General features: G+C 35.9%; 1 protein-coding gene across 5 annotated transcripts; it reads right to left on the bottom strand.

Annotated features, from left to right (window-relative positions):
- Nucleotides 1-44,835: 44,835 nt before the first annotated feature.
- TANK (TRAF family member associated NFKB activator) lies at nt 44,836-119,148 on the bottom strand. Of its 5 annotated transcripts, none has more exons than XM_059927975.1 (8): nt 119,043-119,148; nt 98,923-99,070; nt 79,066-79,177; nt 77,821-77,939; nt 56,068-56,144; nt 55,307-55,422; nt 49,165-49,745; nt 44,836-45,705 (listed from the first exon to the last, which is right to left on the bottom strand). In XM_059927975.1, the coding sequence occupies exons 2-8, from the start codon at nt 99,019-99,021 to the stop codon at nt 45,529-45,531; spliced, it is 1,281 nt and encodes a 426-aa protein (XP_059783958.1). In that variant the 5' UTR covers nt 99,022-99,070; nt 119,043-119,148; the 3' UTR covers nt 44,836-45,528. The 5 variants fall into 5 exon arrangements, with proteins under 5 accessions (XP_059783958.1, XP_059783959.1, XP_059783960.1 ...); XM_059927976.1 differs by having other exon boundaries at nt 79,066-79,174; nt 119,043-119,147; XM_059927977.1 differs by lacking the exon at nt 119,043-119,148 and adding an exon at nt 82,295-82,399 and having other exon boundaries at nt 98,923-99,010.
- Nucleotides 119,149-125,151: the final 6,003 nt, after the last annotated feature.

The following is a 125,151-nucleotide window of genomic DNA, read 5'->3' as shown; positions in this document are numbered from 1 at the left end:
TGAAAAGTCATAGGTCTGTTCATTATAATTGCAAGTAGCAGAGGAAATTGGTTAACAACTATCCTGGAAACTCAAATTTGGGGGATAGAGTGAGGGAAGTGTGTAGTGTAATAAAGACCCCCAGATGAGGCTGATCTTTCTACTCACTGTGATCTATCTACTCATTGTTTAAAGTGATTGAGTGGTAAAATCAAAATACAGTGTATTTCTCATTGTTTATCATGAATACCACAGGTGGTACCCAAGATGATTTTGGACAGTCTGTGGACATTTTTTACATTAATAGGTATGTATTTATTTTAATGTATACTAGAAAAATATATAAAGAGCATATCAGACCTTTAATTTAATGGCTATTATTGCTTAAGATAGCACTCAGTTTCTTTTAAAAGCATCTCTTTAAGGAAAATATTAAGTAAACAATAATGCAAATAGTAAGTGGATGGGAAAAATTGTGAAAAAGGCACGTAAATGACCAAAATTTGGGAAACACTGGACAATGATTATGGTCATAGACAAATTTGGGTTTATAAATTGACTCCATGACTTCCTATGTGTATGAACGTGGGAAGTTATTTACTTTCCTTGGCTGTATTGGTTAGTATATTAGTTGCTTTAGCAAAGACCAAAATAGTAATGGCTTAAACAGGTTATAACATTTCTTTCTATCTCACATGAAGATCAAGGTGGTGAGGGGGTCAGAGTGGCACTGATCCATGAGATTCTGAGAAGCCTGGGGTCCTTCTACCCAGCTGTGCCACCGTCCTCTCATATTACAGCATGTGGGAAGGGGAAAGAGGAATTAGGGGACAAGCAACGTTTGGTTAAGAGCATGAACGAGAACTTACACATATCACTTTTGTTTACACTTGGCTAAAGAGACTATCATCTCTAGTGGGAAGGAAGGAAACAATGGAACTTAAGACAATGGACATCAAGCAACAAAAGACAATGAACCCTGAGAGATGGAAAACAAGTGAAGGGAGCCCTCTAGTTCTCCCAGTTGTCCCAGCTTACTGTCTGGAGAAAATTTCCAAGCCTCAGCACAGGAAGGGAGAACGTAGGCAGAACCCAGAGGCCTACCTGAGTTGAAGAGACAGACGTGGGAGTCTGGAGAAACCAGGCTGTTAGAGTTCATAGGGCAGAGAACCAGAAAGGAGAGGGATGCACAGGGAGAACGCCAGGGATCTACAGAGAGACTGTCTTGAATATTCAGTTGATTGGTGATCAGTGCATGCGTGTGGCTGGGGAAAGAACCATGTGAAAGAATTAGAAGGAAGGGTGACCAGTTCGTAAGGGCCAATAAAAATGCCTGTTCCCAAGAGCTGGCCTTGGAAAAAAACCTCATAATTAAAACAGCATCAGTAAGAGCACCAAGAATGGTATGCTTCAGTAATGGGGAATAATTAACCATACACTAAAAGTAGGTCCAAAGGATCAAAGTACTTCTAAGTAACTGACCAAATTTAATGCTGGGATATCAATTCTCCCCAAGCTGATTCTAAAATTCATATGGAGGTGCTTCCCTGGTGGCGCAGTGGTTGAGAATCTGCCTGCCAATGCAGGGGACACGGGTTCGAGCCCTGGTCTGGGAAGATCCCACATGCGGCAGAGCAACTAAGCCCGTGCGCCACAACTACTGAGCCTGCGCTCTAGAGCTCGTGAGCCACAACTACTGAGCCCGCGTGCTGCAACTGCTGAAGCCCATGCGCCTAGAGCCCGTGCTCCGCAGCAAGACAAGCCACCACAATGAGAAGCCCGCGCACAGCAATGAAGAGTAGCCCCCGCTCGCTGCAACTAGAGAAAGCCCACGCACAGCGACGAAGACCCAACGCAGCCAAAAATAAATAAATAAAATAAATAAATTTATTAAAAAATAAAAATAAAAAAATAAAATTCATATGGAAATGCAAAGGACTTAAAATAACCAGAACAACTTTGGAAAAAAAAAAGGTAAAGGACTTACACTACCTGACTCTAAGACTTAATACACAACTCCAATAATCCAGCCTGTGGTATTCGACAGTTCTAGAATCAAATCCTGATTCCACCTCTTAAGTACCTTGGGCAAGTCACCTAATCTCTGTAAGCTTCAGATCTCCTATCTGTAAAATCAAAATAGTAACAATCTGGTAGGATTATGTGACTAAATGAAATAGTGTATATGATGCACTTAGCACAGTACTGGGCCTGTATAAAGAATGTCAGCTTTTATTATCCACTCAGTCCCAGGCTCTATAAGACAGGGACTGTATCCGTTTTGATTATCACTGTACACTTAGGGCCTTAGAAGGAAATTGAGGTTCAACTATCTCAAGCAAAGAGTTAACAAGAAAATAGTTAACCATATAATTAAAAGAACTTTGACTTTAGGATACCTTAACATTGGGACTTCCCTGGTGGTCCAGGGGTTAAGACTCCACGCTCCCAATGCAGGGGGCCCGAGTTCGATCCCTGATCAGGGAACTAGATCCTGCATGCCGCAACTAAAAGGTCCCGCGTGCCGCAACTAAGACCCAGCACAGCCAAATAAATAAATAAATAGTTTTTAAAAATACTTTACTTCTAATAATCCCAAATTCAAGGAATAGATAGTATTAATTTTAAGAAAAAGCTCCAATTTCAGAATAGTATATTTAGAATAGCCATGGTGGCCTATAAGCTGAATACACAAGTGTAAGCAAATAATATATTTTAAAATTTAGCATGATATTGAGTTATTTTGCATAGAATTTAGTCTATAAGAATTTCAAATTTAAATATCTAGTGACCACTATTTCACAATATCTCCAGAGTCTACACCTTTCACTTTGTAGCAAGAAAAAAATAATAAATAAATAAATAAATAAATAAATAAATTGAATCCTGCTTATCATACTTCAAATGCCCAACACAAATGCCCCCAAGAAAATCCTTAAAACCACTACCCAAACCATCTGACCCCCTTTTAATGGTTTTACATAGTCCTGGGTCAATTTTTAAAATCTCTTCATTGTTTTTTACTTCAAAGTATTCATGTCCTATCTTGTTTTGTGTTATTAACTTTATATAAATATTCCCAAGTTTTGACTTTTTTCAGTGATGTTGAAACTGGCATGTAATGTAATTCTGCCAGTATACTCAGGAAAAATGACTATGGTAATCCACAGTTAAAAGCTGATTCATCATGCATAATGGCTGATAAATAATAAATTTAATTTTAATCTTAAAAAAATTTAATTTCCATTTTGGTGGATTAATCTCTGTCATGTTTTCTCTCAGCCGCCCCTTTCCACACAATATTCTACTTCTGGCCGTTTTCATGGGCACATTCAGTGCTTAGGATATATTTCTCTCTCCTTACATCTACCTACAGTTATGAAGCTCACCAAAATCTCCATCTTCTTCATTTACATACTTCTTAACCTCCCCTCCCCATTCTTGTTCAAATAAGCACGTGCACAGAAGTAATTTCTTCCTATTTTTGGCATTGACTAGGCCCCTTTTAGAATCCTATATCTAGCTTTTATCACATTTTAAGAAAAAGAACAAACAACAATAATAATTGTTTTAATAATAGAAAAATGAGTGAATAAAGATGAGAGTAATTTGGGGTTTTTAACCTAGAAAATAAAACTAATGGATGAATTCAATTGAATGTTACTTTGAGAAAAATACTGAATGTTCTCTATTCCATATGAGACATAGAATGACAATTTTGAACAGCTTTATTAGCTATAATCAAAGAAGGCTTTATCATCTGTAAGGATAGTATCAAATATTTCAAGTTCTTGAGAGCTTTAAAATAAGATGCACAGGGAGGTACCCAATTTTTTGATTGATAATGTCCTATCTTCCATTTACCACTTGGGGAGCTTGTAAATGAAAGAAACTAAAGTTCCTCTCCTAAAATTGTTAGGGTACAGATTACCCAAAATAAAGTAGAAGAGTGAAGACCTTAATGGCTCAGTATCTCTAGATTATGACCTTTTTTTGACACTATATATGTGTATTCTCACTTAAGGCAATTGGCTATATCAGATCACTACTAAAGACTCAACCGCTTTTCTATCCCAGGATTCAAGAAGCATAGTATTGTCATTTGTTATTTGTTTCGATGTGCAGAATATTGTTTGCATAAAATTCATTCTCTTCTTAAGAATTAGAAAAAAATTTTTTCTTAATTTTATAAAATCCCAAAACTGACACTTAGCTCCTATTTTAAGAGTAAAAATATTAGTGAATTGTTGGTTAGGACTTACATAAAGCTCTGAACTTTTTATAAAATAAACTTGATCCACTTATAAATAGGAGAATTAAATTAAAAATGTGTTAAATATCAGAAAATATTGCTCCATTTACACTTCAAAAGCTTTCTTAGCCTCTAATGAGGTAGCTTATACGAGATAATCTTTGTTGGATGATATTAATTGGGTCTATAAAGAGCCCTTTTATTAGAGTATAACTATTTTCATAATGAACTTATTTGATTTGCAGATTAGTTCACTATAAATCCTATTAATCTTTATGTTAGTTTTCTTAGCATTTTGTGATAGCTTTCTATAATCATTGTGTATTTAATAAATTAAGCAATAACCTTAATGCTTTAAAATGTTAGTGTAATAGATGAATTTCAAACAATTCGGGTGAAAATGAGCTCATTCATGAAGAGGATGTAATATTCATTCACAAATGACAAGAATTCTCTATAGGCAGATGGTAACATTCTAAATAAACCTCAACCATTGAGTGCAAGTTTCAAAAGTGGTAATTTTGAGAGTGCAAATAATTTGATTAAGAATTAAATAAAGGCAGATTATTTTTCCTTAATGAGAGATAATTTTTAATTTTATGTTTCAAAACATGATTGGACTATCAATACTTACAAGTGCAAGTGAACTATTAATCATTCTGACCAAAAAAAAAAATTGAAAATAATATTCACATGCAACACAACATCAAATCATATACATATACACATATATCAATATAAATTCTATTTTATATGTATTTATATGAAGTAACTTTATGAGACTAGCATGTAAAAAAAGCTTGCTGGAGTTGTAATACTAACCATGGTATCTGTGCTGTGGAATTGCCTTGAAGGTGACACCTCTTTATAATAAGATACTTCGGACATTTGGCATTACGTCAATTTCATTAGGCTGTAAGTGTTTCTAATGATTTTTTTTGTAATGAAGTGCATTTGTTAGGAAGATAAGCTCCAAATAATCACAGGTAGTTCTCTCGCGCACTTGACAACTGCACAGGAAAAAGATACCTTAACAGAGTCCACAGGATTTTGCTTACACCATAAAAGGGGTTTTAAGGCAGTTCTAATGAATTTTTCATTGTTTGGAACAAGCACTTTATATATTTCTTTGAAAAGTCTATTCAATTTTTTCTAATCTGCATAATTTTTAGATTATTTAATTACTTATTAGACATTGCTAATAAGTAATTAAATAATCAATAATGGGACACATACAAAAGATTCAAAACCAGTCAAAACTACTACGAACTAAACAAACTGAAAAAGTCAATAGGGGCTTCCCTGGTGGCACAGTGGTTAAGAATCCTCCTGTCAATGCAGGGGATACGGGTTCGAGCCCTGGTCCAGGAAGATCCCACATGCTGTGGAGCAACTAAGCCCATGAGCCACAACTACTGAAGCCTGCGCACCTAGAGTCCGTGCTCCGCAACAAGAGAAGCCACCGCAATGAGAAGCTGGCACCGCAACAAAAAGTAGCCCCTGCTCTCCGCAACTAGAGAAAGCCCGCGCGCAGCAATGAAGACCCAACACAGCCAAAAATAAATAAATAAATAAATGTATTTCTTAAAAAAGGAAAAAGTCAATAGGCTATTTAATTACTGCAAAAGAGAATTATTTTCATGGCTATATAGTATTTCTTTAATCTTAACAAAAGGATAGCAAAAAGAAAAAAACAAAACAAACAACAAAACAGCCCAAGTCTAGACCAGATTATGCTGCTAACTTTGTGCCTTTAACTGCTCTGGGCCTCAGTGTGCACAACTAGAGAATGGTTTTCAACTTCTTCCTCTTCCTCTTCTTTTTCTTATTCTAGCACTAGAACATTTTGTCAGATGGAACCTTACATGGAGCACCAATATATAAAACAGATAAATGCAGAACTGCTCTGTTGAGGTGGTGGGTGGGAAAACCTGGAGCCCTCTGCAGATTTATATTTTTCGCTGTATAAAACTTTCAAGAAAAGTTTGCTGACTTTGCTTTTGCTTCTGGGTTGCATATACTCAGAAAAGGATTTAACAGCATAAAAAATTTTAAACAATCATATCTTCCTTCTTCAGAGACTTTTACATTTAAATTGTTGATCTATCTGGATTTCATTTTTGTGTATGGAGTAAAGTAGGTCTCTAAATTCTCATTTCTCAGGATTACTACCTAATTGTTCCTCTGTTTATTAAGGAATTTGTCTTTATCCTACTGATTTGAAGTGCTACCCTTCTCCTGTAATAAGTTCTCACATATCATCAAATCTATTTCTATTGCCCAGTACTTTAGTTTTAGGGATGCTTCTAGCTCTCTCCATCCTCCACCGATTGCCAAGAACAAATGCTTTTTTTGTTTTTTTAAACTAGGAAGACTTACAGCTTCATATACCAATTGTTAGCATTTTGTATATCTTTTCATGCCACATTTACTATTCTTTATTGTCACCTGTGTAAAATATGTTGACATCTATTGCAATTGTAATCAAATAAAGACATATATAAAACATTAGCATTAGTGGTTGAGAGCATGAATTCTAGAGCCAGAATGGGGACAATTATGCTACTTGTTAAATAGGCTTGTTGTGAGGATTAAATGACTTAATATTTGTAAAGCACTTAGTAAACGTTATGTGTTTGCTAGTTATTATTATTATAGTTATTGCATATGACCTATAGTTATTGCATATGACCTATAAATCATGTTTGTACATGATATTTTATCTTTTTTTAGTTGCTACTCTTAAATTTTAACATGACTATTTAACTTAATGTCTACATTTAGTCTTTTCCAACACTACTTCTCCAATTCTCTGATTCTCTGACACCATCTGGGTGTCCTGTAATTCAATCCTATTCTGATACTAACTGGCCAGAGCTAGTGTCAGACTTCGCAGGTTTAAGGGCTCAGTCTCATAAGACTGCCCTCACTCAAACATCAGGCCCAATACCAGGTTCTCAGGTTACCTATATTTCTGTCTAACTTGGCTACAAATTCCAGGGTTCCTATAACCTCTTCTTCCTCCAAGCTTTGATAATTTGCTAGAATGACTCACAGAACTCAAGAAAATGATATGCTTATTATTCCAGTTTATTATGAAGGATACAAAAGAACAGGCAGATGAAGAAGTACATAGGGTAGGGAGGGCACAGAGCTTCCATACCCTCTCCAGGTATGCCACCCTCCCGGCACCTTAATCTGTTCATCAATCTGGAAGCTCCCTGAACCTCATTGTTCAGGAGTTTTAAAGAGCTCAATATCCAGCCCCTCTCCCCTCCCTGGGCGTCAGTGCCTGGGGGTGAAAGTTCCTACCCTCTAATCACTTGGCCTTTCTGGTGACCAATCCCGTCCTGAGGCTATCTAGGGACCTACTCTAAGTTATCTCATTGGCATAAACTCAAGTGTGATCAAAAGGCGCTTATGACGAATGACAAAGATCACTCCTAGCACTCAGAAATTACATGGGTTTTAGGAACCTTGTGCCAGGAACCATGGACAAAGGCCAAATATATTGCTTATTATACCACAGTGGCAGGTATTCTATGTCCTTTTTCCTTCCTGAGCTCGCAGAAGACCATAGTTCCCAGCCCTGTAGGAGTTGGCCAGGGCAATCCGGTCAGTAGACTAAGAGAAGAAGTGATGTGTTTTGCTTCTCGGCTGAGGCAGTAAAAAGCCACCATGCAATTTTCCAGTTCCCTTTTCCCCTGCAGAGGCAAATGTGGATGTCTTGTGGTAAGAAGTTGGAGCCAGAAAATCAAAGAAGATGAGATTTCTACATGACACATGAAAGACAGCTGCCCTGAAGAACTGAGTCAATGAGAGTGATCTCTGAGTGACAGAGAAATAATATTTCATGTGTGAAACCACTATTTTAGTTCTTGTTCATTACCACAACATAAACCTAGCCTCTTCTGCCTAGTCTCTCCTGCTTAGTGTATATTCCTTTTTTATAATCTTCTTGCTGGGACTCTGGCTAGAAGCCTTATACCAGTCAGAATTCCAGCAGGAAACAGAGACACAGTCAAAAGATATCATTAAACGACAGTTTAATTAGAGACGTGGGCCAGTTTAAAGGGACTCGATTGAAGAACCTGCCAACATGAAGCCATTACTCTCCCTAAACCTGAGGGGAAGGGAGGGAGGTGGTAGTAACCAGAGCTGAGATGAGAGCTTTAGCTGTGGGGAGGAGCCACTGGACAGGAGCTATGGCCTTAGGGGAATCCAGGCATTCTCAGACTAAGACCGGCTTCCAGATGTTTCAGTCCTCAGGAGCCAGTCTCCCAGGGCAGAGAGCAGGGTGAAGATGATGAAGAGCATAAAGTATCCAGCACAAGCCTCATCAAGTCATTGCATATCTTGCTGTAGGATACTGAATTAACAGTTACATCTAAGGAGGACTTTCATGGCCAAACTGCATCTTGACAACCACCTTGAAAATTATAAGGGTCAGGAAAAATGCGCTGACATTAGGGACCACCCTGGGATAGTCAACCGAAAGAACTACACACACTTTCCCTGTGATTAGTGCATGAGAATCTGAAAATTAACACGAGAAATAAAACATCAAACGGATATGTTGATGAATAAACTGAATAAAATTCAAAATAATTTTGGATACCCAGCAAACGTTTAGTTTATTATGTGCTCTTTCAGTACAGGGACCTAATCTTATCAGTCTTTATAACCCTAATATCCAGCACAGTTTCCCCTACTGCCTATCATATAAAGTAAGTCTTTAAGACAGAATTCCTTACATGACCCTAATGACATTCTTGTTTTATTTCTTTTTACTTTCCACATTGACCTCTACATCTACATGCACCTCTACATCAATACATCATATTAACTTTCAATTTTATGCTCCTAGTTTATATGCCTTTTTGCTCCCTCTTTGTCATTTTTTACCTATCACTCTGTTCTAGATCTTACTCAAAACATCTTAAATCTTTCCTTGTCTAAGCATACCTCATCTAAAACATTTCCTTTCAGTACTTGTTCAGTTTTTACTATCAACTAACCTTGCCTATCTGTATTAAAGTGTCAAAGAATTAAAGGAACTGTATATCTACCATAGCCAGGAAATATTACATATGGTTTCACATAATTGACATTATTAATTCTTTTTAGAACAGAATATAGTATTTATGGTTGAACATACCTGTAGAAGAAATTATAGAAATATATGTCAGACCAAGTAATGAACACACACAATAAACTTTTAATAGAGATGTTCTCTCTTGGGCTGGCACAAAGCACCAGAATAAGCAGGTATGCCCTTTCTTGAACTTTGATTGTACAGTGGTTATAGGTTTTGAATGCCTTTTAAATTAATTTCCCTACTAAATATTTGCTGTTGTAATTAATCTCTTGTCATTTCAGCTGTATTTTGTTAGATTATAAACAGAGACTATATATTTTTTCAATCTCATTCATTCCCCAGAACGTGTTTAGTTATATAGAATACCTATTTAATAAATATTTGTTGGTTAATTATAATTAATCAGAAAATCCAGTTTTCCTCACAATGGGCTAATTTTGGAATGTATAATGATGCTGCTTGTAACCACTTTCATCAGAGAAAAGAGAATTCCACTCCATATTAATAATTTTTAAAAAGAGCTCGGAATGTAAGAAGACCATTCTTCATAAAATGTATGTATATAATAAATAATATATCTATAATCAATATTCAATAAAATTTTTTCTTAAACTCTATTTGTATTGATTTTCCATTTTATATTCCTATATCTTTACTATTTATGTTGACACGACTTTCATCATCTTCAACCTCTTCCTGACTCTGTGATTTCATTAGTCTGAATTCTTTTGAAATTAAATAAATAATTTTCAGTTTAATCTCCACAATTTAAGACATTTTTTAAGCCTTTAACAAAATCTCTATATGTAGCCAGTTCCATATTGTCCTAATCCAATGACAAAACAATTACCCTGAAACTACCGTCTTTTGCCACTAGATGGCGCCTATGTCTAAGTAACACTCTCTATTCTTTAAGTTTAACTATTTGGAAAAAACCTTGTCTTCCTTTGAGGTAAATCCCACTAGTGAACTTTCATGTTAGGTGAAATTTATCTCTTTAAGATTTAAAGAATTGTTTATTTTAAACAACCCAGATTAAAATCTTTCTAAAATGGGCTATACATTTCTCTCCTTTCTTAAGCTAGAACATATAAACCTGTTTCCTGATGATTGACAGTGATCATCATAAACATCAGTTACAGTACTACACAAGCATATACAGATTATTCTAGTTCTAACCCTACATTAAATGGTCCCAGATAACTATACTTTTTGAGATCATTTTTCACAGTATTTTTGTATAGTCTGATATTTGGGGGGCTTATTTTTTAATAAGCCTTTTAATCTTCTTTATTCCAGATACTACTTCATAAAAGTAATTGCTAGCAGCAAATGTCTCCTTTCCTCAAACTTTGTTTTGAAATATAGCTAATGTTTTATGATCAAATAAACCAGATAGATAAAATTATTAGAATTGGGTCAAATATAAATGCTATTGATGAATTACATAGACATTAGTATGTTTTACGGCATCTATTTTGAATAGTCTATGACATCTGTTTTGAGTACTAAGATGTTTTGATAGTTGAAGCAGCTTAATAAGTGATATATTTTAATATATTGATTATATTTATAATTAATAGTTGAGTTCTAGAGCATTCAAAAATTTGAATGCTATTTACTATATTAACACTTCCCTTGGCTTCTTTCTCCTTTTAATCTTAGCACTAATAATATTATTGATCCCATTAAGGTGACTCCAGGTCTGAGAACTTATTTCATAAAAGTAATTTCAGGTCTATTTTTTACTATTTGGAAAAGTATTTTCTTATGCCTATTGAAAAAATAATCTCGTTTATGAAAAGGAAATATTTGATGATAATATTTACTAACAATAAAGTCATTCTTAAACTTTAGTATGCATCAGAATCAACTAGAGATTTTGCTATGATTGTATACAGATTCCAAGTCCCCACTTCCAGAGACTGTATTTCAGTTGGTATGAGGTGGAGACCAGGACTCTGTATTTTAAATAAACATCCCAACTGATTCTTTTACCGCTCTGTGTTTCAGAGTTCTCAGTTGGCACTAAAGAAGAAATTCTCATTTGAATGGATGTAACCTCGAGTGTTTTATTTTGGGTTCAAAATTAAGGTGTGTTATACAATTGTAACTTACAGGAAGGAAATTAGTTTTCACATCAAAGCCTCTTCCAAAGTAGGGCAATACTGGAAATGTCATTTAATACTTATTTTCTCAATAAATAGTGTTTGAAGACATCTTTTCATAGTCCAAGTCACATTTGAAGATCTAAACGAAATCTAAGCTAAAATCTAAACTAAGATCTAAACTAAAATCACTTCAGATTATTATTTACTAGTAAGACTTTCTAATATGCAGTTATGAAAAATTAATTAATATTAACATAATGATCTCAGGGTATTTTAAACATTGATCTTTACTTTTTTAAAAAATGCTCTTTCTAAAAATCAACTTTTTCCCTTCTTACCTTGTAGTAACACTTTTCCATGTCTCTTAAGTGACCCTGTTTTGAGCAGTGTTAACACTTCAGAAAAATCTCCAGATATGTGTCATGTATCTTTTGGTCTACGTTAATAACAAAACGGAGTGTCCTTGTTATCCTCACTTGCTCAACCAATGCACATTCTTGCCCCTGTGTTTATATAGTACATTCATTAGTGGTTTTTACTTGTCTAGTCTTTTGGGCCATAAAACTAGAGTTTATTATCCTCCAGGTGATGAATCTTCTTATTTACAAATTAATTGCAGATCATGTGTGGGCAGCGTGATTGCTGATCCTGCCTAACGAATACATTTAGTGTTTAATTTTTTTTTCTGTTGCTATTTTCTAATTTGAAGTGGGTAGACCAAAACCAATTAATTCTATTCCAGTTTTTCAGTACTTTGTTGCATGCTTCTTCTGTCACTACAGATGCTTATGACTCTTAATGTATGGCTTTAAATAACATCGATATTAGAGATGTGCTGATATTAAACTACATGCTCCTGATAACTGCATCTTTCAGGTAAACCAGAGCTGCTAATTACTTAAGAAATTTTAGGTTACATATTCATAATTTGAATTAATTTATCTTCAACAAACTGCTTATATTTAGATTGCTTTAATAATAATCATAATCATAGAACTAGAAATTTTTAGGAACATTTAAAAACATAGCAGGGCTTCCCTGGTGCCGCAGTGGTTAAGAATCCACCTGCCAATGCAGGGGACACCGGTTCGAGCCCTGGTCCGGGAAGATCCCACATGCCGCGGAGCAACTAAGCCCGTGCGCCACAACTACTGAGCCTGCGCTCTAGAGCCTGCGAGCCATAACTACTGAGGCCCGCACGCCTGGAGCCTGTGCTCGGCAACAAGAGAAGCCACCGCAATGAGAAGCCCGCGCACTGCAACGAAGAGTAGCCCCCGCTCACCGCAACTAGAGAAAGCCCGTGGGCAGCAATGAAAACCCAACACAGCCAAAAAATAAATAAATAAAATAAATAAATTTTTAAAAAAATAATAAAAACATAGCTCAAAGACGATAATAGGTAGATGAATGCAATTTTACCAGAGGGTAGTTTTGTGGGTTTTTAAAATATCTGAATATAAAATTAAGAAACAGACATGTGAGATATTTTAGATGTAGAAGTTAGTAGGTTTTTGTACTCCTCAATATCTAGTCAATCAAGACATGTGAATGAAGCAAAAAAAGCAACCTTGTATTTGTGAAGACAAGCATTATTGAGGCTATTATAAAATTTCTGGTGAACTTTAAATCTCGTGATGAAATTTTAGCATTAGTGAGTGAGTGGTAAGGTAAATTAAGTGAACAGGTAAATATTTATGTAAATATAACATGACATAGCCATTACCCTAACACAACAAGAATCTAGTGTATAGTAGAAGTATCTTTATTTTTTTCATGTTAAAAAAATTGTGACCTGGTTCTATATCATAATATTAGTCTAATGACACTTCAGTGACCCTAACCTTAACATAATAACAGACCACCAGGTACCACAACCCCCCCCCCTCAAATTACGTGACATTACCAAGCACTAGACACTTGAAACATAAAGAGTAGTGAGTGTGATATAAATAAATTTAAATATAACTATTTTTTAGTATGTATTATATTTCTAGCACTGTGCTAGGCCTGATCATATAGGTTATTTCATTTAATCCTCAATTGTATATATCTTCTACAGATGAAGAAATTGTAATTTATTCCTGACTTCTTAGTTTTCCTGTTCTCAATTATATATGCTCCAGCGGAAGTAAGCATTACTATCACTAGAATTATTAATGCTAAGGCTGTGTAAGTACTTGAAGAGATTAAGGCATCAAATGGGTGCTTGAACTGGATGAATTTAAAATTCATCCAACCCTAAGATTCTATAAATTTATGTAATACTGCTCTGTTTTAGCCTTAAAAACCATACAGCAGGGTTAAAAAACAGCAGGATAGTACAAATACGAGGAATCAGCCATGTTCTGATGTTCATAGATAGGCCATATTCATGGCAATCTGTCCAGGAGAGTTTGGAGCTGATTATGCATACAAAATTAATCGTTTGTCCTTAATCGTCCACATCATAGTAAAACAATCACGTAATACATAAAACATGAGAAAGAATTGGTTAGAAAGGACTCCCCCACCCCAATGTTTTAAGCAGTCAGCTTTATACTCTCACCTACAGAATGAGCAGAGGTTAGAACATTCTAATTCTATTTCTCTGTAGGACACCAAAAATAGAAGCAGTTTGCATTGAAATAGTACTGTGACTAAGCCTAGCCTCACTGTTGCATGTTTCTAATTGCATGCACTTCAAGGTTTGAATTTTTTTAGAAATCTATTAAAAGTTAGGAAAGTAGGCCCTACAGTATGACTTATAGTTTACTTTTAAATATTTCAACTACTTAAAATTCATTAGTATTTAAGGCAGTGTTATTTTTTCACTTCTTTTAACTTCATTCCTTTTCATTTTTATAAATAGTCATACAGATAAGTTATATGCTTATGTGCATGGGCTTTAAAAAAATAACCTGGAAAAAAAAGATGCCCAGTTGTAAAAAATATAGAATAGGGACTAAAGAATATTTGATAAACTTTGTCTTACTTTAATATTATCTTTTGGCTATTTTACATGATAATTTGTGTTTGAATAAACTCCAATGGCAAAGAATTCTTAAGTGTTTGCTACAATGAATGGGGACGAAAAGTCTGGTTTTCCTGCTTTCATATATGTTTATATATTTTCTGCAGTAAAATTGCTTTTTTGTTGGGCAAGTAGATTCTTAAGAGTCAGTCCCTAATTTCTAATTAGAGTCAATTTTAACCTCTACTTTTTTATTGTGGTAAAATACACATAACATAAAATTCACCATTTTAGCCATTTTTAAGTGTACAGTTCATTAGCATTAAGTACATTCACGTTGTTGAACAGTCATCACCACCATTCATCTTCATCCGCCCATCCTGTTTTTTTTTTTAACCCTTATTGCTACAGATGCAGAATTGGACCATTGCTGCAGTTTTTCTGACCCCCATTTTCCCTTCCTTAGCTGGCTTCCACAAGATAAATTTGCCAAAGGCCTTCTAACCTAAAGGCTGCGTTTGTTTGTATTTACTATCAACAGATACTAGTAGCATGAGGTAGCTAAGGAAAGTGATCGCATTAGCAAGTAGATGGGCCAACACAAATTATGAGGAGTAATAAGAATGTTTACAGGCTCCAAGATGTTTTGAACTTTCTGTAAAATTACAATCGTATATTTGAAATAAAGGATTTTTTAAAAAACTATAAAACTAAAAGCTCAAGTTTAAAGCTATGAAATCCTGTAGCACAGACTTTTCCCTCCAGAATATGAAATACAGCTCACAAGATATGAAATTATATGATATTGGGGATAAAATCTGTGAAAATGTCAATGCTTTGTACATTAATTATTTGTATATCTGAACATATTACCATAGATATTGAACCTCCAAAATAGCTTCATACAGCTGTTCTCAAAGCATATGTGTAAGATAAGGCCAAACTCACTCTTCCAGTATATCTATTCATTCTATAATTTAGTTTTCAATTGAGCCTGAACATATATCAGGTGAAAATAAGATTATCCAGATCTGTCAGTATTGGTGTATATGTAGATGGTTCCTCTATTATAATTTGTGGAATACTTGCAAGTGCTCTTGGTGAGCATTCTCACATGGAGAGAGATAAGAAAGATACACGATGGCAAAGGTCAGTCAAGTTGTGCAGTTTCGTGAAGTGATCAAGTACAATAAGTTTTAAACAAACAAGGCAAATTGTTGGCTTATTCAAAGGTGAGGTGCTATAGTACAGTATTTGAGTGCAAATTATTTGATATCTTAAAAGCTATTTCTTGTTATTTCTTTTCAGTCTAAAGTGACTGACAACACTTCTGAAATCACTTGCTTCCATTTGAGTGGCATTTCATTAAAAATCCCAAGCTAGGATCCCTCTTATTCCTTTATTAAGTACTGCAGTCTACAACAAAACTGTCTACAACCATGAGTTGCTTGTGTTTATGTCTTTGCATTAACTGCCTTTCGAATATATTGAGAAAATCACTTTTGTTTTTCAATTACTTATTAGATTCCAAAAGAAACAGTTGTCAGAAATAAGTTTACAGTGGCGGATGGCTGCCTCAATAGGTGTAAAATCAGATTTTGTAATTTTTATTTAAGAAAAGGGACCTGCCATACTATCCACTGTTCCTTTGCTTACCGATTTTTGGTAGTGATGGTATACCTAATACCAAAGAGAAAATTTTGCTTTTTAAAAAACAAGATAGTGTACTTTACCAAGCATATCATGAGCTACCTTGACATTTTTCAGGAAATGAGTTTTTTTAAGCCTTCCTTCTTTATATGTCTTAATTTTCTCCCTGAAAGGATACGATCATCTCTTCATCCCACAAGTAAATCTATTTCGGAATCAAAGTGCACAGCAGAGAGCCAATGATTGAACATATTTAGTGTAAAAATGGAGACATGACAAAGACTGCAGAGAAAACTAAAGGTCCACCAATGCAAGTAGATGTTATGCTAAAATAAAGTTTATAATTTTGGGTTTTTTTACCCTTTACATTTCTCTTAAGGTCAACTTCTGCGCTTCAAAATCAATGACTAAAGTAGCATAAGCAAGAACAGTAGGTAGATATGTTGTCTGATAGGGTTATGTTGCTGCCAATACTCATTTGAGGTAAAAGAACCACTGCTGATTTGCAAGTATGAAAACGAGGCCACAGAAGGCATTTAGGTTCTTGCTTAAACCCATCAAACCTTGCAATGAAATTGCCACGTGGAAGATTTTGATGCAAATAATGACTACAGAAGTATAGTGCTTGCAAATACTCAGCGAATTTAAAATTACGAAAGGCAAAGAATGGACGGCCTGGCTTTGAAAACAAAACTGTTGCGTTGAAGTGTAGCCAACTAGGCAAAAACAAATGGTTGCTGGAGACCCCGTCAAGTGGATAAGTTATTTTGGGTGTACCTGCGGAGGGACAAAGATGAGAGAAGCCATTTCAGAGCAGTTCTGCTTTCTGCCTCTTTTGTTCTTGCCAGGGTGCCCATTTTTAAAGTGTTCAAACAAAGAACCACAAACCGCCAGTCACACCATAATACCAGCTTGTGTTTACATTTTCAGCTCTCCGGATCGTGATCCTATTCAGTGCACACAGAGCGAGTGCTCGTGTACACGCGCCCGTCCGCCATCAGGAGGACTGAAAATGTAAACACAAGCTGGTATTTTGGTGTGATCACGCTAATATGGCGGCTTGCGAGGTCAAGGGGTGGAAGGTGAATTATGGATCCAGAATTTCCTTGCTTTTGTCAGTTTAAGTCAGGCTGCTTACGTAGTAGCTGCTTTTCCAACTTGAATAACTCGGCTCCTTTAAAGAAATGAAGACCTACCTTAAATAATTAGAGGGACTGCACTGGAGAACTGTCTTCCCAGGAAAGTAGTGGAAGTGCCATTCCTCAGAACCTATAAAATTAGACCATGAAAGGCGTGTAACAGTCTAGTTCAGAACGTAACCGTGTGTTGGTCACGGCAAAAAGTGTTGGGTAAAATAATCCAATGTCTCCTAGAGAACGGCCTTGAGGACACAGGGAGGGGGAAGGGTAAGCTGGGACGAAGTGAGAGAGTGGCATGGACATATACACACTACCAAATGTGAAATAGGTAGCTAGTGGGAAGCAGCCGCATAGCACAGGGAGATCAGCTCGGTGCTTTGCGACCACCTAGAGGGGTGGGAAAAGGAGGGTGGGAGGGAGATGCAAGAGGGAGGGGATATGGGGCTATAAGTATGCATATAGCTGATTCACTTTGTTATACAGCAGAAACTAACACAACATTGTGAAGCTATTATACTCCAATAAAGATGTTAAAAAAAAAATAATCCAATACCTCAATAGGACTTCATATCTCAAAAGAAAACCATTTAGGTGGCTTGTTTTACTGTGAGAAGTTCACTTAACCAAGAAAATTGGGGGGGAAAAGTTGTTTAATTGTTCAGTGTACCCTATAGAGAAATGGACCAAGTTTGAGATGTAACTCAGCATACTTTTCCCACCTTATTCTTGAACAAAAATTTATTTTTGCCATTCAGTTACAGGTAGATAATATATCCTTAACCAAAATTATGCTAGATGGGATCTTCAAGATTATTTGGATTTTGAAGTACTACAGAAGTATCATCAGTACAAAAAATATCAGAAGGGTATCCCAACTCACCCCAACAAGGACAAGAAGAAAGATCATTAAGAGCAGATTTGTTGGAGCTCAATTCCTATAGAAACATATGCTAGCTAATAAATAGATAAAATTATTTTTATAGTCTCATTAATTTCTTCATGTAGGTACAGGGAAATATAATCCTTTCAGTCTGTTATGTTTTTTTAAAGTATAAAATTACTAAAATCATCAATGTTAGAAAGATGAATGGTGGTTTCAATACATGGGATGCATTTATCTTGCTCTTGGCTCTTTTGAGTGAAGGTTACATGAGGACTGGTTATATTTTTAGTAAAACAATTTAAAATTTCCATTCCAGCTGACAACAGACATTTCTTTCAATGTGTATTATTTAGATTTGTGTGAAAAATAGTCCTAAAGTAGAATTCAGTTATCAAACTGTGTTTGTTTGTTGTCTATGTCTGTTGTGCATGTTTGTTGTTCTGTGTACAGAAATGGAAAACAGAAAATTTTCTTCTTTATATGTGAAGTTATTTCCAGTTTATTAGAAACAAAATTTTGAAAAAGAGCTCAAAGAAGGGAAATTTTTCATCTTAAGGTGAACAGGCCAATAATAATAATTGTATATAATAATTTTCTATATATTCAATATATATTTTTTAGTTGTTCCATAAGGAACAATCATTCCTGTGACAACACTGCAATTTCTAGAAGTAAAAAGTTCAGGTAGTCCTTTGGTCCATTATAATCTTAAAGCTTTCCATAAGCATGAAATTATCAGCCAACCGTATGTTGAGATATGTGGAGCTCCCTTCTCTTAAAACCCATTTCTGATTAATGCATAACAATTGACCACTTCCTCCTTTCGTGTGCATGTGTTCATATGTAGTAATATATGTAATGGATGTATATAAATAGCTATATAAAAAGCAAACCTATAAAAATAACTAGAATAACTAAATAATCCATACTAGCTTATTTTAAGTAAATTCATCTTGGGCTTATCTTGTCTATCCTGTTACACCATCAACTGTTTCAAAATCTGAACTACATTTAAATGAAGGTTGTAGTTCCCACAGTATCATTTATTCTGCTGGCCTCAGTCAGTAATGATTAAAAATGGAGGTGGAAGGAGGTAAGAAAATAGGATGTAAGGAGAGGCCAACGTCCTGAAGGACTGTAAAGACCTCAGTAGGATTTTCCATATTTTTAGAAGTCATTAACATATCTCTTATTACTTGGTCTACAACAACATCTTCAGTTTTCCATTGATTGTAGACAACTGTTTTTTTTTTTTTGGCCGTGCCTCACGGCAAGTGGGAGCACCAGACAGAGAAGTCCCGACATACAACTCTTTTAGGAGGAGAGGAGAGAGAATTAGATTTAAAGAATAAAGAAAATAATATGAATGATGAAAAACAAACAAAAAGCCACACTATTTCTTGCTGTATTTTCCTGCTTTAAGGGTTTTACCTGCCTCTTTCTTCCTTGGAATATTTTAATAGAAAAATGTATGAAAGTAGCTTATTTTCTACTTATTTAGTTAAAATTCTTCTCTTCTTGATAAAATGGGTGGCTACTTCTTAATTTGAATAGTTAGAGCAGAAGAGGGTAGCCATCATTAGATTTTGTATCATTTTACTACCTTAATGCCTTTTAATTTGAAAAACAGTGATAAGTTTTATGAAATGATTATTTGGCTAGTGGTTCTTCTACTGACTAGATCAGATTCTGTAGAGGCTAAGGGGACATGTGATGCCTAAATTTGCTTCTTAATAATCTTATGTTAGAAGTCAGCTCAAAAGATCATTGAATGAGACAATCTCAGGCCTCAATCATGAAAAAATTTTCATCTTTTCAAGAAAGAAATCTGTTCAGATTAAGTTAGGCTTCAGAGAAAATAATGAGAGACTTGGTTTAGATATTAGAAGTTTTAAAAAGTGGAGATCAAAACCTGTAGCTGAAATCTAAGTGAGAGTTTACATAGAGCAAGCATAAGTTTAAGCATTTATAACGTTTAAAAAGTTTACCTTCTTTCAAAGGCAATTTCTCATTATATGTGAGAATTTCTCTTCCTTTTCATTATTTAAAATACTTCTCATATGATAATACAGAAATAGGAAAATAATTTTATAACAAAACATTAGATTGTATACAAGTATATGTAAAAGTAGAGAATAAGAAATGACAAGCGATAAGTAATGCTTTTGTATTTGAATTACAAAGGCATGGACAAGACTTAGTCTCAGCAATAAATACCATGTGTGAGGCAAATAAATAGGAAATAATATATCACAACGGAACATACATTAATAAATACTAATACCTAGTGGGATTAAAGCAATGTAAGATAGACTTAAAGAAAAATATTAACTAGTCAGATATTAATCAATATAAGACAATCAGATAAAATCCTATCATGGGATGTATCTACTCGTTCAAAGAACTATTTAAGAACTATTCTATCTTTAAGTCTTGGTAGAAATGATCAGCTGCATCTCCCTAGAAGTTTACCAGGAGGGACCAACACTCCAGGTTCACAGTGGTCTCAACACCACATGTATGAATAGTATCCATTGGATTAAATAGAAATTTGTTATTTTGCCTCTAAACAAAGAGGGGGACATAATCTGTACAAGGCATTTTCTAGGCATATCTTGATTTATTTCTCTTTTTTATTTTTAAGAGATTTTTCTTTGTTTACTCTTTGTAGCCTTGTAATGGGTGGGATGTGTGAAAAGAGGAATGGCAGAAAAGACAGAGCTGTAGAGAATAATTATAAATACATCATACTTTAACCATTGTTTAAGAAGGAAAAGTTTCTTTGTATAAAAAAGTATTGTTTAAAAAAATCACAGGTTTTATTTAATTATTGAATATACAAGTGCATGCTCGTTGTTAAAATTTAAAACAATATACCAATACATTAGAGTAAAAAGTGAAAGCACTTCTCAGCACCTTTAAAACTTACCATTTTATTATCACTATACCTCCCTATCCCAGAGGGAAATAAGATTAAAAGTGTGGTGTCTATCATTTCAGAACATATTCTTACGCATTTGCATCACATAAATTGTTTGGAGAGTTTTATTTGTTTGGTTTTTTAACTCTCAACAATACATCTTGTAGATTTTTCCATGTACTTATATATAGATATACCTCCTTCTTTTAAAACTGCTGTGTAATGTTCCAAAGTAAAGATGTACCCCAATTTATTTAACCCTGCCAATGATGAACTTTCAGGTTCTTTCAAGTATTTTCTATAGAAAACAATGATTCAGTGAGTAGCCTTGTATACCTATCTTTGTGGCTATGCTTGAGTATTTTATAAGATAGATTCACAGAACTGGAAACGCTGGATCAAATGCATGTGTATTAAATTTTGATAAACACTGCCAATTGTTGACCATAATGAATGAAAATGCCAGCTAAACAGTTTGAAACGGTAGCTTTAAAAACAACAAAGTTGTGTAGACGTTCAAAGAACCAAAGGGCCAGTTTTGACTATTATATTACATCGTTAGTTCATCCAAGCAACAAATATGTATTGAGTGCTGCCATACCTCAGGTGCAGGCTAGTGGCGGGACAGTAAGTTACAAGGCAGAATAAACATTATCTTCACCCTTAAGATCACAGTCAGTTCTGACAGTGGAGTCCTATGATGCAATTTTCCCTTTGTCTTACAAAAAGGAATGAATGTTTGAATAAAATAGAAAATAATATAAAACTAAATTGATTTTTTAAATTGAAGTAGGCATCCTACATTATTTCCAACTTATGCGTATACATATGCATTGGCAATCTATGACCAAGAGAGAAAGGTTATCACTTTTGAACATACTGTCCTCCAAATGGGTTGATCTCTCTAGATCGAATGCAAAGAAAACTTTAAGGGATATTTAAAACTAACACAGACATCAACACACTTTGACAGCCTATTAGTTATGCAAATATGAAGTTATCAATAGTTGGAAAAATGCAGTGAAAAAAAACATGGAACCCACTGGAAGACTTTCAAGGACTGAAGGTTGTTTAATCAGACAGAGATGAGTAAAGTGGTAAAACATGAAAGCAGGCCTTCACTTGGGCCAGAATAAAATCATGGCAAATAATATCAGTAGTTTGGAAAGAATTTTTTTTTTTTTTTTTTAAAGCACCATCTGTTTTTTTTTTTTTTTAATTAATTAATTTATTTATTTATTTTTGGCTGTGTTGGGTCTTCGTTTCTGTGCGAGGGCTTTCTCTAGTTGGGGCAAGCGGGGGCCACTCCTCATCGCGGTGCGCGGGCCTCTCACTATCGCGGCCTCTCTAGTTGCGGAGCACAGGCTCCAGACGCGCAGGCTCAGTAGTTGTGGCTCACGGGCCTAGTCGCTCCGCGGCATGTGGGATCTTCCCAGACCAGGGCGCATACCCGTGTCCCCTGCATTAGCAGGCAGATTCTCAACCACTGCGCCACCAGGGAAGCCCCTGGAAAGAATATTTTTTAAAAATTGAGCAAGAGTAACTGACCCATTTATAATATGCAAATGCACTGCTTTCTTACACAAAGGTTGCACCACTGAGCTGAGACCTGGGAATAAACTAATATGCTTTCCATGTACATATACACATTTCTCAGAATCATTGGCATATGATTAAATGAAAACAAAACAACTTTACTTCATTCTTGCTTTCTACCAAAACACATTTCTTATGATTGGATCTAAATTAATTGACAGGTTTGTGTTATAGTTTTGACAAATGACATTTATTCTTCCTTAAAAATTCTCATCTCATATATATCACACACACACACACACACACACACACACACACACACAAGAAACAGTCAGTGCCTCATAAGACTAAAAGCAAAGGATGTTTCAGCTCCTCCCAATCACCTTTTTACTGGGAATTTGTTGGGTTTTATATTACATACCCCTTTTTAAATGCTTTGAATATGCCCCCTTTCAAAATTCAGTATTTCAGAACTAGCAAATAATATTTAAGAGGGCATTTTATTTTCAAAACTTGGGTCTTTGGAGGACAACTTTGAATATATGGCTCTAAGCCTCAAAGTGATGCTTAAAAGTACATTTAAAACCATTAAATACATTTCTATGTTATAATCAAGAATGAATGGGTATAGTTTTAGCAGCATTTTATTGGATGCTTGTGTATAATAGCCCAAAATGATCCACATAGCATAACTGATGTATTTCTAATATACTCATTGCTATTTATTAAGAGGAAATAAGAGTAAATTAGACAACTGTGCTATTTTGTTTTATGTTCAAAATGTACATAAATGTGTCAGTTTATTGCTATGATGAAACCATATAATAAATATTTGCGTTAATTCATTAATGAATAATACAGATTAAAGTGTTAGGCAACTTGGGACTTCCCTGGTGGTCCAATGGTTGAGACTCCGCGCTTCCAGTGCAGGGGGCACGGGTTCGATTCCTGGACGGGGAACTAAGATCCCACATGCCGTGCCATGTGGCCAAAAAAAAAAACCGAAAACAACAAAAACCTCTCAAATGACGTCTTGCTTAAAAAAAAAAAATCTTTCTCTTTAAAAAAAAAAAAGTGTTAGGCAACTTGAGATAAATTCATAGGCTCACACTGTCAGAAGAGTTCATTTGGTTTGTCACTGACCTTCGAATGACAGTTTTAACCAGACTGATAATTGCTTATTCTCTTACTTATAAAATAGAATATTTGTCTTTCCAGAAATAGAAATTTTTAAATCTTTCTTGGTATTTATCTGTAGTGTTTCCTTGACCTAACAAACAATACTTCCTTATAAAAGTCACATAAAACTGTCTGTTTTAATAAACATCTTTTTCTTATTTAGACATGAAGAACCCCTGCTCAGCATCTTTTCTCTGAAAATAAATCTTACAGTTGAATACCAAGCAAGTCACACCTTAGCCTTTTAAGACTGACTAATGGCAATTCCTTAGCTTTCCTGAAGGACCTGAATTAGATCTTCAGCTATTTTTTTTTGTTGTTATTCTTTCGACTCTCATAAATTTCTCCACATACTTTAAAAATGTGATTCAAAACAGGAAGTAATTTTCAAACAAAAGTATAACTAATACTTGACAATAGGAGAAACTGTCCCTTGCTTATTTAAGATTATTTAGGAAATCATAAAAATTATGTTTGCTTTATCCCACATTGTTGACTATTTGTACTTTGTCGATTAACCTTAAAGTTCTTTCTTCTGTCCTTTTTGCCTAGACACTGTTGTATAATCATATACTGCACTGAACATTTACGGCCATTTGCTTCTTCTGAGTATCATTTGTTATATGATCATTATCCTAAATTCAATTTTATTTTTTCAGGATACTAACCACCACAATTAATTTAATATCATTTGAAAATTTGTGCAGTATAGTTTTGACTTTTTAGAATAAACAGAAAATACGTTGATTATTATGGGTCCCAAGAATAACCCCTCAGCCCTCTCTTGGTAAGGTCCTGAAACAACTTGCTCATCATTCTAAAAGTAGTATGATTGAGAAGATATTTTCCACAGTTATTAATGAGATGAATATATGTGATGGAATCAAAAGTCTGTTTATTCATTTGGAAAAAAATGGTAGAGAATAGTCAGAAAAATCCTGTAAAAGAAAGAGTGATGGGATAGGAGCTATTATGCTTTTCCACATATTAAAGTATCTTGCAGAGCTATAGTAAGTGTACTGTGAAGAAGCAGATATATATTTTTTGAATTACCAGATGCCAGGTGCAATGTGTTTGACATTTATTGTCTATATCATTGAATCTTCACATTAACCACATTTTAACAGTGAGGAACCAGAGACTTAAAAAACATAACTAGCCCAATCCGGTAGATAGTATCATTTGTTTACAAGTCATCATTTTCCCCCAAGTTCTTGAGCTGTGAAGGCAATATACTTTCCTTTTCTACTCACTTAAAGCTTGGCCAGGTGATTTTTCTCAGACCAATGGAGTGTGGATGGAAAAGAGAATGTACTGAGTTGAGATTTAGGAAGTGTGGCTGAGTTTTCACCAGCCTTCTTGAACTCCTGCCACTTAATCATGGGAAGAAAATGTTCTAGCGAGCTGTTGCTACTTCAGCTCAAAAAAAGAGGCTCGTGAAAGTCATAAACCTGACTTGGAGCCAAGCAAAGTCCATTTGTGTCCAGCAGAACACTGCAATGTCACAGTTGACCCAGATACCCATGAGAGAGGAATAAATGTTTGTTGTTGTAAGCCATAGAGATTTGGGGGAGTGTTTGTTACACAGCACTATTGCAGCAAAACCCGAACAATATTCTCAGAATCTCACTAATACAGATCATGCTAATACAGATGAATAAAACAGAAGATAAAATCTGGACCTAGATTACAATATATCCAAGAACTTAGTGGAGAAAATGTAGGTTGCTCAAAAATGGTGTGGAAATATTAACTAACCATTTGAGAAAAAATATGGTTAGATCTCTACTTACATCTTGGAGAAGAAAGTCTAGATAGGTTAAAAATACAAGTGCAAAATATGAAAACATAAATATAGTTAGAGTAAAACACAGGAGAATTTTTTCTTACTAATGTTGTCATAGGAAATGTCTTTGATACCAAAGACATTGAATTCAATGATACCTTGTAAATTTGATTACTTAAGAAAACTTTGGCAAAAATGACACAAACAAGGTAAAAAGACTAAAGACATACTGAAAGAAATACATTTCACAAACAAAAGATTAATATGTTCAATCTTTAAGGAACTACTTACAAGTCAAAACAGTGAGATATATATACTCCAGAAGCAAAAGAGGAATCAGATAAGATAGTTAATTCACAAATATAGAAATAATAATAGACCATAAAACATATGAAAACACGATAAAATAGACCATAAATATATGAGAAAATGATAAACCTCATTGCTAATCAAATTCTGGAAATTAAAAGAACAATGAAATACCATTCCCCACCTATCAGATTGTAAAAGATTTTTAAAATAATAATAACACTCAGTATTGGGAAGGATTGAGATAAAATCACTATGACTTTCTGGAGGAAAGAGAGGCAGTATGAAATCAAAAGTCTTAAAATTATGCAGACTCGTTGATCTAGTATTTCTGTTTCTTAAGGAAATAATGTGTCAAATGTAAAAAGATGTTTTAGAATGTTCATTGTAAAATACTGAAAACTTAACGTTGCTCAATAGAGGATTGATCAAATAAATTATGGAACGTCATGAAATAAAATACACATTTCAATGGTAACCACTGAGAATTATGAAGATCTGCATTTATGGACATTAAAAGGCAGCAGAGATTATACATTAAAAGAAAAAAAGAGGCTATAATACAGTAGGTATAGTGTGGTCTCATTTATAAATATATGAAATATATATGAATAGAATTAATTCTTGAAGAGTAGGCAAAATATTGACAGTAGTTTTCTTCTGGATGATAGGGTTATGGTTGATCTTCAAAAAAAGAAAGTATTTTTTCTATGATATTTGAATGTTTTTTACAATGAGAATATTAAATATTTATAGTCAGGAATAACAGGAATAAAATACTATACTTTTGAAAAGAAAAAATATAAAAAATAGCAGTATCTTCTACTACAAATATGGCAAAAAGTCTACAGGACTCAAAATAGGTCATATCTATTGTTTCTTCCTTGTCTAGGTTCTCATAAATTATTCATAGAAATCCTATCTATACTCTAATAATCATTTTTGTTCATTACTCCTTTGCATTTCTTTCCAGAAAATGACAGGTATTATATTCTGCAGTCATTTATATTTCAAGGGATTCTTCATAATTGGTATTTTCTCAAGCCATGTTTCTATGACTCAAAAAATCATATAAATGAAAACAATTATATTAAGTAAAATTAGAATATTTCTACCTAAACCAATAATTTTAGCCTGAACTTGAACTGACTAATTACTTTAGGATTATTTTTAAAGTCAAGAAAATTAAAAATCAACCATTTCTTTCATTTAAAGAAAAAACAATTAGAAAATAGTCTTCCATGAGACAAATTAACTTTACAGTGGCAATTATGCAATATTATTTATGAAACACATCTTTATATTTCTATATATCAATCAATAGTTATAGATACATAATTTACATATAGTTATAGATATATAACTAATAAACTACAGGGCTAAACTAATAAACTACAGGGCTTGTGTAGTACCCATCTGAAGAAAATTACAACTAAATTAACTACAGGGCTTGTGTAGTACCCATCTGAAGAAAATTACAAAACTTTTACTGAGGAACATAAAATTTTTTGAAAAGTGTTCTTATATGGGAAAATGACGATATTATAAGGATGTCCCACTTCATTTATAAATTTAATGTATTATAATTCTGTTTAGAATTTCAGGTAAATTTTTGAATACAAACTGCTTAAAAAAGACTACTTTATAGTAAAAAACAAAAGTTCCGCTTTTCCACAGTGTCCATTCCCATTCGTCAAAGGTAATCACTGTTAACAATTCTTTTGTCTATTCTTCCAGAAATTTTGTACGTATCTATAAGGCATGTACTCACATACACATGGGCATGCAGACACACTTCTAGGCTCTTTCTTACTTTTTTTTTAATTCTAGGAGGGATAATACTATATACACTGTTCTACAACTTGCTTTTTTCACTTAATATATCCTGGGCATTTTTCCATAGCAAAGCATATGTTCTCAAGTGAATTTTTTAACTTAATAAAGTAATTCTGAAGGATATAAAGAATAAATAGGCAAGGATGACAAAGAAAACTTTCGGGGAAAAAAAACCAAACTACTTAAGAGGGACGTGCAATTCCAGATGTAAAAATGTATAAAATATTGTGGGAATTCCCTGGCGGTCCAGTGGTTAAGGCTCTGTGCTTTCACTGTCATAGGCGTGGGTTCCATCCCTGGTCAGGGAACTAAGATCCTACAAGCTGCGCGGTGTGGCGAAAAATAAATAAATAAATAAAATAAAGAAACATACTATTAAATACATCCACAGCACAATGTGGTCCCTCAGATAAAATAATCAAACAATACATACATACGCACACACACACACACACACACACACATACACAAACAGTATGGTAAATTTAAAAAAAATAATAAATAAAATAAAATATTGTGATAAAAGTGGAAGATAATCAGTGGAGCAGAAATTAATCTAAGGATTGGACCCTGGAACATAAAAGCTTTCATCTTGAGTCTTTTTAAATCAGTAGGAAAGAAGTATCATTCAATAGATATCCAGAGACAATTGCTTAACAACTGGAAAAAAATGATCAAATGCTAACTTCACAAGATAAACTAAAATAAATTGCAGATTGATTAAAGCATTAAATGCATGAAATGAAAACAAAAAACAAAACAGAAATAAAACAAAGTAATCAAATGTTTCAGAGAAAAATATAAGTGAATAATCTTTGTGAGGAATATTATTTAAATGTAATAAGCAAGGATAGAAATTTTAATAAAAACATTTGAATGAGAATTTTAAAATAAAGTCAGTAACAAAATATGATATTAGCTTAGAAAACTACTTGTAAAATGTATGGAACAGGGTCAGTGTATCCTTATTATATGAAGAGCTATCATAAATTAATTTAAAAATATAAACATCCCAAGAGAACAAAAAATGGATGAGGTTTAGGAAAAAGCAAGCCGTAATGAAACAATATAAATGGCAAATAAACATATAAAATATATTAAATTTTTCAAGTAACCAAAGTAACAAAAACTAAAAGAACAAAATGTTTTTCAAACATCGAATTAAAGAAGATTAAAAACCTGGTAACATTTAGTGCTGGTGAAGGTATGGATAAGTGGACACTCTCATACATTTCCATTTTGAAGGACACTTTGAACTTAAGTATCAAAACTTGTAAAAAAAAAAAAACAAACTTTTTGACCCTGAAATTCTTCTTTAGGAAATTTATCTGTAGGTAATAATTATAGATGTATGCAAGTATTGTCTACAGACATGTTCATCATAGCATTGTTTATAATGCAGGAAAATTAGAAACCACCAAGTACAGTGTCTGAGAACTTAGATAAATTATGGTGCACTAGATAGGCATTCAAAAAAACTGCTGACAAATATTTAATGACGTGGGAAAATATTTATGATATATTTTAAGTGAAAAGTGTAGCTCATGTATCCTAGTTATTTTAAACATATGTTAGTGCATAGGAAAATATGCGGTAAGGATATACTCTAAAAAATTAACAGTGGTTCTCTCTCTAACTGGCTAAGTTATGGGTGATTTTATTTCACTATATTAATTTTCCATAATTTCCAAAATAAACACTTATTAGTTTTATAATCAGAAGTAATGTTACAAAAATAAGATACGTTAAACAATTATTGAAGATGTAGACATTGAAATTTATGTTTTTCCTCAAGAGACTGGTGGTTTTGGGTTGCTTTGTGTTGTTTAGGCATGATCCGAGTCCAGCTTCTAGGCATTTCATTGAAAAAAAAAATCAAATAAATCATTATAATAAAATTATATGTTGATTTTGTAAAAAATAGGAATCTTTTTTTCAGAGGTAAAATATATTTTCAAATTAGTATAATTAAAAGAATTCAATTAGCATTATATGCCTTTAAATAAAGATTAAATGGCTCTCCCTCAAATTATATTATGTAATTCAGCTTCATTTTTTAACTAGTGGGAACACAAATAAGTATAATTTTATAATTTGACAGTAGCAGATTTTTTAAATAAAAAATTTCTAACTATTTTTCCATATACTATCGCTAGAGAACAAGTCATACCATAAAATATGGCAAATAACTTCTAGGAAAAGTCTTCATTTGTTCTTTCTAGAAATTGCTGACAACTGATTTCGTGACAAGCATATGTACATATATTATACTGAAAATAAAATTAATGTAAACTTAATGAAATATTGAAATTATGAAGGGCAAAGCACGTGATAGTTAAAACTTCATAGTTAAAACGACCCATTCTTGCTCATATACCCTTTCATTTTCTATTTATGTTAATAAAACAAACTTTGCACAATCCTCAAATGGCAAATTAATATAGACTCCCAAATAGCAAATACTGTGCATGATCTTCTTTTAGGATCTGATTTTTAGGTATGACTAATTTGGCTGGCAGTATAAGCAACAACCTGAATGACAGGTAAATAGGAGGGGGTAAATTCCAAGCACTGTCTGAATGAGAAGTGCAACTCATTTTCCATATCCCAGACGCCTTTTTAACACATCAATGCATTCTCCATCTGAAAACTGGTGTTGGGCCCAAAGGAGAAAACACTGCCCTCCAGTGGTCTTCACTGGAAAAATGGAAATAGTTTCAGGTACCATGACTGCAGCATTTATGTAAAACATTGTGAGTATTTATCAAGTCTCATCTCTGGCTATATTTCTTAAGCTGAAGCCTATGTCTACAACCGAGCATAAGGACAAAACCTCCAAAGTAAATTCTAATATATAGGTAGTTACTCTAGTTAAATAGAAATATTAACTAGGAGGAATGATTATGGCATATGATCGCCAAAGCTGACCATTTATTTGACTATCACAATTGGATTATGTTAGCCACCTATAGCTTCTCACTTCCCAGATAAGGGAGAAGAGATTTCATCTCTATGTTTCCCTTGTTGGCCAATTTTTTAGCTAAAAGACATTTAAAATTGTACAGCAGGCAGAACCCCAGGGGACCGAACAGTGTTCCAACATCCTTAAAGGCTTCCCATCACTTGAAAAACCAAATTCTTCCTCCTGTTTCTTAAACTAACCAAACTAGGCAAAAGCAATTTTAAAAAGTCTTTGTGTCTAGCATTGGAACTTTCTCGTATTTCACACCATTATATAAATGTCACTCTAACCTATATGTATCACAAATGCTACGCTAAATTAGGGCCAAATTTGCAACCTAGTTTAACTGGGTTTCCTCTTTTTGCAAATGCAGTTTTTGTGTCTGCATTTAGTAATGCATACAAAACTGTCCGTGTAGCTAACTGCTTCGAATTGCTAAATTTGAGGATGGATGTGTAGATCGCCTGAGTCTTTATGCATGTGCCAAAGCAATCCTGTTCCTAGTCATATAAAGATTTCCCAATCAGATGGACCTTGACTACACTGCTAAATTCTTGAACTACTTCATTGACTCTCTTTGATTTAGGAAAGGAAAAATGGAATTTTAAGAGGGGAGAGATGGTTTTCTAACCTCCATGCCTCTATCCTTCAGACATCAGAATGGAAGTGCCTTACATGATGAGAGTGCAGACGTCAGGGTTCCACGGCCATAGGGGCTCATCCACTACTAGCTATTTGATTTAAACTTAGCCTCATTTTCCTCATCAGTAAAATAATAATGCTTGTCTCATAAGGTGGTTATTACGATTGAATGAGGGAACGTATGTGAAGTACCTAGCACAGAGAACCAAGAAATTATTATTATTCTATCACCATCATTTCCTAGACTATTAATCCAATGGCCAAGTAGATTACCTAGAGGCATGATTTCCTAAAAATATTATTCTTTTAGCACGTTGAGTAAAGGCTCCTCATTCAATTTATTATAGAGTCCTCCAGATAAATTCTTCAAAACAAATACCCTGTGCTAAGATAAAATATTTTAGCATCATAGTGTTCAAATATAGCACCTTTAAATATGAATCAAGTTTTTCTTCCTTTCACTCCCACAAAAGGTGGTGTCTATTCTATATTCACCTGGATTCACAAAGTGCTTTAGAGTTAAAAAAAAAAAAGTCAAACGTAAAAATTATAATTATTATGAAGGTGGTATAGGAATTAGACATATCTGGGTATATTGTAGTGAATTATAAAGTTTCTGGGCTTGAGAATATAGAGTTCCACAACCACACCCGTTCTGGTTATTTAACTCAACTGAGAAAATATACACTTCAGAAAGAAATATTGCTTTCTTTCAGAGATTAATGCAGTTTCCTTTAAGATGGAGAAAAACCTACAGACACATTTTAATAAGACTTCTCACTGGCTGTTGTAAAGAGTTTTTACTGAGCCGTGGTCCCACATCTCCCTCTCCTCCCACTGTGCACACCTGCAGCATTAGAAAACAGGATTTCTAGCTGGAGAAATTACTTGAGTGCTCTCCTCACTGTACATGACATCTCACCAATCATCTCATGATGCTCTGTCATACAACATAGAATTTTGATTAATCAATATAGCTCTTATAATGCAAATTGTTTATGATTTAAAATAGTAGGATATATTGAATGGAGAATACAGTGATTTAATAAATATTTTATATCTATCAAACTCAGAAAATTTTGAGATGAAGTTTCGTTTAAAGATGGAGCAAAGTAAGTACAGCTAGATATTGCAGTAGTGTATATGTGTTATACTGAAGCCCATATATAAGCTTGATCTGTATATCAATAAATGCAAAGAAAATAAACTTTGGTTAAAACAGTTATAGCTAATCTAAATTAATCTCAAAATTCGACAATGAAACATATGAATTTGTGACAAACATCTTGAATTTTAAAAAATGCATCATATTTGTAACAGTATCAAAATAATCTAAAGTCAGAACACTTCTTCTGGGTATAATTATATAATTATTATAATTCTCTACCTTAACAGATGACAATTTTAGAAAACTCTAAGTACAGTTTCTAGTATATGTACTAAAATAAAATGTAACAGATAGACAAATCATCATAGTATAAGTAACACATTCAAATTTAGTAATTTATTTTCCAGGTGGAAACCAGGCTTCTTGGAAGACTTCAAACTATGCCAAATGGTCTGATTTTACCATAGAGGTACGCACTAAAGGACTAAATTTACTTCTGTGTAATTTTTGTTAACTACATTTTACATGCAAATGTCTATACAACCATGTTAATGAAGTTATGGAGAAGGAAAGAAAGTTGGCATTTCCATTGTTCTGTTTTATTCAAAAGCAACTTGTCAATTGACTATATATCATTTTAAACCAGTTTTCATTTAGTCATAAGAAAACAGAAAAGTCTAAGAATGCATTCTAACTGGATCACAAGTCAAGAAAAAATAATACTTATGAATAGAATTTAGGCTTGATAATTTTTCTCCTATACCTTATAATCTCCAGGACACAGGATACTTTTATTGGAATCAGACCAAAAAAGTTCTGTTAATCATAAACATCTAGAAAAGTGCAATCTACCGACCCAGAGGAAAGGAGTTTTGTGCTTCTTATTAAGGGCTAACAATTTCCTGTACCTCAAATGGGATTGGTTGTTTAATTGACTGTTATCCAAAATTTTTTTCCAAGTAGTATAAACAAACATATTTAAATTCTACATGAGTGAAGTTCCTATTAAAAATTTGATATTCAAACTTCCAAGCCCATATTGGCAATGAAAATGTACAGTATCCTTCTAACTGGAACGTTAATAATCCAAAACTTGCCTCAGATTATAAAAGAAGTGTTTCTAGGGTGTAAGAAAAAGAATGTTTTTAAGCTAAAGGCACACTTGATTTGCAATAAAACTGAAAGTACTAATGCCAGAAGCATAGGTGATAGAAGGAGAAAAAGGCAGAAATAATGGTCGCAATTCTGCGTTTATGGTAAATGTTACAGCTAGGACTGATATAATCTCACCCTGAGACATCTTGAAAATAAAGCAAAATAAAACCTACTTCACCCTTACACACTGAAGGGAATCAGGATCCTGACCCAAATTTCAAACTCCCGGAACTTGGAAATATCTGTAAGACCCCCAACACCAACATTTCTGAAACCTGCCACATCCCAGAAAGAGGCAGATCTTCAACCATGGAAATATGACTATTAAGAATTCACAGATTATCTGAAACATTTGCTAATCACCCCACCCCCGTGCTAGAGAGAAAGACTCAAAGCACTGGGAAAAGCCTGCTGTGAAAACGCCAGGCCCTTCTTGGGGTTTAGGTTGTCAACCTATTCCCAGCCACAGCTATTATATGACTGTATCAGGGGAAACAGAGTACTTGTGTGTGAGAATTGGGGTGCAGTGGGGGGACCAGAATGTTAAGAAATTTAACAAATTCATACGATTTTTTTTTTCTTTAAACATTTGAGAGTGTTGTGTTTATACATGCTGGGCAACATAAACCATAAATCTTGCTGGATTTCTGCAAACTGCTGCGTGAAGCCCACAAACGGCATTCCTGTCAATGGGAGGAAGAGACAGACAGAAATCAAGACACAGACAGGCAGCACCCCCAGGACGTGAAGTCTGCTCCTACTGCAAGCTGTAGTGGAAAGAGATGATGACATCCAGAACAAAATGTCTTTTCCACGAGGATGCTAAAGCTCTTGCTTTGTGTTCTCTGGGCAGAGAAAGAATGATCAGTGGAAAGGGCTTCATTTCCACCCTTTTCTGGAATCAAAATATAAGGGGTTTTAGTTATTTTTAAACTTCTTCCTTTAGAGTCTATTGTTATGTTCCATGAAACAGACAAAACTCAGCAAGACAACAAAGACTTGATCTGTAGGAGAAAAGGTAATGCAGAGCAAGTCCTCTCCAGAGGGTAATTAATCCTTAGTCATTCATCCTAGAAGCCCCAGTTACAGTTAAGGTTAATGTTCAGGTAGCTTCTTTCTATTTTCTTAAAAAAATTTTTTTTAACATTTTTTTTTTTTTTTTTTTTGCAGAATGTTATACTATTAATTGCCAATTTGCATATGTGTGCAGCTGCTGTTTTGGCTCTGAACTCAATCCGATAAGCTTGCTGGAGGTATCGCAGAGCACTTGGCAGCTTTCCTATTTGAAAAGAAAGCCTCTCCCCACTACAGAACAGCTGATCGTCTATCAGCGATAGACCCTGATGGCGTGAATTACAATTACACTACTTTTCACACTAAATCTGGGTGATAGCTACTTGGAAAGAAGTTTCATCATTTTTTACCACAAACTGGAAAAAGAATTACATGGTCATGCTGTGCTTTTAAAGGCAGTTTGGTTCACTTTTGTCTATTTAACACCTAATTCCAAGAAGTCCATAGGCATCCAGAGATCTGAATGGCGCGTAATGAATTCACTGTTTAGATGGAAGATTTAAAAAATCTACCTCAAATTACATTTATTAACAAGGCGACCAGGAAGTGTTAAAGTTGTTAGACGCTTCATTTATTAAATAATTTGTGGGTATTTTCAGTTGTCATATCTAGAGTCATGGGGTTTGCTTATTTTTTTTTAATTAGCAATCCAAAACAATGCTACTGCAATTTAACAATTCATCACATAATCTTGGGCTCTTCAGTTCTGCTGTTAATGTTAGATAATTCAGATGGTTATTTTGATCTGTTTATAAATGATTGGGGTTGCACTGTGCTGTGAGGGGGCTGCAGCAGCCGAGGCAAGTCTTTCTCATCCTCCTTGCATTGCTCAGGGTAGCTGAGGGGCCTTCTCCAAATGCGTTTGGGGAGTTTAGCATCTAGCAGGAGGAAGCCAGGGATAGGGGCAGGGGACACTAAAATAACTGGATTTCTTATCATTACTAAACTTCTTTATTAATTTACATTCCCTGTCTGCTTGGAAAACTGAGGAAAGACCTCTTTGCCAAAGTGCGTCTTATCAGATGCAAAGTGCATGTCTCTCATTGCCTGGGAGGTCAGAAAGTACCTTCTTCCCTCTTCTTGCCAGAACAACCCAATCATCGGAAAATGTAAGAAGCCCCCAAACATCCCTCTTCTTCTCAGTCTCCCCTCAAATCTCTTCCCCTCCCATCTGACATTTAACTCCATTTGTTTAAAGCAAACGCCCGCCCGCCCCCCAAAAAAGGAGTTAAACCCGCCTCAAGCAGCAGAAGTGGGGCACACTCATCCTGACGTCGTGAACCTAAGAGAAAAATAGATTTTGTTTTCCTTTTTTAGTCGCTCGCTTTATTAGATTTCTCACTCTCACAGATTATCCGAAGACTACCCATTGATTGATCGCCCGTAGAGCTGCATTTGGTGTAAAGAAAAAACTCACAGCTTTATTGGCTCCCAGGAGACAAAACAAACAGAACAAGATATTCATATTAATGCAAACAATGCAACAAATGAGGGGAAGAAACGCCCGGCTGAAGCGAGGCGTCGAGCGGCCGACCGGGCCGGGAAGGGCGGGGCGGGGGGCCGAGGGTTCCGGCCTCCCCGGCGCCGGGCGCCCCCAGCCGTCGGTGCCCGCGTCGCCCGCCGCCCACAGGGGCCACGGGTCCAGGCGCCCGGCTCCAGGCCTCGAGGGCCCGCGCAGGCCCCGGGCGGCGAGAGAAGGCCTCCAGGCCGGGCCTCCGGAAGGGCCTGCGCGGGCCCTCACCCCTTCCCGGGGCGGGGCTGGAAGGACCTAGCGCTCCTGGCTCCTCTCCCTTCCCTTCTTCCCGACGCTTCCGGGGGCCCAATTCCCGAGTCTCAGTTTCCCTTGGCACCTGGGTCAGAGGTTGGAGTGAAGAATTCCCGCTGCGCCTCCTCGCCCACCTGGGCAGCCTGGAAGCAGAGGTTAGCAAGACTCCCGAGAACCCAGGGGGAGGGAGGAAGGCAGGCAATACGCGCCCTCTCTCCATTTGAAAAGCTCACATTATGCTGGAGGAGACTAGATCAACACACACACGTTTCGACACAACGCAAAACATTGTATAATCAAAAGCGAGGAGAGCAGTGTGTACAGCAAAGACTGAGAGCTATTTAAGAGGCACCGAGACTCTCCTTGTGGAATGAGAAAGGAAGAAAGAAAATTCCGGGCACAATAGGGGTATTTGCTCTACCCCTAATTCCCTACCCCCGACCATGCACAAAAAAGCAAAAAAGTACGGGAAAATCTGTTAGGTAAGACTTGACTTCATATCTTTTTAGTCAACAAGATATTACAAATAGGGGTGCATAGGGCATACTTACGGTAAAAAAATTATTTGTTGTTTATCTAAAATTCAGATTTAACTGGGCATCCTGTATTTGTACTTGCGAAACCGGGCAATCTTAACTAAAAAATACTTTACTGAGGAAAACTGTACGAGAAGCAAGGCTCTTTCTCCGATGTATGTTAATCAGGATATTCGGGACATTTTTAATGGGACTTTGCCTTAGAGAGGAAATGAGTCATCCCCACAGCACACTTTCCCAAGCACATGGTGGGGTGGCAGAGGATGAAATGACTGAAACACTTGGAAACGTCCTTATATTTTGGAGGAAGTGGCAGAGTTTTTTGACTTTTGTTGACTCTTATCTGGACAATGGACCAGTGTCCCTTCCCTGAGGCTGGCTCCTTTCCAGGCCAGTCCAGGGTACCACAGCACCGTCTAGAAGTGGAGTGTCACTTACAATAGCACTCCCATATTGGGATCGTGTATTTTTTTCTAACTATTACTATAGAGCCACATTACTCCTTGGTATTAATTGTATTTCGAAAGAAACTAAGTTGGGACTTGACAACTTTAAAGACGGCAGGGTGGAGCAAAATCTGCTTTGAAATTTATCAAGCACTCTAACCTACAAGTAGATCTTATCCAGGCCTTGCCTCGTAGATGCTGAAGGAAAAGACTTTCAAAATGCCAGTGGGAAAACCTCAGGATATTGGAGTGAGTGTGTGTGTGTGTGTAAGTGTGTCACAAAGCTGCTTAGCAGAGGAAGCCTGCTGCTTGCATTTCTTCCTCAGTTCTGGTTGGAGAGAGCTTTTTCAAGGAAGCTTTATCATCACCCTTACTGATACTTCGGATTCCTAGTGAGCTTGCCTTCCTTTTAAGCCAGTTGCTTGAAGTTGTATGAATACACCCACACAGGATGCCCCTTTCTTGCTGGCGATTAGTGCTATTTAACAACTGCAAACGGAGAAACTATTTGTCTAATGAGAGCTGTTTTCAGTGTTGATTCACCAACACTCTAGGGAAGACAGTGTAAAGCTGAGACCTCCTGGTGAGTCTCGGGTCCATGGAGACAAGTGAAGGCCACCTCTTGAAGAAAATGAAGTCTCTGTTTGCTTCAGAGAATGTTTTAGTTCCAGATTAATAGTTTTAGAAAATATATAGGCTCACTTCCAGTTCATACTGGTTTACTTTTTTTTTTTTTTCTTTCCCATACAAACTATAACCTTTGATTTAGAATTTGGATTATTAAACGGTTAGCATTGTGGTCTGGGTGTCACGGTGAGGTTTTAACCCCATGCTTTAGAGGTACAAATCCTTTTTACCTTCTCTCCTACCTCAGATTGTGTCTCACGCTGCAAAATACATTCCAACACTTGCTGTTTGTTCATTGGAGCATGCATGAGGCATCTCAACACTCAGTTCGCTAAGATGCTTCTTCTCCCAGCAGACACGTTCTGGGGCCCTGTGTTAGGGTGGTGATAAATTGATAATCCCCCGATAGTACACCCCATCCCATGGTCAGGGAATGTCAGGCTCCCTACTGTCTCTGTGGTTTAGCATAATGGTTAGTATCTTTGTGTACAAAAGATTCCAGATATAAGGTAATTTAAGCGTCCTATGAAGTCAAGTACAAAGCCAATGAAAAAGTATATCTTTTTTGAGGTAAAGGATTATTATGGGAAAAATAGTGGATTGAAATGCAGGAGAGCTTGAGTTGGGTTCTAGCTTTCTGAGTGGGTTTGAAGGACTCATTCATTCTCTTTAGACACAGCTTTGTTTTGCTGTTTTCTGGGTTGGTTTTTTTTCTTTTGGTCCACACAAAAAGAAAGTTGGATTAGGCAATCTATAAGATTTTATTTCTAAAACAATTATTACTTGAATTAATAAGCAATAACTCATCTTTTGTACACTGTTTCCAAAAGATATAAGCAAGATATTTTTAAAATTTATTCATGATATAGCCCTAAACAACAAAGGAAGCATGGGCAGACTCCAGGTTATCCGGGCATTCCAGATCCCAAGGGGATATTCAAATGAGGGAGACCAGTTCAACATCAAGGGCTTGCATAATCAGGTGCAAATACTCTGGAAAAGTGTGAGTGACTTAAAGACAAACAACCCTGTACAGACAGGACAAAGGGATAACATGTTTGAGAACTTATACTTCAGTCCTATTTGGGAACCTTGACCTCAGAAAGAAGAGAACTGCAATAAAGCAAAAGCTAAAGTTATTTAATAAATATATGCATCATCATCATTCCGAATATTCTAGTGCTCACTGCACTTTAAGTGTATGAATTCACTCTGAGACTGGAGGAGATTAGCAACCTAATTGTAACTGGTTCTAGAAACGACCTAAGAGAATTGCTTCCTTATATATTATCAGTGTCATTAGGTGAAGTGTCTTTTAATTTGAGGCCCTCCTTGAACTGTAAGCTCCAACAAGCTTTTGCTAAACAGACTTCATTCACATTCTGAATCAGGTTTTTGTCTCACACATATTAACTTTTACAAAACAGAAAGAAACAATAGAGCTTATTAGGAAAAACTTGTTTTGAATAGTAAATTAAGCATAATGGAAATAGGCACATGTTTTAGCACGGTTCGCCCCCCCCCCTTTTTACCAATTGAACATTTACATCTTTTTCAAAGTGCTGTGATTTCCCCCTTAAGTCTTAAGCTGGCACCACACACTTTCAATAAATGAGACTTAACATCACTTGTATTTACTGAGAGTAATCATTGTAATACTGTGGATTCCAAATGCACAGCCTTCCGTAAAAAGAGTTTTAAGTAGTCACCCCTAAACTGTATTAATCAAGTCATTGTGGCATTCTAAGAATACAAAGAACTACCTAATTTCAAAGACAGTGTAAAATCAACTGTCAGTTTTGACTAGTTTCAAATGATGCCCCGTTCTTGAGACTGGACACCTGTACATTCAGAGGTACACCTGACTATATGGTTTGTTATTGAGAGATATGTCCCAGGTGGAAGCACTTTCAAAGCCAATATATTTTCTTTATAACTGGTGTCAAATTGATGTATATATTAAAAAATCTTGGAAAATGATCTCAAAAAGGAAGTAACAGCCCAATGAGCCATATGTTCAGGGAACCTAACAGGTTTCCACTGGGACCAAATTTCACTTCACCTTTTTGTCCTTATGTGCAAATAAAAACTTATCTGTAAATACACCATTAAAACAATCATGCAAATTTGTGAAGTCTATAGACTGAGAAGAAATTACACTAAATCCATAATAACCAAGTTGTTGGAAGGTAAAGGATTTGATTATATATTAGAAATACATAACACAACATGGAATTGAACTAAATTTATTTGAACTTTATAGGTTTACCGCATCAGAGAGAGACACTTTGCTTATACAGAATTGGTTAATGGAGAAAAGGCTGATGAATAGTTAATAAATTGCTTAATTTTGATGCTGATGGAGCATCTGAATCTCCAAGTTTACATTAAGAAATGTAAAGTTAATTTTTTTTTCTGTTAGATAGGTTGATATTTAACAGACTGAGATGCCAGGGGATTTTCCAAATGCCAGATAACACTCTAGCACTAAAAAGTCTGTGATGTACTAAGGGCAGAGAGGCCTACTTAGTGGTTTTCCCAAGAGTGGAAACCAAAAAGCATTAACATTTATTTACCCACAATTCTTTATACAACTCTTTTTAAGAATTTTCAATTTTAAAACTTTTAAACATTCTGTATGATTTCCGTAGATCCTAACAATTTTGCATTCAGCTATTGTATTGGTATACCTGGGCATATTCTAAAAGGAAAAATTATTCACTCTGTGTGTTTGTGTAGTTTTTCATAGGACTAGGTCAGGGATGAAGATAGAAAATGCCAAAATTTACTCAGGTCATTTTATTTTTTGTGTTGTACTTTTGTTATGAAACATTTCAAACAGAGAAGGGTAGAGAGAGTAATATAAATGAAACAGTCATATATATATGACAGTTTTATCAAACTTTCACATTTTATATTGATTTTTTTTAAACAAACAATTGTGTGTGAAGTTATGCAATGGTAAAGGTCAGCAGAACAAAAATGATACTGAATGGATTATCGTTCAACTGCTTTCCTTTTCCATGTCTGGCTTGAGGGAAGGAAGTTTTATTATGTTAATTTAGACACCTGGTTAACTAAATAGTACGGAACACGTTAGAAGGAATTGCATTCTCCTTCAGTCCAAATTCCTACCAGTTCTCTGTAGCTGTGTTTCACTTAACCTACGTAAGCCATAAGAACGTCAATGTTTCAATGTTTTTTAATCTCTAAGGGTAGTTTATGTAAATCTGTAGTAGTAAAAACGTACGAGCTAAAGTGTATTTTAAGCAAAAGCTCAACAATCAGCTTTTAAATTCAAAAAGTAGACAGAACCTCAGGTCCTGGGCCTGCCTCAACAGGTATAAGGAGACCTTTTCCAGCAGAGACTCAGGTTCTGGTGGATTATCTGTCCAGGGGCAGCCACGGCCCTGCGGTTTTGACCAGCTTTCTCAAGGCCAGAACGCGGAGCGGAACATTCAGGCGGGGAGCTGTGCTGCCGGAGATGCCCCGGCCCGGTCCTGCCTCTGGTCACCGCGGCGGAGGGCGCGGGTGGCCGGTTTCTCAAAGGCTTTCTTTCCCCTGCAACGACTGAATGGTATGATCTCCGGGGGTCCGGAAGCCCCTTAGTCTAGTCTTGGGGTCAGGAGGTCAAGCCTTGGAAGCACAACGAACGCTCAGGCCCTGTATTCGTCTTCCTCTCGGTGCTTACTAAACCGTGTAAGTCCAGTTGGGGCCTGGCTGGCGAGGGGAGGTTGCTGGGGTCTGCGGGGCTCGACCCGTGAGACTCTGCCGGCGGTGACCTCGCCCGCGGCCGGCGAGACTGCTCGGGGCGACGGCGGCGCTGGGGCCGAGTCGGCGGGCCTGCCGTCGGTCCGGGGGACCTTTTCCGCCTTCCTGGCTCCGACTCTCTTCCCAACCCTCGCCCTTCCTGACTTCGCCTGGCTTCCCACTCGCTGCCCACCGCGTTCAATTCACCAGCAGAAAGCGGTGGGCGCGAGAATGCAGGCTCCCCGGCCTCTCCTCCAAGACCCACTCTCAAGAGGCGCGCGGGGAGCGGGCCGGCCCTCGGAGCACCGCGCGGGGCAGCGCTCGCCAGCGGCTCGCGAGCGGCCCGGACCCCGGAGGGCGCCCGCGGGGGGCAGCGCGGGGGCTCCCGGGCCGCGGGGGACGCGGTGGCCCGGTCCGGGCTCCACTTGCCAGCGGCGGGAAGGACGCGCGGGAAAGAGAGGGAGCAGGAAGCGGGCGGCGGCGGCGGCGGCGGGCCCGCTGGAAAGGAGGGAGCGCCGCAGGCGGGAGGGGGAGCGCGGAGGAGGGAGGCCTGGAGAAAGGAGGGAGCGCGGCAGGCAGGCGGAGGGAGGGCTGATTAGCATGCAGCAGCGCTCGCGCGCCCGGCTCCATTGTTTTAACACCTCCCCTCTCCTCCGCGCCAATCTGTCACCGTTCAGCAGGCGAACGCTGCTGCCTCAAATGCTGCTCTTCTCAAATGAGACGGATAATTAGTTGCCCCGCACGAATGCCGCACTCTTCTCACCCCTGATTGCTATCACCTTCTTGCTCCTGGCAGTTTTGACACCTCGTAATCAGCCTGCTGCTTTTCTCTTTTCTTCCCGACTTCTGCTTCCCTCCCCCCCCCTCCTTTCCGTCCTAGTTTATTTATTTATTTATTATTATTTTAAATGCAATCCTGGTTCCTATTTGGACGAGGCCTCTGCCGAGTTAACCTTCCGCGTATACATGTGTGCATATAGATGTATATATAAAATAGTGTGCGTGTGCATGAGTCGGGGGCGGGCTTGCAGTTTTGCGGGAAACACTGCTTCCACGCGGAGAGAATTCTCTTCCCCTAAAGATATTTTTGGGAAGGGAGGAGTTGGGGAGAGGAGAGGGACGGGGGTGGGGAGAGTTAGGGAGACCTCAATTAATGCTTTAAAGATCTCTTAGAAATTAACAAACTGGGGAGTCTCGGAATCTGCTGTCATAAGCGTGTTTCCCCCTCTCCCCTCTAACAAGCACTGACAGTCTAATTACTGTAGCTACAAGCAGCTGTCGAGGCAGCAGCCCGGGAGAGAAGGCGCCACCGGCTGAGCGCACCCGGCCTGCCCCTGCGCCCGGCGGAACCGCCGAAACCCGGGCCGCCTCCGGGGAGGCTGGAGAGGAGGGCAAGGCCCCGCACCCGAGAGCCCCGCGAGCAGAAGGCGGGCCTGGGAGCCAGCGGACACGCGTATCGTTTCATATTTATAAAGTCTTTACTTTGAAGGTTAAAAGATGTGAAGAAAAAAGGAGGGGACGTGGGGGAGTGGGAAGAACATCTCCCGAGCTTCCATCCACCCCTTCTCTACCTCCTCGAGCTCTCCCTCCCCCCGTGTTGGTAAAATAACCACGCAACCCGGGGCTGAGGGGGCGGGGTGAGCCAGGCTGGAGAGTAAGAAAGCAGATGTCCCCGCTGGCAGCAGCCTCAGCCTCCGGGGAAAGCTGCACCGGGGGGGCCCTCCCGAGGACATTCGCCTCCCACTTCTCAGGCATCCCGCTCACAACTGCCTCGCCTCGGCGGGGGTGGTTTTTTCAGACTCAGCGTTTCGCGTGTGAAGCTTTTTTACCTGGGAGCTGTTCTTACCCGGCCACGCGTAGCAGATGCCAAGATGCAGCCCCTACACGACTCGGAACTAAGAGACAGAGGGGAGACCCGGCGGGCGCCCAACTCCACTTTTCGAGCTGCAGCCAGCACCACCTCTGTAGTGCGGGCCCCGGAGCCTGTTCTCCAGGCTGCCTGTCCCTTGGCCCGAGAGGGCCTCTGTCCCTCGGAAGCCGGAGCTTGGGGTAGCACTGGAACCCAATAGAAAACAAGAGCTCCCCGCTTACTAAAAGTGGTGGAGGTGTCAAAAGGGTGGACTGGAGAAGAGGAGTCAGTGATCCACTTCGAGTCACTTTCTGGGCCACAATTTCCTTTGGTTGTCAGCAGGCTAGTAGATGTCAACTGTGTGAGAGGAACTCTTCCTCACCTAGAAAAGAGAAGGAAAAAGAATCCCCTTTCATGAGATAGGTACAGTGGTATATTCTGGCTGGAACACGCTGGGAAGTTTTTATGTTTAATTTTGCGTGTGTGTGGGAGGAGTGAGCGAGAGGGGAGGCTGGCTGGGCGGGAGGTAGGGGGGAAGGGAAGAGACTTGGATAATTGTCTAGGCATTTCCATTCAGCCCCAGCGGCAATGAAAGAAAGATGTACATGTCTCAGAACCCTTCACAGTGAATGCCTAATAATGGCTATGTCACCTTGGTGAGGAAGATGTCAGTGTGATGTGCTTGGCACCCTGAGAAGTCGAAGCACCACTCTCATTCTTCCACAAGTTAAGGCTCTTCACTGTGGCACAGGTGATACCTGAACAAATTGTTCCAATCCCATATCTGAAACCCTCCAGCTTTCTACAACACTCTTTCCCAAGAAGGCTTAAATTTCTGTTTTGAGAGTTGCAAATCAGTGTTTACTTCATAAAATGGAAGCCATGCCTCGAACATTTTTAAAAATTAAGTGTGGGGTCGGGGAGGGAAGAGAAACCTAAAAGACAAGAATCATAGGGAAGAAAAATGAAAGGGAAGTCTCATTTTAAACAAAATTCTGCAGCCCTCTGAATTTGGTATCCTCTCTCTTAAATATCTTCCTCTCGTCATCAGGCAGGATGCTACCAATGAATTAACAAATTTCTCAACAAGAATGTGAACATTTCTAATATAAATTAATTAATATGGATAATCCTTACAGGGTTTTAGATTTGCTCCCATTAAAGACAAATGTTTTTCTTTAGTAAGTTTAGTTTGAAAAATAATTTTAAAATTCAAAGTGATCTACTAGTTATAATAAAATGTCACCAGATCTGGTATCACCCTTCTATCAGATTACTGGAAAGAAACATGAATTTTATGAATTTCCCCCAAATGTGATTTATTTATTTATTTAGGAACAAAGAACACATTAATTATCACAACATAAGTAACTCTTTTAATCATGTAACTAATTTCATCATGTTGCTCTACGTATAGTAAAAATTAAAACCATGTCTATTATTTAAAAAAAAATAATAAAGTGTTTAAATAATCCTACCAGTGATCTTATCACTGAGCAACAAATGTCTTAGGTTTGGTATTTACTCAGATGTTTATCTTGTCTGCTATTCTCTATTATTGGTTTATTCAAAAAGAACACCCACAGCATAAATAATCTAATCTTTTAAATGAAAACAAGTGAAAAGAACCCTATAAACATTTGACATCACCAAATTCAATAGATCTAACTAGAAATCCAAGCAATAAGCTTAGACATTTGAAAAAAACATAAATTATTGTTATACAGTTCCATAAGTCACATACATAATTTTGAATTATGGTAATAAACACTGTAAACATGAATACAATGAATTACAGTTTTGTACAGAATGATCTTTTAAAAGGTAATAAAAGAAAGTTACAATATAAGTTTAGAAAAAAATTCAAATAGCTGTGACACTGGATTTTTCAATAAATTATCTTGAGCTAAGTTTGCAATCAAGTACATAATATTACAAACCCAGAATCATCGCATAGAACTTGATATGTCTGTTTTCAAATGCGTCTTAAGTCTCCCCATTAAAGTGTGAATTAAGATGCCGGAGGAAATCCCCCCTGGATGTAATGGATGGTGGGAAAACTGCTTGACAGAATTCACATACTCGAGGTATATGCAGTTCTGAGCCTGTGCCACTTAGTACCGATAAGTCACTGTCTTGATTAGGAAAGGGCTTCCAAACGGGCTGCAGGAAACAAATAAAAACATCTTCTGTTATTTGTATTTAAAATCAACTTACATTGAATTTCAAATTCAAATTTTTTGAACGGGTTTTGTGCGTATCTATGAAATTCCCTAATATGAAAGCGAATTACCTTTCCTTTAGAATTGGCATGAGGACATGACTCAATTCTCTTTTTCATAAAGGGCATAATTTAACTTTAGGAATCACTTAAAATACACATTCATGCACTTTATCTTCACACATTAAAACATCTTTCAGCTTTAACACCAGCATGTTTTAATACCCCTTATCCCAATGGGTTTTGGAGTTTTGGAACAACAGTCAATAATTGAGACTTTAAAAAAATTAAATTCTATCTTTTCTATTTTATATTGGAACTTTAAGTTATAGGACCTTTATTAATACACAGCACATTAGACATGATGTGTGTGTACATGCATTTTGATCAAGAGCAATGTAATTTCGCTACTATGTATAAGCAAATACACAATGAATAAATCATATAGAAATAAGTGTTCTAATTTTTGAAAATAATTTTTTTAAAGTATGAAACAAATTCTATTGATCAGTTGTTTTTTGAAACCTCAAATACTTAATCGTTCAACAAAGTCCAAAATTGGATGCATTCTTTTGACTTCTTATTTTGCTCCTGTTACAAGCGCATACTTTGGCCTTCTTACCCTTTCTTGTGGCTAACTAAAGTGAAGCCTGTCAACAGTTGCCAGTTAAAGGATTATGGGAAGCATAATTCTACAGAGCTACCTCCATTACTATAAGCAACACCTACATACTCTTAACTGTACTTATTATTAAAAAATATCTAGGAGGGCCAGAAAAAGCATTTAGTTCAAGAGTAGGTGCTCAATATATGTTTGTTGACTGGAATATCTTATTTTCCTGAAATGTTGTAAACCAAATTATTTCTAAAATTTGCTTTCTTATCTTGACATATCTAAATTCTGGCACTTTGAGGAAAATCACCTCGAAATGCCAACTTAAAGAGACCCCTTTGTGTTCCTATTACTAATATGCTTTTAAAATAACAATCTAGTTCAACTCCTGACATAGTGTTAGTTTTCATTCCCTTAACCAATCTCTTTCATCCTAGTTAACCAATCATTACATAAACAGTATATTACTAACTGAAGCATTTGGGTTTCACGACATCACTGTCTTCTTATAAACATTTTACTGGACAGCTGTGTACAGTTGGTGTAAATATACAAAGTCTGTCTAAGCACCAAGATACATTCAAATATCAGTACAGAGGGTGTATAATAACACTGACAAATACTTTTGTGAGAAGTGGCAATTTTATTACAAAAAACAGTAATATTTAAAATACATATTTGAAATCTGGAGTAAAATAATTTCCTCTCTTCCATGATAAAAGAAAAGCAGTAATAATTGTGAGTATATAACAGAGTTAACTAGATTTAAATTTTAGTGTTGGCAGTTTAAACAAAAAGTACAATTGATTAATATGCACCACTCTAATGGGAAATTGATATGGATATAAATAAAAGATTATTATGTTAAAGATACTTTTAATTAAGATCTATAAAATAGTAATAGACTCAGAAGCAATTTAGCTTCTAAATTTGATGAGCCAATCTTCTACTGCCAATTTATTTTCAAAGTCCATACTTATCCTTCTCTATTAGGAGCTATTAGTTCGGATTTGAGCTTTTCATAGAATTCAGTTGGGACCCCAATCACTGACTCAGCAAAAGTAGGAAGAAAAGAAAATCACATAGAGCAAAAATAAGCAGATATATTTTAGACTTTATTATGATAGCTGAATGTATAAAAAAAAGGTGTTAAGTAGTAATGATTGAGATAAAAGTAAAAATTTGAAATATGCAAACAAAATTTCACTTCCCTTTGTTATTATCGACAACTCAAGAATTTTGTATTTCTCATAGTAGCTTTATTAAAACAAATAAAACAACAAAATGTTTTAAAAAACCCATTTTAAGAAATATCCTTTGAATCCTAAACTGTAACATGGCCTTCAAAACAAACGAATTTCTTTGCCTTTTCTGCCAAAATATCAATTATCTAACCTTATGCCCCACGTCTTGTGACAGCTCAACACCAATTCTCCTGCATTTTTTAAGCTGAATACTTTTCCATCAAGTTGTAATCACATACCAGCTGTTTCCCTTGCTGTAGCATAGAAAGCAAATGTACAATGCAGGGTGCCATCTACTGAAACATGAATGCACAGACTAGTAAAAGAACAAGCAAGAGATGTAATGGAGAAAAAAATAACAAGCATTAGAACTGATGCACTTCACAGCTCCACAGGAATTCTACTTGCAATAAATGAAATTGTTTAATCTGTTTCATTAAGTAGTAACTAAAACTGTGACTATGATGTGAAATAAGGTACAATGTAGAACATAAGTGAGTTTATAATTAAAGCTTATTGTCAGAGATGCCTAGTTTTCTCCACTACTAAAATATACCACAGCTTGACTATTGCCTTCTTTGTATGCTGATTTAAAAGTCTATAACCTATAAAAGTACTTATAAAGCCAAAGGGTATTAATCAAGTTGTTGGTGTTTTTTGGTTTTTGGTAAATTAAATATCTCAAGGCAAAGAGAAATCAAACAAATGTCTGCAAGTTATATTAGACACTTGTACCAATCTGCATTTTTTATGAGCTTCTGTTTATTGTAACAATTACATACTTTTCATTTGCCTTCAGGCATTAAACACCTTTTTTTTTTTTTTTTTTAAACTTAAAGAATCATTTTGTAATAGAACCTGAATAAAAGGGAGGGTAGGAGTGGATTGGGGTGGGAGGCTGTAAGTAGTCTGCAAGCTTTAGAAACATGAAAGTATTTGATTAGAATCATACATATGTAGAGACTATTTAAAAAATATATTAGGCTGCAGATTAGAAACCAAAACCAAAACCAAAACCAAACCCTACAGATCTACGTACTGTATAACTGAGAATGTAATAGAAGTATTATTTGAAAGTTCGCTTATTTTCAGAAATAGAAACATACAATGTGATTATTTACTTATAAAAAAAAATCATGCATTCTTGTAAAGATAAGTATGATACACACAAACTTTTTGATAAAAAAATGCCACCTGCTTCACAGAATGGAATTTAATAAAGAATCCTATTATAACAATGATACTGAGTTAAAAGCTTTGAATAAGGGACTAAGTAAGAAAGTGACACACACTAGATATGGATAAGGTTTACATGTATTTTAAAATGTGCCGTAAATTTTAAGGTACTTTATAATGGAGCTTCATCATATTCATCTTTTAAATTTCATGTCATTTATTACAGGACTTGGATATTTTTAGAAAGCTTAACTTCGGCTAGTCATTAGTTTAAAAAAGATGTCTGATAATCTGAAAGATGCATATCTGTGCATGCATGGCAAAATGTGTGTTCACACTTAATATATTTGTTAATGCAAAACAGTTACCTGCTGTGGTCCTCGGATAGCTTTTCCTGGGGAATCGAGTGAAGGAAAAGGTGCATCAGATGGGTCCTGAAGTGGGAATGTATTTACATATAATGCATTATGGTCTCCAGGTGGCAAACACGGAGCTCTATCCAGAGTTGTCCTGATACAAGAATTTACAAGATTTGAGGGTTTTGTTTTGTCAGTTGTTTTAAGGTTTTGTATAGCTGAAGCTATGGGGTCAATTCCCTGAATTTCAAATAAAGTTTCTTCTGTTTTGACAAAGTTTCCCGGGTTGTCTCTGGACTCCATATTAAATTGATCCTGGCACATAGCCTCACATGAGGCAGGACCAAGGACACTGGGTCTTTCTGGAGTGCTGTGTAAGAAAGTAGAGTCACTGTCCGTAGGTGGAAACTTGACATTGAATTTAGAAAGTGATTCAAAAGAGGTGTCTTCCTCATCTTGGCCCAATCCTCTTGGTGCGACAGATGTGATGCATGGTGCACCTCTATTTATATCATCTTTTGCCTGAGGCTTAAATAGCACTTCTTGTTTATCTGTTTTATCCGTACACTGTATAGGCACAGAGCACTGTGTCTCTGCAGGGGAAAAAAAACAAAAGGAAAACAGTCGCATTTCAATCCTTCTTAAAAATCTGAACGTTCAATTAGCTTTGGATAGATGAGTATTATTTTTTCTACTGGCTTTTACAGCAACTGAAGACAACTGGGAGTTTTTTACGTTTGCTACCATCTTACACAGAAATATTAGCAGTCTCCAGCGGGTGAACTGGAACGTAGCTTATTAGTCACAGTTTAACTACTTTGTCTTTTCCTAGGTCCTTGTGCTGTAAGCCTTGCATCTTGTTCACAGTTATACTGCTCTACACTTAAAAAACATTTGCTTGTAGTGTATACATCTAAACATTTTGTCACTAATGGAAGCTGCAACTGTGAGCTTGCTTAGACAAATAAGTTATTAAAAGGGAAAACCCTTACCAGGCATATATGTAGTATACAGGTTATGAATCTATATGAATTAGGTCATTTACTCCCCCTAATATCTCTGTGTGACAAAGTGTATCACCAATCAGCTTAGCCATTGTCTACTCTCTTAATACTATGTGAGGGCGTGGTGGTGGTGGGTGCTGGGAGAGAGAAGACTGGAGGCAAAAGAAGGATGAAATTTTAGGATACATGTTCAGAAAGCTCTATGTGAATATATGATTTTCTCATCTTATTAGAAAAAGGCCTCTGTAGATAACAGGTAGATATCAGGTAGATACCAGGACCTCTGTAGCTCATTTATCTAGAAGCCACTTATCCAACAAATTCAGCTCTCTAGGACATAGGCAAAAGCTAGAAAGCAAATAGTGCTTTTGAGGAGTCAGGCTAAGAGCCACAAGGCCCACAGATGAATTTTGCTCTTATTCTCATTTTAGATTTATTCTAACAAGCTCGATGATGTCTCCCTAGTTCATAGCTGGTAATAAGCAGCAAACTACAAGGTATGGATATGAGCAGTTGAAAGCAGATATAGATATCAATAAGAGCTGAAAGCACGAGAGGAGACAAGAAAAACAAAAAAGCAGATATAAGAACTCAGAAAACACTACAGTCTAGTGTAGAGCCAACAAGGGCTACATTTTTCAATGCAAAAAAACAATGATCAAAGCACTCTCCATGTTGATGATACCGAGACATTAGAAAAAGCTAGATTATATTCCACAGCGTTACTTCAAAAAGACAGTGAGGGACTGTCCTGGTGGTGCAGTGGTTAAGAATCCACCTACCAATGCAGGGGACATGGGTTCGAGCCCTAGTCCGGGAAGATCCCACATCCGTGGAGCAACTAAGCCTGTGTGCCACAACTACTAAGCCTGTGCTCTAGAGCCCTTGAGCCACAACTACTGAGCCCGCGTGCCCTAGAGCCTGTGTGCCGCAACTACTGAAGCCCACGCGCTCTGGGGCCCACGTGCTGCAACTACTGAGCCCGCATGCCAAAACTACTGAAGCCCATGCGCTTAGAGCCTGTGCTCTGCAACAAGAGAAGCCACTGCAATAAGAAGCCTGCACACCACAACAAAGGGTAGCCCCCTCTCGCCGCAACTAGAGAAAGCCTGCGGGCAGCAACGAAGACCCAACACAGCCAAAAAAAAAAGAAAAAAAAAAAAGAAGACAGGTTGGAGGTTGGTAATGTGTATATTTTCATTAAATGGACAAAGGGTAAACATTTTATTTTAAACTAGCGCTTTAAAAAAGTAGTCATCAGTGAAGTTGTACATTGACCAACAATGCTTATTTGAGCAGACACGTTATACAGAGCCCTGCACACAGTGTCCAGATTCGTAGGCACTTAACAAATGTCAGTTCTTTTCCCTTCCTTTGGTCTTTGCAGTCTCGTGACACTTTTCTCTCTTTTGCCACAGCACATTCCAACACAGATGTTTTCTGTTTGGACATGATTGTAGTACAATGCCAACAGCTTCTTTGGTTCACCCTGTTATATGCCTACTAACCTCTCTTTCGTATGTACCATCTTCTCTTACCGGATTACAGCAGCCTTTGAACCACTTCCTTGCCTCTAAATTTTTCTCATATCCACTCTATTGTCTACACTGCTTTCCCCAACCCTCTCTTAGTTTTTCTAAAATACAAATCTGGTCGTGTTACCTTCTTAATAAAACCTTTTCATGGTTCTCCAAGACCTTCAGCCCTAAAACTCATATAAAGCTGTGCATGATTGGCCCTCTGTCACCTCTCCATGCTGTCATCTTTCACCACATCTGCTCTACTCCTTACTCCAGCTATAATGAACTTTGGTACAGTTGTCCAAACAGCCATGCTCTCTTGTCTTTGGGCCTTTGCACATGCTGTGCAGACTGCCTGAACTTCCCCCTCCCATTACTCTTTGCCTGACTCTTATTTGTCCTTCATTTCTTGGCTTAGGCATTAATTTCTCTGGATGGTTCTCTCTGGTTTCCCAAGGCTGGTTTAGTCATGACTCTTGGGTGCCCTGAGGACTATACACTGCACTGTATTTGCAAATATACCTCTTTCTCCCATCAAAGTAGGTTTCTTGAGGTCCTAAACTATGTTTTATTTCCCACTTATCTCCAGTACCCTGCCCAGCGCCTGCACATAGTATGCCCTCAATAAATGCATTCTGAATGAATCTGTGTTCTCTTTCCCACAGAGCCTAGCATAATAATGTACATTTACTAGATAATCTGTCTGTAACTAGGAGTGGTACAGTAATTGAGACCAAGCTCAATTGCTGTCGTTTTTCCTGGTAGTAGACGTAAGAGTGGCAGGAAACTCTAGGAAACAGTACTTTCTTTGTAGATTACATTTAATAATTGCAAATAACAAATCACGAAAACCAACTGTTGATGTAACCAAGTTCTTTAACACCTGAGAAGGAGGAAACACTTATCAAAATGTTCTTCAGTAGAACAGGAGAATAAAGAATCTGCTGCTGCTGATAATGACAACTATTAACATATACAGCACTTCTATGTGCCACACACTTATAACCATTGTTTGTGCATTAATTTAGGGGTTAATTCCAGGGCTACACAGCTAATGAATGAGTGACAGATCTGGAACTGGAACCCAGGCAGCCTAAAGCCTGTGCTCTGAACCATTATGATAAATTGAACATGCTGGTTTCTACATTATAGAGAAGAGTCTCCAAAATGACAGAAATGTGCTTTGAATTTCTTTTCCAGTAGTAGATATCCCCTTTGTGAACAAAACATGGAAAACCCAAACAGGTGTAATAAAGCATATATTTTCTTTTAGTATAGCTAGCTGGCATACCTCAGCACATTAAGGTAATCTTTTGAATTAATCTGTTCAAGCAATGAGAGTTACTATTTACAAAAAAAAATTTCTTTTTTAAACGTTAAGATTTCTAAGGTTACTAGAAATCCAAGCTTAGAAAACTTAAAAATCAAACAAGGTGCATGAAAGCACTTGTCATTCTGACACTATACTAAGAAACACGATCAGGTGAGCTAATTGTCTTTCTATTTTGTTTACTTCAAGACGTGTACTCCTGCAAGGAAAAAAAAGTAAAATGAGAAAATTTTTTAGGTTTCTAAATTTTAAGTATAGGTTGTCCATTTGGATGACTTTTCAGTTTAATTACCTTGTATATTGACAAAAGAAAAAGATCTGAGGGTTATTTTAACCTCTAGTCCTATATCCTTGTCTCCTGATCGCCACTGAAATATGATCCTACTTCATGGACCAAATAGTACTTTTTTTTGAAGCCACAGTTACTTAAACATACATTTTACCTTTGTCCTTTCTCAAGGCTATTGTCATGTGGATGAGAAGCAAAAAAATAAAAAGAAAATGTACAATTCTACTAACTCAGCAATTTATGAATTATATCTGTTTACTTAAAAGTAAAAATCAAATTTTAACAAAAAAATAACACAGGGGACAATAATGTTAAATAAACTCTTTCCAGCTGTATTATGCAAATCACATTTAAAGTAGTTCCTTTCCATTTGTATTCAATGTAGTGTTCACTCTTAAAAAACCTGAATAGGCATCTTTTTCCAAAATATTTCTTTTTCTTTCTTTCCCCCTTTGATCTACTACTGTCAGAAGCATAATATTTGATATTGTGGTTTGTTTGGAGCCAGCAAAACTCCACTGGAGTCTGTAGCACAAAAGACCTAAAACATTTCAAGAATAAGGTTGTATTTATTATTTGTGACACAGTTAATATAAAACATAAGAATAATGTTAGGAAGCAGTTTTAGTGGGAAGGAAATTGAAGTTAAACACTCAGTATTCTAGTTGACAGATACATACTCAGATTTAGACTTGTGCAATTTAAAAATGGTCAAAGTATTAAGCCATTGATAACGGGGTAGGTTCTTTGTGTAACAATGAATATGTCACCATTACAATGTTTTGATACTACGCTGATGTTCAAAAAAGCATGATTAATTCTAGGTACTACATCTCTATAGCTAGTAGATTTTAAATAAAGCTAATTCTTTTATTGGTACTTCAGAAGTACCTAGTGTCTTTAGTCTGCACAAAAGATCAAATTCTCAAGAAAATGACAAAAATTAAGGTGGAAACATTAGAGTTCCTTTTGGGGAAGCAGAGGGAAGGGAGGGGAAGAAGTAAATTATGTTTGTCTACAAAGATTGTTTTGCTTCTCCAACAGCACACTGTGTACATTTTCTGAAAATAAAACGGTAGTAGTAAGCAAAAAGTGAATTTACACTATAAAATGATTTTTTAAATAGCCTAGCTATAAGAGCTGTAAGAAATGGAAAGTGATCTTTAATTAAAGGAGTGTTAGCACTGCTGCAACATCTTTCAGAGTAAAAACTGTAAATCACAGCTCTTGGGAATTGTAGGCAGAATATCTCAAATCACAAGGGTAAAGGAGAATTTATCATCATAAATGATCAGTTTACCTTCCTTTTGTTTACAGGAGTGCATGGTAGCCAGATTCAATCCCTGGTATTTTGCTATTCATATCGAACTACTGAGGCAAATACCAGGAAGCCGGTCTGGGGTTTTAGGGAAGGGTGGAGCTTTTAAAAAACACATTGCAATATATCTGTAAAACAGATATTCCTTTTAAGTTATATTTTATACTTAATTTGTACTTTGTACCTCCAACAGAACTGGCCTCATGAAATGTGAAATGTTTATTTCTTCAATCAAATTACAAGAATCTATCCATGGTGTCCAATTAACTTTCAGGCAGAAGTTAAAAACAAACCTAATATTATAATTTTACTTACCTCATATGTGATAGTGTAGCTTCAAGGTTGCTTACTAATATATCAATTAATGTTTAATAAGACCCCCAAATAGCAACTGAAGACTTTGAGAGATATATCCTATATTTATTTTTCCAAGGTGGGACTTCTCATTAAGATGATTAGTAATTATGTCATTCAGTTCAATCTACACAGTGCCACATAGAGAGGGAAAAGGCCAATAATTATATAATGCAATACATTACAGAATTTAAACAGTACTTACCCATTATAAGTGGTGAGAGGCAAAAGTTATAGATCCTCAGCACTTAATAAGCATTTAGAAATATTTTCACAATCAAAAATAAATCAGTTTCAACCAATAAAATTAATATTACTGTACATTAAATCAAACCTTACCAGTTACAGTGGCTGGTACATTAAGTTTGCTTAAGTGGTCTTTTTGTGCTTTGGCTAGCATGCATATTCTATGAAATTCTTCTTTCAGATCCCAGAAAGTCTTCTCTATATAACCTCTAAAAATAAATCAACATTTTAAAATGTAAGGCTATATCTTCAAATTTTAAAAATCATGATTGAATTTACATAGCACTTTTTAATGCACCACAAAATAATTACTGAAAGGTTAAAGTTAAAAAAAAATCATTTTAAATTCCTAGAAAATGTTTCCTAAAACAACTTTAATATTTGGAGAGCCAGGTACAGAGTAAGTGATAAATTAAAGTTCTAATACATAAATGTAGCAAAGACTATCATACCTACTTATTCATATATCACACTTATGCTGGCTGTCTCATTCTTACATTAGAAATTTCAGTGTATTGACTTTTTGTCCTCTGTGAACATCTTAAATAGAAAAAATTAAATATTCCTCACTTTGATAAGGTTAACATTAAAAGCCATCCATATAAAACAATGTGGCCATAGTACTTGTTCTATGGAAATAGGAGAACTTCAGAGAATTCAGTTTTTAGACCCATCTCTGCTATTAACTGTATGACTTATTTAGGTCATTTTAACATGGAGGAGCCTTGAGTTGTTCTCTTCTAGTTTTAAAAGGCTGCTTTTTCTTACAATTGCTAAAAATTTAAAATATGTACATAAAAATATATTTCAATATTTATAATTTGTAGGGTTGGCATAAAAGGATATAGAACTACCTTTCATGGAATAAAGGAATGCCAAGACTCCTTGGTGAAGTTTCTTTTCTTGGAGAAGAAACCTCTTGTCTTCTTACCTTAAAGATATAAAATGATTACCACTTTAAATTGCTTCTAAACTCAAATGAGAATGGGTTAACAGAAAACACAATAGAAAATTTATCTTCCTCAATGAAAAATAAGTTTAGTTAGCTTACAGATATATATATATATGGTACAATAGATTTTTTTTTTCAACGAGAACATTCAGGGAAAAAGGAAAATGAAAGTAGAAAAATAAGATGAAGACATGAAGTATTTCTGGTAACTTCTTCAATTACTATTTCCAGTATTGCTAATTCAAGAAATTTCCTCAAATTCACATCTTGATGAAATTGCTACTCTGATCACCAAGCATCTGACATGACTCGAAACTTTAAGAAAAATATCCGTGTGAGTTTCCTTTTTTCCCCATTGTTGGCCTATACATTTAAATCAATGTCTTTGTATTTTGTTATAGATTCTTTGCTGAGAAATACGGCTGTATTAGAGGAATAAAGAAAACCAAGCTACAGCTCCTTAGCATTTAACAAACATTTTAAAGATAGTGCAATTATGTATTTAAGCTCCTTTAACACAAGTTCCTGCCACCACCCTGTGGCTTACACTGGTATTACATTCATCATGACACAAAAGTCAACATTTAGATTTTTAAAAAATCTTCAGTCATACCTAGAGAACTTTGTGTACCTTTTAAAACTACAAATTGATAAATCCAAATATTTGAAGAAGTCCTAATATTATTCAATCATTTATAATTTGGCCAAAACTGTATAGGGTCTTATTTAAGTTCAAATTCAAACCAGTGTTTTATATTAGGTGACTTTTTAGATTTTATTCAATTAAGGTCATTGTAGCTCTTACTAAAATGGATGATTTTACTTCATTGCTTCTTATCATCTGAGTACATCTCCCTTATAATCTTGCTTTTCAAAAGGTTCTTTCAATTTCTTAAGAGTCTTATTTGTTCTTTAGGGAAAAAACCTGATTCCAGTTTGTTTCTCTTAAAATTAGTATCTTCTCCAGTTTCTTCAGTTTATTGCTCTACTTTTTCAGCTTTTTCTAAATACTAGTGTTTGCTTACCATTTCTAAAATAGTATATTACTTTACAGTAATTAGCAAAATATAATCTTAGCAACCCAAACAATGTTTTTTATATATTATGTCATTAGACTTAGGTAAAATAAAGATCATTTGCTGCTGCATACTTTTTGTCTGACAAATATTTAGGCCATGTCTTCTTCTGGATTAAAACTGCTTTACTGAGCTTTATAAAGTAGTCATATCAAAAGACATTTTCACATTCACAGTTTGTTTTTAAAAGTGGTAGACAAGGCTTTAGTGTTATGTGCAATTAGAACACTCAATGGATTTTAGTGTGGACTAGGAAAAAAAGGCAACATTTTAAAGCTAACCAATCATTCAGGACGCTACAAGTATAAAAACAAACTCTTAAAAGGTTATATTATATTAAATCTATAGCAACAAAATCAGAGAAGAGGTAATATTAAGAGAATAGAAACATTTGACAATTTAAGATATTAAATAAATAATAAAACAAGTGATTAATAGAGTAATTAGCCTCCTTTTAAAACTTACTATTTGAAATTCTCAATATGAAATAAAAATATTCTATTAGGAGCTAGAAAGAACCAAAAAGAAGTGCTTCTGTAATTTTAGTCTGAAAATGAAGGTAGTTACAGAAAACAGTAATGAAGACTACTCTGATTTTCAAAGTACTGAATTTGACATAAAGTAGGAATGATTGCTTCTGAAGTTAAAGAAGCCTAAAAACTAAGGGGTGGGGGTGGGGGTGGGAAAAATGTGAAGGAAAAGGCAGGAGAAGAATGATACATTTTAGCTGGCTCACCAAATAACTGGTGTTGACTTACTTCTGCGATGTTTAGATTTGATAACTGGTGTGGGTGAATTTATCTGGAAAAGATTTCTTGCTTGTGTTGGCAGGGGGTAAAAGGAGGACTGACTTATTGAGGAATTTCTATGAAGTATCTAAACTAAGGACTTCAAGCTTCTTTGGGGTTAGGAACAGTTCTGCTTACTATCATTTTTGTTATCATTATTGAAGAGACGTATTACTGATTGTACTGAGCAATGCATTGCACCTTCTATCATTTGCACCAAATAAGTCTATTGATATATTTCAAATGAAAGTTTTATGTCCCCACATCCTAAGAAAAAATTTCGAAAGAGACCATAACGTGTTAGTTCAAAAAAAAGCAAAGCAGTTCTCTGACATTTTGAAGTAGGGTTTATCTAAAATGGGTATAGAATGTTAATATTATTTTCCACTGTAGCAATCGAACGCAACTTTCTGAAAAAGATCATTTATTTTTTCAAAGGATTTAGGATTAGTATAGCTAACAGCAACTCCAACACTTTCCCCAGAAACTCAGACTTTCTTTTAAATGCTAAATGATCTTACCGAATGAAGACTACTCAGTTTGCTGAACATCCCAGTGAGTAAGTAAACATTAAAAGAGATAATTTGTATTTTTCTATTTTCAAATATTATCCAGGTGGACCCCGCACTGCAGGAAGTTGAAGTTATTACAACTTCAAATAAGAAAGCAAGAGAATTCTGAACATTATATTTTAGGAGATTTTAACATTAAATCATTCAACAAATGAATTTATTTTGAGGTACTAAAACTTAAAATACTTAACATTATAAACTGTTCCAAGTACTAGTTTGGAAATGGCGAACTTGTGGAATGAATACTGAAATAAGAGTTTTACACGTCGTACTTTTCATTTACACTTCCAGTATGGCACTGGATAAGTCATTCAACTAAATCATTAAGATAAACCCATTTGAAGCAGTTGGAAGACGTTGTGAAATGATTCCTTAAATTTCCTCTTATGTAAATTGGGAGAATTTGTTTTAGTGTAAATCAATTTAAGCTTCTCATAGATGTGTATTATATATAAAAAATGTTCTGTTCAAGACTTAGTTGAATATGCAATGATATTTAAGAAGGAGAAAATACAAAAAGTGGCTAATATTTAATTAGTCCAAAACCTTCTTATTCTTAATGCAGCGATAATGGGAAATCTTTTTGGGTTGGAATCCAAGATCTGTTAGATACCAACATTTCAAAGAAAGAAATGTATATTTTCCTCAATACCTGCCTTTTTAATATTTGGTACTAAAAGTGAAAGTATTTTTTTTTTTTTATAAATCAATGTGAAAAATACAGAAATGATTCACAATAGCCAAGATATGAATTCAATCTAAGTGTCAATTGATGATGGATGAGTAAAGAAAACGTGGTATATATACAATAGAATATTGTGTGTGTATACACACACACACACGCACACACACACACACACACATTTTAAGGCCGAACACATCAGCTTTAAAAAAGAAGGAAATCCTGTCATTCGAGACAATATGGATGAACCTGGAGGACATTATGTTATGTAAAATAAGATAAGGCAGGCACAGAAAAACAAATATAGCATGATCTCACTTATATGTGGAACCTAAAAAAGTCAAACTCATAGAAGCAGAGTAGAACGGTGGTTGCCAGGGTTTGGGGGGTAGGGGAAGTGGGAAGATGTTGAGTACAAAGTTTCAGTCACGCAGATGGATAAATTCTGGAGATCTAGTGCATAGCATGGCAACTATAGTTAATACTACTGTATTGTATACTTGAAATTTGCTAAGAGTATAAATCTTAAATGTTTTTACCACAATAAAAAAGAAAAATAACCATGTGAAGTGATGGATATGTTAATTAGATTGACTGTGGTAATCATCTCATAATGTATACATATATCAAAACATCATGCTACACATTGTAAATATATAAAATTTTTATTTGTCAATTTATAGCTCCAAAAAGCTAGGGGAGAAGAAGAAATGCAATAAAAATTTTTAATCAGAATCATGTTTTTTCTTAAAAATTTTAAGCAACTAAAGTCAGCAAAATTAAATTGAGTTATGGAACTTTTAAAGATAATTCAATTCAAACTCATTAATACCTCTCATATGGAAGGAATCTAAACTTTAATTTATTTATTTTGACATTGTACCAATTTATTTGATTGCCTGAAGCCATATACTTCAAAAGGAAATTAAAACCAGAAACGTTCTCTTCTTTATGGTATATAAAACAACCTCTTAGTTATTTTTTCCATTTTTTTTTTCCGGAATCTAAACTTTAAAAGGCTAATACTGAATAAAGGTGGTAAGTCTTCAATGATACATATTTAACTTATAGCAATGACTATCGCTTTATTCCAGGGTTCATATCAAAGATTCTCTCTAAAATTTAGTTGAGATCCTTCCATGCAAAAGGAATATTTATTTTCAGGTGGCTCAGGCAACTGAGTGTAGCCAATATTTGATTTCATTTCTGAGATTACGCTTTTAAAACAGAAAAGAGCTATGTTCTTACTTGGAACAATGTCAGCCAAGAAGTTAGCCCAGGTGAGATGGGATGGATTAGTAAAGGGAATATAAACTTGTGGAATAGTTATAAATACTAACTTAATAAAATTTACTGCAGGAAAAGAAAAAATGAGTAGTGGAAAAAGAAAGTGAAAATAAGGATTCACTTATCACTTAGATTTTTGAAACTAAGAATGAAATGTTAAAGGAGAAACTGAGGTTGAATTTACCAGTTTTAGATATATTGAGACAAAAATGTTATGGTGAAGTCAAGCACTGAATATGGCTGAATTAGGGAGAAAGTGAAAAAAGGGCTGAGAAAGTGAAGAGCTTAAGGTAGAAAATAGGAACAGAAAAAAGTTACAAGAGATTTGATAAGAATATAAAAGCATATTAAAAAAGAAGTTTGAGGACAAAAGATAATTTAAAAAAATACACAGAAAATGTATTTATAAGAACTTATGGCCATGTGAAATCTGTGGTTCTCTCACCCTCAATAATATTACTGAAAATCTAGAAAAGCAAGAGGAACACAAATCCTAGGAGCCTTGTCTGTTCCGCATGACACAGTGTGCTAGGCAAATCCACTGCCAGTGCGGGAACAATTCCAGGGCAAAATGGGATCCATCCCAGAGTTCTGAAGGAAGAGGCAAGAAAATAAACAATATAAAAATAAAATTAAATATCCCAATTACTTCCAAGTTCTTTACAAGGTTTTGATTTAACGTAAATCCCCCAAAACTTCTATCAATTCAATGTTACAATAAAACATTAAAAAAAAGTTATCTTTCTGAATTAATTTGCTTAATAGGAAGAAATATCTAATTGTGGGAATGCCTTTTTATGCAAAATAGAAAAATAACTTAAGTGACTAATTTTAAAAAGTAAGGTTTCCCATACTTCCTTCACCCCTTCTCTGAACACTACTTTAAAATGAAATGATTTGGGAAAATCCTTTTCATTAACTACTACTTTTTTGTCATACCACTACCATGGTGAGCAGAAAATATCTTCATGAAAATAGTTGTTATTTAAGCAATTTGCATATATTATTTAACTAAATCCACATAATCTTGTGAATTAAGTACTTTAATTTGATTTTAAAGTTCACTATAGTTACTAAGGCTCTGGAGAGATCAACTATTTGTCTACAGTCTAGTAGGTGGAGTAGCTGCAATTGGAACCCAAGCCTTACCGCCCCAGGCTCTTAACCTCTCAGTTTACAGGTCCCGACTGCTAGAGAAGTGAAGTAGTAGGGTTATTATCTAGCATGGTGAGGAAGATATAGAAGGGTAACATTTACAAAGTGCACCAATGCAAACTACTTTTAAGACTCTAAAACCTGTCTGTCATACAACAAATATATTTCTCAGTGAGGCATAGTTATAAGCCAAGTTTTGATGTTTAAATACTGCCTGGGGAAAAAACCTTTGGTATGGCCCTTTTTGTGCTCAAGAATGTCCAAGAAGAAATTTACACCCCACAATCACCCTAGATAGACTTACTCAAGTTCTGCCAAACCAGTTTACGTGTTAACAGAGGCGATTTGGCAATAGCTTCTTAACCAGCATTTCACAGTTCAAGTATTTCTCAAACTTGTCATTAAAAGTTAACCATTTGACAAAGCATGACAGTGGAGTACCTTTCTGTTAAATGCTATCCTCTCAAAACCTTAATTCTCTTCCTGCCTTCCTAACTACCTCCTAATAGATGACTGGGCATAGTTATAGCAGCTGACTTAAAATCCTTGTCTGATAATCTCAATATCTGCATCATCTCAGGGTTGGTATCTGTTCCCTTGAAACTGGGTCATATTTTCTTGACTCGCCATATGTTGAATAATTTTGGACTGTACCCAGAACATTGTGAATATTATGTTGGGGAGATATTCTGTTATATGGTGCCAAAGAGTGTTGATGTTTTTGTTTTTGCAGGAAATTAAGTTGGTTAGACTCAGACTCCAAACTGTCACTCCTCTGAAGAGCAGCAGCTCAGATCTCAGTTCATTCCTTTATGCTTCAGCTGCAAACTGCTTTCAGTTTGCCCACACATCCTTGGTTTTAGGGAGAGCCAGAGACGGGCTGAGTTTAAACACAGAACTTCAGGTTTACTTTCTCTGGCTCTCTCCTTTATGGGGCTCCTTCCTTCTCTGGTGACTGTGGTTATTCTGGGCTCATTTTCCTTTCTGGTTCTTCCAGCCAGAATGGTGGTGGGCTTTCAATTGGAATTTTAGCCACTGGAACTGTGGCCACCCTCAGGACAAAACCACAGAAAACTGGGAATTTCACATTAGTGACAGTATTTCACACTAGTGAGCAGCTCCTCCTTCTTGATACCTTTTTGGCTACCAGTATAATATTTAGGTTTGCTTTTTAAGTTTTGGTGTTTTCATTGGTCCCTGTTCTTAGACTAAAAATGTGGGCATTCTCTAAGGTTCACACATGGGTACACTGTTCTTCCCTCATTATACACCTTTCTTATTGTTCATTCTCGTGTTAAGTCTATTGAGTATTCATTTCCTAAAATCTGTATCTTCAGACCCACCCTCTCTTTTTTTTTTTAAATTAATTAATTAATTAATTAATTTATTTATGGCTGTGTTGGGTCTCTGCCTCCGTGCAAGGGCTTTCCCCAGCCGCGGCAAGCGGGGGCCACCCTTCATCGCGGTGCGCGGGCCTCCCACTATCACGGCCCCTCCCGTTGCGGAGCACAGGCCCCAGATGCACAGGCTCAGCAACTGTGGCTCACGGGCCCAGTCGCTCCGCAGCATGTGGGATCCTCCCAGACCAGGGCCCGAACCCGCGTCCCCCGCATTGGCAGGCAGACCCTCAACCACTGTGCCACCAGGGAAGCCCCAACCACCCTCTCTCTTGATAGCCACTCTCAATTCTCTTTCAATCCAATATATTTTCACTTGTTCTGCTGTCTATTGTAGAGCACCACATTTTAAAATATAACATAATCAGGGGCTTCCCTGGTGGTCCAGTGGTAAAGAATCTGCCTTACACTGCAGGGGACGTGGGTTCGATCCCTGGTCAGGGAACTAAGATCCCACATGCTGCGGGGCAACTAGCCCACGTGCCACAACTACTGAGCTCATGCGCCTTAACTAGAGAGCCTGCGTGATGAAAACTATGGAGCCCATGCGCCCTGGAGCCTGCGCGCCACAACTAGAGAGAAGCCCACGCGCTGCAACAAAGAGCCTGCGCCACAACAAAGACCCGATGCAGCCATAGATAAATAAATTTTAATAAATAAATCTTAAAAAAAAAAACACACAAAAAAACCATAATCACCTTTTGCTCAAATCTGGTTCACACTTCTAATCTTCATTTTCCTTTGTTAATGCAAGGTCATTCTCCTTAAAATAAAAAAATCTTAGGGAAAGATAAAAGCTTAAAGAAACTGAGATTAAGCATTCCTAGAACAGCAAAATTCAAAACAAAACTAGGGGTCTGATAAAGGGCTACCAACTTTTTACTTTGCCAAGAAAAAACTTAGTAAAAACAACTAACTATAAAGATCTATTATCTTCTTCATGTAAAAGAGAAATGGACATTTATCAAAAAAGTAGAAGGGAGAGTTTTAGATTCAGCTTTATTAAAAAGTTTTCACTCTGTCCTCAGGACAAGATGAGAAACAAGAGCCGGGGACAAGAACAGGGATTCTGTGGCTGCAGCATGTGGAAAGAGGAGGAAGAGAAAATGTTCAATCAGCAGCAACAAGAAGGAAAGCAACATCTACTGTGGCCACAGGCCATCCAGCAGGAATACATTCTAGATGACACTTTCAGGGAATTTGGACAAGTCAGTGACCTCCTGCACATCATTATTTGGATGAAATGTAGAGGGAAACATGCTGCCTTAATGTTAAATAGTGAAGAGCAATTAGAGGTAGAAATAACGGTGGGTAAACCCATCCAATAAGGAATATAAAAATCACACCACTACTGACAAGCACAACAGGAGAGAGAAAACAAAAGATACCCATCTTGGAATTATTTGGTTTTCCAAAAGGAACTTATCAGAGAAGAAAAAAAAAATCATAGTTTAATGACTTACAGAATGCCTGGGACTACTTTACAATAGTTTTATCAGGATTCTAGGATCTATCTATTTATCTTAGAGCCAAGTATCAAGTGTATGGAAAGATGTCTAATTGGCAAAGAAAAAAAATCTTTCAGGGAAACAGCTTTCATAACATGGCAAGAGTGCCTTAAGCAAGCAACAAAGACACTGAAAGAACATAGCATATTAGGTGCAAATGATAAATTAGGTGTGCCCTCCCCATCTCTCCCCCATCAAATTCTAGCAATATCTTAAAGGGGACTACGAATTCAATAAGAGTTGTTAAAATACAATATTGGGAAAAGTGCTAGCTAGAGATTCTATGGTAAAATGAAGCTAAGTAGTTTTCTTTTTTTTTTTAAACTTTTTTTTTTTCTTTTTGGCCACGTTACATAGGTTGCGGTATCTTAGTTCCCCAACCAGGATTGAACCTGGGCCCTCAGCAGTGAAAGTGTGGAGTCCTAACCACTGGACCACCAGGGAATTCCCGCTAAGTAGTTTTCTTACTGTTGATTTTGGATCCTATAATACATTCCTGTGCCTTTAAAAATTACCACGAAGAATACATGCTATGCAACATTTCACAGGTCTAGCGTTCTGTGGAATAGCTCAAGAAATGCATCAGGCACCACACCATCTTTTAACAGCATAATGCAACCCTTTGCATGTGCAGGCATCCACCTGGGTCCACCTTGTGTCCCCCACCATGAGACCAATGCAAATATAATGCTCTAGCTGCTTGCTGTTCTATAAATAACAGAGACCTTTTTTTCTCTGATCCAGGAGTCTCATGTCTTCTTCCAGCATCCATGAAGTTGTAACTTATTAGCTTGTAGGTAGGGTAAAATCAAACCCCAGACCCTGAAACTCATGGGGTCAACGATTGTCACAATAGTATTAAATATTATTTGCCTTTTTTACTGTGTTGGCATTTATACTGATGATACAAAAGCAATGGTGAGTAAAACTGCTGGTGCCTGAGTATGACCAAGGCCATGTTACCAAACTGTACTCATTGTATTCTTCAATGCCGTATACTCGATCAAAAAGGAAGCCATTTTCACCTAAGAATATCCTTGATGATGACACAGTAAAAACTATTAATTTTATTGAATTTTGATCCCAAGTTAACATTTTTTAGTATTCTGTGTGACAAAATGGGAAATATACACAAAGGACTTCTATTTCATACTGAAGTACAGGGGGAAAAGCACTTGTGCAAGTGTTCGAGCTGCAAGCTGAACTAGTCACTTTTTTAATGGAATGCCATTTTCACTTGAAAGAATGATTATCATGCAAGCTATGGTTATTCAGACATTTTCTCAAAAGCAAATGAAGCTAGCTTCCCACTTTAAGGAAAACAACTGAAAAGATTTGTTGTTTATGAAAAAATTTAAGTTTTCAAGTGCAAATTTTGGAAAACTTCTGTTATAGTAATCTTGACAGCTGCCCAGTAAAAAGACTTTTCTGATGAGATCAGTGATGATGTTAAATGTGAGTTAAAATATTATATCATGAAATAAGTCAATATTTGGAAGTTGTGCATAGCTCCCTGAACCGGTATTTTCCAAATGACCAATTCATGATGCTACAAAATCATACATAAGTAAAAGATACATTCAAAGTACAAGACAGACCAATGACTTTTAATGTACCAGAAGAGTTCACTGGTTTCAGCTTTCATACTGCAACTAACATTAAGAAATTACCACTTGCCAAGTTTTGGTATAGTATCAAAGGAAAATGTCTACAATTTCTAAAAAGGTTATTAAAATACTCTTCCCTTTCCCAACTACATATCTGTGTGAAGCTGGATTTTCTTCATGTAATTCAACCAGCCAAACAAACAAAAAAACTCCACAACCACCCCCCCAAACCACCCACCACAACATATCACAACAGATCAAATGCAAAAAGCATTTCTAACTAAAAAACAAATATCTTTTTTTTTTTTTGGCCACGCCACGCAGCATGTGGGATCTTAGTTTCCTGACCAGGGATCAAAATTTCACCCCCGGCATTGGAAGCGCAGAGTCTTAACCACTGGACCGCCAGGGAAGTATGAAGAAACAAATATCTTTAAAACAGATTTTGAGAACTTTTAGGATGACAGACTATAATATATTAATAAGAGAAACTAGATTGTTTTGGAGGGCTAGCCCCAACCTACTGAGGTTGAAAAAACAGCCTTTCAGGCCTTGGTCAAGATAAATCAGGGAAGAACAGAATACAGTAACTCTGTTTAGTGGGCTCTGGAGAAGAGTAGAAAAAAGAAAAATGGGAAATGTGAGAAAGGGTACAAAAAGGGGAAATATACAATATTAGAGCTATTTAAATCTGCTTAGAAGCCAGGGAAGAGGATTTAAAAAGTGATATGCCACTTCTCAGTTTCTTCTCCCCTCAAAAATTATTTCTAGTATAATAACAAAGCAAAAACTAAAATTATGTATTAAATTAAGAAACAGAGACTCACCAAGATTAACATACAGAAATCTGTTGCATTTCTTTACACTAAAAATGAAGTATCAGAAATGGAAAGTAAAAGAACAATCCCTTTTAAAATCCCATCAAGAGGACTTGCCTGGTGGCGCAGTGGTTAAGAATCCACCTGCCAATGCAAGGGACACGGGTTTGAGCCCTGGTCTGGGAAGATCCCACATGCCATAGAGCAACTAAGCCCGTGTGCCACAATTACTGAGCCTGCGTGCTAGAGCCCACGAGCCACAACTACTGAGCCCGCATGTCACAACTACTGCAGCCTGCGTGCCTAGAGCCTGTGCTCTGCAACAAAGAGAAGCCACTGCAATGAGAAGCCCGCACACCGCAACAAAGAGTAGCCCCCGCTCACCGCAACTAGAGAAAGCCCATGCACAGCAACGAAAACCCAACACAGCCAAAAAATAAATAAATAAATAAATTTATTTAAAAAAAAAATTGCATCAAAAAATAAATAAAATACTTAGAAATAAATCTGAGCAAGGAGGTGAAAAGACTTATAGCTAAGAACTACAAAACACTGATAAAGGACACTGTAGATGATTCAAGGAAATGGAAAGATATTCCATGCTCTTGGATTAGAAGAATTAATATTGTTAAAATGGCCATACTACTCAAAGCAATCTACAGATTTAATGTGATCCCTATCAAATTACCCATGATATTTTTCACAGAACTAGAACAAACAATCCTAAAATTTATATGGAAACATACAAGACCCAGAATTGCCAACACAATCCTGAGGAAAAAGACCAAACCTGGAGGTATAACCCTCCCAGACTTCAGACAATACTACAAAGCTACAGTAATTAAAACAGCATGGTATTGGCACAAAAACAGACATATGGAACAGAACAGAGAGCCCAGAAATAAACCCACACACTACAGTCAATTAATCTTTGACAAGGGAGGCAAGAATATACAATGGAGAAAAGACAGTTTCTTCAGCAAGTGGTGTTGGGAAAGCTAGATAGAAATCAATGAAGTTAGAACACACCCTCACACCATACACAAAAATAAACTCAAAATGGCTTAAAGACTTAAATATAAGACATGACACCATAAAACTCCTAGAAGAGAACATAGGTAAAACATTCTCCAACATAAATCATACCAATGTTTTCTTAGGTCAGTCTCCCAAGTAAATAGAAATAAGAGCAAAAATAAACAAATGGGGCCTAATCAAACTTATAAGCTTTTGCACAGCAAAGGAAAGCATAAAAAAAATGAAAAGACAACCTACAGACTGGGAGAAAATCTTTGCAAATGATGTGACCAACAAGGGCTTAATTTCCAAAATATATGAACAGCTCATACAACTCATTAACAGAAAAAAAAAAAAAAACCCAATCAAACTATGGGTAGAAGACCTAAATAGACATTTCACCAAAGAAGACGTAAGATGGCCACCAGGCACATGAAAAGATGCTCAACATTGCTAATTATTAGAGAAATGCAATTCAAAACTACAGTGAGGTACCACCTCAAACTGATGAGAATGGCCATCATTAAAAAGTCTACAAATAACAAATGCTGGAGAGGCTGTGGAGAAAAGGGAACCCTTTTACACTGTTGGCGGGAATGTAAATTGCTGCAGCCACTATGGAAAACAGTATGGAGGTTCCTTAAAAAGCTAAAAAGAGAGATGCCATATGATCCAGCCATCCCACTCCTGGGCATATATCCGGAGAGAACCATAATTCGAAAAGATACGTGCACCCCAATGTTCACTGTGGCACTATTTACAATAGCCAAGACATGGAAGCAACCTAAATGTCCATCAACAGATGAATGGATAAAGAAAATGTGGTATATATACACAATGGAATACTACTCAGCCATAAAAAAGAATGAAATAATGCCATTTGCAGCAACATGGATGGACTTAGAGATTATCATACTAAGTGAAGTAAGTCTGAAAGAGAAAGACAAATACCATGTATCATTTATATGTGGAATCTAAAATATGACACAAATGAACTTATTTATGAAACAGACTCACAGACACAGAAAACAAACTTATGGTTACCAAAGGGGAGAGGGGGTGGGGGAGGGATAAATTAGGTATTTGGGATTAACAGATACAAATTACTATGTAAAAAATAGATAAATAACAAAGTCCTACTGTATAGCACAGGGAACTATATTCAATATCCTGTAATAAACCATAATGGAAAAGAACATGAAAAAGAATATGTATATATATGTATAACTGAATCACTTTGCTATGCACCAGAAACTAACACAACACTGTAAATCAACAATACTTCAATAAAAAAAACAAAAACAAAACCAGAGACTCAGAACAGGAAAGAGTTAGGATGAATTAATAATTCAGATTTGGAAACAATTTCTACAACGGAAGTTTCAATGTAAACATTAAAATGATTTGGATAGCAATTTTCTTAGAGTTTGTGATATATTTATTATGACACCTTGGGAAAAACTATGAACTTTAATGAATAAACTTGTTGAATAACTTTTTTCCTTCTAATTATTATTCTACCAGAGAGTCTATAAACAAAGACTAATCTCCAGAGAAAAGTAATATAGAAGTGTTACATATAAAAAGAAGGTATATTTGATCAAATCTCTAAAAACAAAACCAGGGGGAATGGGACATTTGCTCTGACGAAGAAGGTAAGTTGCTACGTACACACGTTTTCTCCAATCCTCTGTAATCCCCAGGCTAGGCTGTCATGTGCCATTGTATAATGGGCATTTCTATCTAATAAGAGATGATGAAAAGAAAGAATCAAGCCTTAAAGGAATACAGGGATAAATTTTTTTTTTTTTTTTTTTTTTTACAAAGGTGAGTAATACAAAGGTGAGAACATAAGCAGTCATATTTTTTTTAAAGTTCCTCTCTCAGGAAAGGTACTATGTGTTTTGATAATGTAAACCATATTTTACTTTGCCAAGGAAATCAGTTGATAGTTACATATCTTGACTAATGATATAATTTCTAACTTCTGTTCAAATAATAAAAACATATTTAAAAACAGGTGTTTTTATCATATACCTGTATACAATACTCTATTTTAAAGCATTTACAATGTATATAAAACCAGGTACCTGACAATAAACCTAACCTACAAATAAATATAGTTTAAGAGACTTGCAATAGAGAAAGTATCTAGATGTTGAGAGAAGCTATGGGGGCCTGAAACTCAGATGGAGATCCCTAAGTGGGTGGTGCACCTGAAGTCCAGAGTATATGAGATATGAACAGTTTAAGGATGGAGAGGTCATCCAAGACCTAGACTTGTGAGGCTAGGATTTTATAAGCTACAGAAGGCCAGACAGCAGAACAAGTTAAAGTTCATACAGTGTCTGCCAAAACTGTCATATATAATAACTGGAGGAATACACCATGGGCAAATGCCTTTCACTGAAGAACCGTCTACAGAATAAAGAAACAAAAATAAAGAATAAGGAAACAAAAAGAAGCACTCTCTCCTCTGAAGTCATGATTACGTAATTTTAAAAAGTTATAGTAAATGAAATTGCTCTTTCAAAACCCTCAGTTTTAGCTTTCAGTTTATTTAATGTTCTCCAAAGTAGCCTGGAATAATATGGGTTCTTGCCTAGAGATTATTCTTTTTCTATTAAAATGCTGTACAAAATTTAAGTTTACATATCTATGCACATACTACCACATAAGCAAGTTAAGAATTTGTTTTCTTTCCCCTACTTAAACTAAATGTTGAGTGCCTGATCAAGCCTACCTTCAGCTCACCGGGAATTTTTATTTTTAAATTAAGGTCCTATATGTTTTATCTGTACCATACAATGATAATTAGGATTTCATTTTGTCATGTAATCTGGACTTCACATTGTCTTTTAATTTGCTTGCTAATTGCTTTGGGTCTCCAAATCTTTGTTTCCCCGACAAGATTGTAGCTCCTTAAAGGGGAAAGATCTTACTCTTTTTTTTTTTTGTATTCCTATCAAGGACTACCAAGACTGGGAAAATAGGAGGAGTTCAATAAATACTTCTGTCCACTCAGCCATAAAAAGAAACGAAATTGAGTTATTTGTAGTGAGGTGGATGGACCTAGAGTCTGTCACACAGAGTGAAGTAAGTCAGAAAAAGAAAAACAAATACCACATGCTAACACATATACATGGAATCTAAAAAAAAAAAAAAAAGGTTCTGAAGAACCTAGGGGCAGGACAGGAATAAAGACGCAGACCTAGTAGAGAATGGACTTGAAGACACGGGGAGGGGGAAGGGTAAGCTGGGACGAAGTGAGAGAGTGGCATGGACTTATATATACTACCAAATGTAAAATAGATAGCTAGTGGGAAGCAGCCGCATAGCACATGGAGATCAGCTCAGTGCTTTGTGACCACCTAGAGGGGTGGGATAGGGAGGGTGGGAGGGAGACACAAGAGGGAGGAGATACGGGGATATATGTATACATATAGCTGATTCACTTTGTTATAAAGCAGAAACTAACACACCATTGTAAAGCAATTATACTCCAATAAAGATGTTTAAAAAAAAAAACACTTCTTGTCTAACTGATTGACAAGTGAATTTTTAGACATCAGCTTTCTTCAAACATGTCAGAGCTTCTATGTTTACTTGCAATTGCCAGGTACAGCACATCCTACTTTCTTAATGTTAGCACTGATGGCAGCTCCACAGCTCCATCACTGTTTTATTGTTCTAAACCTATAAAATCTTTCCTGCTCCTCAAAGCTACCATGTATCTGCTGATCTAATCACAATGATAGCTACATTAGAAATCTGCCAACTGTCTAACTGGCATCTTTCAGTAACAACTGCATTCTTTGTATTTTTAAACTTTTGTTTAAAGCATATAACTTAGATGAAAAAAGATGTATAAAGAATAAATTATATATAGAAAATCAGAAATAAAGCATAAAAACATTTCTATACACATGAACACATGGTCTCTAAATAATTAAAAGTTCAAATAAACTCATATAATATATACTTTGTATCTCGGATCCTAGAATCTGAAAAAACTTTACAACATTCAATAATGTCTATTTTGGTTATTAAAACAGGACTTTAAGTCAGAGGGCAGTTTATTGAATGAGTGAGTGAAGAAAATTTACCAACATCACTAAATTCTTTTATGTATTCTACATTTTTGCTCTCTATATTTTCTTGTGTCAAAACACTCTAGACTTTTGTATAACTTCCACAAAAAAAAAAAAAGGGATAGAAAGATGACAAAATCTTTTGTCACACCCTACACACCTAGGGTAGCATTTAGTTTGCAACTGAAGTGGTTCCCAGAGCCGTATTATAAAAAAATCTCGTTTCCAAGATCATAAAAATGATCCAGGGGAACTCCCTGGAGGTCCAGTGGTTAGGAGTCTGCGCTTCCACTGCAGGGGGCCTGGGTTCGATCCCTGCTCAGAATTTGTATTTATATTAAAATATAAAATTTGCTAAATAATAACTGCTATCATGACATATGTTACTATGTCTGACAATGGTGTCCTGCAAACAAGATAGTAGTCTTTGCCAAGAGTAAGTGTATGCATTTTTGTGTTACCTGATTTCTTACAATTTTTAACTTTTAAAGTAATAACATGCGACAGTTTCTTGGTTCTCTAAAGCACTGCTCAGCTAATCTCCTCTGGAAAGTCTATATTCATATTAGAATTTTTGAAATTATTCTCAAGATAATAAGCTATGATTATTTCTTTCCTCTGAGATGAATAACAATAGGATTCAGGAGAGTCAAATTCATTATTAAATTCTGCCAGGTTCCTTTAACTCTCATTAATACTTATCATATGGTAAATGATATACTATGCTGCCCCCACACACACCCTTGATCTTTTGGTACCCTCTTCTGTATACCACAATCTACAATCCCTGTGATGCTTTTATTTTTATTTTTAAAAACATTTATTTATTTAGGCTGCGCTGGGTCTTAGTTGTGGCACGCGGGCTCTTTTAGTTGCGGCATGTGGGATCTAGTTCCCTGACCAGGGATCGAACCCGGGCCCCCTGTATTGGGAGTGGGGAGTCTTTTTTTTTTTTTTTTTTTTTTGATTTATTTATTTATTTAATTTTTTAAAATGGAAGCTTCTTTATTTATTTATTTTTGGCTGTGTTGGGTCTTCGTTTCTGTGCGAGGGCTTTCTCTAGTTGCAGCGAGCAGGGGCCACTCTTCATCGCGGTGCGTGGGCCTCTCACTGTCGCGGCCTCTCTTGTTGCGGAGCACAGGCTCCAGATGCGCAGGCTCAGTAGTTGTGGCGCACGGGCCGAGTTGCTCCGCGGCATTTGGGATCTTCCCAAACCAGAGCTCGAACCCGTGTCCCGTGCATTGGCAGGCAGACTCTCAACCACTGCGCCACCAGGGAAGCCCTTGATTTATTTTTAATTATTTATTTTTGGCTGTGTTGGGTCTTCGTTGCTGCGTGCAGGCTTTTCTCTAGTTGCGGCGAGCGGGGGCCACTCTTCATTGCGGTGCGAGGGCCTCTCATTGCGGTGGCTTCTCTTGTTGCGGAGCATGGGCTCAAGGCGCACGGGCTCCAGTGATTGTGGCACGCAGGCTCAGTAGTTGTGGCTCGCGGGCTCAGTAGTTGTGGCTCGCGGGCTCCAGAGCGCAGGCTCAGTAGTTATGGTGCACGGGCCCAGTTGCTCCGCAGCATGTGGGATCTTCCTGGACCAGGGCTCGAACTCGTGTCCCCTGCATTGGCAGGCGGACTCCCAACCACTGCGCCACCAGGGAAGCCCAAGGGAGCGCAGAGTCTTAACCACTGGACCACCAGGGAAGTCCTCCTGTGATGCTTTTAAATACAGTATGTCTACAAAATCTTTGATAATCTTTTTTTTCAAGAAGAAGAACTTATTTTCTTATCTCTGGAGCACTTAGTGACTTGCTTCTAATGAACAGAATAAAGTGGAAGCAAAGGTGTGATTTTAGAGACTAGCTTGTAGAAAGCACTGTGGCTTCCTCCTTGCTCTCTTGGACCTCTTTCTTTCTTACTCTGAGGAAGACAGCTGGCACACTGTGATGAGAGGCCCATGTGGTGAGGTATCTTGCCAACAGCCATCTTGGAAGTGGATCCTCCAACCACCGTTAAGCTTTCAGGTGACTGGAAACCCTTGGCCACATTCTGACTTCAATCACATAAGATCCTGAATCAGAACTACCCAGCTAAGTCACTCCTGAATTTCTGACCCACAAAAAGTGATTAATAAATAGTTGTTGCTATATATTGGGGTAAATTTGGGGTACTTTGTTACATGATAGATAATACAATGAATCCTATCTCAACAAGAAATACTGTACAAACTACAGTGGTATACAAGAGGTGAAACTCAAGTTTTCCATTAAATTGAGTACTTCTCCTCTAATGTCGCTAAACTATAAGCAGAATACTAAGGGTCATCCAATGATACAGGTTCTGCGACCTTGACTTTTTTATGTCCTTTTAGAAATCAAAGGACTCTTGCATGCTCTTTGTGTAGGATTTCTATGAACAGACTAAACTATAAATTTCATGTTTCTCAAATACAATTTTCTAAAAGGTCCTCTTTTCCCTCAACATATTCCTTTTTCCTACACTCTATGTGTCTCATTTTCCAAGGCAGCCATAGTTGCCATTTGCCATAATGTCTGGGGGTCTTTCCCTTTTCAAATATCCTAACCAAGTCCTAAACAAGGTAAACAGTCCTCAAACTACCCACCAAATAGGAGGAGGAAAGGACTGTGAGTGGTTAGCAGTAGCCTCCTTCTGTTGTTGGTTCAAAACATTTCTATTAAGTCACTAATTCATTACAGAGGCTAGGCCAACTGATTGGGAATGTAATTTCTAAAATCAGTTAAGTTTTTCATGACACAGAGAACTATATTCAGTATGATAAACCATAATGGAAAAGAATGTACATATATGTATAACTGAGTCACTTTGCTGTACAACAGAAATTAACACAATGTTGTAAATTAACTATACTTCAGTAAAAAAAATAAAATCAATTAGTTTTTAAGAAGGCTAATAAAATAAAAGCATACTGAAAACAGAAAATTGTACCATTATCTTAGCCATTTCTGCATACTACCTTCTAGGTTTTGTCTTGTGTATACATGTATACTTTGACAAAATTGCAAGCAACCAATATGGAATTTTTTCATTTTGGAAAAACCTTAATGATATCCATACAAATCAAACTCCTTCAGGAAAGGATTTCACTTGTATTACCTAAAAGTGTATTTAATTATAACTTAATTAGCTCAGATCAACATATATGCCAATGGAAAAGATTTTAATTTCAACTGGCCAGTATTTTTCTAAATTAGGACTAATTTTTGCATGCATATATAGCCAGCTCTTAAATATTCAACAAATCCAATTTATCCATTCTTTTAGAATACATTTCTTCTCTTTAATCCTTTGTATGTTTAGTGCTCATTAGCACTTTGGCTCTAGATATATAAAGGAAGATGAGAAAACTGAAATATAAAACTGCTAATTTTTATTATAGTACAAGAAGATTGAGTTGATGAGCTATTCAAAGAGTTAAATACATAGCTGTCAAATAAATCTTTCCCCTGTTAGTAAAGATAATTAAGAGAACTCACTGAATTTAGATTTATTTCCTACTTGAAGCTTTATATTTTTCCCTCTTATGGTCTGTCCACAAATAAGGTTATAATTGATGCAACATTATTAATTTTTTGGAAATAAGCTACCTTTGACATGATTTCTGTTACTTACACTTAATTTCAGTGCAGCTGTTCAGATATATATATATATTTGAGACATAAAGATATCTTACAAAATTAAAACAAACATAATTTAAAAAACAAATCTGTTTGAAGGTTCTCTTTGAACACTAATTGACAAACTCTAAAACTTTCATAATGACAAATTATCCAAATTCAAAATAAACTAAATTATTAATATATCTTAGAGCCTTTCACATTATCCCCTTTGTTCTAATCAAGACTGCTACTTTCAAAAATACTTTCTATGTACTTGAACTGGAGATATTTTATTATTTTCAGAGAAATGTTATAATTGGAATAATATAAGAATTTTGACTAAAAATTGATGATAAATCATGACATTTAGAAGTCTTTGAAACAGGAAAATGGTCTGCAAATATTATTTACTTAAGCACTAAATTTATGTCAGCATTTTATAGTAGTTCAATGATTTTAAAATGTACTATAATAGGCTCTATCACAAAATTGTATTCTAAAAGTCAGAATCACTATTTCTGAATTTTGTCTTTTGCAAAATAAACCTGAACGTGTTCCAGTGGCACAGTTTCTTGTGTTTACTAGCAGTTTTAGATAAACGGAAATTGGAGTGGGGGTGAAGAGAGCTGAATGATTCAAATAAAAAAACCAATAACGATTCTAAATAAAGAAATATGAACTGGGAGATACTGTAGGGAAGTTTTCATTCTAAAATTTTTATTTATAGGGAACTGTCAAACTGGATGTTAAATAAAAACAAGTTAAGATAGTCTTAGTTATGGGATAAGTAACTGAATAACCTTGACACACAAAGTTAAAATCTCCTACCTGATTTAGAAGGAAATAAATAAATAAATATAGCACTCTTGACTTAATTGTCTTGTGGTTGTTAAGTGTCCTCATTTGTTAGGAGATATTATTTCACTCAAGAGCTGTTTCATCTCACTAAAACCCAACTCATCTAATTAAAAAAATTCATTTTTAAACATAAAATTCCAATGATTCAGAAAAACATGGAGAATAATACAATATACATCTATATCTCGACCACCCTGATTTAACAAGCATTAAGATTCTGCCATATTTGCTTCAGAACTTTTGTTTAAAAACAGAAAAGTTACAGATATACCTGAAGCCCTCTTTATTCCTTTCCCAGAATCAGTCTCTTTTCTCCCCACCTTCATTTTTCTAAAGAATACCCTTCCTGCATATGTTTTTATACTCCTACTACACATTTATATTTTTATAAATGATGCCATAATGTTTTATATTTTTAAAAAATCTAAATAAATTATTCCCATTTTTTCATTTTGTAATTTCCATTTTTTACTCAACACTGCTTTTGAAATCTAGGTATATTAATATATAAATATTTAGTTTAATTTTTCTAAAATGTTTAATTGTAAAGATGTACCATTCTGCTACTGACAGATGTTTAGGTTGTTTCTAACCAATGTACCATTAACATCTTTGTACACATCTCTCTGCAGATATGCAATATTCCTTTTTATATTGCTTCAATGAAGACTTTTGCTTAAGCTAGTTAGGCGGATTTTGTTTTTTAATTAAGCACAGGCAAATGAAAAAACTAGAATGCTATTTTCTAGCCCAGAATCATCTCTGTCTTACTATCTTATTTCTTTCTGTGTAAAATCTTTTATTTCTCTGGTAAACACCTGTGAGATAGAAAAGAGAATACTAGGAAACAGGAAATTTAAGTCTTTATTTTACTTGGAAATACTGCTTCAAATATATTTAGGAACATGTAAGTTACTTGTTTGTATATAAATAACTTCTGTTTAGAATTCCAGTGGTGGATTCATTTCAGGAAAATAAAATGGGGAAAATGTGTTATGTACCACCATTTAAATTTTGATTCTTGCAATAGCAGTGTTAGGGTTGAAAAGAATCTTATCCACTTTCTCCACCATTCCTGCCCATCTCAAATGTGATAGAATACTGACTAAATAATTCAAGAAGCCTGACTTCTCATTTATTTCCTTTAGGGAATAAACCGGCAGCGCAGTCTACCTTTGATTCTTTTTCTTTTGGTATTCGTGATTTTACTTTATCATGTGGCTGATCAAGAGTCAAATTATTCTTCCTTGCTTCACTGTCTTCAAGCAGGGGAACACAGCCATAACTGTTATCTGTAAGACAAAAACCTCTTAGGAATAAGTGGGAAATCCTTGTTTTTGGTACCACCTGGAAAAGTAAAAAGAATACAAACCCAAACCCCTAATTTTAGAGTAGAGATTTTAAACTATGAATTTTAAAAATTCTTTAGATAATAGTTACTTTGACAATTTAGATTTGCCCATTTAGATTTTGGCATATTTGATTAATATTTTTTTACTTTCATTCCCACTAAACACACAAAACCCCTACTCTTCCAATATCAGTAGTATATAAAATATGTAGAATTTAGAAAACTAGAAGTATGTTCTTTGTATGTTATCATCAGCAATGTAATTAAACTTTTATTTAAGTCATATTTTCAGGTATGCATTTCTTGTTTATGATAATTATTTGCATAATACTCTATGCTTATTATTAAAAAATTAGAAAATGCAGACATGCTGAAAAGAATAAAAAAAAATAAAAGCTACCCACAGTTTTTATTATCTATGAATTATTCCTGTTAACATTTTGGTTTATATTTTATCAGAATTTTTCTTTTCCAATACACATAAATTCACAAAAGAACCTTTTTTTTTTTTTGCATAGATAAAATTACATTTATTTTTTATCTTGCTTTGCTCAGTTTGCTATATATCATGAATATGTCTCATGTTTGTAACTGAACACCTGTTATCACTTTTCTTGGCTACATAGCTGTTCACTACACAAATGACTGTAATTTAACTGTTGAACATTTATTTATTTCTAGTTTTCCATTATTAGAAATTATACTGTGATGAGCATCCTTGCATATATACCTTGAGTACTTAAAGAAATATTTTCTTATGATATATTCTTAGGACTTGAATTTTTGGTTTAAAAGGCACAGACATTTTAAAAGCTTTTGCTATTTATTGACGAACTGTCTTCTAGGAAGTTTTATCAACTTAAGAGTTCCACCAGATAATATATGTGAATGTCCATTTTCCCATTTCCTGCAACTGTTCATTTCTTAAATAAACGTAACTGTACCACAGTTATTAAAATATCAGAACTACTGAGAAACAATGGAGAAATAAAATAGAAAAACTTCACTTCCATCTTTCTTTTCTCCCAGAGGTTTAAGAAATAAATAAAAATTTAACATGAACATACCTCGACTGGAATTCACAAGAAGTAACTGTGATTTTAGCTTGTCAATAATAGTTTGTTGAAGGGACAGCTGTTCCTGTTGCTCACGTATTCTCTGCTCATAGTTCTCAGTCTGCTGACATAAAAACCAGTTAGCCTGATATTTACTGACAGACATGTACATATATTTACTGTCCCTTAATAATTACATATAGATATGAGTTACCCATATTGCCATTTCCCAGGTACTGGAGCATTTATTTATGAGCTAAAAATAGGATCCAATAATGCATTTATAATCATTACAAACATAAGTGATTTAAAATGCTTTAAACACTGTAAAATTTAAAAAAATCTTCTTAATTAAAGAAATTTCAGTTAAGAGTTCAATGTATAGTTTCTTGGATAAAAATTATAATTTAGAATTTAATCCTTAATAATAAAAAAAAGCATGAATGACAAAATGGATATTATATGAAAGTTATTCTATAAAAATACCCACTAACTTTAAAAAGTGAAGATTTCATGTCTTTTAAATAAACACACTTTTGAATTTACTTTTAGAGTACAAAAACACAAAGGAAGTAGCTATAGCTAAAACACTATGAAAATCAAAGGGACATGTACAAATTATAAAATTACATTGATCAGAAACTTCTAAGATTAAGTTTTAAGAAGTCAAGAGAACACATCGTTAATCTCTAGTGGATATCTTAAATACTTCAATTTCCCTTATATTTTTAATCCATTCACCTCACTATTTCATTGCAGTGGCTGTGAGAATTAAGCAATGAAAGAAGACACGAGTTTGCATTAGAGAATACAAATGCTGCAAACCCGAAATTTGAAAACGTTCCATTATAATTATCAAATTAGCACAAAGTCTGAAAAATATATGACCAAAAAATAATAGAGAATTCTTTAACAATTTCTATCACTAGAAGAACATATAAATGACTAAATTGTAAATTCCTTGAAATATGAAATGGGGTTCTAATAATCTTGGACTGTCCTTCAATAGATACTAGATATTCGATTTTGAATTAATACTTAATCAAAGTTCAAAATTAATGAAGCTCTATTATTTTCAGAGATCTATAAACCTAAAGTTCTTTATAAATGACACAGCTGTTCCTAGATTCCCAAAGTAAATTAGCTTAAGAAATGAAAGCAAAATACCACATTTTCCCAAATAAAAGGTGAAATTTTGTAAGTATTACACTTCAAACATGAGTAACTGACAAAGCTGGTAAATAACCCAAGTGGTGTGTTGTCTTTGCATGTTGCCTGAGGGTAGTATCATATAACTTGATACTCCCATAGAACTCTGCAAAGTAACTTACACATAGGAGGAATTCAGTACATGCTTACTGAAAAAATAAAAGAAATAAAGAATCCAATTAAAAGAAAATCCGAGTAAATTTTATTATCATGAATAAAAGAATGAGTCTTTTGAATCTGTCTGAACCATATGTCCTATGACTAGGAGTCTGAGAACAGAACCTTGGATACCAAATTCCAGTCGAGGGCCAGGCTTCCCCAAATAAGACTTCTTATTCCTACATAAACTTACATCCAAGCCCCTAGAAAGAGTGGGTAGGTTGACTGTAAGAAGGGTTTAAACCTCTAATGCAAATTCTGTAATACTTTAAATTTACCTGGCTACACAGAGCCACCGGGGCTGAGGAATCAGCAAACACACTAATATCACAGTCTGTACTATCTACTTCTGTGTATTTAGAACTTTCTCTAAAGAACTCAAAGCTTTTCATAAATATCAACGAAAAATTACCCATTCTTTCACTATTCTTTGAGAGCTACATATATTCTACTATCCAGCATTAAGTAACCAGTACAAAAACTTAGAGACGGGCCCAGAATAAATGTATAAGTTATGCAAGCCTCAGTCCATTCTCCATGTACTATATATTTTTCCCCAACCTTACTGAAAAAACAAATGACTTGTATTTTCTTTTGGAACCAACTCAGAAAGCCTCTGCCAGGTAATTTTCATCTTCTAGTTTCTGGCTTAAAAACATACTTTAGCACATCTGCATATGACATATTACAATAAATGAATAATGCTGAAAATGTTTTCATTAGCTGGAAAAAAAAATCCATAGATCAACAATAATTTCAAGTTGAAGTTTTGAACTATTTCTTAAACAACTTAACAAGGTACTTTATAAACTTAAGCAAATTCTGTAATAATTTAAAAACCAATACTCTGGAAGTATAGCAGGGGAAATAGAACAGCAATGACCCATCTTCTTTTACTGTTCTTTCCACATACTTACATTATATCAATTACAGTAGTCTAGCCTAAATGTTTATACGTATGATTTCCCTTTAGACTATGACCTCCTCAAGGGCAGAGACTATTTTCTCCTGAGTACCCCATCTCCAGAGTACAGCAGAGTACCTGGCACACACTGAGACGCTCAATATTAGTCGAATAAATAAACTAATTAAGTTTTATAAGGAAATATAAGAGAAATAGATATGCCTTCAGAAGTAACCTGAAGGAATGGAGATAAGGTTTTGCTTACATTTCTATAAGGAAAATAGGAAAAATAGAGACAGTAGGTCAGTAGGTAAATAAGACAAAAGGAAATTAAGTTTCAGAAGACGGATGCAAAAAAAATAGGCCATGTCTGAAGATTTTCTTTTTCTTTTTTTGGAAAAAAAGGGAAGCTTATACTATCAGAAAAAAACGTACTAATTCAAGAAGAGAAAATACATATTTAGAAAATAGTATAAGGCTTCTGACCACAAGACTATGAGAGGGGAAGTCCAGAAGAGGATACTGTATCAAACTGGGAAATAACCAGCAGAATTCAGTTTACTTGCTATGTTTGGAAACTAACAGGAACAAGAAGTTTGGTTTTTTTTTTTCTTTTTAGTAAATGCTTTTGTTCACTGAACAGATGTTAACAAACTTACTATCTGAAAAGTCCTTTTAAAAGGTCAGATAATTGTTGCACTGTCACAGTATTTTTAAAAAAAAACAGTACAATTACAAAGCAAGTACATTCCAGCGCTACCAAAGACCCCACAAAACAGAAAAATCACTAACAACCACATTGAAAATGTACAACAGCAATGTCTTGTCAACACTTCTGTACAGAGCACAGACATGACAGCTAAAACAGACAGAAGAGAAGATGCTTTTGACAGCCAGTGTGTGTGAATGATTCTTTGAGTCAGATGGCAGCAACAAGTTACCAACTAGGAGTTCTGCATGACAACTAACCATCCATCTGTATCAAACACCATCTGGCCGAGATGACTCTGGCTTCTGTGTATTTGACACTCCTTCCAGTTCCAAAGACTAGCAAAACAAGTGGTCTACCAGCATCTAAAGAGGTAAACAGGTACTTAGGTACTTGGTGCCAGAATGTACTTCGTATTCTTTCTCAGTGTTCAAAAGCAAAACTTAAAACAATGGTGATTAAATACAGTACACATCTTGAATTTACTAAAAATGGTTGTCCATACATACTCTCGACTATCATAAATAAAGCAAAAAGCTTATCTTAAGAAATGTTCCTTTATCCAGGCAAAATTTCAATCCATCTTCAAAACTAAGGCAGCATAGTCTCTATAAGTTTGGACATACAGCTGCTCAAGTTTTCATGGGTTTCATAAATATTAATATAGAGTTCTATAAATTGAATTTTTTTCTACTGCTGATACTAAAAATTCTCATTTTTCATATTTTCCAAAGCACGTATTTCCTAAATGGCAAAAAAAGTTCAAGTGTCCTTAAGTCATCCATAATTCTCTAAATAGGTCAAACATTATCTCTTCTCATCCTCAAGAATTAATCCCAATATTCAGAAATACCATTCTTTTCCTCTAAGTATAAAAAGAGTAAAAATTTTAGTAAATATTGAATGGATTAAAAGAAAAAGCCTTGGTTTAAAAACCTTTCAAACTGTTCCAAGATTAACAAAGAGAACAAAAGCTTTATTGAAGGATTTGCTTGGCTACCACAAAAGCTCTCAATAGGGAGCTCCACAGTTCATGAAGGAAGATAATTAAATATTAATTATTCCAATACATAACACTTCAGACACAAACTAATTGTCTTATCTTGAAACTTTGGTAAACTAAAAACCAACTTCAATTTTAGGTTAAAAAAAAAAAAGAGACAGTATAGGATTAGCAACTCGGAGATCTGGTTTACACAGCTCATTGCTAAACCATTCTCTGCTATATTCTCCTATAACTAGGGAGTTATAAACCCTGCCCTCTCCCACCTTCCTGATACCAAGACTTACCTAGGAGATCTGCAATTTGACAGATCAGATTATCAATCTGATTATCTACTATTAAGTGACAGTGCTGTCACCAATTTCTCTGCATGCCAAATGGTAAACTATTTTTATTTTACAATATTGCATTTTGGTCCTGTTTAATTTATTCAGCTTCTTTGAGCCTTGGTTTCTTTCACTTTGAAATGAAAATAATACTTACTTACAGAATTGAAGGAGATTGCTTATTATGGCACATAATAAGCTCTCTGCAAACATTAGTTACTTTCCTGTAATAATGAACAACGTTTCCACATAATATGTATTACTATAGCATGTAGTGCATATGTCCATTAACTAAAGCTCTGATTATCACTGTACATAGGCAATTTGTCACCAGACTTACCACACAACCACCCCATGCTCTAAGCCAGTTTCTCAGTCCTTCTAGTTCACTGTAATCTAGGACTCAGAAGCTTCTCTTCAAGAAATCAGTGTGGTATCTCCATTGAATCAAAAACATTCTGTCAAGCAAAAAAACAAACTCTGGTTGTTCAAAGTTTACAAAGAGACAAAATAGGCTCAGAAATAATTAAGAAACAAAATTGTCGTTAAAAACTACAAAAGTAGCACATTAGTTGAAAACAATGCAAAAAACAACAAAATGTCCACCATCACCACCATAACAAAACCCCAGATATGTACAAAGTAAAAGTGACAGTCTCTTCCTTTACTTTGCTCTCCTTTCCTCCTCAGAGGTAATTACTACTGACACTTTGGCATTTGCCCTTTCAAAACTTCTGTGTACATGTGTATGTATCTTCTTTTAAAAATGTGAACTGTTCTGCAACCAAATTTTTCATCAACACATTATCATCATATGATCATTTCACTATTTACTATGCTCCAGAAATTAGAGAGCTTTATTTTCTCTATCTCACTTAATCCTTAAACTAACCTTCTGAGATTATTTCCCACATGTTATAGATGAGAAAACTGAGGCACAAAGAGTTACAAAATAACCTGCTCAAGGTTTCTCAGTAGGTAGTAGGTAGTAGAGCTGGGATTTGAATACAGGTTTGCCTGACCACAATGCCCAAGTCCCTAAATAAGCACCATGGCTAGACTCATGTGAGTCTATCTAGCTCTACCAAGGTCCTCTTTTGCTATATATTCTCCCTTCAGGCAATCTCATTCCCAGTGGTTGGTTATTTCCCAGACTTTCAAATTCTCCTTCTAGCAGAACCCTCCTTTGAACTCTATATCTATGCGGCTAAGTGCTACTGAAAAAGCATTTCAAATTTTACTTACTCAAATTCGATGATCCCCTCCCTCCAACTAACAAACCCCTCAAACCCCCCGCAACCCCACCAAATCAGTCCTTTTCTAGTATTCCTTCTCTCAATACATGGCACCGCTATTTATCCAGAAAGCTATAATCATCCTTGACATTTACTTGTTCTATTGCCAATCCACCACCAAGTGTCAATTTTAATCTTAAATACTCTCAAATCTATCCACTTGTTCATTTCCAATGTAGACGTAACAGTTCAAGCAGCAAACATTAATGAACTACTGCAACAACCTAACTGCTCTTTACAATCACTTCATAAAAATTGTCTTCTCTAAATTAGGTCAAATTCCTAATAGATATTTTAAAAGCAGTTTACTTTTCTTCCTAATACTTATCAGAGTTTGAAGCTTTACATTTACAGGATTGTTTGACTAGTCTCTGCCTAACTAGTCTGTGCCACCATTTCATGAAGTAGGGAGCATTTCTGCTGCTCATTGTAGACCCAGTAACTTAGAGCAGTTCCTGATACAATACATTGAGTAGGTGCTCAAAATAATCTTTGAATGGGTATCATAATTTAAATGTTCCTAATTATTAATGAATCTTCTTGAATATATATCCTAGCATACCTGCCTAAAAGTTTTGACAGGACATATTTCTGAAAATTAAGACCTGGAACAAAGGATACAAACATTTTAAATTCTAATAGGTGGAAAACAAATTTATGGCAAAGTACTCACAATGTACAATAGAAGAAATAAGGCTTCAATCAGAAACAGCCAGAAGCACCTTTATTCTAATACCAGTAGCTTCAGTAGAAAAAAAAAAAGAGTGAACTACTTTATTTCTACCGACACTTTACACCAAGATAAATGCTTTGAGGAGCAAAGAAAGGAAAAAAGGAAGAGTAGTACACAATAATGAGGCCATTCACATCTTAAGTGAAAGTAAAGACATTTTAAAATAAAGTAGTACGTAAAATAAAGGCATGTTACGCCTTTATGCATTCCTTTAAAACATGTTTTACAAGCTTTTATAGGTAACATAAGCCTTGAGAGTTTACATTTCACATGGGTCAAGACTAGCTCTAGAATAAAGGAATCTGACAACACAATCCTTATGGCTTTACATTTATTGTCAGAAAAACATTTAGATCTGTAATTTATGATAAAAAGACGGCATAAATTTAGTCTTATTTGAGGTTTTCACCTTATACCCACTGGTTAGTCAATAAGGCTCTTTGCTTAGCACACAGGATGATTTGAAATATTTTATATCCTTCACCTTACTTATCAGTACATAGAAAAAGCAGTTTATAGCACAGCATCTGAACTATTTTAGAATTAAGAAAATTTCTTCCTTTCTATACAAGTTATTGTAGATTTTTCTCTTTTAATCAAGAACTGGGCAAGAAGAGACAAATACTTTTCTCAACAAGCAGATATTTTCTGATTACATAATACAAAGGCTCTGGGGACAAGCAGATCAAATGCAGGAAGTTTTCTGTAACAATCATTTATGAATATGGTAATCTGACTTTTAAATTGGCAATCAGTTTTTAAATTTTCAGATGTTTTTATTACTTTATTACTGATTCTTCTCTTGGTCAAAGAAACAATAGAGGGTACTTACGTCTTTTAAAAATATATTTGGTTTCTCCCACAAGACAGTGGCAGAAATGAGTGACAAGCCACTTGGTATAATAAAACTGATTTAATATTTAATTCCACACTGTGGAATCTTGTGATATTTGAAACTCCCTAGGCAACTTAACTAGTCAGTCACAAGATATGGCAAAGACTGCTAATTATTACCACATATGCATTCTCATTCTTTCTTTTAGTAATATAGACTTTTAAGTGGGCACATGATCATCCAGCTAGAGAATATATTTACTGGCCTTCCCCACTACTAGGTGTGACCATGTAACTAAGTTCTGGCTAACAGGGTATGAACAGAAGTGACCTGTCCAAATTCTGGACTACATCATTAAAAGGAAGTTGTTTGCTCTTCCCCACTTCTCTCTCTTCTTACTGGCAGGGAAATGATAACAAGTAGAGCAGCCACTGTGATTCCAGAGAGGGAAACTGTAATTTAGGGGTGAATGAGCTGCCTGACTAGCCCTGGCTACTCACTTCTGGACTGTTACATGAGAGAGAAATAAACTTCTATCTTATTTAAGCATGGTATTTCCTGATCTCTTTGTAACAATAGCTTATTCTATCTGCACAAAATTCAGGGGCCAAGCCAACTCTACCACTGCCCTATATAATAATCTCTTCTCTTATTCTTTAAGCACATTAAAAGTTGTTTATGTCAGGGGCTACTGTGATTAAAATATTCCTCTACTTTGCAACAGTCAGAAGACCTTTTAGTCTGGGTATACCTAAGTGCTTATACAAAGCAAGAAACAGAATAAGCCATATTAGACTGTGAATCCTTTAAAAGGTACTTTTTATGTTTTATGTATCTTTGAATCCCTAGCATTTATTATGTTCCTGAAACATCATAAATTATTTGTAGGATAAATAAAAGAAATATGAATGGCAAACTTTATACTCTAGCCTCTCTTAGTAAGAGATGTATAAATCACAAAGTCAGGATTTATCCAAGGATAGGGAAGATTATATTTGGTTATTTATAGCAATGGGAAGAAAACAGTTTGAAAACTTGGAATGGGCTGTGATTTAACTAGGTTAGTATAATGAATATGGACTTTTGAGTCAGATAAACTGTTTCAGTATAGATTCTGCCACTTATGTTAAAAAATTAACTTATTTCTGAGAGTCTCAGTTTCTTCATTTAAAAACGGGGTTAACAATGCCAACTTTGTAGGGCTGGGAGTATTTACATATAAAGTATGTGACTCTTGTAAAATATGCTCATTCATAAAAAGTTAATTCTCCTTTCTGCTTTCTGAAGTAATATGAATTTGATTGAAGGAGGGAAAAAGATACAATTCGTTCAGTATTTTCTGGGATTACCTGACATTTTTTTTATGGTCTAGAATAAAGGCTATACTGTAAGGAAGAGCTAAAAATATTCATGTTTTCTTATAGACGAGAGGTTCTAAGACAAACAATTTAATGTCATGGTGGTAGGTGTGCCTAGATGTAACAATGGAAAATTTGGTATAGAGAAGAACACCTCTTAGGGGCCAGGGAAAGTAAATATACTTGATGATCAATAGTAGGGTATTAGTAGCAGTATGAAGGATCATCCTTTGAAATTTAAGTGAGGTAATTTAGGATAAAAGGCAGTATTATTCCACACAGTACCTTATAAAACTCATTACTCTATTAATATGGTATAGGTGGGAAAAAAATAGTGGATATATAAGTTCAGGTCTGACATTCAGTTTAATGTGCCTTCCAAGTGACAATAAGATATATGGGTCTAGAGCTCAGAGGGTAAATCTGGAGTAGGGAGATAAATTTAGGAGTCACTGTCATAGGTATTTGAAGCCACAGGAGAAGATGAAATAGCTCATACAAGAATATAAAGTAAGATGCAAAGAAGGCCTTGAATAAGTCTAATGTTTAGTGACCTGGTAGTAGAGAATAAACCTACAGAGAAGAATGAGGAAATGCAACCCAAAAAGGAATGAGAAAAATCAAATATGGTGTCTGAAATGTTAAAGAAAAACAGTGCTTTAAGTAAGAGGTAGTACAAGAGATATGATCAGTTATTAGATGGAATGAGGTAGTTCTGTATGTGTGAACTTGAAAGACTATGGATGATTTTAGGCAAAGAAGTCATAGACATGAAATCTGTGGTCAAGTAATTTTTTTTTTTCAAATCATAGTTCTACTACTTATTAGTGATGTGGTTATGGGCAAGTTATTTCACCCTTTTTGTACTTCAGTTTCCTCATATGAAAGATAATTCTTCCTCATAAGAGCTGTATAATGATTAAATCAGATGACTGTAAAGCACTTTGGCAAACGTAAGCCTCAATAAATCTTAGTGATGATGATGGTGAAGATAAAGACATTTTAAAAAATTTAAAACCTTTTTTAAATTAGCATAACTCCATTTTTGAACAAACATGATTCACATATTCTGGAAGGATATACATATATTACTAACAATGACTACCTCTGGGAAGTGAGGGAGAGGACCATCACTTTATATTCTGTGTATCTTGGATTATTTGCATTTTTTTCAATAAGCATGTGCTGCTTTTGTAATTTTGGCCAATAGTATTTAAAAAAATCACTTACCTGCCTTATTTGTCTTTGTCTCCTTTATTGATTTGGAATACTCAGATGTCTTTGCTTGACAGAATGTTCTTAAATGGATGTAGCACACTGACTTCAAAAAGGAGCTTCTGAGTCTTAAACTGCAGTGAACTAGAAGAAATGCTGTGAGAAGAACTGACTTGGAGTATGGACAGCTAAGTGGTAAAAGGCAGGCGAATCTGTACAAACTGATGAATGACAGGTGAACAGCAATAAAACATCGATAGTAGAAGAATCTAGGCTACACTGATTTTTGTTTTTTGGTAATAGATTTTTTGAAAGTTGTGGTAAAATATATGTAACATAAAATTTGCCATTTTAACCATTTTTAAGTGTACAGTTCTGTGGCATTAAGTACACTTACATTGTTGTGCAACCATCACACCATCCATCTCCAGAATTTTTTCATCTTCCCCAACTGAAAATCTGTCCTTTTAAACACTAATTCCCCACTCCCTTGCCCCAGTCTCTAGGAACCACCCTACTACTTTCTGTCTCTCTGAATCCAACTAGTCTATCCATTGTATGTATATACCACATTTTGTTTATCTATTCATCCATTGAGGGGCACTTGGGTTGCTTCCACCTTTTGGCCTCTAAATAAGGCTGCTATGAACATGGGCATACAAATATCTCTTTGAATCCCTGCTTTCAGTTCATTTGGGTATATACCCAGAAGTGGAATTGCTAGATTATATGGTAATCCTATGTTTTGTTTTGAAGAAACATCATTTATTTTCCACAGTGGATACACTATTTTACATTCCCATCAGCAATGTACAAGAGTTCTAATTTCCCCACATCCTCACCAATACTGATTTTGGGTTTTTTTTTTTTTAATTTTATTTTTTATAATAGCCATCCCAATGGGTACAAAGTGGTGTCTTACTGTGGTTTTAACTTGCATTTCCCCAATGATGTCGAGCATCTTTTCATGTGCTTATTGGTCATTTGTTTTAACTTCTTTGGAGAATGTCTATTCAAGTCCTTTGCCTATTTTTTAATCACGTTGTTTTTTGTTGTTGAGAGTAGGAGTTCTTTATATATTCTAAATATCAATCCTTTATCAGATAAATGATTTGCAATTATCTTCGCCCATTCCTTGGGTTGCCTTTCACTCTGTTGATAGCGTCCTTTGATGAACAAAAGTTTTAATTTTGATGAAGTCCAACTTATCTAATTTTTCTTTTGTTGTCTGTGCTTTTGGTGTCATATCTAAGAAGTCATTGCCAAACCCAATGTCATGAAGCTCTCCCTCTATGATTTCTTCTAAGAGTTTTATGGTAGCTCTTGCATTTAGGTCTTTGATCAGGTTTAAGTTAATTTGTATATGGTGAAAGGTAAGGGTCCAACCAAGAACACAGACTTTCCCCCATATGTTTCTCCTTTTAATTTTTTTTTCTTCTGGCTGCTCTGTGCAGCTTGCAGGATCTCAGTTCCCCGACCAGGGATTGAACCGGGCCACTGCAGTGAAAGCCTGGAATCCTAACAACTAAGCCACCAGGGAACTCCCTCTTCTTTCAATTTCTTTCAGCAACATTTTGTAGTTTTCAGTGTGTAAGTCTGTCGCCTACTTGGTTAAGTTTATTCTTAAGTATATTATTCATTTTGATACTATTTTAAATTGAATTTTCTTAATTTCCTTTTCAGTTTGTTTAATGTTAATGATTTCTGAGTGTTGACTTTGTACCCTACAACTTTGCTGAATTTGTTTATTAGTTCTACTAGTTTATTTGATGGAATCTTTCGGGTTTTCTACATACAGGATCAAGTAATCTGCAAACAAATGGAGACAATTTTTCTTCTCCCTTTCCAATTTGGATATTGCTTTTCTTGCCTAATTGCTTTGGGTAGGACTTACAGTCCTATGTTGAATAGAAGTAGTGAAAGCGGGCATCCTTGTCTTGTTCCTGATCTCAGAGAAAAAGCTTTCAGTCTTTCGCCATGGAGTATTATGTTAGCTGTGGGTTTTTCATATATGGCCTTTATTACGTTGCAATAGTTTCCTTCTAGTCCTAGTTTGTTGAGCGCTTTTATTAAAAAAAAGGTGTTATCAATTCTTCTGCATCAATTGAGATGATCGTGTGGTTTTTGTCCCCCTCTTCATTCTGTTAAAGTGGTGTATTACATTGACTGATTTTGATTACATTGATTGACTTGACCATCCTTGCATTGCAGGAATAAATCGCACTCAGTCAAGGTGTATAATCCTTTTAAAATGCTGTTGAATTTTGTTTGCTAGTATTTTGTTGAGGATTTTTGTATTAATATTCATAAGACATATCAGCCTGTAGTTTTCTTGTAGTGCCTTTGTCTGGCTTTGGGATTAGGGTTGCTGGCTTCATAGAACTGAGTTAGGAAAGTGTTCCATCTTGATCAATATTTTGGAAGAGTGCGGGAAGGTTTGGTGTTAACTCTTCTTTGAATGTTTGGTAGAAATCACCAGGGAAGCCATTAAGTTCTGGGCTTTCTTTGTTGTAAACTTTTTGGTTACTGTTTCAACCTCTTTACTAGATACAGGTCTATTCAGATTTTCTATTTCTCCATGTTCCAGTCTTGGTAGGTTGTGTGTTTCTAGGAATTTGTCGATTTTATCTAGGTTATCTAATTTGTTGGTGTACAATTGTTCATAGTACTTTTGGAATTCTTTTTATTTCTGTAAAATTGGTAGTATTGTCCCCTATTTCATTTCTGATTTTAGTTATTTGAGTCTTCTTTTTCTTAATCAATTTGGCTAAAGATTTGTCAATTTTGTTGATCTTTTAGAAGAACCGATTCTTGGTTTCATTGGCTTTATTAGTTTCTAGTCTCTATTTTGTTTATTATTGCTCTAATCTTTACTATTTCCTTCTTTCTGGTAGCTTTGGGTTTATTTTGTTCTTTTTTTAGTTTCTTAAGGTGTAAAGTTAGGTTACTGATTTGTGATCTTTCTTCACCCTTTCAGCACTGCTTTCACTGCATCCCATAAGTTTTGGTATGTTGTGCTTTCATTTTCATTTGTCTCCAAGATATTTTCTTATTTCCCTTATGATTTTTTCTCTGACCCATTGGTTATTTAAGAGTGTGTTATTTAATTTCCACATACTTGTGAATTTCTTAGTTTTCCTTCTGCCATTGATTTCTAGTTTCATTCCACTGTGATTAGAAAAGACACTTTGTATGATTTCAATCTTTTTAAATTTATGTGCCTTTTTAATGGCTTAAAATATGGTCTTAGAGAATGTTTCATGTTAACTTGAAAAACATGTGAATTCTACTTCTGCTGGGTGGAATATTCTGTATATGTCTGCTATTTCCAGTCAGTCCATGATGTTGTTCAAGTCTTCTATTTCCTTATTGATCATCTTTGTCTGGTTGTTCTATCCATTAATGGAAGTGTTGAAAGTGAGATATTGAAGCCGCCTACTGTTACTGTAGAGTCATCTATTTCTTCCCTTAAATACTATAAACGTGTGCTTCGTATATTTTTGAGTTTTGATGTTCAGTGCATATATGTTTATAACTGTTAAATCTTCTTGATACCGTGATCCTTTTATCACTATGTAATGTCCCTCCTTTTTTTTGTAACAATTTTTGACATAAAGTCTACTTTGTCTGATATTAGTATAGCCACACTTGCTCTCTTTTGGTTACTATTTGCATGGAGTCTTTTCCCATCCTTTCATTTTCAATCTATGCATGTTTTAAAATCTAAAGTGAGTCTTACAGACAGCACATAGTGGAATCCTGTTTTTTTATCCATTATGCTAATCTATGTCTTTTGAGTAGGGTGTGACCCATTTACACTTAAAGTAATTACCCATAGGGAAGTACTTACTTTTGTCATTTTGTTCTTTATTTTTTGTATGTCTTATAGCATTTTGTTCCTCATTTATTCTGCGACTGCCTTCCTCTGTATTTAGTTGGTTTTTTGTAGTGACACACTTTGATTCCCTTCTCCTTTCCTTTTGTGCATATTTTATATTTTCTTTGTGGTTATCACTGAGATTACATATAATATCCTGAAGTTATGACAATCTATCTCAAATTGACAACAACTTAACTTCAGTTGCATACAAAAACCTTATGCCTTTACAGCTCTGCCCCCCACTTTGTTATTGATGTCACAAATTTCACCTTTATATGCTGTGTACCCATTAATATAGACTTAAAATTATTTTTTATACATCTGTCTTTTAAATCCTGTAGAAAATAAAAAGCAGAGTTACAAACCAAAATTACAATAATACTGATTTTTATATTTGTCTATGTATTTACCTTTCCCAGACGACTTTATATTGTTACTTGGCTTCAAGTTACTCTCTAGCACTCTTTCACTTCAACTTGGACATTCCTTAGCACTTCTTGTAAGTCAGGTCTAGGGGTAATGAACTCCTTCCACTTTTGTTTGTCTGGGAATATTTTAATTTCTCCCTCATTTCTGAAGGACAGTTTTGCCAGATATAAAATTCTTGGTTAACAGTTTTTTCCTTCAATACTTTAAATACATCATCCCATTGTCTTCTGGTCTGCAAGGTTTTTGCTGAGAAATCCACTGACAGCCTTACTGGGGCTCCCTTGTACATGATGAGTCACTTTCCTCCTGCTGCTTTCCAGATTCTACCTTTGTCTTTCAACAGTTTGATTATAATTTGTCTTGATGTAGGACTCTTGGATTTATCCTACATGAAGTGTGTTGAGCTTCCTGGATTTGTATATCCATGTTATTCCTCAAACTTGAGAAGTTTTATTATTTATTCAAATAATCTATTTCTTCAAAAGAATTTCTCTCTTCTCCTTCTCCCATGATGCATATATTACTGCACTTGATAGTGTCCTATAAGTCCCTTAGGTTCTGTTGACTTTTCTTTCTTTTTTCTTTTTGTACCTCAGGCTCCATTTTTTCAAATGACCTGTCTTTAAGTTCATTGATTCTTTCCTCTGCCTGTTCAAGTGTATTCTTGAACCCCTCTAGTAAAATTTTTATTTTGTTCATATTATTGCTTTCCTGATTTCCTTTAGTTCTTTGAGTCTGGCTTCCTTTAGCTCTTTGAGCATATTTACAACAGTTATTTTAAAGTCTTTGTCTATTAAGTCTGATGCATGTGGTTCTTCAGGGGCTGTTTCTGGAAATTTATTTTGTTCTTTTGAAAGGGCGATGTTACTTCCCTGGTGGTCCAGTGGTTAAGAATGTGCATTTCAGCAAGCCTGGCATCTCACATTAAAATGGGAATAATTTTATGTTGTCTCTTGAGGATACAGATGCCTCTGTAACCCCCTCATATGACACTGTCTAGTGTCATATCAAACCACAGGGGCTGGGTGATGGAGTTAGATGTGGGAGAACAAAAAGATAAGTATGATCTTGCTTCATTATTGCCACTTCTGGGCCATTACTCGTTTAAACTTAAGCAAAAGACCATTCACAAGGCATTCAATTATACCAGTCTCTCCTCAAAACAGTTATCTTCCAAGATACTAGTCACTTCCTCACATTCAAGAATTTTTGCTCTTCTTTTCACAACAGTCCCTCTAAATGCTCCTAAACCTACCACCATTCTAGGAGAATTGCTCTAGTCTTAGAGTTTCTTGAATTCCTCAATCTCATTCCAGCTACCCACTTTTATGACTCATTATGAAGATAGAAGATCCTAAACATCAATATTTACTCATTGACAATAACCTATCCTTTGAACTCTCACATTCTTCTACTCCCTCTGTATCTGTTCTCTCACTTCATGAACACTTCAGCCATAAACCCTCTTTTTGTTCTTAGTCTGTTAGATTCCTCCTAGATTAGCTTCTTTCTGATTTTAGCGTGTATCGCAAAGCACATATTTCAATTGCTTTAGTACGCACTTTCTGGCCACCTAACCAGAAATTCTTCTACTCTTAACTCTACAATCTCTTAATCCTGAATTTGGCCACCCATTTGTTCTACTTCTATATCAAGAAACTTGCTGAAAAAATAACCAGCAAACATGGATTGACACCACCAAAAATTCATGGTAAAGGCTGGATGCAAAATTTTTCTTCTTTTCTTAACTGAAGCTTTCAAGTCTTTATTACCACTTTCAGAATATCCGAAAATCATTTCACTCAGTAGATGACCTTATCTTGTATTTCACAGGAAAAAAATGGACTCTCATATGATAACCCTACTATTTTTTGTTTATTTGATTTTTTAAATTGAATAAATTTGACACGTAACATTTTGTAAGTTTAAGGTGTACAGTGTGTTACTTTGATACATTTATATATTGCAATAGGATTGTTGTAGTCATATTTATCACATTAAATAATTATAGTACAATACTATTATATTTGTTATACTGTGCATTGGATCTCTATGGCTTATTTTCTACTTGTTACAAATTTAAATACCATCAGTCTTATCTGCCCCCCTCCAATTCCTTAGTAACCACCATTTTACTCTCTGTTTTTTACAGGTTTGACTTTTTTTGGATTCCAGATGTAAGTGATTCATGATAACCCTTTTAACTTCCTGCCACCTCCACCTCTTATCTGCAAACTTATTTTCATTTGCAGCTATTTCTCTCTCTTGCTCCCTCCAATTCTTAGAGGAATGGGTGTTTCTCCTCTTGTTCATAGTAAATTCCTTAACCTATTTCTGAATCTCCAGCGACCAACTGGTTTTCCTTATTTTCTTCCTCTTACCCTCCTCTCCTTCATATATTCCTTCACCCCATACATATAACTCAGAAATGTTATAAACATTCAAGGCTATGATGAAATCTGTTGTTCTATAACCTATATCTATAATCTCCAATTCAGAACTCTACCTAGGCTTTTAGGTCCATATTTGCAACCATCCATTGGACATTTTCACCTGCATGTCCCATAGGTAACCAAACCTAATAACTAAAATCTAATTATACATCTTATTTCCCAATCCCTTAAATCTGAACCTTCTTCTCCATTCTTGGTTTCAGTTCATCAGCACCACGATTAATCCGGTCTTCTCGTCCAGATACATGGGTATCATCTTAGAATCTATGCCATCACCCTCAGAAGTGGCCTACATTCAGATGCCACCTGCTTTTCATTCTATCTCCTAAATAAATCTTAGATTTCTTCCCAAATTTATTCCCAATGCTTAATTTAAGTCCTCATTTTGATCGCTTGAAATGACTGCATTCATTCTTTCTTTTGTAAATTGAAGCATATGTACATACGTATTTAATATATGTATATTAATAGAAATATAATTTTTAATATATATATATATATATATATATATATATATATATATATATATATAAATGCAACTTGATGGTTGCCACTTATTTTTATATTCCTGGATCTTAGACCGTTGCTTAGCATCAATATATGTTTGTTGAGTGAATTCCAGACTATTCTCTATCCTATTTATCCTCTATCCCACTGTCAGGAAGACTTTTCTAAAGCATATATTAAATCCTTCAATAAATTTTGAATGAATAAGAATACAGTACAAACTACATAGTCATAATCATCGAGATAGGGCTCTAATCTACCTTCACAGCTTCTTTTCCTATACTGCCCTATAGTTCCTTTTGGAGCCATAGGATCACCTTATGGTACATAAAACATACCATACATTCCCTCATTTCCAAGATTTTATTATATACTATTCTCTCTATGCTTGCAGGATCCGTCTTCCCTAATTTACCCAACTCCTCCTAATCTTAGCTAAAGGGTTGGGCTTAGTAGTGGGCTTATGACCCGATCCTTCCAGACTGAGACAGATGCCTCTTCTCTGTGCTCACATATTATCCTGCACAGATCTCTACTGTAGCACTTAGTATGCTATGGTAATAACTTGATTTTCCTTTTTTACTTATTGAAAGTTCCTTAAGGACATAAACTATATTTTATTTCAGTATTCTCAGAACCTCATTAAGGACCCAGTACACAGCAGACACTCAATCATGTTTCTTAAATAAATCAGGATATTTAGAGTTTAACATATAAGAATATATAGTATACATTTTTTCTTCCCCTGTTCTTGAGAAATGTAAAAAAATATTTCCCTTTCCCCTCTTTAAGATAATTGCTGCTGTGAGTGAAGGGTTCTTCCATGGCAGATAAGAGATTAAATTACAAAAGTTTTCAATTGCTTACCACTGGCCAGTGCAGAAAGAGGAGGAGACAGAGAAATTCCTGTGTCTGCCTTAACCCAAGAATATCTCAATACTCCTTTTCCCTAATTCTGTGTTTCCTAACTTTCCTAGAACAAGTACAGCATTGTTGAAGTTTCTTAATGAACCTAATGGGAAAATAAGAAGAATAAAAGCTGGGAGTTTTTGTTTTGTTTTTTAAAAAGTGATTATGCCTTATACATGAACTGGAAAGGAAAAGAAATCCAAACTTCATTTCAATAATCGAGAAAGTGCCTGTCATTATCCCATCTCTGTTTCTCTTATGCACCCCTAATGAAGACCTCTAGCCCATTAAGTTTACCTGTATAACTGCGAGTATTCTTTTGTAAATCAAAAGGAGAATCACAAAGAATAATGATAATTTCTGAGGAATGCAGTGAAGTATGTATAACAGCTAGCTTTATAGTAGATGTATCAAATGGAAAGGAGGAAGGGAATTGTGTAGTTCCTATATTTATGGAAGAAACTAAGAACCGCATGGCTAGCATATTTCTTAGACTTCAGAATTTCACAGGCTAGTAAATTTTTTTTTTAATTGAGGGAACCAACATAAGATCCTCCACTTTCAACTGCCTGTGCAGGAATAATTTAACATAGCAGGCCTTAGGCTGTTTATCTTCAGAAAGGCCTATTTGCAAGGCTGGCCCTTGACGGCATCTGGGAACTTGATTTTTGAAAACACTTAAGTGGTAAGATTCTAAATGCTGTGCCAGCCTACTTAGACTATACCATGAGATTTATGGTGAATAACTACTTTCTTTCTGAGAATCTGAAATTTTGGTTGACAGAGGGTGCCTATGTAACCAGCCCTTAAAAAAAACCCAAGCTCTTGAGTCTCAAATGGAGTTCCCCATGCCAAAACACTGCAAGTGTGTTGAGTGAATTTTTGAAGCTGGAGAGAGGGTGCACTCTGTGTGACCTCTCACAGGAGGGAAATAGCGTAGAAAGCCTGCGCACAGATTCCTCTAGACTCCACCTTATGTCTTTTTCCATTAGTGATCTGGCTGTGTATCTTTACAATGTCTCTGTAATAAATCTTAGCTCTAAGTATGACAGTATACTAAGTCCTGTGAGTCCTTCTAGGGAATCGCAGAATGTGTGGGTGGTATTGGGGACCCCCAAAACACTAAGTAATGATATTAAACAAGCGAACAAAAAACTCTATGATCATCATTCAATGAATATATATGTTAATAAAATTTTGCTCTTTATTCTGACAGTACAGAAACATGGAAACAGTATCAGAATAAAGGACAGAATTTTAAACGGAACAAATTCAGCATTGTAAGAAGTTCATTACATTATTCTCATTTTGCTGTAGATCAGTGAAAACCTTATAATGGACCAATAACAGACATGTACCTGGTAACTACTAGACCAAGTAATTTTTGCCTGGGTATACCTTTCTTCCAATTTACTTTCTTTTGAAACTAAAAGCACTAAACAGAAGTTTTATGTGTACAGGAGTAATTTTAAAAAGCTGAACAATCTGGTAAGCCACTAAAGACTTCACTGAAATAGTTGATTTTTAACTGTTACATTTAAAGAATGGAAGACTATTATAAATTAATAACAAATTTAGTTCCAGGATATTTTAAGATTTGTACCGTCCTCTCACCAGCCAAATAACAATGTAAAAAAAAAACCAAAAAATAAAACTAGCTGAGATAGTAATACTTCTGACTTTCAGTTTGTCATTTTATTTAAAAATTATTTATGGAAGATAACATTCTTATCTTTCCTCAATACAATCACCTTAAAATGAATTCTTCCCACAGGTCACAATGGTTTTAAAAAAGATAGCAAATAAAAATCTCAAATTTCATCCATTAATATATCACTGTGTTTTAGGTCTTCAAGGCACTTTCTAACAATATAATATTTTCCATTGCACAAGACTCAAATTCCATTTACCAGGGTAAATAACTTTCAAAACCAAAACCACATACCTTTTGCTGTAGTTCTTTCACTGCTGAATCTCTATCCATGCATGCCTGTCGAAAGGCTTCATAAGCTTTATTGAGTTGCTCGCCAATGTTTTTATCCATTCCTCTCCGTCCTGTAGCATCACTATAAATGATGGAGTAAATGACAGGTCTGGAAAACAATTGAAAAATTTAGATAGCTATTAAGTTATATAAATCTCATTTTAAAAATGTACCTCAAAGACAGTTCTATATGGTTTATCATGAACATTATAGCACCAAGTACTATAAAGTTTTATAAAGGCAAAAAAGCCTCATTTAAAATCCTGATCAAAAAATTGTAAAGCCTTAACTTCTACAATTTTTAAATATTCTTTACTAATGTTTAAGGAGCAATTAGGGTTCCAGTTCATAAAGATGTTACTTTGCAAATGGTATTCTATAAATGCAAGCTAAAAATGGAAAAATATAAAAGGCCATTTGTTATTAATCTTTATTACAGAAATGCACAACAGGATTAGCAATGTGAGAAGGGACTTCTTTTTACTAAACGGACAGTTACTCCCACTTACAAGGTAAATGCTTGCTACACTGAAATTAGAGCAAAATTAAGTAGATAAATGTTTGTGGATGGAGTTCACACTGTTGTTATCACAGAGCAATTAAACTGTGTGAAAATGCTCTTATTTTAGCACAAAATCTAGGGAGAGCTGCCGTTGGACTGTACATTAAAAAAGAAAAATCACATCCCATCAGTCCTACCCCTATGCTCTATTAGTTTTCCAACTTTTTTGCTATTTCTGAACTACAGGTGATTTACTCAGTGGAGGTAATTTACTTTTATCGTCTCAACTTGCATAACAGCTCTAACGACATTCCCTGACTCTGAGCAGAGGGTCATCTAATGACTGATTCTTCCTGTTAAGCTGTAAAAACCACACCACAGAGCCTTTCTCTTAATCCTCTGAAAGCCACAGAGTAGACAAAGTTCTCTATCAGTCATAGGGGATTTGGGGGGTACCAAATTATTGCACTCCCTTATGATTGGAAATCCTTCATAACAGTCTCTAACCTTTTATAACACCTTTATTTTATCTTCGGGTATACATGCTTTAAAAAACTTTCAGTATTTTACATTAAGATGTTCATATAACATAAATTCACCATTCTAAAGTATACACTTCTGTGGTTTTCAGTATATTCACAATGTTGTGTAACCATCACCAATATCTAATCACAGAACATTTTTATCACCTCAGAAAGAAACCCTGTACCTATTAGCAGTTAGTCCCAATTCACATCTCCCTTCTATCCCCTGACAACCACTAATCTACTTTCTGACTCTATGGATTTGCCTACTTTGGACGTTTGGAGTCATATAATACATGGCCTTTGTGTCTGGCTTTTTTCATGTAGCATAATATTTCCAACCTTTATCCATGTTGTAGCATGTAACAGTACTTCATTGTTTTTTATGTCTGAATAATATTTCATTTTATGAATATACTACATTTTGTTTATTCATTTCTCAGTTAATGGACATTTGGGTTGTTTCCACTTTTTGGTTATTTTGAATAAAGCTACAATTTGTGTGTACATATCTGTGTGAACATATGTTTTTAATCTCTTAGATATATGCCTGGGAGCAGAATTCCTGGGAGAGATGACAATTATGTTTAACTTTTTGAGGAACTGCCACAAAAGTTCCAGACATTTCCACAGAAGCTGTACCATTTTATATTTCCACTAGCAACGTACAAGAGTTCCAATTTCTCCACATCTTCACCAATAATTGTTGCCCATTTTAAAATTATATGCTACGATCCTAGGGGGTATGAAGTGATACCTCATCAGTTTTGATGTTGAGCATCTTTACAGTGCTTATTGGTCATTTGTGTATCTTCTTTGGAGAAATGTCTAGTCAAGTCCTTTGCCCACTTTTCATATATACATACATATATATATAATTTGTAATATTTTCTCCCATTCTATAGATTATCTTTTCATTTCTTTGATAGTGTCCTTTGACAAAGTTTTTAGTTTGATGAAGTCCAATTTATCTATTTTTTTTTTGTTCTTGTGCTTTTCATATCATATCTAAGAAACCATTGCCTAACCCAAGATCACATGGATTTTCACCTGCATTTCCTTTTAGAAATTTTATAATTTTAGCTTTTACATTTAGATCTTTGATCCATATTGCGTTAATTTGTATAATATGGTATGAGGTAGGGCTCCAGATTCATTCCTCTGCATGTGGCTAGCCAGTTGTCCTGGTATCATTTGTTGAAAAGGCTATTCTTTTCCCACTGAATGCCCTTGGCAGCCTTGGTGAAAATCAGTTGACCATAAATCACAATGCCCTTTTGAATACCTAGGTAACATTTCAATCCCATCAGCCAGTCTTTCACTTTAAGATACTAAATACACTCCTAAGTTATTTTCTAGGCTTGATAAAAACAATTTCAAGAATTTTATTATGGGGATTACAGTGTCTTTACCTTGTGAAGCAATGAAAGAATGATATATTTTTTAGGCACTCCACTTGAAATTTGTTTTTACTGCTACCTCTGATAGATGGAAAAGATGAAATACTGTTAGGATAATTAACATTGCCAGGATCTCTGACATACCATAGACACTATGGAAACATGAGTAATTAGCATGAACACAAAGCATCACTTTGAGTATTTATTTAGATACTATTATCATTCAAAAAAGTGATTTAGGGTGGCTTAAAAAAACACACAAGATTAAAAATAAGTATATAAGCAGGAAAAGAAAAATAAGGGTAGGTAGCTACAGGGACTATAGTATACTGTAATATGCTCATGCAGAAATTAGATGATTTAATTAGCTAAGTGGCTAGGTTGTCTATCACTGTCTTAATAAGCTGCAGATGTCATAACAAATTGTCAATGTAAACCACACCTATATTTATCTGGGACAAACAAGAGGCTTGAATTGGGAACCTATCTAGTTTCTTGTTTTGTTCTATCACTGACTGACCCTGTGAGCTTAGTTCAGGGCCACTAAATCTTTTTGGACTCAAGTTTCTATCTCTTCAAAACAAAAAAAGATGTCTGGATTCAATTTCTAAGAAACTTCTTTGTTCTACAGTTCTTGAGTCTGTGAATCTAAAAATGTATGTCTGTTCCATCAAGAAGGTGCATTCTTGTTTTTAAAAATGTAAATACAGTACTAAAAACAGCTGCATCATATGCAAGTAAATCATGTGCAGCCTTCATTTCAGTTCCTTGAATTAGATCACACAAATGTCACTAGGAAGAGTTACTGAGTAAATTCCACATGGATGCATCCTATTTCCTGAAATAAGAATGTATGCTGGGGAGATATGATTCAGGTCAATACAACTAAATAAATGATACATTTAATTCCTATCTCACAACCAAGAAAATTGGGTGTTAGATCAGTGACACTGACCAGAGAAAAAGGAAACAGTCTCTGGGACCCAGCTAATTAAATTGGACAGATTTCAAATATTAACACCCTGAACTTTAAAGCCACTTGTTCCTCTATTTTTTAAAGCATTTGTTAAGTGTAAAATTAATTTCACAATTTAAGAGGCAGTCACAATTCAATTACATTTTGGTATGCCTTCTGCAAAACTTGCCAGGCTCCAGGGAAATGGTTTTATTTATAATAAACATGCTCAAACTCAAATCAAATGGCCACTCACATCCCCTAAACCCAGGAGGTCCAAGCTAGAGCCAGCTCTGCCTTGGAAACATTCTTCTAGTTATGGCTTCACTCTTTTAAATGTATTTTAAGGAAAGCCTTCAGTGGTAATTTCTTTATTTCTGGGTTTGGTTTACTGGTTTCCTCCACAAGGAAAAACTTAACTCACTGATGCCCAAGACAGTAGCTGGGTGGGCAGAATACAAAGCATCCCACCTCCAGGGTAATCCTGGCTTCAGGATAGTCTTGTCACACCCACCTCTATTCCTCTGACAGAAGTTCCTTTTTTCCTTTGGGTTGTTCCTGTAAGATGGAAAATGGAGGGTGGCAAGTTCCTATTCTGCCTCCCAGGTCCAGCATGTGCTTGCACAGGAAGAAGTACTAAGAAAATCCCTGGGCATCAGGCTGCTTCCTCTTTCATTGATCCTTGGTTCATAATGAAACTGTTCTAGGATAGGAGAATCAGCCTGCATGAGGGCAATAATTTTATTTTCCCTTGGTAAAATTTCCCAGCTCCAACAAAGGTGTGTCAACTACTAGGGCCAAACTTTGACTTCAATAACATATATGCCATTATGATTCAATTAAATTAGAAAAACTGAAGTACTTGTTCGCTTAATACATGTAAGGCACTATGTGGGATGCAGCAAGGGGCTTTAGGGATAGTGCCACCTTAATGTTGTGTTCCTTTTACAAAGTTTTTCACCAGCTCTTCATTTCCTGTTACTCGTATTCCAATCTGACTGATAAGGCTCAGAGGAGTTAAATGACCTGCATACAGCTACAAGGCTATAAGCAAGTGACTGGGACTAAATCTTTGAAACTCTTAGTTCAAGAATTGTTTATTAAAGCCAGCTGCAAAGTATTCTCCTAGAATGCCATGATGGATATTTCATTCCATAAAACATTTACTGAGTGCCAACAAAAAACAAAGCCTGGGCTGGCCGCCACTGATGTAGTGAAAACAAAACAGACATGAAACCTACCCTGACCAAGGCACCATTAGCTGTAACTTAAAGAATATATATGAGTACCTGGAGATATTTAAAGGCTAGAGTTTGGAAAGGGAAGTGCTCACATCTATTTACAAGGTTTAGGAAAGGCTTTGAGAGGTAGATGGCATTTGACTTGGGTTTTGAATTATGGGTAGGGATGACCTCACCCATTCCTTTTATTTGACTGTCAAATAGCAGTCATCCTTTCTAAAACAGGTTCCTGACAGCTATAAAGATGTTTTCTTGTGCTAGATAATATCCATTCTTCACCAAAACAGCCCAGGATTACATACATTTCTTATGCATCGTTCAGTTTGAACTTCCAGATCAGGACAACTCTGCAAACCTGAGACAATTCTTAAGTATAACAATTATGGTTACTTATAGAAGTGATTAATTAGGCTAGTGCTTGTCCATGATGCTTGAAAAGAAGCAAGGGTAGTAATGAAATAAAGGACAAGTCCTATATCTGCTCTGGACCTCGATTTTCCTTGCTTTTAAAATGAAGGGGTTACAAGACATAATCTCCTTCAACTTTATGATTAGACAGCATTTCTAAACAAATACAGAGTATAGAAGCTTTTGCTTGGCAAATATAGTGATTTATTTTTCCTCATAAATGATATCATGGATTTAAAAGTTACAAGCCAGTTGATATGGTAATTCATTTAAAGATAGTGAGAAGTATGGAATAAAGTTATATGGGATGTCCTAGAAGAGATATGATACTGTGAAAATATGTGATATGAAAATACATGATGTAACTGTGAAAATTAATTACTTTATTTAATAACAATTATATAGTCCCTCCTAACACTTTACTAGGTAGAATGAAAAAAAAAGTACAGGCTTTGAATTCAGATCCCAGATCTGCAGTTTTCTAGCCATTTACTTAGCTTCTCTGAGTATTAGTTTTCTTATACATAGTTTGTAGGTTTATTGTGAAGATTGAGATCATATATGAAGCAATATCTGTTAACTGTTCCTCAATATCCATTCTCTCCTCTTCTAGTATTCCTGATTTTTAGCTGATGTGGTCATGTGACTGTGTTCTGGTCATCGGCTAGTAAGTGTAACTTCCAAGACAAGCTCTCTTCTTTTTCCCTTTCCCAGTTGGATGGAATATTGTGGTTAGTCACCCGAAACACTGTGGTGAGGGCAACACTTCCAGGATGGTGGAACAAGGAGATGTGGAACAACAAGAATGAAGATGCCCAGGTCCTTGACACTGTGGAGCTGCCAGATCAGCTCTGGACATCTTATACTTTGAATTGTAACAGAGCTGCCAGATCAGCTCTGGACATCTTATACTTTGAATTCTAATACGTGAGAGAAATAAAATATCTGTCTTATTTGTTTAAGCCACTGTCTTTGGGGCTGAGCTGTATCCTAACTGAGAGGAGCTGAGCTGTACCCTAACTGGTACAATATTCAAGACTGGTTCAGTGCTGAACACACAGTAGGGGAAAGAGACAAACTCACAGTCTTTGCCTTTTAAGCTCTAATTAGAGCTTATAATTTAGTAAGGCAGAAACACATGGAAGTGATTAACCATATTAGCAGGTCAATTATAAATGTGTAAAAATGTATAAGCATATCTTGATAGGTATCTGGGAAACACAGGTAGAAGCATTTGTAGGAACTGACCCAAAGGATCACTCAAGATTTGTACATTTCATTGTATTTAAGTTTTATCTCAAAAGAAGATGAAAAGAAAGAACTGTTAAATAAAGAGTATAAGCAGGAAAAAGGCTCAATAGAAGGAACAATTAACATGAGAGGAACTGTGGAAGGCTTCACAGAGGATCTGATGCTTATACTGGGCCCTGAAATATGAGAAGGATTTCAACAAGTAGAGAATGAGAGGGGAACGAACATTCACTCAGAAAGAGCAGAGGCTCTGAGAAATCACTAGTATAGTGCATTTAGGGACTGGTGGTGAGTATTGTGTTTATGAAAGTAAGGTGTATGTACAGAGAGGATGGAGAGGTCAGGGTGCTAAGACAGGTGCATAGTCAAGGCCACCATGTGTGATTGTGCTGCACTGAAAGAACCCTATGGGTACCATTCATGTAGGCCATAATAGGAAAGAGTTACACCCTAGAGTTACAGAGTGCACTAACTACTTAAACTATACACAGCAGATTTAGATACGGCCAGATTGCAGTAGACCTTGAATGTCACTCTAAGAAATTTAGACTTTAACTTGCTAACATTAAGGAATAATGGAGGATTGTCAAGCAGGAGATGGATATGTTTTAGAAAGATTAACTGGATACCAGCAGGGAATATAAACTAATGAGGGAGACAAAGTGAGGCTATCCATAAGAAACTACTGCTGTATTCTGGGTGAAAGATGAGGGCTTAAACTAGAGTAGGGAAAATGAAAGATGAATGGATTCAAGACACATTTTAAAGGCAGAATCAACAGGATTTGTTGGCCAACTGGATCTGTACAACAGACAAGAAGGAAGCATTCAGGGCCCAGCAATTCTGAATCAGTTGGCCTGGGAAGGAGTGCTATAATCTATATTTTAATAAGTAAAGTAACCAGGTTATTTTGTTAAAGATCGTTTACCAGCCATATTTTTCAAAAATTAGGCAAACAGTGATGCTAGTCAGCCACAGAGAAACAGGAAGAAATACTGAGGGGGAGAGGAGAGGATATTGAATTCAATTTTGAACAAAAGTGCTAACAGAGACATAATTAACAACAGTCAGGAAAAATGTACCAATTGAGTGATAATGGAATCTAAAGGAAGAAATGATGGCTAAGTATGCCTTCCCTCCTGCTTATATTCTTAAAGTTTTTAATGTCCTCTGATACTGGTTGACAGTCAACCAGGCCAACATCTTTTTACCAAAAAAGAAACAAACAAAACCCTTACATTTTTAAAAAGAAAACAGTGGAGAGAGAAAGAAGCAATACTTATTATTGTACCACTTTGTGTCACAAGATGTACACTTTTTTTCTCCCAAATATAAACCAAAAAAGAGGATAGGCCCACTGGACAATGTCAGAAGGAAAACTAGGATATGCATAAAATAGTAAGGCATTTTAGTATAAATCTGTTACCTTATATGAAGACATTATTAGCCAAACAGGTAGGAATGTTATCTAACGTTCTGTTCTGTTAACCTTTATACAGTGTTAAATAACAAGAAAAATAACTTTCTGGTAGAGTGTTTGAATGTGTTATTTTTCTTAAGTCTCTCTCTTCTACTCTACCAAATTTATGATAATGAAATAGTATTATTAATGATCTTTCACAAGAGTAGAACGTTAGTACCTATCTTCTGGTTTTAATTTAAAGAGTGTGAAAAAATATTTTCAGTAATCTTAAAAAGGTCCCCCCAACCAGAAGAGATGACACAGGTTGCACCAGATTCATAAAGGGCAAAGTTGATTTTGAAAAAGAAGTAGTTAAAATCTCATGAGTTAACAGATTAGGGGCCCCTCCAGCATCTCTGAGTCATTTACTAAATCATAACCACTACGAAAGGAGAGAGCTCTTCTATGAAAAGAGAATGAAACTTCGGGAGACAGAGGACCTTTTCACAAAAAGGCCTATTTTCTCTTAAATCGCAGTTGAAATTGCTGAGCAGTCATTCAGCCTTGAGAATATTACCAATGATAAATGGGAACAGGCAAAAGCCTACATAATTATAAGCTGTACTCTGTGCTCTTAATTACCAGCACAGAACTCTACGGCTCTTCATACCCCTGCTTTTAATTTCCCTGAGGACACCTAGAGGCTGCTGGGCAAATGTTTGCAAGTCACAACTTGTCTTATTAGAAGTAACTGAGAGAACTCCAGTGAGAAAATAAATAAGGTTTCAGAGATATCCAGATCTCCATTCATAGTCATTCCCAAGATGTTTAGGTTGTGACTTTAAATGTATAATATGATAAAAGTTTAAAACCAGATACAACATTTTTATACCACGCAACACACTTTCTTACTCCTACTGTTGAATACTCTTGAAGACAGGACTAAAAATCCCCGGGTAGCCTGACAAACCAACTTCTCAAACCTGCCTCTGTGCCAAAATTACGCAAATCTCTACTCTTTTGAGGGCCACTCCAGTTTTCCTCAAATGTGAATATTCAGATCTAGTTAAGTCCCAACACTTGTTATGCTACCCTACTGTGGAGGAGCAAGAGTTTATTAAAAAATTTGATTCTCTGTTTCATTTCCTTTTGCATCTGGAAAAAATAAAAAGATGCTATAAAATAAAGATTCCAAATCTTATTTTTAACTGAGACCACATCTTGTGTAAAATGTGTTAATTTCTCTCTTAATACAAGTCAGAGAATAAAAATTAAAAAGCCTAGTCAACCAAAGATAAAATCAGAGTTGAAGTGCAGAAAACATGTCCAGTCTAGATATGCTTGTTGATGGGTGACAGTGAATAAGCCATAACCTTTCTGTGGACCTCAGTTCCCTCATCTGCCCCAGTTTAGAATGTCTGGGGTACAGCATGCTGTAGGACATGGGTTCCCAACCTGTCAGTACATTAGAATAATCCAGGGCAGTTTCAAAAAACAGATCAGCCATACCTGTCCAAGACTTCTTGGATCATAATTTTTTTTGGTGGGGGGGGCGGTGAGAGGAGGAAGAGGGAGAAGCAAGTGTGAGAGATTTAGAATCACTGCCATAGGGGATCAAGTCATAACTGGGAAAGCACTGTACTCTGTAAAACACTACACAAATATGCACCAAGGCAGGGAAATAGGCTTTCATAAAGTGTCCTTTTGTTCCACAGTGATCTGCTTTATGAACTGTTCCAAAAGAAGTGTATAGAATTGAGAAACAAAAATAGCAGTTGCTAAGGTAGATGTTCTTAAAAAAAAAAAAAAAAAAGGAATTTTGATACTTTGGCAGATGGTCCAGAGCAACAGCACTCTTGTTGATCTTGGTTCCATGAAATTTCCACAATTCATCAGTCTATGTGACAACTGTTTTCTCTATTAATGGAAGAGACACCATTAATGGCATTTGCACTGAAGTTCATGCTGAAAGAGAAATCTGAGTGTGACCAGAGCTCTTCTCTCACCAAGCAGTCCTTATAACTTGATTCTACCCCTACCAATACTCTAAATCATCTCAATTCTATTTAAATTCTCTAATTATCTACAGATAGTTTAGAAAGAACATAGATCCCAGTGCCATGCCTTCAATCTGAATAGGCACACAGCTATGAACCAGAAGGACCATCTTAGTCTTATAATTGAATGGGAAGCTTCCCAACAGTGGTGGTGGTTCCCTATTTCCTCCTGGGAAACATTAGGGACAGGGGTAGAGACTGACACCTGCTGAGGTAAAAATTGCTTGCTGCTTTACATAAACTACCTTATTTTAATGTTCCCTTTCCAGATAAGGAAACTGAGCTCCAAAAGGTTAAATACGTTGCCTGAGGTCAACGAATTAGAAAATGGAAGACCAAGATAAATCCAGGTCTCTTTGATGTGAGAGTCCAACATCCTAGCTCTTTTCACCCTAATTTAGTTTTTATTTTATTTTTAATCAAAGCATAACATATCTACATTTTAATGAGTAAAATAACTTTATAAGGTTTAAGAAATACAGTAGTACCTTACTCTCCTCCCTTCCCATTTCCTGCTTCACCCTGTCAACAATTTTCAGTTCTTTTGGTTGATTCCTCTTTTTTTTTTTAAATAAATTTATTTTTATTTTATTTTTAATTTTTGGCTGCGTCAGCTCTTCGTTGCTGCACACGGGCTTTCTCTAGTTGCAGCGAGCGGGGGCTACTCTTCGTTGCGGTGCACGGGCTTCTCATTGCAGTGGCTTCTCTTGTTGCGGAGCACGGGCTCTAGGCGTGTGGGCTTCAGTAGTTGTGGCACACAGGCTCTAGAGCGCAGGCTCAGCAGTTATGGCACACGGGCTTAGTTGCTCCGCAGCATGTGGGATCTTCCCTGACCAGGGCTCGAACCCGTGTCCCCTGCATTGGCAGGCGGATTCTTAACCACTGAGCCACCAGCGAAGTCCCTTTTGGTTGATTCTTTTTGGTATTATCTCTGTATCTCTAAATAACATGCTAATATTGCCACTACTGATTTTTCAGTTTTACTTGTCTTCCCACTCTGCAAAATAAGGATTCAGCTCTCTTTAAAATCTCCCCTCCCTTTATATCCTCCCCATTCTCCTCATATAGTTATATCCTATTTTTTGGTTAGATTTGCATTCTACTTTAACTTTTTTATGACTACGTAATGCTATTCACTGCTGAGCCATATAATATACTATGGCTCCTTTTCCTTTCCTGAAAAACATTTTTCCTGAAAAAACTTCTTGTTTGTTTTATTTCTTATTATCATTACTACAACTCCTCAATCCATTGAGACACTTCAATTATTCTATCAATTTCATCTACTTAGAAGAATCTCTCCTTGAGCTTTCTGACTTGCTCAAGACTAGATTTGTTGATTTCTATGCCTAGAGGAAAGTCTTCATCTTGAGACCCTCTTTCAACTTGAATTTGATGATTCCCTTTATTCACCTCTCTCTCTAGCTGAATCCCTCATTTTCAGCATCCCAAATCTTCATCCTTCTTGTTTTACTCCCCAATTTGGTGGAGTAAACCCTCTAGTAGCTTCCTGATAAAGTGCCTGCAAAGTAAATTTTTTGAGACCCTGCATAACTGAAAATATCTTTACCCTCAGATTTAACTGATAGTTTGCCAGGTTAAGAGTTCTAAGTTGGAAGTAATTTTTCCTCAGAATTTTGTAAGTTTTACTATGCTCCCTTTTGTTTTTGTTGAAGTCCAGAGCCATTCTGATTTCTGATCTTGTACTTAACCCATGTGGAAGTTCATCCTTCAGTCTTTGCTAATTTTCTTGAATAACTTTTTGGGCAATTTCACTCTTTCTGTGTCCCTTTCTGGGACTCCTACTATCTGGATGTTAAATTTTCTGAAGTGGTACTCTAACTCCTCCCACCCTCCTTCTTCTTTATTTGTTTGTTTATTTATTTATTTTTAGCTGCATTGGGTCTTCATTGCTGCACGCAGGCTTTCTCTAGCTGTGGCGAGCGGGGGCTACTCTTCGTTGAGGTGCACAGGCTTCTCATTGTGGTGGCTTCTCTTGTTGTGGAGCATGGGCTCTAGGTGCTCGGGCTTCAGTAGTTGTGGCATGCGGGCTCAGTAGTTGTGGCTCGTGGGCTCTAGAGCACAGGCTCAGTAGTTGTGGCGCATGGGCTTAGTTGCTTTGCGGCATGTGGGATTTTCCTGGACCAGGGCTCGAACCCATGTCCCCTGCATTGGCAGGCGGATTCTTAAGCACTGTGCCACCAGGAAAGTCCTCCTCCTTCTTTTTAAACAAACATTTCTTCCCTTATTTTATAGATAAAAATATCTTAAGCCTGTTGTCTTTGACAACCAGCATTATGATACCAAATGATATCTAACCAATCCTGAATAAAAAGTAATAATCAAAGAAAGTAGTGGTGCTTTTGGAGCTCCACTGAGGCTGTAGGTGTATGAGCCAAACAATGTTCTACCACCAATTGCCCAGTTCAACCAGAGCAGCTCAACTGTGATTAGTTATATACATTGGGATTTCAAGTTTGAAAAGAATCACAGGCCTAAAGGTAGATTTCCACCACCTCCACCTCCACCCCTAAAATGATTTATAAATCTTTAACAAGTCAACTTTTTGGGGACAAGTAGAGACAAGTGTGGGTGATTTAGTAAGTAGAAAAAGGTCCTCTGCTGGGTTTCCCCCACTGCTGAGACTATTCTGCTTCTGGGTAAGTGTTCTACCAGGGTTCACACTTGTGGTAAGAGGTCAGTTTAAATCTACAGAAGCTTCAGGATGGGGGAAGGATCCCATAGAGTAACTATGACATCTTCCACTCTGCCCTAGAAAAGAAAGTCACCTGCTTTTCCCAACCCCTCAGGGTATGAATAATAATAAGAGTTCATATTCTATTTCAGAAAAGTTGCCATCGTAGCAAACGAAGAGGTGAATAAGTGAGATACATCCTGTCTTTTCTCTATCTTAGCTCTATGTTTGCCTCCTCACTCACAAAAAGCAACAGAAGCAAAAAGCAGAAAATAAGTCAATAATGTAGTATATACACATAAATAAAATAACATCCTCTGTCTTAGATGGTTAAGGTAAACTTTTAAAGACACTAAAAAGTATGTGTGTTTTCCTTGCTTGAAGAAAGGAAATGGAAGAGAAAAACTGTCACTCCTGACATTTACTTACGATCATTTCCCACTTTTAAGAGAGTTCCATAACACAAGCAGCCAATTCCCCAAAATGACAGCTTGCATTTCTGTTCTCACTTTCCAGGTTGTAAACTTCGGTTATGGATATACCCATAGCACACTGCACTACACTGTTACTGTGTTCCAATCAGGCAGCTAAAATAATAGAAACTTAAATATCATAGATCCAGCGATGTCAGAATTTGGATTTTGTATTTTTTTCATAAGCTGGATTGCTAAATGCATCAGGATAAACAAGGTAAGACAATCCCACTGATCAAACCAAAAGCTCCCCAGACCAGGTTCTCCACTTTGCTGGATGTTAAAACTTGGTGAAACTTTTTGTGTTATCTTCTAAGAGTTAAAAGAAGACTTTACAGCCAAAGACCACACCCATGAGTCTCAGCTTTGCCTCATTTCCTTTTTTATCTCCAGTAGGACCTCTCTCAAACTGTTTATCAAATTCTATGGGTTGAAGTGCAAAACTAAATAGTATTAACACCAAAAAGGAAATTAGGCATGTGATGTTCTACCCATCTGAGGTAAACATAAACACTGCATTGCTCAGTTAGCGTGCTCAGCCCATGTAAGGGGTATCCTCTCTTCTGAGTAGGGGCCATGTTAGAATCCGGAGATGGGGGAGGGGGAGTTATCAGTTTAAAATGGCTATTTAATATTAAAAATCTGTTTTCATAAATCATATAAAGAAAGGCTCTACAGAATATTCTTGGATGGGGAAAACTGCAAGAGAAAGTTTATATTCAGTATGAGGAGGTGTAAGAGAGGACTTCGTGGGAAGGAAGGGCACATATCTCCTAGGATTTGTGGTATTTTAATGTTTATAAAAAAGGAAATATGGATTTAAAAAGGTTGAAAAACATCGATATCAAGGGAAAGGCATTTCTAGTTTAGGGATAGCAAATATATAAAATCATGAAATTACATTAAAGTAAAAGCCACATATTTATTAACTATAAATAGTAAAACCACTTAAATATCCCACAGGAACAGTTGATTTTCTTCAAGCAATTTACAATAGTATATTATCTTGAAGGGACCTGAGTCCCTGATTTCTGTCCTTAGAGCAAGTCATTCTCCACAGCAAAATTACCTGAGTGCGTTTATTCTGCTGCTCAAGAGAACAATTCTCCATACCTCATTCTACTGCAAATATCTCAAGCATTCTTATAACTTCAACTAAGTAACCATCAAAATGGAACTCATATTATTTTTCTTAGTCCACTCAATTTCCTATAATTCCTTACAGCAATGACTTGAAAGACAGACTGTTTTCACTGTTAACGACCTATTTTCAATAGACCCTTCTTTTTCTCAAAGAAGAAGTATTGGTGGTAAGTGAAAGCTATTACAGATCATTGGTGCTCAAACTGTTTACTCTCATAATTTAGTAATGATAATTACCATCACAGAGAGTGTATCTCTGAAGGTAAAAGGAGGAAAACTCAGGTTACTGTCCAGGACATTTCCCCCATGAGACAAATAATTATCACTGTTGTTTACTTCCCAAACTTTTTTCTTAAAAAAAAGTAAGTCTCTTAGGGATGTTTTTCTTGCTTGTACAATACCACAATGTGAATACATTCAACACTACTTAAAAGTGGCTAAGGTCGTAAATTTCACCACAATTTAAAAAAATGTTTTTATAGACTAGGGATTGAAAACCTATAACATATGCATTACATAGGTCCCAAAGGCTTGTTTTCAGTTGCAAAGGCTCTGGTACCACTGCCTGTTCCAATCCTCCTCAACTTTTTTGAACAGCTGTCAAACACTGCATGTAGTTCAAAAGACTGTACACTAATTAGTCACCCACCCACAAGGGAGTTCAATACAGATTCTCTCTTATCCTTTTTTGAAAATGATTCAGAATCTTGGTCCTGGACCAAAAAGAAATTTGGTTACCTATTCTCGGTAATAGTCTCCTCTTTCCCTCTACCCATGACTGAAAACCAAAGCGGCAAGCATAAAAGATAGCATGGGAGGAATGGCAGCCACAACATAAATCCAATAGAAAATAGAAACTAAAATTTGGCTTGACATAATTAAACACAACCAAGTTGAAATTGAACAGTAATATTTATTCATGCTTAGAAAGGTGTTAGAAAACAAAAGGATAAATAGTAGGAAGAGCTAATCAGCTAAAGCATAAGAATACGGTTGGCTCTTGAACAACAAAGGTTTGAACTGCACAGGCCTACCTATCCACGGATATTTTCAAGAGTAAATACTACAGTACTATATGATTTGTGGTTGGTTGAATCCCTGGATGTGGAACTCCCAGTATGGTGGAACCACAGATACGGAGGAACCTTGGATACAGAAGGTTGACTGTAAAATATATGCAGATTTTCAAATGAGCAAATGGTTGGCATGCCTAACCCCTGTGTTGTTCAAGGATCAACTGTCGTTAGAATAGTGAAGTTTTACATCAACAGGCTATCTATTTTTTACCATTTCCTCACAGATAACAGGTATGCTTTCAAAAAACATGCAAGTCCTTATTTATTTAGGGCACGCCCCCCCAAATTATGCCAATAATTATTTGTTCTAGATTAATAGATAATAATTTAAGACACTCAAATATCCAAGCATTGACATAATGCCTGTATTCTTCTGTAAATAACATTTACGAGTGTCTTGAAGTCTCCTCCACAGTTCACAGATGTATACTGTTAAACTGCATTATCTAAGGTAATAGTCTTGAAAGTAATCAAAAAGTATTTGAAATAATCACTTATAAAAGTTAATAACTCTACCGAAGATTACATAATACAATACTATCCACATATTAACAGTAAACCGTTAGCTGAGTAAAACGGTGGGCTTTGGTTGGATGGTTTGTATTCCTTAGAAGCCAGCCCTGTTCTTACGTGTGTGCACAGGCCATGTACATACCTAGACTGTGCTACTGATTTTCACTTCATATTAAATAAGTAAAAGCATGCTGAGCTTGCATATTTTCTCAACCACTCATTTTGAAACTCCTCTATGGGATTTGGCTAGAGTAGAATGTCAGCTTGGTTACTACCTCTAAAGCAAGAAATTTCCTGGCAAAATTGGGAAGCTGATGACAACAAAGTGAAACTGATGCTTTCTCAGTTGAGTTTCCCTCTTGGTTTCTTTCAGGGCATAGAAGAGCTTGCCCATGTAGAAGCAACACTCTTTCCTTCATAAACTGGAGTAGAGAAGAGAAAAAACAGTAAAACACTTTATTATCAGCCTCAGTCTACCTACAGCATTTTCCCAGAACAGGGGGAAAAAAAAAAAAAAAGATGGGGGACAAAAATAACCAGGATCAGTACAGCAGTTCTTCTTTCTTGACATTATTGGTGTTTCACACCCTTTCTTTTATAAGGATTTACTCTAAGGAGTTTTTGTTTGTTCACCTTTTAAAGCTCTGGACCTTTTTGCTGAATATTATTGCTGTTTTTAAGAACAATGTACAATTGACCCTTGAACAACATGGGTTTTAAGTGCATGGATACACTTACAGGTGAATTTTTTTCCCACTAAAAATATACTACAGTACTATACTATCTGCAGTTGGTTGAATCTGAGGATGCAGAACCTCGGACATGGAGGGCTGACTATAAATTACATGCAGATTTTCAACTGCTGGTAGGCTCGGCACCCCTAACCCCCAAGTGTTATTCAAGGGTCCACTGTACTTTCAGATGGGTTCATGAGTGAACCCATCAAATAGATGGGTTCAAATAGAGAGCTCTTAAGACTGTATTTAAACTACCTCAGAGCAGAGAAAGAAGGAACTCTTCTCAATTCTTTTTAGAAAATCAGCATAGCCTTGACATCAAACTGTGCCAAAGATAACAGTAAAAAGATAACTACAGATGAAACTCAATTACTGATTTTAAATAAAAATGTGACCGAAAAGAAACCTATACGCTTGAATATTACACAATGACCAAGTGTAAGGTTGGTTCAAAAACTAGAAATCGGGCTTCCCTGGTGGCGCAGTGGTTGGGAGTCTGCCTGCCAATGCGGGGGACGCGGGTTCGAGCCCTGGTCTGGGAGGATCCGACATGCCGCAGAGCGACTAGGCCCGTGAGCCACAATTGCTGAGTCTGCGAGTCTGGAGCCTGTGCTCTGCAACAAGAGAGGCCGCGATAGTGAGAGGCCCGCGCACCACGATGAAGGGTGGCCCCCGCTTGCCGCAACTAGAGAAAGCCCTCGCACAGAAACGAAGACCCAACACAGCCATAAATAAATAAATAAATAAATAAAAATTAAAAACAAAACAAAACAAAACTAGAAATCAAGGGTAAAAATGAACGTATTTACAAAACAGAAGTAGAGTCACAGATGTAGAAAACAAACTTACCAAGGGGGAAAGTGGGGGAGGGATAAATTGGGAGATTGGGATTGACATATACACACTACTATATATAAAATAGATAACTAATAAGAACTTGCTGTATAGCACAGGGAACTCTACTCAATACTCTGTAATGGCCCATATGGGAAAAGAATCTAAAAAAAAAAAAAAGTGGATGTATGTATATGTATAACTGATTCACTTTGCTGTACACCTGAAGCTAACATAACATTGTAAATCAACTATACGCCAATAAAAATTTTAAAAAACACAAAAAACAAACAAAACAACAACAAAAACCCTAAAAATCTACTAAAACAAGTTGCCATTCTAACAGGTCAAGGAAGAAAAGCACATGATAGGCCATGATAGATGCCAAAATGCCGTATGACAAAACTCAACTTCTACTCCTGATAAAAATGTTTAGTTAAGTAGTAATGAAAAGACATCATCTTGACAACAAGAAATATACAGACCAAATGAACACTCAACATCTGTTAGTTAAAACTGCTCTCCAAGTGCTAGCCAATGCAAACAGACCAAAAGAAAAAACAAAAACAGAAAAACCCAACTTTAGACACAATCCAAAATCCATTCCCTGCAAAAATCCCAGTAGCTAGAAACATTAAAGACACTTCCTTGATAAATATAATTATTTGAAATTTACTCTAAAATTCATATTTAATGATGACACAGTAAAAACATCCACAAACTAAGAAATATGATAAGGATGGCCTGAATCAATGTTATTATATATCACTGTTCTGGAGAAGCTAGAAATTTATTAAACCAAAGAAAGAAAGAAGTATAAAGAAGGAGATAAGATTATATTTAGATGACTGTTTTCCTAGAAAATTCAAGAGAAAAAATTTATTACAACTAATAAGTTTAGAAAGTTGGCCAGATATATAAATTATCTACATACCAGTCACAAAATATTAGTGGATGGCTAACCCCCCCCCAAAAGTTATGTTTTAATGAAACATAAACAGTTTACTTTAAATTTTACCTGAGAAGAGAACGCAATCACCAAGGATATTTTGAAAGAGGCAAATGAAGAGGGACTTGCTTTATGAATTACTAAGAAGTGCCTAATCAAAGAGATTGGTATTTGTATAGGAAGAGGCAAATAGAACACAGCAACAGAAGAATCCAAAAAAAAAAAAAAAAAAGACTCATATACAGGTGGAAATTTACTATATTAAGGTAGTATTTCTAGTCAGTTGGGAAAGAATTGATTTCAGCAAATGACTTCAGGAAAAATGGCTAAACCCTATCTTATACAATGTACAAAAATAATTTTCATACGTTTTAATGAGTAAAGCATACAAACTATAAAAAGAATTAACAGACAATACAGGAAAATATTTTAATAATTTTTGAGTAAGGACAGCATTCTTAAGCGATACAAAACCTGGGCATTTAAACCAAAGACGGATCGTTCTTGAAAATATTTGCCATATAATTCACAGAGGATTAATATGTCTGTATCCTAATGAAATACAGATAATTTTGTAGAACAAGGGCAAAATATACAGACAGGCCATATCAAGAAGCGGTTAACTACATATGGTACATCCAGGCAAAGGAATACCATGCTGACATTAAGATAAAGTAGAGCTACATGTGGTAAGATTTCCACCATGTATTTTTCATCTGAAAAACCAGATAATAGGACTGTATGCGTATATAATCTCATTTTCATAAGAAAGCGAAACAACATGTTTACGCACACATAAGAGAGATGTGGAAGGCGTTGGAGTACCTGTGGTTGGGGAGAGGGCTGTGAAAGAGTTACATTTTCTGCTTTATGCATGACTATCACTTTAGGGTTCTCCTCCCCTCCCTAATGAGAGGGGCAAAATAATTTATCAGCAGAATACAGAGCTTGCTTCTCTGCTACCTCTCGTTTGAAATGTGTATTCCAACCGTGGTAGGGAAGCAGATCACGTTATTTTCCCTCACTTTCATGTCATTTCACTTCCTTTACTACCGTTTCTCTCTTAAGATATAACTTGTCAAAAGAATCTGTGAGATAAATGACACTTTACATAGCAAAGGCTGCACTACTTCTGCTTGTTACAGCATAATAAGAGACACAAAGACTCTTTGGTTTGAGTGTCTTCCCCCTTCTTTCTTCACTTCGTGACAAGCACAGCTTGTGACACCCGTAACTCGTCGCTAGTCAGTTTACGCCGCGCTGGGGATTCCACCTAACGCCCGGTTCCCACTGGGGGCAGGGTTTGCTTCTGCTCTTTCCGCCTCAGCCATCTATTCTCTCCGTGACCCTCGGGGAAGTTACCCAACTTCTCATTGACAAGGCTATGATGCCACCCCACAGGAAAGCTGAGAGCGGAACTGTGCAATAATCTTGGGGAAAAAACAACAGAAAGAACCGACGAAGTTTTCGTAAGAGTAACAACGATAGTACTAGCTTCTGGAAGGCAGCCCGCATCCTCAAAGGAGGCTGGGACCTCCAGGCGGGGTCCACTGGTCACCGTGACATCGCAAGCCCTGCCTCCCCGGTGGCTAGCCAAGAAGTCAAATCACCGAGAGCAGCCGACGCGGAGTCGGGCAGGATCCCTCGCCTGCTGCCGTCGCAGCGGGGGCCGTCGTTGCTGCGCTGACGTCGCGGGCCCGGAAAGCCCCTCCCGGGTCCGCTAGGGGATGGGGACCCAGGTGGTTTTCTCTCGCACAAAGTCCCTCCCCACTCAGAACTGGTTGTCTCTGCAGCTCCTCGGCTTCTCTCCCTGCGGCTCCCATACGGCCAGCGTATCCCTCTCGCTCACACACACAAGTTCTCCGTCGCCGTGCCCAACGGCTTCGGACACACCAACTAGCTCGCGAAGTTTCTTACTCACAGTTCAGGGCTTCCGCGGCAGTCTCTCACGCCTAGGGTCGCCGGCGCCCGGCGGAGTGACTCCAACCGGAAGTTGTTTTCCGTTCCAGTTCAGAGGGCAGCGCCTGCGCGCGGAGCATTAACCCTTCACCCTCCACCTCTCCAGGCCTGACCTCTCCGGCCCCGCCCCTCCCCGCCCCGCCCACTCTCGCCCCTGTCCCGCTCATCCAAGCGAAGCCCCGCTCATCCAAGCCCCGCCCAGCGCAGCCCCGCTCCTCCTCGCAGAGAAAACCACAGCCACGGAAAGGCATACAATGTCAAGTTTCAAGGTCACCTGAGTGTGCTGGCTACCTTTTTGCCAAACCACAAATAACAGGGTCTAGCATCACCCAGTGTGTGAGCTGAGAATCACCTGAGAATTACGCAAGAATCACCTGAGAGGCTTGTTAAAGATGTAGATTCACCCCCTAGAGATTCCCAGAGTTCAGAGCAACTGGGGTGAAGCCCAGGAACCCGAATTTTCAACATATCCCTATATGAATGTGATTAAGGTGATTAAGCTCCACACTCTGAGAAAAATTACACACACACACACACCCATTTGTTTTTCCCCCAACTAGTAACACCTTTCATTAAAAGTACTTGCTAAAGTTGAATGATTGCTACATGCAAGTAGACCTTTAACATTTCCCATGACTTAACGATTCCCCATTATTCCATTTCCTAGCCATGTTTGAATATTCTCCAAGAGAGAAAGCTTAGACAGATATCTCAAGAAAAGTTTTAGCTCGGATACCTACTACCTCAGGCAAGTTGCTTAACCTAATGAACACTGATATTCTAAAATCTGACAAATGACAATGATAACCTACTTCACTGGATGGATGGTTGCAGAATCAATCGATAATGTAAGCAAAAGTCGTGGTAAAGTTCAGAATGCTCTGTAAATGAAAGGTGTCGTCTAGAGTCACTCATGTCATGCTGGCTCCTTCCCACCACCAAGGTCATCCCTAGGACTCCTTTCAGGAAAAGAGCAGTCAAATCCACAGCACATGTGGAAGCTTCCTGAGAGCACTGAAGGCTGGGACTCTCCACATGGACTGAAGCATAACTGTATCTGGCTGAATGCATGTAGCACTTTCAGAAGCTTCCATGGTGATGACCTACTATTTATTTAATTAAACATTATTTTTAAAACTCACTATTTTTGCATATATCTGACAAGGGTTAATGGTGTTTGAAAAAGACTTTATCACCAAGCACAAGCATACTAAGGGTGCTGAAATAGTGATTTCATAGCAAAGATTAAAATGACCATGAGTACTATACATTGTTGTCAGGCAGAGCCTGCTCTAGAACATAGCTCTATATCCATAGACTTGATGAAATTTCCAAAGTTGAGAACTCTCCTGTCCTAGTGATCTTGGCTAAGCCATACCTGGACAGGTCTTCAGTCCATCCAAGAATCTTTATTCATCCTGAAAGTTGCAAGCCTAGCCCTGGAATCTTGAGCTCCTTTTTTTCTAGTCATGCTGTCCCATATAACTTAGAAGCTGCTATCTCCCCAGGGGAGTCCAGGATCTTGCTGCTCCTAGGATAGTATCTTTTCTCTGTTAGAGCAGAAGGATGGGGTTCTGAATGCCTCAGTTTCTCCCTACACTTCTGAATCATGGACGTTTATACTTCTTTCCTCAGGCCAGTAAGTCTAAGAATTTAAAAACTTGCCAAATTGCAGTGTATTCTACTTGGTTAACTTGAATATTGGGCTTATTTTTTTAAAGTCAAGGCCAAAACATAATTTAAAAAACATTTTCTTTTTTAAAAACAGAAACTTCTTGTGCATAGCATTGTGACCAGCTGAACAGTTTTCTTGTAATAAGTAATTGAGTTAAACATGACAGTACAGCACATTTTTAAAAAGAATTTTTAAGAGTAATTTTAAGTTCACAGTAAATGTGAGAGGAAGATACAGAGATTTACCACATACTCCCTACCCTGAAACATGCATAAGACTCTTTCACCATCAACACTTCCCATCAGGGTGATACGTTTGTCACAATTGATGAACCCACATTGACATACTATTATCATTCAAAGTCCATAGTTTCCATTAGGGTTCACTCTTGGTGTTGTACATTTGATGGGTGTGGACAGAGGCATAATGCCATGTATCTATCATTATAGTATTATACTACAATATACTGGAGGATACTAGTATACTCTATACACTCTGACGTGTATCCATCATTATAGTATCATACTATACAAGAATAATTTCATTGCCTTAAAAATCCTCTGTGCTCCACCTATTCATCTCTCCCTCCCCCTAATCTCTGACAACCACTGATCTTTTTACTGTCTCCATAGTTTTGCCTTTTCCAGATTGTCATATTGTTGGAACCATACAGTAGCTAGCCTTTTCAGATTGGCTTCTTTCACTTAGTAATATGCATTTGAGTTTCCTCCATGCCTTTTCATGGCTTGATAGATCATTTCTTTTTAGCACTGAATAATATTCCATTGTCTGGATGGACCACAGTTTATTTATCCATTTGCCTACTGAAGGACACCTTGGTTGCTTCAACTTTTGGCAATTATGAATAAAGCTGCTATAAACATTAGTGCACAGGTTTTTGTGTGCACATGTTTTCAACTACTTTGGGTAAATACCAAGAAGCGTGATTGTTGGGCTGTAGAGCAAGAGTATGTTTAGTTTTGTAACAAGCTGCCAAAGTGTATTCCAAAGTGGCTGTACCATTTTGCATTCCCACCAGCAATGAATGAGAGTTCCTTTTGCTCCACATCCTCATCAGCATTTGGTGTTGTCAGTGTTCTGGATTTTGACCATTCTAATAGGAGTGAAGTGGTATCTCATTGTGTTTTAATTTTCATTTCCCTGATGACATATAATGTGGAGCATCTATTCACATGGTTATTTGCAATCTATATATCTTCTTTTGTGAACTATCTGTTAAGGTATTTGGCCTATTTTAAAATTGGGTTGTTTGTTTTCTTATTGTTGAATTTTAAGAGTTCTTTGTATGTTTTGTATAACAGTCCTTTATCAGATGTATCTTTTGAAAATATTTTCTCCCAGTCTGTGGCTTGTCTTTTCATTCTTTTTACAGTGTCTTTTGCAGAGCAGAAAAATTTAATTTTAACAAAGTCTAACTTATCCAGCACTGTTTTTGAGCAAATTGAAGGAGCTGCTTTGACTATTTCTAATTTAAATAGTAGAATTTAATAATACACTCAGAATCTAAAACTGAATTCATGAGCATTTTGAAATATGAAAGTGCTAAACACTTTAAATAAGGAAAGAAAAAATTAAACACACATTTCTTAACTATATATTTTTATCTCTTTCCACTCCCATGATGTTGTAGTCATGAAGAGAAGTGGCTGCATACTGCTCCAGTGTCTGAAACATGCATAAATGTTGGGGTAAGTGGATGAGTTTTGTGCTAAAACGGTGTCAAACATTTTCCTTTTTTTATAATGATGATGAATTTTTTTAGAATTGACATACGATATGTTTTATTAAGGTTAGGAATTGAGTTGAGATATTCATTTGAGGAATAATTCTTTAAAAATGATATAATTTCACTCTAATTTTCCTTATATTATTATATACCTCAGGTTAACAAGTAGTACTGGAGGGTAGGGTGGAATGAAAATGAGAACTGCAGCTTTATTAAAACTGTTTCAGGACCTGTTTTCAAAACTGCTTAATATTTTATTGAGAGTTCTGAATATAAATCTAGAAACAAGGAAAGCTGCCAGTATAATCACTTACTACAACTAACTTGGAATGCCAGGTATGCATCAATGATCTTAGTCAAATCTTTGATGTGAAATATCATTATTAATAGAATCTGGTTGACTTCTGATTTAGAATGACATCTGGACTAGCTGTTTTTGTCTCAGACTCTCTGAATTAAATGCCTAATGAAAAATCAGAAAAATATGAGAACTCATAATAGCATCAAAAGGCAGGATTGATGACCAGACCCAGCACATATGGCTGAGAGGCTGTGCCCTGTACAGGGCACTTGGCTGAAATAGGTGCTCACTTGCCAAGCCTTGCTACCTTGGCCTTGAGTCTTCCAGAGTTGCTATAACCCCGCTGATAAGCATCCTACTGACAGAATTTGACAAGATTTTCCACCATTTGCAAGAACTGTAGGGCTGAAATGGACATGAACTTTGTTGTTTGAAGGTGAGCAAACCTGTGACCCTGAAGGATAGTAAGAAAGCTATCTGCTTCATGGCACCTACTAGTGAATTAGACAGTAACCCCGCTACTACGTGTTACCTGCAAGTACTATGTTACATCTTGTTGCCCCATTAGTACTTTTTTTTATTATCTATTGATATTTTGGAGCTCTGGTTTGGAGTATACAAACATGATCCCAATGGGAGTGGACAGATGTGATACTCTGTATCTAAGGATATGTGAAGCAAATAATGGAAGGGCCTGGGCAGACAGAGCTGTGTGTTTGACTCTCTGGGAGTTTAGTTTTTCATACATGGCTCCTATCAAGGAAAAGACCATTGATTTTTTTCTGATTAACCAGGAATTCTCTTCTTCATATTAAAACAACTAGGCAATAAGGGTGAGGGATCTTGCCTCGGGCCAGTACTCATAGTGACAAAGTTGGTAAATGTTAGCTTTAGGTCCAAAAGTTAGCTGTGAACTATGCATGTCTTTATGTCTCCCAGCTCAAGATCTGTGCTGGGGAGCTAGTAGAAATCAGGCAGATAATGAGAAGAACCAAATAAAATCCACACATCTGGTTAGTAAGGGCTACACAAACCTTGGAATGAGTTTAATACAAGATATAATATACTTGTATTAATGAGTGTAATACAAGATAAAGCATCCCTTTGAAAAGACTGTGCTGCATAAAGGAAGAAGAGCAAAGTCTCCCCAAATCCTGAGAAAGTGAACACTTTAGAAAATGGTTTGCCAGAAGCATAAGTAAGTGGAAAGAATCCAATTTGTATTTCCTGTGATACAAGAGTTGAAATCTAAGACATGATATTGAACTAAGATTAGAAGAGAGAAATAAAAACAAAGTTGGGTAAGTTAAGGCTGTAAGGACACAGAACATGCAACATCAAAATTCAAATATTATTTGAACATAATAAAAAAGGGAATCCATACTGCAGAATGCTAAATCAATGATTAGAGAAAAAGCTTGAAAAACTCTCTCAAAATGTGAATGGAAAGGATAAATAGATGAAAACCATTAAACGTAATAGTGGAAAATAGTGCTCCAACTTCTGAAAAAGAGATCCGAGTAAATGGAACAGAAATAGCAACTAAAGATATATCAGAATATATTCGAAGTAATACTTTGATATAAGACAATCAGAGATGAAAAGAACTCAGTGAGTTTTGAAATGTATTAATGAAAAGAGCCCAACATTTTGACCCAGCCTGATAAAAATTGTAATGTTAAATGATGTATCAATTCATTCATTTATTCAGGAACTATTTTGTGAGTGCTTGCTATATGTTAAAAGTTAGGGCTACAAAGATTACCAAGACACAGTTCTACCTTGAAAGAACTTAGTGTCTATTGTGGATGATATACATACAAGAAACAGGCAATTGCTATACAATGTGGTATTACACCATAACAATAAGGTTAAGAATAGAGTACTCAAAAAAACACATTGGAGAGGCCTTAGTCTAATCACGAGGGGGTGAGAGAAAGCTTTCTGAATCTAAAGTATGGAAAAAATTCAATAAGAATACAGATTAAAAAATGAAACTATTTTCAAAGGAAGAAAAAAAACAAAAAATAGACTACTTCAACATTAAACTTCAGAAGCTGAATAGAATAACACGTACAGCAGCCTGAGAAAGATTTGACTTACAAAGTCTATACCCACTCGAATAATCATTTGCATAGGAAAGGAAAACTAAGACATTCTTAGATACCTTATAGTTCAGAGATATTTCACCTATGTCCTGAAATAACTGGACATACACTTCAGTTAGTCAGGAAGGGAATCAAAGTGCAAGAACTAAGAAAGGTGAAATTCTGATATAAAAGAAATATCTGTAAATATTTGAAAAAATGTAAATATTGGATTAGGTAAAGACTTGTTGCAAATATAAT

This window comes from Balaenoptera ricei, chromosome 7 (genome assembly GCF_028023285.1).
Source record: "Balaenoptera ricei isolate mBalRic1 chromosome 7, mBalRic1.hap2, whole genome shotgun sequence".
NCBI lineage: Eukaryota > Metazoa > Chordata > Mammalia > Artiodactyla > Balaenopteridae > Balaenoptera > Balaenoptera ricei.
This window is presented reverse-complemented; position numbering and strand designations above follow the sequence as displayed.

Coding starts and splice junctions, on each gene's coding strand:
- TANK (XM_059927975.1), bottom strand. CDS start 99,021: ATGGATAAAAACATTGGCGAGCAACTCAATAAAGCTTATGAAGCCTTT. Junction 77,940..79,065: donor TCTTGTGAATTCCAGTCGAG/GTATGTTCATGT, acceptor TTTGTCTTACAG/ATAACAGTTATGGCTGTGTT. Junction 45,706..49,164: donor CTATCCGAGGACCACAGCAG/GTAACTGTTTTG, acceptor TGTTTCCTGCAG/CCCGTTTGGAAGCCCTTTCC.